General features: G+C 45.3%; 1 protein-coding gene across 1 annotated transcript; it reads left to right on the forward strand.

Annotated features, from left to right (window-relative positions):
- Positions 1-5,918: 5,918 nt before the first annotated feature.
- LOC147111111 (transketolase-like) lies at positions 5,919-76,531 on the forward strand. Its single transcript, XM_086001669.1, has 14 exons — positions 5,919-6,145; positions 11,761-11,878; positions 13,594-13,707; positions 14,059-14,156; positions 28,019-28,210; positions 30,774-30,901; positions 38,661-38,854; positions 54,904-55,068; positions 55,616-55,772; positions 56,494-56,624; positions 57,765-57,848; positions 65,376-65,472; positions 68,446-68,568; positions 74,720-76,531. The coding sequence occupies exons 1-14, from the start codon at positions 6,039-6,041 to the stop codon at positions 74,896-74,898; spliced, it is 1,887 nt and encodes a 628-aa protein (XP_085857795.1). The 5' UTR covers positions 5,919-6,038; the 3' UTR covers positions 74,899-76,531.
- The last annotated feature ends 67,648 nt before the right edge of the window (positions 76,532-144,179 follow it).

Genomic DNA, 144,179 nt, shown 5'->3' on the forward strand with positions numbered 1-144,179 from the left:
CCAGTCAACCACGAGAGGCATGCTCTGTTCTTTGTTAATAAAAGCCTTTTAGTTACTCTCCTAACTCTCCGTCTTTTATGAGTAATTGATAGCGCATCAGTCCCCTCATCCAATCTACCATTGATGTAGATTGTGAATAGCTGAGGCCCAAGCACTGATCCTTGCGGTACCCCACTAGTTATAGCCTGCCAACCTGAAACTGTTTATGCCTACTCTCTGTTTTCTGTCTCTTAACTAATCCTCAATCCATGCTAATATATTACCCCCAATCCCATGAGCTCTAATATTGTTTAATAACCGCTTGTGTGGCACCTTATCGAATGCCTTCTGAAAATCTAAATACACCACATCCACTGGTTCCCCCTCATCTATTCTGCTCGTTACAAAGTCAAAAAACTCTAATAGATTTGTCAAACACGATTTCCCTTTCATAAATCCATGTTGACTCTGCCCAATCCTATTATTATTTTCTAAATGCCCTGTTACCACGTCCTTAATAATATATTCTACCATTTTTCCTACTACTGATATCAGGCTAACTGTTCTGTAGTTCCCCGTTTTCTCTCTTCCTCCTTTTTTAAATAGTGGGGTTACATTTGCTACCTTCCAATCTGCGGGAACCATTCTAGAATCTATGGAATTTTGGAAAATGACAACCAATGCATCCACTATCTCTATAGCCAACTCTTTCAAAACCCTCGGATGTAGGCCATCAGGTCCAGGGGATTTATTGGCTTTCAGTCCCATTAATTTCTCCAGTAGTACTTTTTTACTGATACTAATATCTTTCACTTCCTCATTCTCGTTAGACCCTTGGATGTCCACTATTTTCGGGAAGTTTTTTGCCTCTTCTTCCGTGAAGACAGACACAAAGGCCGCAATTTTGCAAATAGAAGCGGCTTTGGAGCAGGTCAGCTGGTTTCCGGCTTCCAGTCCAGCCCACGGATGTGATTTTACGTCGATTGGCCTTGTTAAGCCTGCCCTGTGGGCTTGCCGGCCAATTAAGAGGAAGCCGGTCAGATGACGTCATTTTATGATGCGTCAGCTGCCAGTTTTCTTAAAGGGACCACGCACAATTTTTCTTTGACAGCTCATTTCTCAGTGTTTGACAGCATTGAGGTGCTGCAAACACTGACAATCACTGTACAAAGATGAGCTCTTGCACCAAGGCTCTCCAATTACTCCCTCTGTATGCTAGAACAGATGGCAACTGCAGGTGATGTTATCGAAGCGATCTGTCACTGGTGAGAGAGGTTCTCCCTATGAGGTGGGACTAGACAGCCAATTCAAAACTTGTTACCTACAGAAAAGTGCAAATGCATTAAAAATGATTTTCCCAACATTTTCTTACTTCTGAAACTCACCAGTGCACCATTGGATCCTTCACACCACTGCTACAGCTGGCATCAATGCAGAAACATTACAGCAGACTCACAACACGCCACACTTACCTGGCGTGGGGTGTCCGGATGTCTGGCAACCCGAGGCAGAAGTGGCAAAATTGAAAAAGAGCCTGTTAACAAGTATCAAGTACCTGTTAACAGCCAGGTAAGTGGCTATAATCCTCTTCCCGCCACTAGGTTTCGAGTCCATGCGCAAATAGGGGACCCGACACTTGGGAAGATTGATTGGAGGTGGGTTGACAGCGGGTTTCCTACCCACTGGCAATCTTTGTGATTTTGACAGCGGTCCCACCTTTAATCCCGCACTCTGAGGACTGGCAAAATTCCAGCCAAAGTATTTGTTTAATTTCTCTACCATTTCCTTATTCCCCATTATAATTTCTCCTGTCTCAGCCTGTAAGGGACCCACATTTACTTTTGCTAATCTTTCCTTTTTACATACCTATAGAAGCTTTTACAGTCTGCTTTTATGTCTCTCGTTAGTTTACTCACATATTCTATTTTCCCTTTCTTTATCAATTTCTTGGTCCCCCTTTGCTGAATTCTAAAATCCTCCCAATCTCAGGCTTACTAATCTTTTTGGCAGCATTATAAGCCTCTTCCTTTGATCTAATACTATCTTTAACTTCTCTTGTTAGCCACGGTTGGACCACTTTTCCTGTGGGGTTTTTGTGCCTGAAAGAAATGTATATTTGTTGTAATTATGTATTTATTCTTTAAATGCTAGCCATTGCTCGTCCACTGTCATACCTTTTAATGTAGTTTCCCAATCTACCTTAGCCAACTTGCCCTTCATACCTACATAGTTTGCTGTGTTTAGATTTAAGACCCTAGTTTCAGATTTAACAAAGTCACTTTCAAACTTACTATAAAATTCTGTCATATTATGGTCACTCTTCCCTAAAGGCCCCTTTACTACAAGGTTATTAATTAACCGTTCTCGTTGCACAATACTAGATCTAAAATACTGATCTAGAAAACTATCTTGCATACATTCCATGAATTCATCCTCCACACTATTACTGCAAATTTGGTTTGCCCAGTCTCTATGTAGATTAAAGTCCCCCATGATTATTGTATTACCCTTGTTATATGCGCCTCTAATTTACTGATTTTTACTCTGCCCTACATTACAATTACTGTTTGGGGGCCTATGAACAACTTCCACCATTTTTGTTGTATTGTTGTTGAATGTCAAGGGTTATACACTCGCTTGCTGGAGATAGTCATTGCCTGGCACTTATGTGGCACGAATGTTACTTGCCACTTATCAGCCCAAGCCTGGATGTCGTTCAGGTCTTACTGCATGCGGCATAGACTGCTTTATTATCTGAGGAGTTGCGAATGGAACTGAACACCATGCAATCATCAGCGAACATCCCCACTTCTGACCTTATGATGGAGGGAAGGTCATTGATGAAGTAGCTGAAGATGGTTGGGCTGAGGACACTGTTCTGAAGAACTCCTGCAGCAATGTCCTGGGGCTGAGATGATTGACCTCCAACAATCACAACCATCTTCCTTTGTGCTAGGTATGACTCCAGCCAGTGCAGAGTTTTCCCCCCAATTCCCATTGCCTTCAATTTTGCCAGGGTTCCTTGGTTCCACTCTTGGTCAAATGTTGCCTTGGTGTCAAGGGCAGTCACTCTCACCTCACCTCTGGAATTCAGCTCTTTTGTCGCTGTTTAGACCAAGACTGTAATGAGGTCTGAAGCCGAGTGGTCCTGGCGGAACCCAAACTGACATCGGTGAGAAGGTTGTTGGTAAGTAAGTACCGCTTGATAGCACAGTCGATGACATCTTCCATCACTTTGCTGATGATTGAGAGTAGACTGATGGGGCGGTAATTGGCCGGATTGGATTTGTCCTGCTTTTTGTGGACAGGACATACCTGGGCAGTTTTCCACATTGTTGGGTAGATGCCAGTTTTGTAGCTGTACTGGAACTGCTTGGATAGAGGTGCGGCTAGTTCTGGAGCACAAGTCTTTAGCACAACAGCTGGAATGTTGTCTAGGCCCAGAGCCTTTGCTGTATCCAGTGCGCTCAGCTGTTTCTTGGTATCAAGTGAATCAAATTGGCTGAAGACTGGTTTCTCTGATGGTGGGGACTTCAGGAGGAGGCTGATATGGATCATCGACTTGGCACTTCTGGCTGAAGATGGTTGCAAACGTTTCAGCCTTGTCTTTTGCTTTGCATATTCTATGAAAAAAATAGTAAAATCGAAACTGTTGTCATCATTTCTTAGAATGCACATGTAAAAAATAGAGTACGACATTGCTTAATCCTCATTGCACTTGAAACTGTACAAGTCATGCAATTAATGACTTGCATAATCCAAGGACCTCTGGTAGCCCCACTGGTTGAAAACTCCTGGACACTTGGCTGTGGTCCTTTCGGCTCACAGTGCCTTGAGTCCTAGGTTTGATTGCCAGCTTCTCCTTAGAGGAATACTCCATTCACAGTTTTCCAGATAGATTTATAGCTTCATCTCTCCTGAGAGGTGACCAATCCGCCACTGGTTGCAATTCTCACTGTTTGTATTGGAGCTGGTCTGGGTTGCTTCCTGTAAATACTACCAACAAGAACAACAACGACTTGAATTTATATAGTGCCTTTAACATAGTCAAATGTCTCAAGGCACTTCACAGGAATGTGATCAGACAAAAATTGACATTGAACCAAAGGAGACATTAGGACAGGTGACCCAAGCAGCCTATCAGAGTAGGATTCCCTACTTGAATGTCTCCATTGTCAGTAAGTGTTAAAAAAATCTAATAGTGACACAACTTTTTCACACAAGAAAATACTAGAGTACTTTCAACAAAAAGTACTTCCCCAAGACTTTCCTCCCCTTCAATTGTACATATATACTTCTCACAGAATCACAGAATCACAGAATCCTCACAGTACAGATAGAGGCCATTTCGGCCCATCGAGCCTGCACCGACACATATCCCACCTGATCCCCGTAACCCCTACACCAACACATATCCCACCCTATCCCCGTAACCCCACGTATTTAATCCCCCTAACACTAAGGGTCAATTTTTATCATAGCCAATCAACCTAACCCGCACATCTTTGGACTGTGGGAGGAAACCGGAGCACCCGGAGAAAACCCACGCAAACACGGGGAGAATGTGCAAACTCCACACAGACAGTCACCTGAGGCCGGATTCGAACCCGGGTCCCTGGCGTTGTGAGGCAACAGTGCTAACCACTATGCCACCGTGCTGCCCAAGACTTGCTTCCCCTTTAGTTGTGCATAATAATCCTTAGATGCCTGTCTGCCTCCTAATGATCTTATCACCCCTGTGCTCGCTGACCTACATTGGCTCCCGGTTAAGCCTCAATTTCAAAATTCTCATCCTTGCTTTGGCCTCGCTCCCTATCTCTGTAATTTCCTCCAGCCCCACAAACCCTGCCCACTCCCCTGAGATATCAGCGCTCCTCTAATTCTGCTCTTTTGAGCATCCCTGATTATAATCGCTCAACCATTGGTGGCCGTGCCTTCTGTTGCCTAGGCCCTAAGCTCTGTAATTCCCTCCCTAAATCTCTCTGCCTCTCTACCTCTCTTTCCTCCTTTAAGACACTCCTTAAAACCTATCTTTTTGAACAATCTGCCTTAATTTCTCCTTATGCGGCTCGATGTCAAATTTTTTATAATACTCCTGTGAAGTGCCTTGGGATGTTTTACTACGTTAAAGGCGCTATATAAATACAAGGTGGTGTTGTTACACCATTATGGCTGCAGAATAGATGTTCCAGCGTTATGAAAGATAAAAAGAATGCTGCAAATTTAATGCACAGATATGTGTGCTGCTGTAGTTTGAGAAGTACCACCAATGCTGTCTCCACAAGATCCTGCAAATCCATTGGCAGGATAGGCGCACCAACGTCAGTGTTCTCGCTCAGGCCAACATCCCCAGCATCGAAGCTTTGACCACGCTCGATCAGCTCCGATGGACGAGTTACATCGTCCGCATGCTCAATACGAGACTCCCAAAACAAGCGCTCTACTCGGAGCTCCGACATGGCAAGAGAGCCCCAGGTGGGCATAGGAAATGCTTCAAGGACACCCTCAAAGCCTCCTTGAAAAAGTGCAACATCCCCACCGACACCTGGGAAATCTGGCCCAAGACCGCACAAAGTGGAGGAAGGCGCCAAACACCTCAAGTCTCTTCGCCGGGAGCAAGCGGAAGCCAAGCGGAAGGAGCGCACGTGAACCCAAGCACCCCACCCACCGTCTGCCCCACCTGTGACAGAGACTGTAGGTCCCGCATTGGACTCATCAGTCACCTGAGAACTCATTTTTAATGTGGAAGCAAGTCATCCTCGATTCCGAGGGACTGCCTAAGAAGAAGAGTTTGTAACCACATGTGTGTTGTCATGTCTTGAATGACATGGCACTTTGCTCCGGTTCTGTCAGTCTGTTGGTGGAAGCCAATGGGAGGAGGGTTGGCTGATAATGGCTCCTCCTCTCTGTCAGTGTCGGGATGGGAGGGTGAGTGGGTTGGGCTTATTGCAGAGTCTGTACACATCAGGGATTAGCGGAAGTCTCTTTTTGTCTCTGTGTCCCGGACTTCTTCAGGTACAGCACTCTCTCTGCAGCCTGCCATCTCCGCAGCTTTCGCCATGGCTTGTTACCACAGACCCGACGCCAGTACCCTGCAGGCCCTGAAGGACATGGCCAACACACTGAGGATTCACTCCATCACCGCCACCACCGAAGCCGGATCGGGGTAGGTGTCCACCGAAAGGGGGACTAAATGTCCTGATGGTGTCGGATCGATGTTTTTCCCTCCCGCGGGCCAACAGGAGCTGGAGGATTGGGGGCGGGAGGCTCAGCTACAGTTTAAATGTAAATAGTCGCCACGTGTGAAACCTCGGCTAAAGAAAAATAAACCGCCAAACTGAAAGGGGGAGGAGGCGGTGTCTGAAAACAGAAGAAGTTGCGATTGAAGGGAAAGCAATCTTGACAGAAAACGTCAAGATTTTTAACAGTAATAATTTATAATGAAGTAATCATTGGTGTTGTCTCAGGAAGCCCCCTATTCTGCCGTTTCTTGCCGTGTAACTCAGGCCCGGGGAGGCGCGGCCTGTTTGGTGTGGAGCTGATGGCGGGCCGGGGAGTCGGGCGCTCGCTGATCTCGGCTACTTTTAATCCTCCTTTTATTCATCTTACTCTTTCGCGCCCCTTCCTCAGTCTCGAACTCCAAGGACGCTGGGGATCAGTCGAGTTGTAGATCCAGATCGCGCCGTGATGGTTAATCTGCACCTGTGTAAATATTGTTATCTGTAAACACTATAAGGCTTTAAAAGTTGTTATTAAAGAAATGATCTTTGGGAGACCCCCCAAAGGAGCAAGAAGAGCCAAGCAGTGCAAGATCGAAACAAAATAGTTTTAATGGGTGCTTTTTTAACAAGACAATAAATGTGAACTTTTTTAAATATTCAAAGATTTAAGTCTAGATGGCAAAGAGATTTTTTTTCTCAATTGATCCTACAGTGGAACTTAAAAGTTTGATTTAAAAGATGACAGCAACACAGTTTTACAGAGCATAGGATATACGAGATCCAGAGTTTGGTTCCCTGTGATTCCTGGCTATGAAACTTGGTTGCTTAACCTGCATCCATTCTTGTCCAATCTGACCTGTGTATAACTCAATCATCTTCATTAAAACTCATGTTAAGATCAGTTTTTCCTTTCATTGAAATGTGACAGGATCTCTATATTGCAAGAATGTTTTGTGATTTCAGTTATATGAAACATGGAGCTTCCTTTCAATCATACAATATGTGACTCCCTCCCAGTGGCTCAGTGAATAATTCAGTAAACTCTGATATTTTTTATACAGATAAGGTAGATCCTCGCTTTGATCCGCCAGTCTGTTTTTAGTTGATTATAGTCGGGTCACTACAGTTTGTCCCAGTGCCTATGGATTACCCAGGGGAATGTTTGTCAGGTGTACCACTGTTAGAAGGTCTCAGCTGTAATTTTTAGTTAACTAGCCTGCCAGCACACACTGTCAAGGATCATGCATGAACAAAGGCTATTTGGGCAAAGTTCCCTATGGACTACACCCTGGCAAGAAGTGAATGCCTTCAGTAGAGGAGAGAAGGTGAGAAAACTGGTGAAGGTATAAAAAAGACTTTCCAAGAATGTACTGAGCTTTGAACAATTCTCATTTTGTCTTTTTAGACTGACTCCAAATAAAAAGGGGAGCAAGACTCTTTTATGTGAAGCAGAAGTGAAAGTACCAATTGTAACAGTGGAGCATTGCACAATGGTGTTCTGTAAATTTAGTGGATTAATTCCCAATTACACAACAATGTAAAATCAGTTCCTTTTCCTACTTTTTGTAATAATTATAATTATTCAACCAACCTACACTGAACTAAACTGCATGATTCCAAAATGTGTTTTTTGCCATAAGTTTGAATCTTTTGGAGCCAAAAAAGTGGAATTCTGTCAGTATGAAATTCAAAAAAATGTACGCTTACAATGGAAGAGTTAGCAAAATACTGCGGATGCTGGAAATCCGAAATAACAACAGAAAACGCTGGAAAAACTCAGCAGGCCAGGCAACACACGTGGAGAGAGAAACAGAGTTAACATTTCAGGTCGAAACCCTTCTTCAGTACTGAGGGGAAAAAAGCAGGAAATGAGACAGATTGAAAAGCGGGTTTGGGGACTGGGAAATGGGGGAGGGGATGAAAGAACGAAAGGGAAGGTCTGAGAGGTGAAGAGACATTAAGAGATATTCAAGGCGAGACAAGATGGTAATAGGACAGGTAAAGAGACAAAGGATGGCTCTAGAAGTGTGAAATGAGCTGGCAGAATGCAAGATAGCTGCCATGTGGGAGAGAAAAAAAAAAGGAAAAGGCACAAACCAAAAGTGTGGATAAAAAATATATAAAAATATAATAGGGGCCTAGGTTATGATCTGAAATTGTTGAACTCAATATTGAGTCCAGAAGGCTGTAAAGTGCCTAATCGGAAGATGAGGTGCTGTTCCTCGAGCTTAGGCTGAGCTTCCGTGGAACAATGCAAGAGGCCGCAGACGGTGAGGTCTGAGTGGGAATGGAGCGGTGAATTGAAATGACAGGCGACCGGAAGCTCGGGGTCACCCTTACGGACTGAACGGAGGTGTTCCGCAAAGCGGTCACCCAAGCTGCGTTTGGTCTCCCCAATGTAGAGGAGACCACATCGTGAGCAGCGAATACAGTATACTAGATTGCAAGAAGTACAAGTAAATCGCTGTTTCACCTGGAAGGGGTGTTTGGGGCCCTGGACAGTGGGAAGGGGGGAGGTATAAGGGCAAGTGTTGCAACTCCTGCACTTGCACGGGAAGGTGCCGGGCAAAGGGGAAGGGTTGCTGGGGGTGATAGAGGAGTGGACTAGGGTGTCTCGGAGGGAGCGGTCCCTACGGAATACTGAAAGGGGAGGGGAAGATGCGTTTGGTGGTGGGATCACGTTGGAGGTGGCGGAAATGGCGGAGGATGGTCCGTTGAATGTGGAGGCTGGTGGGGTGAAAGGTGAGGACAAGGGGAACCCTATCGTGTCTTCCTTTTTCCTCAACCGAGGATTCCCCTCTACCGTGGTTGACACGGCTCTCGACCGTGTCCGTTCTATCTCCCGCACTTCTGCCCTCACCCCTGCCCCTCCCTCCCGGAACCACGATAGGGTTCCCCTTGTCCAACAAGAGCGAGTCTAACCACCTCCCCATGACATTCAACGGCATTACCATCGTAGATTCCCCTACCATCAACACCCTGGGGGTCACCATTGACCAGAAACTTAACTGGACCAGCCACATAAATACTGTGGCGACAAGAGCAGGTCAGAGGCTGGGTATTCTACAATCAGTGACTCGCCTCCTGACTTCCCAAAGCCTTTCCACCATCTACAAAGCACAAGTCGGGAGTGTGATGGAATACTCTCCATTTGCATGGATGAGTGCAGCTCCAACAACACTCAAGAAGCTCGACACCATCCAGGACAAAGCAGCCCGCTTGATTGGCACCACTGTTTCCTCTAAGCTGCGCAGCAATCAGGAAGGTACAGCGCAGTCCGCTCACAGGCTGTTCCCTTTAAGATACCGAGCCGCCGCTAAAGGTACTACGCACAAAAGAAAAATTTAGTGGGAATGTTGATTGGCACCCCATCCACCACCTTAAACATTTACTCCCTCCACCACTGGGGCACCGTGTCTGCAGTGTGTACCATCTACAATATGCACTGCAGAAACTCGCCAAAGCTTCTTTGGCAGCATCTCCCAAACCCGCAACCTCTACCGCATAGAAGGACGAGGGCAGCAGGCACACGGGAACACCATCAACTCCAAGTTCCCCTCCAAGTCACACACCATCCTGACTTGGAAATATATCACCGATCCGTCATCATCGCTGGGTCAAAATCCTGGAACTCCCTACCTAACAACACTGTTGGAGCACCTTCAACACACAGACTGCAGTGGTTCAAGAAGGTGGCTTACCACCTTCTCGAGGGCAATTAGGGATGGGCAATAAATTCTGGCCTTGCCAGTGGTGCCCACATCCCTTAATGAATTTTAAAAAAAAGCCAGTTGTAGAGTCCCAACTGTTGCCCCAGTTACGATCAGCTAACTCGGCACAGACCAAACATCAAACCTGGGACAGTCTCTTCTGTATTGTTTTTATATTGTCTTTACTCTTTGAGCCATTGGGGGAAACGCAGTTTAATTTTTGTATGTTGCCTCCCCCAATACTGAGAAGACACAGAATCATGATTTAAGGTGTGATGTACGTAACTCCTTAAAGAGGATAGAAAAGAAGAAACAAATAGATTGAAGGTTGATGGGTATATATATATTGTGAAATAAAGTAATTGCCCAAAGAGCTTGTGTTTTCTGCTCATAAAGTAGGAAATGTGTTAATTTGACCAAACTGAGCACTATCTTACCATGGAAAATTAAGATAATGCTGCAGAATCAATGCGGACCTGATCTTACTCTTGTAATCCCAAAAGGGGAATGTCCGAGAAATGATTAGTCATCTACACTTTCATATTTAATGCAGTATTTCACTTTGTTCTTATTACCTACGTACTGTTACAGGTTTAGGCCACTTTAGCAAGACAGAGGATTTGATGGAAACATGGTTAAGTATAGCATGAACGGATTGCTCAAGATTGGAGCATGTAAAACATTAATATTTAACACATGGTATGTCTAAGTATTCCAGTTCCATTTGGGATTTCATCTAATGGAACTAAAGTACAGTATGTGAACAAAAATGGATTGTCCTCTAACCTGCATGGAAAATATTTACTAAAAACAACTATAGTATGCAGTGCTGTTCCAACTTATTAATCTGGTGAAGTGATATACAAGTTTCTGTTATGTAAGCAAAGAAATGCTTCTGTCTATTTAACAAACTAAAATATTGTTCATTAGTTGAGGATAATGATTTTATGGTTAGCCAGCATTTCCTTTTTAGAGTCCAGCAAGTGAAAATCTGACTGAGTAAATATTAACCCTCATTCTGACCAAGCTGAAGTAGGTTTTCAGAGCATGTTGAATTCTCGGTAGAGATGGTGAGGTAATGAACCTATAGGAACGCTGTAACTTATGTCATAAATTAATTCAAATTATTTTGTTTATTGAAGGTAAAGCTTTATTTTAGTTTGTTTAGCTAAAACTTCACTATGCACCTTTGTTCAATTTGCCTTAGTTTTTATTTAACGTTGTGCTTAAGACAGAAAAATGAGATTTTCTTAAATTTATTTCCTACTGTAGGAAAAGGCTTCTGAATTATTTTTCATAAATAAGTGAGAAACATAGTCTACAAATTTATTAAAATTAAATATTCTTATTTGTTGGAGTTGATAACATTGAAGGAGAACGTAAAAATTAAGAAGTGATTTTAATGAAGTATGAAAAATACAAAATAAATCAGTTAGGATTGTGGTTTGAAGCAATGGCCTATATATTAAAGTATGCTATTCAGGGAAGTGTGCTTTCAGTTCATAATTATTTAATAACGAAGCAGGATATTGAGCTCATTATCATTCTATATATTCCCAGATTATCCATTGTTGCCAAAAATTATTCACAAAAATTGATACAACACAGTTTTAAAACATAATTTTAGTTTCAGGTTCTACTTTATTCCAGTAATACAGATCTCAGAACTGACCACATTATTTAATTCAAATTATTGCAATAACATTTTGCAGGAATAATCAATTGAGATTAGACATATCCAAAGTAATTGCTTACTCTGAAAGGAAATACTGCAAAGTTGAACTGACTATCAATACTGGAGCATGAACTGTGTGAAGTGTCAGCATGCAGTTTGTCTGTTTGATTTACAGACACCCTACATCATGCTGCAGTGCAGCCGAGATCATGTCTGTGCTGTTCTTCCACGTTATGAAGTACAAACCACAAGACCCGAAGAACCCCAGCAATGATCGCTTTGTACTCTCGAAGGTAAAAATTGATATATAAATACATTTTGCCTCATGTTTTAAGCTAAAATTATATTTGTACTTTAGAGCCACTTAATTATTTTTCAGTGTTGGGTTACAATAGTTCATATTGCTGCTGGTATCAATAAGTAAGCAATCCATTCATTAAGACTTATGAAAGAAAATTGGCTTCAAGTAGGTAAAGGACAGGAAGCTCCATTTTTTACAAATACTCTACATTCAGTATTGATCAGAGCTAAAGAAGCTGGGTGTTAGGAACCTGTAGCTATGTTGCCAACACTAAGTTTCTGTCAACTAAAAAGGCCTGTAAAATTCTTACTTCCAGTTACTGTACTATATCCTTCACATCTGAAGAAGGGGAAGTTGACACCATAGAAGGAGGCCATTCAGCCAATCATGTCTGTGCTGGCTCTTTGCTAGAGCTATTCTAAAATAAAACTAATACTACTGTCCTGCTCTCCCCTCGTAGTTGAACGTTTTTCTTTGTTTCATATCTCTGCATTCCTTAAAAAATGCAGTGGTCTCTGCCTCAGCTACTCTCTGTGGCAAAGCATTCCATGTTTTAACAAATCCTCGTATAAATACATTTCTCCTAACTGCTCTCCTCACTCTCTTTTATAATAATTTTAAATTAAACACCCCTTGTCATTGACTCCCCAACCAGAATAAATTGTCTTTCCCTATTCTCCCTATCAGAAACCCTGCATAATTTTAAAAGTCTTTATTAAATCTCTTCTTAACCTTCTCCAGTGCAAATAGTCCTAATAAAGTCTCTTCTCATAACTGTAGTTTATTATCCCTACTGTCATTGTGGTGAATCTATGCTGTACATTCTCTATGACTGTAATGTCCTGTGTATAATATAGTGCATATGGCTGCACAATGTATTCTAACTGTAGCCTAACCATTGCTTTATCAGTTCCTCTTTACTCTTAATACAGTTACATCATAACCTTAAAAAGTCTATGGACCCAAAATTCCTGGGCGTTTCTACAGCATAACTCAGGAGAGGGGCTGGAATTTGGAGCGGGGCCCCATTCCGCTGGGTGTCCGCTCCCTTTTTCACTTGATGATAAAATGTGGCAGGTGCTTCTTGTGTCTCCCCCCCCCCCCCCCCCACCATGTTGATGTCAGAAGAGTAGATGGGACTGGTGGGATGACATCACCTACCAGTTCCTCCTCCATTGGTCTCCACACAATGGAGGCGGAACTCCATCGTGTTCCAGGGTGCCAGATTGCACCCTGGCAGAAGTGGGGCCCATCAGAGCAATCGGTTGTCTTTAGGAAAGCGGCTACTATAAAATTGATCATCTATTTTAAAAAATAATCTTCAGGCGAAACAGCCTGCTTCCTTGATGGAGTGGCAAGATGCTGCTCTGAAATTTCTGGCATACCCTCTTCACGCCCTTCCCCTCAACAGGCCGCATGCCCAAGGAGAGCTGAAACTAGTGGGGGCAGCCAAATATGCAAATATTCCTTTCGGCTGGATTTGGAGATCGAGCCGAGGCTGGTGCAGACTGGCAGCTGGAAGTCTGGCGGTGGAGCAAGCCTTCAGGAATTTCTGTGTTCATGTGTTTTGTGCATTTTCTGATGTCAGCGTTATCGCACAGCTGGGCATAAAGAAACTGATCACCTTACCTATGACAGAGTTACTCTAAAAAGTGCAAGCTGCAGTTTTAAGGAGTGTGTTTTGAAACTGTATTTTCTTGGTTTCAGGGTCATGCAGCTCCAATACTATATGCCGTCTGGGCAGAAGTTGGTTACCTGAATATGGATCAGTTGCTGACGCTGAGAAAAATGGGTTCCATCCTTGAAGGGCACCCTGTTCCAGTGAGTCTCAAGGAAATATCACATTCATGTACTTTTGAAAGAATTTCTGATGGAAATTAAATCTGAATAACTGAATTGAATGGCCCGTAGCTTTGTTTTGGGGAATAGGAGCAGAGAATGTCTCTTAATTTCCCCAGACTCTGCAACAGGTGTCACTGGTGGGCGCTGCTCTGGAGCCTATTTCAACCTGGTTTTAGGAAACAAAAAGTAACAGGAACTGCAGACCTCTCGATTATTGAAACCTTCTTTGAGGGAAGATAAATATTTATATCTGTTTGGCTCTGCTTCTTTCCTGGTATTGCTTTCTGTAATATCTGTTTCCATCTCACATTTTGCCTCATGTCTTTTCAGAAACTAGCTTTTGTTGATGTTGCTACTGGATCCTTGGGGCAGGGTCTGGGAGCTGCTGCTGGGATGGCTTATACCGGGAAATACTTTGATAAAGCCAGGTGACCATTTTTATCATTAGCTCTCAAAAAACTAGCCATTATCTGCTGTTTGTATTGTAGTTTGTTTTTTAAATGAGAAATGTTAAGGTGTTTAAATCTTCACAGTCTTTACATAAATCTTTAGCTTATACAGGAAACTTTGGTTTATCCGGAGGTTAACTGTCCGGAATGCTCGAGCCACCGGCAAAAATCAGGAGCCGTTTCGTTATTTTTTTTTTCTTTTCGTTGCTTTTTTTTCACCAGTCAGGCTCTGCAAGGTCTCGCTGTTGCTAAGCTACAGAGACGCTTGCAAGGTACGGCCGACTGTTTAGAAGCTGTTGAAGCAACAGGGTTTGTTGCCAGATACGGAGCTCAAAATCTCCGTATGTTTCAACATTAGCGCTGGTTTGTCCGGCAGTTTTGATGGGACGGCAACAGCTCGGTCCCATCGGTGCCGGATAGCACAAAGTTTCCTCTAATTCTTTATCCTAATTTATAGCTGCCATTAGATCATTAATCCACAAGGCTGATCTGTTCCTATTTTTGAAAAATAAAAGGAGTAGGACGTTCAGCCACTTGAGCTTGTTCAGCCATTCTATTAGATTGTGGCTGATCCTAACCTCAACTCCAATTACCCGCATTTGATCTATATTCCTTGATACCCTTACCTGACAAAAAACTCAGTCTTGAAAACTTCAGTTGATCCAGCATCCACAGCCTTTTTGTAGGGAGAGTTCCAGGTTTCCACTACCCTTTGTGTGGAAAAAGTGCTTCCTGATTCCACTTCTGTGTGGCCAAGCTCTAATTTTAAGCTTATTCCCTCTTGTTTTGGATTCCCCTACCAGAGGAAATAGTTTCTTTCTATTAACCCTGTCGAATCGCTTTATCATTTTAAACGCCTCGATTAGATCACCCCTCAAACTTCTAAACTTGAATACAAACAACGTTTATGCAACCTGTCTGCATAATATAAACCTTTAAACCCTGGTATCATTCTGGTAAACATGTGCTGTACCCGCTTCAAGGCCACTATATCTTTCCTGAGGTCTGATGCCCAAAACTGAATTCAGTTCTCCAGATGGGGTCCTACCAAGGCTCTGTACAACTGAACCATCACTTCATTGTTGTATTCCAACCTCCTTGAGAAGAAACCCAACATTCCACTAGCCTTTTTGATTACTTTCTGTGCCTGTGCACAAGTTTTTAGTGATTTGTGTACATGGACACCTAATTCCCTTTGCTCCTCCACAGCTCATAGTCTCTCACCATTAAGAAAATATTGGCCCAGAAATTCGGGTCGGGGGCTTCCCGCGGGTGCAAGCCCCCGATCTGCACTTACCTACTGCGCCGGCTGTTGAGCTGTGGGCTCCCGTGGAATTCCGATCCGGGGCCTGGTCCAGCTGCCGGCGCGCAGTGCTTGCGTATCCCAGGGGCGCGGTTAGTTCGATGTGGGCCATGGGCAGCCAATCGGAGCAGGGAATGCTCCATTCATAAGTCTGACAGGAAGTGCTGTCAAGACTTATAAATACCACGACCCCAAAATAGCACTAAACCTTCAAATAAATGTTTTTAAAAATCACATTTTTTAAATAAACTATAAATTACATGAAATAACTATTTTAAACAATAATTTAAATTTTTGAAAAAAATAATTTTATATTCTAATGGGGCTAAAAATAAACTTACCTTTAAAGTATTTAAAAATAATAAACCTGTGGAAAAAATGTTTTAATTTTAATTAATTCACCACTTACCTTGTAAAAAGCAGGCCATACGCCTGCTTTTTACATTTCTAAATTCTGCAGGCTTACGTTCCCAGAGAAACCTGTTTAAAAAAAAAAAACACTAAGTTTGATGCGCATGCGCAGCCTCCCCCGTGCACGCGTTCGACCTCTGAACCTCTTGGTTCAGAGGAACGGAAGTGCCGGTTTCCCACGCATGCGCAGTGCATGCAGGAAACTGGCACTTCCATCGGGCCTACGGGTGAGTACCCCGTGCGTACTCACCCGTGGAGACCCGAATTTCTGGGCCATTCTAATTTAGCATTCTCCGATCCAAAGTGGATGACCTCACACTGAACGCCATTTGCCATAGTTTTGCCCACTTACTTAGTCTCGGTCCCTTTGTAACGTCCAACCCTACAACCCTCTGAGAACTCTAGGTTCCTGCCCCCATTGGTGCCTGTGCCTCAAGCTGTTAAGGCTCTAAGCTCTGAAATTCCCTCCCTCAACCGCTGCGCCTCTCCGCCTTTAAGACACTCCTTAAAACCTACCACTTTTACCAAGCTTTTGGCCATCTGTCCTAATATCTCCTTTTGGTTCGGTGTCAATTTTTGTCTGAAAATGCTCCTGTGAAGCGCTTTGGGACGTTTTAATTCGTTAAGGGCACAATATAAATGCAAGTTATTCCTGTCCTACTCCCATTTACACAACTTACTGTGCCTCAGAACTTAATGTCATCTGCAAACTTTGATATACAACTCTCTAATTTTGCTAATACTCTCTTGTGTGGAACCTTATCAGAAGTCCAGATAGACAACATTCATAGCCACTTCCCTATCACCATGTGAGTGACCTCAAAAAAAATTCAACTAGATTAGTCAGACATCCTTCACAAATCTATGCTGACTGTCTGATCAGCTCATAATTGTCCAAGTCCTCAGTCACTCTGGGCTGGATTTTACGAAACTCGGCAAGTCCATGGTGGGTGACGTCGGTAGTGGGTCTCGACCCCGCTGCTGGCTTCATCCCGGCCTCTGAAATGATTTTCCCCTGATTGGGCTTGTTAAGCCCGCCCAGCACGTTTGCCGGCTAATTAGAGGAAGTGGGTCTGGTAACGTCATTTGATGATGCATCATCGGCCAATTTGCTTAAAGGGACCATGGCCAATTTTCTTTTGACATTTGTGCTGTCAGTGTTCTACAGCATTGAGGTGCTGCAAATACTGCAGAGATGCAGGGCTGCACCCAGGCTCTCCCATGACTCCCTCCATATGCCTATGGAGGGAGTCACAGGACGCAGGGAGGTCCTCTTCCCTTCCCATGGGTGGAAGAGACCTCCCCAGGAGATCAACACAGCCTGCTTGCACATTGCAGAGGAGGGCACAAGCAGGGATGTGGTCAGGAGGACCTGGGTGCAGTGCTGCAAACGTTTCAATGATCTCAGTAGATCACGAAACGTTAGTACAAAGCCAACTCAACCCCATCCTGCTGTGCCTCTCATCACATCCCCATCACTCTGCCTTCCCTATGCTACTCCTGCACATCCTTCCACCAACTTACCTTGCACCTCCACTCATCCCTCTCTATCTACATTATCATATCCCCATCTCACGAGCTCACCCTCATCCTAGTGCAATCATACCAACTAACAACACACAAGAGTAGGCACTGGGTGTCTTATGTTCTTGTAAAGTTTCTGTTAATGTGGTGTCAAACATTGAAACCTTTATTTTGAACACTTTGTGTTCTTGGACAGATTTGTGTGCACCTTTGAAAGTGGCTTAGTGAGTTGCAATGAATGGTGAAGCATAACGGTACACCCCGCAATGGTGATGAGTGTGAAAGGAATGGCTTGGGCATTGTAGGGATGCTTTATGGTGTTGGTGTGGGGTGGTGCCAACCTGGCGCATCATGTGGCAGCTAGGGTGTACAGCATCAAGTGAAGTAAATCTGGCCATGGTGAGGCCATCCCTGGTGTCCCGGGCAGCATTGTGCTCGGGTGCTGATGCCCTGTGTCTTGTGCTGCAACAGTTGATTGCGGAAAAGGTTGGTGTTGTTTGTGCTGCTGGTGTACCTGGTGATGCTGGTGTAGGGGCTGATCGTGGTGGGATTCTGAGGACCAAGGTGAGAGAGTTTCATGGGCACCTATGCTGATGTAATAGATGGCAGGTGAAGTAGAGATGACAGAAGCCATCTGTCAATGGTGGGAGAGGTAATGAGGTCAGACTGGATGGAGACTTGTGTAAAGACTTGCAGCATTCTGAATCTGTAGTGGAAATGCAGTTTAGAGTAGCTAGTGTTTAAGGGAATATTTCTCAATCAACTGGGAGCTTTGACTTGACATTTGAAGCTGTCAGCTCATCAGCTGATTCAATGGCCACTGACCTCGCACCTCAGCTCCACAGACGAGGTCTAGGCACAGTGGGGAAACCGGTGGGCGACCATTCAAATTCAAAAATCTGTGGAAGAAACCATTGATTGGCTGTAAACAAACCACTAATGATTTTAATTGCCTCCCCCCGCCGCTGCATGTCGGGTTTGCTCAACGCTGACAGACCCGACATTTGATAAAGGGGCGTGGTGGCGGATTGACAGCGGGATCCCGACCCGCTAGGGGAAAACATTTTCCCACCTGACCCGCCACCAATTGCGTCTGCTGACCCCCCGGAAAATCCAGCCCTCTGTCTCTGATGTTAGACTGATAGGTCTGTAATTAACTGGTTTCTCCCTCCCTCCATTCTTAAACAATTGAGTGACAATATGTAATTTTCCAATCAAAGGCACAATTCCTGACTCTCGAGTGCTGTGGAAAATTATGACTGACGCATCTGCAATTTCATCACCAATTTCTTTTAATACTCGAGTCAAGACCATCAGGTCCTGTAGATTTGCCTATCTTAAGTCCCATTATTTTCTCCATTGCCATTTTTAAACTTGTATTAAATTCACGAAGTTCATCCCCTTGACTTATTTTTAGGTTTCTTTTTACTGTTGGTATTTTGTCCGCTTACACTACTTTCCAACTGATTTGGCCCCCTTCGTAGGGCCCACGTGCATGATCTGATAGAAGTGATAATGATTTAGATGGTTATCGTCTTCTGCTTCGTCTTTTTCTTTTCTGCTTCTTGGAGACTCTCGGGGCTCCCTTATCTGCTGCCAGCTGTAGCGCCACCATCTCCCTATGTTCCTTAGACTTTAAGTGCTTCATCCTGATTTCTGCACTTTGGGAGTTTTCATCACAAGCTGGGCAGACCAAGTCATCGTAATATTCCGTGTCACTCAACAGGTCATGGTAATATTCGGTGTCGTCCTGAGCTAGTCTAGCGAGAGGGCCTGCTACTTCTTCCTTACCCAACTGGACGTTAGCCGACTGTTGTTCCCTCCCTAGACATCTTTCCTGAAGAGACTTCTTCATGCGTTCATATTCATCCCGCTCTTCCTGGGTTTCCTGCCAATCCTTCACTAATGACCTCATTTGTGATTCCAATACTTCCCCTTCCATCGGGGATTGATTGATCGGGCTATTCAATCCTTCTACTGGAGCAGCTGTTTCAACATTCTGTAGTTCACATTGACGTGATTCAGCGTACTTTCGGCAGCCCCGTAAAATCTGTGTTGCAACCTCAACTATTCCCCAAACTTTTGAGAGCTCCGAACCCCTTCCCTTTGAAGATTGAAGCTCGTGTTCAAATGGTTCCCATTGCAAGAGTCTTGTCTCTCAGCATACGAAGGAGTTGGCTGACCGTTAACTCTTCCACGGGGACCCTGTGGATCAGAGTCTTCTCCATTTCATCCACCTTTTCCTCCAATGCTTTCACCTTTTTTTCCTCTTGTACTTTGGCTTTAAGCGCTCGGAGAAGTTGCGCCTTGATGCTCTCTAGCTCATGTTCAGGGGCCATTCTTACAGTCTCTGTGTTTCTTACAGTTGCCTTTTCTTTCACTGAAAGAATTCCCAGTTGAATCTGTTCTTCAAGTTGTTGAACCTCGGTCATTGCCGCCTCATATTTGTCTTGGGTTTCCTTCAATATTTTTATGAGTTCTTGGACATCTTGACTTTCATGTTCTGCCATGTCTTTCACCTCTAATTTCTCATCTATGGATGGAACTTCTACCGATGAGTCTGTCTTGGCCTTGAGCTCATCAAGAATTTCCTGCAGCCTTTGGACTTCTTCCTCATGTTCAACCTTTAGTTGCTCATAAGCTTCCACTGAAACTAGCTTTTCGGAGGTTGCCGAGTTAACCCCCTCCAGGATTGTAGCCTGGGCCTGCTCATACTGTTCCTTCAACTTCTCAAACTCTGCTTGTAAGGAGTCGTAGAGAAGAACTGGAATAAAATCCTGGCTTCCTGAAGATTCCTCTTCATTTGCTTCTTTCTGCAAATATTCTAACTCCTGAACATCATAAGGGAGATGTGATCGGTGATTGGTCACGATGGCTCTATGGTCGCTCTCTGCTTGAGCTAGCTGCTTCTGTTGTCTTTCCAGATTCTCCCATTCGGTGTCATAGAACTTTTTCATTGTTTTCATCTCTTGTACGAGACGGTAACTCTATTGTTCTAATTGTTGTCGTACTTTGAAATAAAGTTGAGTCCGAGCTCGGTGTTCTTCCGTCATGGATATGTCCTTAAACTGAACAGACTCAGAATTCTCTGTCAAACTATGTTGTCGTTGTTCGGTGGAGATCTGTTCTGAAACTTTGTTCTTCTCTGGAGCATAAGCCTTTCTGCATGCCTTCGTTTTTCCAACCTTAGTCGGCAAGTCCATTTTAGCCTTGTCTTTCACATTTGGGTTGGTCTTATCGTCATCCGATTCAGAATCTGAGCTGATTGTCTGCACCGAGTCCTCACTCGTTATGGCTTTTAGATAGTGCCATTCCATGTCTATTTTCTTGATCCACTCCCGTCCTAGAAGTGGTGGTCCTCCCTCAGGTAGTACGTATAAGTTCATTCTTGGGTGTTCTTTACCCCTATCTCTCACCTTGACTCTTATCTTTCCCATGGGGTATACTTTATGCCCCGTGTATGTCTGCAATACGAACTTGGTATCTCTTAAGGGTATATGTGAGAATAGCTGGTGGTAATCCCTTCGATTTATGACTGATAGAGCTGATCCAGTGTCCAACTCCATTTTCACTTGGACTCCAGCTATTTTTAGCATGACCCAGATAGTTTGTAGGTCAGCTTCCTTACTCACATTGTGAATTCTCAGACTACCCAGCTCCTGGCCATTTGGGTCTGAGTCCGAATTCTGTTCGTCTGAACTCTTCTCAGCCACCTTGTGTACCTTGTTGTACTTTTCCTGTGATGGCTTCCTTTGGTTGTTGGTCCTTTGGTTGTTGGTCTTCTTCCCTGACCGGCATACCTTAGCTATGTGACCCAGTTTGCCACATTTCCTACATTCCTGGTTCTTAAACCAGCATTGGTTCTGGTCGTGTGTTGTCTTCCCACAACGATAACATTTTGTTGTTGTCGAGGTAATTTGATCCACACTGAGTGCCGTTGTCTTTAGCTGCATTTCCGCAGTTCCCTTCGCTGCGGCTTCGTGCGATGCTGCAATAAGGACAGCCCTGTCAAGTGTAAGGTCGTTCTCTTCGAGTAGTCGCTTTTGCGTTCCTTCCTTTGCCAATCCGCACACGAACTTGTCTCGCAATGCCTCTGTCAGATTCCCTCCAAACTGGCAGTATTTCGCTAGTCTACGCAGTTCGACCAAGTATTCTGCGTTGCTTTCGTCTTTCCGTTGCGTTCTCGCATAGAATTTGAATCGTTCCGCCAACATCAACGGTGTGGGGTTCAAGTGATCCTTCAGAACAGCCACAATATCATCGAAAGTCTGATCCGCCGGTTTAGCTGGTGATAGTAGATGCTTGAAGAGCCCGTATGTCTTCGCGCCCATCGAGTTTAGCAAGGTTATAGCTTTGTCATCTTCTTCTATTTTATTGGCCTCACAATAGATCTCAATGCATTTCACATACGTGGCCCAGTCTTCTACCTCGGAATTAAAATCGTTGATGTTACCACGCTTAGGCATCTTCCTCTCTTCCTGATAAACACCACGAATTATTTCTTTAAAAAATTTTTTTTTTTTTTTTTCAAGATGGCGGTTCCCGCGAAAATGGCGGTTTCCCGCGCTTATCTTCTCTCCCTGCCCACTTCAATGGCGGTTTCCCGCTTCTGTCTTCTTCCCCGCCTAATGGCGGCTTCCCGCGTTTCTTCCCTGGCGGGAGGGGTACACTTTCCCCACGGGTGACGGCCACTGGCTTTCAGGTTCACAGCCTGCGCGTCGGCTTCAGTGCTTTCCCTTTTCTCGGCAGGGCAACCGGCGCTGGGTACACCCCGTTGACGGCGAACAGTTTCAGCCGCTGGGCTGGCTCTCGCTCAGTTCCCCTTGCTCGGGCTCTGTCTCTCTCCCGCTCGCTCGGCTCTACCGGCGCTGGGTACACCCCATTGACGGAGAACAGTTTCAGCCGCTGGACTGTCTCTCGCTCAGTCTCCCTTGCTCGGGCTCTGTCTCTCTCCCGCTCGCTCGGCTCTACCGGCGCTGGGTACACCCCGTTGACGGAGAACAGTTTCAGCCGCTGGACTGGCTCTCGCTCAGTCTCCCTTGGTCGGCTCTGCCTCTCCCGCTCGCTCGGCTCCCAATCGCGCCTCCCAGCCCTCTCGCAGTCCGGTGCTTCCCTCCCCGGCTGCGGCTGAGTTTATCTCTTCCCGCGCCTACGTTCCCGGTCGCAGCGCTTCGTGGCTTCGGTCGCTGCCCGGCCTTTTTCGCCGGTCGCGGTCTAGCTGTCTCACGACGCCGTTGCGTCCCCCAGCCTGTCTGTACCGCGGCTTCCTTGCTCCACGCTGCCCCAGTCTCAGCGCCTCTGGGCCCGACTTCTGTCCGGCTCCTTTCCCCCTCGACCGTGGTCGAGTGCACCGCCCTTATCCTCCGGTTATTCTTTTTACTTTTCCCTTACTCACAGTCACCGTGGCCGGCTTGCTTCTCGTGCTGATCGGCTCACTCCTCACCGTGGCAGAAGGGACAGTCAGTGCCTGTTGCTGATGGAAGTCTTTGTCTCTGAATTCTTCCTCCTTTCCAGCTCTGCAGACTCGAGTTTTCTCCCAGCAGAATGACGAGGGCGGTTGCCTCTTCTCGACGCTCGCTAACTGCTTCGGAAGTATTGTTGCCGCAGGGTACGATCGGACTCGTCGCCACTGTAAAGTCTGTGGGTTGTTTAGTTAATTAATACACAGACTACCAGAGTAACTTAAAACAGGACTTTACTATTCGAAGGTCAGGGCGAATCTGCCCAATAAATCCTGACACAACACTTATATACTGGTGTGGTCACCGTCGGTATTACAGTATACAGAAGCCAAACAAAGTAGTGCCACACCTAAAATAGTTCTCTTAAAGGTGAACGGTTACATACAATAGTTCTCTTAAAGGTAGACGGGTACATACACTACATCTGCCATTTCCTTATTATCCAGTAATATTCTCAGCTGCATCTGTCTTTAATTGCCCACATTCCTCTTTCCACTCTCTTTCTCTTAATGGCCCAGTAATTCCGGGTACAACGCGTGAGTAAGGACAGGGTACTCACACGTGTGCCCGGAGGAATTGCCGGTTTTCAGCATGCACAGCGCATGCGCTGAAAACCGGCATTTCCTGTCCTCTGACCCAAGGGGTTAAGAGGCAGTACGTGCGCGACTGCACAGGCAGCGCGTGCGCAGTGAAATTCCTTTTTTTTTTCCACAGTTGCCCGAGTGTAAAGGCCTCCGGTCTTTATGCGTGGAAAAACCAGATGTAAGTATTTAGTTTTACAGGTAAGTGGGCTTTTAGTACAATGTAGAATGTTTTTTTCCACAGGTTTGTTATTTTTAAAGAATTTACAGTATGGTAAGTTTAGTTTTAGACCCTATTTTTTAAAAAATTTATTTTTTACAAAAAATTGATTAATTGTTTAAAACATTTTTAAAAACTTATTTATAGTTAATATAATCAGTGGGATGTTTTTTTAAATTTTTTATTTAAAGTTAAAGTAGTGTTTTGGCAGCCCATACTTTTCATGAGTTTGACAGCTCTTACTGTCAAACTCATGAATGAGTTTCCCCTCCCCTGATTGGCTGCACAGTGCTCACCTGATCCCAGCCGGCACATCGCACTAACTACGCCGCTGGATCAGGTAAGCACATCGCGCCGACATCTGAACCGGGCCAGTGACAGGAAATGCGAGCAGGCCCGGGCTTCAGATGTCGGCGCGCCGGGTGAGTGCAGATCGGGGGCTTGCACGCGCGGCAAGCTCCCGATCCTAATTTCAGGGCCAATATATTTATAAACGGTTTTGCTATTAGATTTGCTGTACCTGAGGGTTTTTTTCATATTCATTTATAACATGCACTTGAGTTTCAGGCCCATTTTTCCAATATAAAATGAAGGATATTATATGTGGAAAAAATTACTGTAGAGGTTGTAACCCAGTGAAAACTGAAAGCCCTCCTTCAAGAACCTCACCCCCCCCCTTTTTGTAAGTCAGTTGTGTGTCTGAAAACAGTAAATTATTATTGGTTTACACTTTTAAAAACTTTGAGGATGGGCCTTTATGAGTGGTGCTGCCAGGTGGCTGTCCATGCAAACTTGTGACACCAATCCTTTCAAGCATCTTTTTCTTTCAAAGACGGGATTAGCAGTCTCTAAATTTCAAGAACCTGACATGAGATGTGAGTTTTTCTGCCTAGAGTACTCTAATCATACAATAAAAACAAAATTCCAATTTCATGTAATTTGATATTCAGAATTTGGAGATGAAATGTGAAGCAAAAGATAGTTATCCTAACAGCGATAAACCGTCTAACATGTGTCCTTAGTTGATAAGCTTTTCCACAAAAATAATTATGGAAGAACTTCTCTATTAAATTAGTGAAAGTGATTCTTTATCAAGAATATTGTCAGACTGCAGATACACCAGAGCATAGACCCATAAATATTTCTAGGAAATATCTTGCCTGGTTTAATTCCTCTTTTACAAAATCAATGCAAAATTTTCAAAGTAAGTTATTCAATCCTGGCACTGTTACTATATCTTTGTGTAATTTCCTTGACTATTGCTGTCTGTATTCTGTTTTAATGCAGCGCAAATTATCTACCAATCTGGATAAACCAACTCCAACTTGACTCAGCAGCTCCTACTCCTGCCCCATCCTTAGTCCTATTTGTTCTAATGCAGATCCCGTTCAGTGGCCATAATAAAGAATGTGTAGGTTGAATGACCACTCAATGCACGATGACTCCCATTGAGTTGTATTACATTTTAATATGGACCATGATGTGGTGCCACTTTATAAAGGTGATGGTAAATACAGGTTCAACTCTGCTGGAAACTGTAATAAGTTGCAAAGCGGTTAAAGAAATGGAAGGTCTTAAGTGATGGCATGTAGCCAGGTGTGGGCAGAATGCTTAGGCTGATCATTGAGCTTGCTGAGAACATCAGGGAGGGTCAGGGCATGCCACATTAGGTTGCTCAGGATTTATTTTGAATGGATAAGTGCAAAGAAACAGTCTCACTGATAACACTTTCGAATGTTATTGATTAAAAGCCTGGATTTTGATATAAAGCCAGGAACAGTTGTCTTTTGTCAGTTTGTAGATATTACCAAATCAGATTGATAACAGCAGGACTGTCTTTGTTGTATTCTTCTGGAAATTAGCCAGCTTCGGTTAGTGGGTGGGGACCTGATATTGGCACAGCAAAATACGGGCAGGAAGTAAACTTGTGCTTGAGTAACAGCCAAGAAATCCAATCCCTTCCTTAAAAAAAATGCTCAGTCATAGTGACTCCCCATTCTTTTCATTTTTAAATCAAACGTGTTTTCTCTTGCAGCATGTTAATTCAGGGTAGGTACCCATGTGCAAGATACTTTTGCCTTTTGAGGACTACGGTAGTATTTTTGTTTTTAAGTTATGATTTGACTGCTGTTTGCAGCCAGACTTTAATACTTTATTTATTTAAGCGAAGCAGAGTTAACTAAGTACCACCACATCTATATTTTATTCTGATAAATTAAATACCTAATTTCTACATCAACAAAATAATTAAAATAACTTCACAACAGCCACAGTGATGTAGCAAAAACTTTTCGGTGAATATAATGGATCAATTAAAAAAAAGAGTCAAATGCAATGTTTTTCACAGATTACATCCCAAAATTAATAGAAAAATATTGTCTGGAAAATGTTTAATCAAGTATTGTAAAGAATTGTTTTACTGAAAAGTGCAAGCTTATTGTTCCCAACATACCTTGGCATCATATTGTGTTAGTGGTTAGGATTAGAAATTTGTTTCTGGAACATTTGAAATTCAATGTTATATGATGATTGGGTAGTGTGTTTGGTGAGGTGAGAGTGACTGCCCTTGACATTAAGGCAGCATTTGATCGAGTGTGGCATCAAGGAGCGCTAGCAAAACTGAAGTCAATGGGAATCAAGGGGAAAACTCTCCATTGGTTGGAATCATACCTAGCACAAAGGAAGTTGGCTGTGGTTGTTGGAGGTCATTCATCTCAATCACATGACATCACTGCAGGAGTTCCTCAGGGCAGTGTCCTAGGCCCAACCATCTTCAGCTGTTTCATCAATGACCTTCCCTCCATCATAAGGTCAGAAGTGGGGATGTTCGCTGATGATTGCACACTGTTCAGCACCATTCGAGACTCGTCAGATACTGACGCAGTCCGTGTCCATATGCAGCAAGACCTGGACAACATTCAGACTTGGGCTGACAAGTGGCAAGTAACATTCGCACCACACAAGTGCCAGGCAATGACTATCTCCAACAAGTGAGACTCTAACCATCTCCCCTTGACATTCAATGGCATTACCATCGCTGAATCCCCCACTATCAACATCCTGGGGGTTACCATTGATCAGAAACTGAACTGGACCAGCCATATAAATACTGTGGCTACAAGAGCAGGCCAGAGGCTGGGAATTCTGCGGCAAGTGTCTCCCCTCCTGACTCCCCAAAGCCTTTCCACCATCTACAAGGCACAAGTCAGGAGTGTGATGGCATACTCTCCACTTGCCTGGATGAGTGCAGCTCCAACAACACTCAAGAAGCTCGACACCATTCAGGATAAAGCAGCCCGCTTGATTGGCACTCCATCCACCACCTTCAACATTCACTCCCTCCACCACCGGCGCACTGTGGCTGCAGTGTGTACCATCTACAAGATGCACTGCAGCAACTCGCCAAAGCTCCTTCAACAGCACCTTCCAAACCCACGACCTCTACCACTTAGAAGGACAAGGGCAGCAGACGCATGGGAACATCACCACCTACAAGTTCCCCTCCAAGCCACACACCATCCTGACTTGGACCTGTATCGCCGTTCCTTCACTGTCGCTGGGCCAAAATCCTGGAACTCCCTTCCTAACAGCATTGTGGGTGTACCTACACCATATGGACTGCAGCGGTTCAAGAAGGCGGCTCACCACCATCTTCTCAAGGGCAATTAGGGATGGGCACTAAATGCAGGCCTAGCCAGCGATGCCCACATCCCATCAATGAATAAAAAAAATTGGTATCCAGCTTGAATATTTTAACTAAGCTTTCCAACCTCAATTTCAAAGAATGTATCATTTGGCCTGATCTTTTCTACAGTTATTCGACCAGTGCAATATGCCAAATAATCAACTAGTTTGTCTTTATTTACATTTATGTGGAAAAATCAGGTTAACTATTTTCATTACATGCATCAAGATATATGCGCAAGTGCTCAACTTATTGAGAGAAAATCGGGTTTTAAAAAGTCGCTAAATCGGAAATTCTGATTGAAGAGCACTTGGGCATAATAATCAGGAAACTTGTCTTTTTGTTTACTACCAGTTTCATGTTTCTGTTTATTTAAATGGGATAATTCAAGGCTGATTTCACCACACTGAAAACTGATGTGGAGTAAATGTTACAGATCAAATAATTTTGTCTCCCATTTATCAGTGATTGGGCAAAAAGCCAAAAGTAACCTTGAATTCAGATTTATTAAAGAACTTATTTTACTGCCTGTAGTGGCGCTTCACAAAATTATTTCACCATTTCGCAAAAGCTGAAAGAAATGCTAGAGTCAGACTCGAAGGTAAATCATTATTGATGTTTCTTTTCCCCCCCCCCCCCCCCCCGTTCCTTCCAGTTACCGTGTATACTGCCTATTGGGAGATGGCGAATCGTCTGAAGGTTCAGTCTGGGAAGCAATGGCATTTGCTTCTTTCTACAAACTTAGCAATTTATTGGCTATTTTGGACGTGAACCGCCTGGGTCAAAGTGAACCTGCTCCACTGCAGCACAAAGTTGAAATCTATCGCAAACGTTGCGAAGCTTTTGGGTAAGTTTGCAACTTGGAAGTTCAAATACAGAAGTTCAAGTGATGGCTGCTGGAGAAGTGGGTAGACATAATGGTCTTTGACCTTTCAAACTATTAATACTTGAATAGGAACCTAGATTAGAGGTTAGGGGAGGAAGTAACATCTTAAATAGAATTTTTTTTTACAAGCACTAATGGGTTCCAAAATTCAGAATCCAGAGCAACATTAACAATTTTTTACGTGGTTCTGCCTTTAGTTGATTTTCTCTTGAGGTTCATGGTCAATAAACAAATGAAATCACATGATATGGTAGAACTGTTACATATTTGCCATGTTTCTGGTTTCATTATTGCTTCGAATAAAGGGCCTGGACTTAACAAGCTGAATTAAAAATGGTTTGATGAAGGTACACTGATGTTCAGTTTCATGGATTGTTAGACATGCTTCTAAATAATTCCCTTACTGTGCAGGGACTTGAGCTAGTAGTTTATTTGATGTAATTTAAAATGTGTATGATTCCATTAAAATAAAGCGTCTGATACATCATTGCTGATGCTGGCCATTTATGAATCAGTGTTGTAGTCTCCAACAAACTGACAGGACCATTTGAAATTAAGTTACCTAATCGGATAGTTAGATTTTGGGTTCTGATTTTAAAATTTAAGCTGTCCAGTCATATAGCTCAGTTTTCTTCCCACATCAGCCCTATGTACATGAAGTTGATATTGTGATTTCTTTATCCCTCATTTAATTTTTGGAACATTGCTTATTTCAGGAACTTCTCAATGTCTGATTAAGTCATAAAACCTCATGACTAATATCTGCCACAAATAAAACAAACTTAGCAGTTAGTGTCTGCCTTGGCTCTGTGGTAGCACTCTTGCCTCTGAGTCAGAAGGTAGTAGGTTCAAGCCCCACATTAGTTTCTTTAACACATAATACAGGCTGACACTAGTGCAATACTGAGGGAGTGCTTTACTGTCCGAGGCTCCATCTGCCCTCTCGCTGGACTTAAAAAATCTTACGGCACTATTCAATGAAGAGCAGGAGAGTTCTCCCTGAGTCCTAGCCAACGTTTATCCCTCAACCAACACCTGAAACAGATGATCTGGTCATTTATTTAATTGCTGTTTGTTGGACTTTGCTGTGCACAAATTGGGCTGCTGCATTTCCTACATTGCAGCAGTGACTACATGTCAAAATTACTTCATTGGCTGTAAAGCTCTTTGGAACATCCTGAGGTCGTGAAAGGCACTATGCAAATGCAAGTTCTTTCTTTATGACACCTCATAAATGTAAGTTTTTTTGTTATACTGGCTTCTTGCATCATCTAATTCCAAAGAAGTCTAAACGAGCTGAATTTAGTAACATCAAATTAAAGCAGCGTTTTTCTTGTTTACAATATTCCCACGGTTGTTGATTTGTACTTTATTACAACAACAACTTGCATATATATTGCTCCAGTAACATAGATAAACATCCCAAAGTGCTTCAAACATGCAAAGTTATTTTAAAAAGATGCCAAGCTGGAAGAGGAGATGTTAGGATAGGTGACCAAAAGCCTGGTCAAAGTGGTGGGTTTTAAGGAGGAGGATTTAAAAGAGGATAGGGAGGTGGAGAGCCAGAGGGGTTTAGGGAGGGAATTCCAGAGCATGGGGCCTAGGTGGCTGAAGACAATGTTGGGGCGAAGTGAGTGGGGGGATGGGAAGCCAGTCAGGCGAGCACTGGATTAGAGTCTGGAGGTGGCAAAGGCATGGATGAGGGTTCTAGCAACCGATGGGCCGAGGTAGGCCACGTTATGAAATTGGAAGTACAGGAAACTTTCTGGTATCCGGCACTGACGGGACCGAGTTGGTGCCGTCCCATCAAAACTGCCGTATAAACCAGCCCTAATGTTAAAACATACAGAGCTTTTCAGCTCCGTGTGAATCAACAAACCCTGTTGCTTAGCAACAGCTTCAAAACAGTCGGCTGCAGCTGCAAGCGTCTCTAGCTGAAGCTGTTGCTTAGCTACAGACCTTGCAGAGCCTGACTGGGGAAAAAAAAAGCAACGAGAAGTAAAAAAAACTTATAGGAAACGGCTCCTGAATTTTGCCGGTAGATAGAGCTTTCCGGACTTTTAACCTCCGAAAGTTTCCTGTAGCTGGTCTTTGTGACAGCGGATATGAGGTCAAAAGCTTCGCTCGGGATTGTGAGCACTCTGGTTCAACCTTAGACTGGGTGGGGGTGGAATCAGTAGCAAGAGTACGGACTTTGTGGAGGAGACTGAAAATTATAAGTTCTTTTTTGTATTTGTATTCTTTATAACAATTAAAATCCTCTGAAAGAATACAGTCTGTTACATATTGCTTTAACCAACCAAATAACATTTTCACTAAAATTATTTTCCTTCGTCAGTTTTTTTAAACTGTTGCCTCCACTGCAAATACTGTAAATAATCCTGTGTGTCTTGTGTTCCAAATATACTACATAAAATGAAACTAACTAAATTACTATATGTTTGTCTCTTGCATATTTTGCTGCTCAAATTGGTGTTGGTGTTGAGTATTGTGGTTCAGTGATAAATTCTAAACTCTTGTACAGCTGGAATACTGAGGTGGTGGATGGACACAGTGTTGACGAACTCTGCAAAGCCTTTTGGCAGTCCAGCATGGTCAACGACAAGCCAACTGTTATTATTGCGAAGACCCTGAAAGGAAAAGGCATTGAAGGTATCCTAACTACCTGCCCCTTTTTATGGAACTGTGTTTATACTTGGGTATTTGTTTTGGAGCAGTTAGTGGATACACTGATGGAAAGCAGAGAAATTGCTTTCTGTATTTTTGAGCACATTGGTCAAGACTGTTAATAGTAAACACGCCAAGGGAGCAGCCAAGTGACACTGTTCTGGAGCACTAACTGATAGCGCCACAGGCTCAGATTCAAATTCCACTTTGCAGAGGTCAAAATTTCATGCAATGGTTAAAAAAAAAAGTGCTCAGTCGAGGCTAATAAAATTCCACAGGATAGGAAATTCAGAAAGGGTGTCCCCATTGAGCTACTGATGTATGGCTCCTGGCAACAAGTGAAAAGAGGCCTTCTCAGCTGCATAGGCTTTAAGCCCAGGGAAGAACAGTCAGAAAGATGTTCATATATTGGGAAGACTGTGGACTACCTTAAAATGAAGGGTTCACGACCGCTGCCTGGGAAGTGAGCACTGACTTGCATTATCTGGTGCTATTGGTTGTGAATAAACTGAACAGAGAGAGTCGAATCCTTTCCTAGTCATGTAATTACTGGCATAATGCAAGAGAGTACGCAGGGACACATGGGTGTGATCAGAAACACCTTGGATCTTTAGGAATTCTAAAATATCACAGCCATCATATCTACATGGCAAATTAATTTCAATATACAGGAAACTTTCTGGTATCCGGCACGGATGGGACCGACGTGGTGCCGGTTCATCAACAATCCCGGATAACCGAACACTATAGTAAAAGATACGGAGCTCAGAGCTCCGTACAAAGCAACAAACCCTGTTGCCAACAGCTTCAAAACAATCGGCACAAGTTGCAAGCGTCTCTAGCTTAGCAACAGCTTCAGCTACACCCTTGCACAGCAACAAATGGAGTAAAAAAAGTAACTAAAAGTAAAAAAAGTTACCTGAACCGACTCCTGAATTTTGCTGGTGGATAGAGCGTTCCGGTTATTTAGGGGCTGGTTAATCGAAAGTTTCCTGTAGATAAGTGTGAAGTGGTGTATTTTGGTAGGAAGAATAAGGAGGCCATATACTCCTTAATAGTCTAATGGGGTAGAGGAGCAAAGGGATCTAGGGGTACAGATTGGTTAGACCACATTTGGAGTACTATGCACAGTTTTGGTCTCCATATTAGAAAAAGGATATAGAGGCACTGGCGAAGATGAAAAAAAAGATTTACAAGGATGATACCAGAACTGAGAGGTTATAACTGTCAGGAAAGACTGAACAGGCTGGGGCTCTTTTCTCTGAGGTGACCTAATAGAGGTCTTTAAAACTATGATGGGGTTTGATAGGGTAGATGTAGAGAAGATGTTTCCACATGGGGGAGTCTGAAACTAGGGGTCATAAATATAAGATAGTCACTAATAAATCCAATATGTAAGTCAGGAGAAACTTCTTTTCCCAGAGAGTGGTTAGAATGTGGAACTTGCTAACACATGGAGTAGTTGAGGCGACTAGCATAGATGCATTTAAGGGGAAACTAAATAAGAATTTGAGGGAGAAAGAAATAGAAGGATATGTTGATACAGTTAGATGAAGTAGAGGGGGAGGAGGATCGTGAGGAGTATAAACACCAGCATAGACCAGTTGGGCCAAATGGCCTGTTTCTGTGCTCTGAATTCTGTGTAATGCATATCTATGGATAGCTGATTGTCGATAATGTTCTTAGAGGCAGCCTGAAATGATCTTGAAATATAAAAATTGCGAACCAGTTATGCTCTAGACAGCCACTGGCAATGCCCTGCCTGTAATTAGTTTTGGCTGCAGGTTTAGTAGGAGCATGTGGCATTACTCTGTCATGATGTCGATTATAAATTGCAACTGCCACAGCAACTGCTGCTTCTCTGATTGATTAATAAGGTGCGTGTACTTGTACCTGTAGGTTCTGGTGTGGGGCTATCCGTGGATGGGTGCAGTGCAGCCTGACTGGCCTGGTATCCCTCATCCATCTTCCTTTTTCTCCTGGAAGACCAGATATAGGGGGATTCCCACGGAGCAATCCCATTTATCAATAGCCACAAAGGCTCCTGAAATTCACACAAGGAAAAAAAACAAGAAAAACTGCAGAAATGGTTAAAAACTGTTCACTGGATTTTCCTTAATACTTGGCTGTTTAAATGAAACTGTGTATACAGTTCAGTCCCTAACAATCCTGTGTGCCAGTTTTGTATGGGCAGTAAATGACATTGTAACATCAAAATGAGGTAATTGCAACATAATTAAATGTGACCGAGCTTTTGCCTGTTTCAGGCTGGAGCTTCCTGCCACTCGGTAACGGAAATGTGTGATATGCAAAATGGATGAGTTTCAAAGTTGGAATCTTCCCCAAATTTTCTGACTGGTAATGTCACATTATTCCTGAAAATCAGGTGTTACTGATTAGAAAATATATCCTAATGTGTGTGGTGTGCAATGCATGGCTCCTTAATGCTGTGTGTGTGGTGTGTAATGTGTGGCCCCTGAACGCTGTGTGTGTGGTGTGTAATGCCTGGCCCCTGAACGCTGTGTGTGTGGTGTGTAATGCCTGGCCCCTGAACGCTGTGTGTGTGGTGTGTAATGCCTGGCCCCTGAACGCTGTGTGTGTGGTGTGTAATGCCTGGCCCCTGAACGCTGTGTGTGTGGTGTGTAATGCCTGGCCCCTGAACGCTGTGTGTGTGGTGTGTAATGCCTGGCCCCTGAACGCTGTGTGTGTGGTGTGTAATGCCTGGCCCCTGAACGCTGTGTGTGTGGTGTGTAATGCCTGGCCCCTGAACGCAGTGTGTGTGGTGTGTAATGCCTGGCCCCTGAACGCTGTGTGTGTGGTGTGTAATGCCTGGCCCCTGAACGCTGTGTGTGTGGTGTGTAATGCGTGGCCCCTGAACGCTGTGTGTGTGGTGTGTAATGCCTGGCCCCTGAACGCTGTGTGTGTGGTGTGTAATGCGTGGCTCCTGAACGCTGTGTGTGTGGTGTGTAATGCGTGGCCCCTGAATGCTGTGTGTGTGGTGTGTAATGCGTGGCCCCTGAATGCTGTGTGTGTGGTGTGTAATGCCTGGCCCCTGAACGCTGTGTGTGTGGTGTGTAATGCCTGGCTCCTGAACGCTGTGTGTGTGGTGTGTAATGCCTGGCCCCTGAACACTGTGTGTGTGGTGTGTAATGCGTGGCCCCTGAATGCTGTGTGTGTGGTGTGTAATGCGTGGCCCCTGAACGCAGTGTGTGTGGTGTGTAATGCGTGGCTCCTGAACGCTGTGTGTGATGTGTAATGCCTGGCTCCTGAACGCTGTGTGTGTGGTGTGTAATGCGTGGCTCCTGAATGCTGTGTGTGTGGTGTGTAATGCCTGATTCCTGAACGCAGTGTGTGTGGTGTGTAATGCGTGGCCCCTGCAGTGTATGTGGTGTGTAATGCCTGGCTCCTGAACGCAGTGTGTGTGGTGTGTAATGTGTGGCTCCCGAATGCTGTGTGTGTGTGTAATGCGTGGCCCCTGAACGCTGTGTGTGTGGTGTGTAATGCCTGGCCCCTGAACGCAGTGTGTGTGGTGTGTAATGCGTGGCCCCTGAACGCAGTGTGTGTGGTGTGTAATGCCTGGCCCCTGAACGCAGTGTGTGTGGTGTGTAATGCCTGGCCCCTGAACGCAGTGTGTGTGGTGTGTAATGCCTGGCCCCTGAACGCAGTGTGTGTGGTGTGTAATGCCTGGCCCCTGAACGCAGTGTGTGTGGTGTGTAATGCGTGGCTCCTGAACGCTGTGTGTGTGGTGTGTAATGCGTGGCTCCTGAACGCTGTGTGTGTGGTGTGTAATGCCTGGCTCCTGAACGCTGTGTGTGTGGTGTGTAATGCGTGGCTCCTGAACGCTGTGTGTGTGGTGTGTAATGCCTGGCTCCTGAACACTGTGTGTGTGGTGTGTAATGTGTGGCCCCTGAACGCAGTGTGTGTGATGTGTAATGCGTGGCCCCTGAATGCTGTGTGTGATGTGTAATGCGTGGCCCCTGAATGCTGTGTGTGTGGTGTGTAATGCCTGGCTCCTGAACGCTGTGTGTGTGGTGTGTATGAGTGGCTCCTGAACGCAGTGTGTGTGGTGTGTAATGCGTGGCTCCTGAACGCAGTGTGTGTGGTGTGTAATGCGTGGCTCCTGAACGCAGTGTGTGTGGTGTGTAATGCGTGGCTCCTGAACGCAGTGTGTGTGATGTGTAATGCGTGGCTCCTGAACGCAGTGTGTGTGGTGTGTAATGCGTGGCTCCTGAACGCAGTGTGTGTGGTGTGCATGCTACCCGCCACCATCTCAGCACAACCCCAGCCCGGCCTGAGGTTGAAAAGGCCATCCGACAACTGAAGAACAACAAGGCCTCAGGAGCAGATGGAATCCCCGCCAAGGCACTAAAGCATGGCGGAGAAGCACTACTGGCGCGAATTCATGAACTCATTTATCTTATCTGGAAGAAGGAGAGCATGCTAGGGGATTTCAGAGACGCAGTAATTGTGACCATCTTCAAGAAAGGTGACAAGTTCGATTGCGGTAATTACAGAGGAGTTTCCCTGCTGTCTGCCACAGGGAAAGTCATCGCAAGAATCCTCCTCAATCGCCTTCTCCCAGTGGCCGAAGAGCTCCTCCCAGGGTCGCAATGCGGATTCCGCCCACTCGGGGGCACAATGGACATGATCTTCACCGCACGTCAATTACAGGAGAAATGCAGGGAACAGCACCAACTGCTGTACATGGCCTTCTTTGATCTCTCAAAGGCCTTCGACACTGTCAACCGTGAGGGATTATGGAGTGTCCTCCTCAAATTCGGCTGCCCTCAAAAGTTTGTCACCATCCTCCGCCTGCTTCACGATGACATGCAAGCCGTGATCCTGACCAACGGTTCCACCACAGACCCAATTCACGTACGAACCAGGGTCAAACAAGGCTGTGTCATCGCACCAACGCTCTTCTCGATCTTCCTTGCTGCAATGCCCATCTCACCCTCAGTAAGCTCCCCACTGGAGTGGAGCTAATTTACAGAACAAACAGGAAACTGTTCAACCTCTGTCGCCTCCAGTCCAGATCCAAGGTCGTCCCAGCCTCTGTTGAGGAATTACAGTATGCAGACGACGCTTGCGTCTGCACTCACTTGGAGATCGAACTCCAAACCATCGTCAACACCTTCACCGAAGCGTACAAGAGCATGGGCCTTACACTAAACATCCGTAAGGCAAAGGTCCTCTACCAACCTGCCCCTGCCACACAGTACTGCCCCCCGATTATCAAAATCCATGACAAGGCCTTGGACAACGTGGACCACTTTCCATACCTCGGGAGCCTACTGTCAACAAGGGCAGACGTCGATGACGAAGTCCAACACCGCCTTCAGTGTGCCAGTGCAGCCTTCAGTCGGCTGAGGAAGAGAGTGTTTGAAGACCAGGACCTCAAACCCGGCACTAAACTCATGGTCTACAGAGCAGCAGTGATACCTGCCCTGCTGTATGCCTCAGAGACATGGACCATGTACAGCAGGCACCTCAAAGCACTGGAGAGGTATCACCATCGCTGCCTCTGCAAGATCCTGCAAATCCATTGGCAGGATAGGCGCACCAACGTCGGTGTTCTCGCTCAGACCAACATCCCCAGCATCAAAGCTTTGACCACGCTCGATCAGCTCCGATGGACGGGTCACATCGTCCGCATGCCCGATACGAGACTTCCAAAACAAGCGCTTTACTCGGAGCTCCGGCACGGTAAGAGAGCCCCGGGTGGGCAGAGGAAATGCTTCAAGGACACCCTCAAAGCATCCTTGAAAAAGTGTAACATCGCCATCGACACCTGGGAATCCCAGGCCCAAGACCGCACAAAGTGGAGGAGAATCATCCGGGAAGGCGCCAAACACCTCGAGTCTCTTCGCCGGGAGCAAGCGGAAGCCAAGCACAGGCAGCGCAAGTCAACCCAAGCACCCGCCCCTTCAACCACCGTCTGCCCCACCTGTGACAGAGACTGTAGGTCCCGCATTGGACTCATCAATCACCTGAGAACTCATTTTTAATGTGGAAGCAAGTCATCCTCGGTTCCGAGGGGCTGCCTAAGAAGAAGAAGTGTGTGGTATGCAATGCGTGGCTCCTGAACGCAGTGTGTGTGGTGTGTAATGCGTGGCCCCTGAACGCTGTGTGTGTGGTGTGTAATGTGTGGCTCCTGAGCGCTGTGTGAGCAGTGTGTCATGCCTGGCTCCTGAATGCTGTGTGAGCAGTGTGTCTCCTGAATGCTGTGTGTGCAGTGTGTCTCCTGAATGCTGTGTGAGCAATGTGTCTCCTGAATGCTGTGTGAGCAGTGTGTCTCCTGAATGCTGTGTGAGCAGTGTGTCTCCCGAATGCTGTGTGTGCAGTGTGTCTCCTGAATGCTGTGTGTGCAGTGTGTCTCCTGAATGCTGTGTGTGTAGTGTGTCTCCTGAATGCTGTGTGTGCAGTGTGTCTCCCGAATGCTGTGTGAGCAGTGTGTCTCCTGAATGCTGTGTGTGCAGTGTGTCTCCTGAATGCTGTGTGAGCAGTGTGTCTCCTGAATGCTGTGAGCAGTGTGTCTCCTGAATGCTGTGTGTGCAGTGTTTCTCCTGAATGCTGTGTGAGCAGTGAGTCTCCTGAATGCTGTGTGTGCAGTGTGTCTCCTGAATGCTGTGTGAGCAGTGTGTCTCCTGAATGCTGTGTGAGCAGTGTGTCTCCTGAATGCTGTGTGAGCAGTGTGTCTCCTGAATGCTGTGTGAGCAGCGTGTCTCCTGAATGCTGTGTGAGCAGTGTGTCTCCCGAATGCTGTGTGAGCAGTGTGTCTCTTGAATGCTGTGTGAGCTGTGTCTCCTGAATGCTGTGTGAGCAGCGTGTCTCCTGAATGCTGTGTGAGCAGTGTGTCTCCCGAATGCTGTGTGAGCAGTGTGTCTCCCGAATGCTGTGTGAGCAGTGTGTCTCCCGAATGCTGTGTGTGCAGTGTGTCTCCTGAATGCTGTGTGAGCAGCGTGTCTCCCGAATGCTGTGTGTGCAGTGTGTCTCCTGAATGCTGTGTGTGCAGTGTGTCTCCTGAATGCTGTGTGAGCAGTGTGTCTCCTGAATGCTGTGTGAGCAGTGTGTCTCCTGAATGCTGTGTGAGCAGTGTGTCTCCTGAATGCTGTGTGTGCAGTGTCTCCTGAATGCTGTGTGTGCAGTGTGTCTCCTGAATGCTGTGTGTGCAGTGTGTCTCCTGAATGCTGTGTGAGTAGCGTGTCTCCTGAATGCTGTGTGTGCAGTGTGTCTCCTGAATGCTGTGTGTGCAGTGTGTCTCCTGAATGCTGTGTGAGCAGTGTGTCTCCTGATTGCTGTGTGAGCAGTGTGCCTCCTGAATGCTGTGTGTGCAGTGTGTCTCCTGAATGCTGTGTGTGCAGTGTGTCTCCTGAATGCTGTGTGTGCAGTGTGTCTCCTGAATGCTGTGTGAGCAGTGTGTCTCCTGAATGCTGTGTGAGCAGTGTGTCTCCTGAATGCTGTGTGAGCAGTGTGTCTCCTGAATGCTGTGTGAGCAGTGTGTATCCTGAATGCTGTGTGAGCAGTGTGTCTCCTGAATGCTGTGTGAGCAGTGTGTCTCCTGAATGCTGTGTGCAGTGTGTCTCCTGAATGCTGTGTGCAGTGTGTGGTTCGAGGGTCAGAGGCGGAGATTCTCAATGTTGTATCACAGCACTTCTACCAGGATTGCTGACCTCCTGTGGGTTTTCAGCCCCTAAATCTTTTAGATTTTGTGGATGTATTTCAAAATTTCAAATATTTTCAGGTGTTGAGGATAAAGAAAATTGGCATGGCAAACCCATTCCAAGTGATCAAGTGGAAGGAATTATTAAAACACTCCAAACTGGGATGAATAAGAGCAAGAAACTTACCCCAGGGCAGCCAGTGGAGGATGCACCAGCTGTGAACATTGAAGAAATCAAACTTTCTGCACCACCCAAATATAAGCATGCCGAGAAGGTAATCAATCATACTAACCTCACTGACCGCAAATAGATGGCCAAGGACCCCGGTTGAACGGACAAAGGGGGTCTGGGAGGACATAGTGACAAGGGGATGGGGGAGGAGATAGAGGGTGGAACCCAGGCCAGCTGGTTTTATCCCAAATAAAAAGTGGCCATAGTTCTGGTCATGGCGAAGCCACCCTTCTCTCCTTGTTCTGGGAGTGCTTTGGGGCCATGTCGGTGTGAGTTCCTGGGCTCTCCAGCCCCTCACACTCTCCCCACACTACGTGGAACCTGTGCTAGCTGAGAACTGGCCTAAATTCTGCTGCAGGCCTGGACAACCCTAGAGAAAGGTCATCAATCCCAGAGCAAATCAGTTACCTTTTTAAAAACACGTTGGTTTGCCCCTTTGAGAGTAGAAGAAAATTTCCTTACCTTATTTCTTCAACCCTTCCTGGGCCTTAGGGCCCCCCTATTAGAGTGGCTAGGTTCCTCTCCAAATTTTTCTGGCACATCTGATGTCCACGCATAGGCTTGGCCTTCTCGCTCCAACTGTGGAAATGACCACATCCTCCCAATTTGGGATGGGGTCAATGTTAATGACTATAGGCAGCAAAGAGTCTACTTCACTGCACTTCAGGTGGCAGAGTAGGGAGGGACCCTGAGTTTAATTAAATGCTTTTGGTGGTGGAAGCCGATTCAATAATAATAACAATCAAAAGGGAATTGGATAAACACTTGAAAAGGAAAAATTTGCAGGGCTATGGAGAAAGAGCAGGGGAGTGGGACTAATTGAATAGCTCTTTCAAAAGTGTTGGCACAGGCAGGATGGGCTGAATAGCCTCCTGTGCTGTATCATTCTATGATTCTTAACAAATCACGTTTTCTTTTCTTTTATGTTATTGATTGAACCTTCTGGTGCTTAGTTTTCAAACGGATCATGTCTGTTTTATGACCTTAATTTCTTCAGTGATCGAACCAGAAACAGGGGTCAAAAAATGTTGTGCCAGATTTTGCTGAGAAAATTTTGCACAAATTGGACAGCAGCTTGTAGTGGGGTAGATACCCCGTGAATTGTGAAACACCACAAGTTGCTGGCTGATTTGCGCCGTTCCACTTTTGGCTTCGCGAAAACGGCATCTCGCCCGTAACCTCCTTGTGATTTCATGAAGTTGCTGCAGTTGCACAATAATTGCCCATTAAACTCTCCACAGAAAGTTAAGTCTAGTCTAGTAATTCTCAGCATTTGACCATCAGTACCATTTTAACGGCGAGATAATTGTTAATGATTGCCAATGTACCCCTCTTCCCCAGAAAGTGAACAATTGTAAGTGGAATTTCATTCCTTCAGGTTGTGAATTGTTTTAGGAGATTTTTAAAATGTCATTTTTAAATTTAATTTTTTTTCTTTTTTTCCTCTCAATCCAATCTATCCCTTTTATTTCTCTTTCTGTACCTGATTTGATATTGAATTCACCCACTCTAATTCACCCTCCTTCTCAATCCTGGCGCTGTTCATTTCTCAATCATTAAATCTGATTGTTTAAGGAGATTCAGGGCTGAATTTTAATGGGGAAGACGGGTTGGGAGCTGGGGGGCTCTGAGACGGTCGGAAAACCCAGGAGAACGGGTTTCCCGCAGGCCCTGCCGAATTTAACAGCAGGGCCTGATTTGCATGGGAAGCCTCTGTTTCCCACCCGCAGCCAGCCAGATTGAGAGGCTGGCGTGGGGGCTGTGGGGGGCGACCGGAGGAGCGGGGTGGAGGAGTTCGCAAGATGATCAGGGGCTGGGGGGGGGGGTTCGGAAGCGATCGCAGGCCAGGAGGAGTAGGGGAGGTAGAGATCACGGGTCTGGAGGAGTACAGGGGTGGGGGGGAGAGGAGACGCAGATATCGCGTGCCGGGACTTGCATGGGGTGGAAGGCACAGAGTGGCAGGCGGGAGGCCTCATTGGGGGATCGGAGGCCTGGGGATGGGAGGGGGTTTGGGGGGAATGGGTGAGGGAGGCCTTGTGGGGGGATCAGTGGCTGGTGGTGGAGATTGGAGGCCGGGGAGGGGGCCTTGTGGTGGGATCGGAGGTCTCGTGGAGGGCGTCTCCGATCACGGGGGGTAGGTTATGTAGGGACTCTGGATTCAGGAGTTAAGTGTAAAGGCACTTACCTCCTGGATCCAGCAGTCCTCGCCTTGCATTAGCTGGCGGGTTTCATGAGGCATGCAAAACCTAACCAGCTAAAGTTAAATTCAAAATGGAGGTTAAAGCAGAGGCTTCAAGCCTCATTATAATATTTAAATAGACGGCCTGCCTCCTGTCAGCAGATTGGCTGCCTGCCTCACCTCTCCGTCTCACCTCCGTTAAAACCAGAAGTGGGCGGGTTCAGGTTGGGATTCAGATTTTTAACACTTTTTAACTTCCCACACGCCCCCAACCCACCTGTTTTTTTTAGGTTAAAATTCCCCCCAGTGTTTGTCCCATTGTTCACCAAGGTTCCAGATACAGTGTTGTTCTTGCTGAGCTGTTATCACCTCGCACCTGCGGCAACTTTATGGGAATTTTTTTAAACCTAAATGTGCACGAAAAACCTGCTCCAACAAAATCTGGCCTGTTGGTTTTGGTGCTTGTTTCACAGATCAAACAGTTCATTAATTTCGACATATTTTTGCTTAAATGGTGTGTAATGTAATTGGGAAGATTAGTTTAAAGGAGAAATGAAACAGTATGAGGAATCTGAATTAACAGCATTGGAGATTCAGTTACTAAGTAAAATAGCTCAGCAATGCCCTTGTACCATAACTCATCACTCTCACACTAACTCCTACCAGCCTGCTTTGTTCATGATGCCATCAACATTCACTAATTAAACCAATTATTTTTTATAAATCAAAAGATGAAAACAAAGATATTTATAATCCTTTGTAACTTTGGTTTTTAAAATGCCTTGATAGATTCCCTCCAAGAAAAATACAATGACTAATTGAATAAATGACTAATTGGAAAAAAAGCAGCAGAGCTAGAATGATGAAATAACAACAGAAAACGCTGGAAAAACTCAGCAGGCCAGGCAGCATCCGTGGAGAGAGAAACAGAGTTAACGTTTCAGGTCGAGAGCTAGAATAATGTTTGACGACCTGTATTAACATTGCATGCCATTGAGTGATGGGTGTGTGATTTTCTGATTTTTGTCCACATACTTCACCTTCTGTCAGTAATGTGCAGAAATGTTGGTGCAACTAGAGGAGAATATACCCAGTGATGAGTTATAAACAATTATACAAGTCTATTAGGCACTCCCTTACGCCCAAAATACCGCAATCTTTTAGGCTGCTTATTTGGTTTACGCCCCAATTGTGTGTGACTCCCAGTGCAAATGCACAGGGAATTCCAGGCCAATATTTTGCAGTCACCGGCAAAGGAACACACTCGCCGTTAATTATGCTTACAGCTGTCCACAGACTTTTTGCAGGCTTTTGAGCAGCAACTTAGGCCGCGATTTTGCCGGCGCTCAAAGGGCGGGTTGGAGGCGGGTCAGTAGTGAAAATCTAAATGATTGACGGTGGGTTGTGAACACGCCGCCATCCTGCCTCCACGCAACTTTGCAAAGTGTCGGGTCTGCGAGTCCTGATCAGACCCGACATCAAACGGCGGGAGAGGCACTTAAGGCAGTTAACAGCTTGTTAACTGCCTACATAATCCCATTTTTACAGGCTCTTCCCATTTTACTACATTTTCAGTGTATTGCACCTTGTGCGACAAACACGCCAGCTGATTGTGCCGGGTTCAGCCACTACCTGAATTCTTGACAACTGCACCTGCAGCACAAAAGCGGACCTGTAATATGGCTGACTTTCAGATGCCAGAACTTTGTGTTTTGAGGTTTTGGAACACATTTTGCAGGTCTATTGAGCTTGTAAGTGTTTAAGCTGCGATCCATATGCACTGTGACCTCCTTGGAAAGCCCTCTCCCCACATTGACTGAGCACTTATGGCATCTATTCCTCAACTGAGATATATATATATATATATATATACCAGCGGAATGGGAACCATTTATACCCTCTCATCCTGGTCCTCAGAATTGGAGGAAGACCAGGCGCGGCAGCAGCAGAACCAGGCACAACAGGAGCGGCAACCTTCTCCTCAGCCACCTCATGCTGCACAGGGCAGAGGGCGTCAACGCAGGGCTGCTCCGCGCCGCAGGAGATACCCCCAACAGAGGGTTTACAGGGCGAGGATGAGCTTCCTCAACAATCACTATCACAAGAGAAAAAGCACTGGGCAAAATAATGGGACTGAAGGCTGACCAGTCCCCTGGACCTGATGGCCTGCATCCTAGGGTCTTAAAAGAAGTGGCTGCAGAGATAGTGGATGCGTTGGTTGTAATCTACCAAAATTCCCTGGACTTGATGGTGGGGAAATCTAGAACTAGGGGGCATAGTTTCAGAATAAGGGGTCGCCCATTTAAAACTGAGATGAGGAGGAATTTCGTTTCTCAGAGAGTCGTGAATCTTTGGCATTCTCTACCCAAGGGAGCTGTGGAGGTGGAGTCATTGAATATATTCAAGGCGGAGATAGACATATATTTGAAATATAGGGGAGTCAAGGGTTATGGGGAGCGGGCGGGAAAGTGGAGTTGAGACCAAGATCAGATCAGCCATGATCTTATTGAATGGTGGAGCAGGCTCAAGGGGCCACATGGCCTACTCCTGCTCCTATTTCTTATGTTCTTATGAGTGAGCAGCAGTGCCAAAGGAGGCTGAGACTTCCGCGAGAGGTAGTCACATACATCTGCAAAATGCTGCACCAACACCTGGAGCCCAGAGGGGCGGGTGGACACTCCTTACCCGTGGCTGTCAAAATTACTACTGCACTCAACTTCTTTGCTTCAGGGTCCTTCCAGGGATCGGCAGCAGACATCAGCGGCATCTTCCAGTCGGCTGCACACACTTGCATCATGCAGGTCACCGATGCCCTCTTTGCAAAGGCGCACAATTACATCCACTTCTCCACGGATGAAGCAAGTGTAAACACGCGTGCGGTTGGCTTTGCAAATATGGCAGGCTTCCCAAGGGTGCAGGGCGTCTTAGACTGCACACATGTGGCCATTGGGGTACCCCATCATAACCTAGCTGTATTTGTCAACCGCAAGGGCTTCCACTCCCTTAACGTCCAGCTGGTGTGTAACCGCAGGAAGAACATTATACATGTTTGCGCCAAGTTCCCTGGCAGTTGCCATGATTCGTTCATCCTGCGGCAGTCTGCTGTGCCTCAGCTGTTCAATCCGCCAACCCAACGTTCCGGATGGCTACTTGGAGACAAGGGCTATCCCCTGAAGACGTGGCTAATGACACTGATGAGGAGGCCATCAAATGAAGCTGAGGAGCACTACAATGTGAGCCACATTTCCACCTGAAGCATCAGAGCAAACCATCGGCTTGTTCAAAATGCGACTCGGATGCCTCGACCGATCTGGTGGAGCCCTACAGTACTCACCAGCCAGGGTCTTCAGAATCATCGTGGTCTGCTGTGCACTGCACAACAGCGCACAGCAGCATGGCATACTGCTGCCAGTGGAACAAGTGGCTTAGCGCACAGCAGATGAGGAAGACCTTGCAGAGGCGCATGTGCCAGTCCCACCAGCACGCGAGCACATTGCTGGCCGTGAGGCAAGATGTGCATTAATCCATGCCAGATTCGCGTACGTTTACACAGCAAACACATGTGGCTGGCACATGGAAATGAGTGTCTGGCTGACCTTCTTAACACACCATGCAGCATCTGTACAATAAACTGTGGGATCCTATCACTCTCCGCATCATCATTGCAGATGAAAGGCACCCTGACCCATCACTGTGACACTTCCATTTCTGAGCACACATAGGCCAACTCTTTTTGAATCTTTGCCATTGCATCCTTTATTACAATTGAAATAACGTTGAAAATCTTCACTTTGTTTTATATCAAAACACCCAAGTGACTACCCTTGTGATTGTGTGTTAACTTTCTCTTACGCGTGCTTCTACGTGGTGCTTCCCCTGTGGCTTCAGCAGATGTTGAGGCACCTTGCTCACTTCCATGCTGCGCCTGCTTCGACGCCTTTGGTGGGCGTCCTCTGGGTTTGGGAGCCTGGGAGGGCTTGGCAACAGTCTGCTCCTCCTGCGGCTGTGCAGGGGCTGAGACGGCCATCTGAGTTGGGTGAGGAATTGGGGTCTCTGACCGAGGGCTCCGCAGTGGCATGGAAGTGTGAGCGTTGAGACACTTCCTTGTTGTCGACCGCCAACATTCCTCTCACGGGTCACCCGCACATCACTGCTAGCAAGTAGCTGGAGAGCACCTTGCTGCACATCAGTGGGGCCGTGAGGACCCGTCTCTGTACTGACAGTCCTCATAACGGGGACGCCCATGTACCTCTGGTTCCTTTCCTTAATAGATGCCCATCTATCCTCCATAGCAGACCACCTATTTAGAAGTGTTACCATGTTCTCTTGAGTCTGGCGATTTATGTCCTCCATGGAGGTTGCCATCCTTTCCAAGGCGGCACCTACATTCGCCATTGTGTGCACCACCGCATTGCTCATGTTTGACATGGACTCCTCCATTCTCTGCACACTCGCAGTTACTGTGGTTGCAAACCCTGTCAGAGACTCCTGTACTTGTTCCTAAAGTTCCAGCACCACTCTCTTTCTGGATGGCCCCAGAGGCGCAGCGTCCACATGCAGCTGAGAAGAGTCAGGAGTGTCCCGCGCCCTCCGACGAGGACTCCACTGTTGTCCCTGTCTCCACCATCTGCTGATGCTCACTTGTGAGCTGTGATACACCAGGTAACAACACTAATCTACCTCGCGAATGACCCACTGAGGTGTGCGTCTCTGCGCTGGTGCTGGGTGCACTCAATTCTGCTGACGTTGCACCCTCAGAGGTTGCAGCTTCCTCTGAGGAGTCTCCTGGCTCTTCCTCCTGGACATTGGGGAGGGGGGCTCTTGATGGTCCTGTGGGGGAGTAAAGGCATGAGTTAGACATGTGATATTAAAGTAGCAGACACATCCCATTGTGCAGATGATCAGAACTCAATCTCTATGAACATCAGATGCCATATTAGTCACTCATGCAATCTAAATGAGAGGGTTGCAAATCTATTTTGTCGCTAGCTTGCTCTACTGCGCCCGTCTCTCCGTCCCCCACTTCCAGCTCCTCAGCACCTCCGACGATGTCGGTAGCAGCCTCCTCAGCAGTGGTCAAGTGCGCCAAGGAAGGTGGCCCTCTTCCTGTCCTCCCCCTCTCCCTCTTATTGTGGGCTCTCTTTTCCTGCAGTGAGGGACACAAGTGGAGATTGAGCGAGAATGTTGGAGTGCAGAGAATCCATAGCATAGATGCTTAGAGGGAGACAAAGATGGAGTGAGGTGCCAATACCAAGGTCCGCCCCCCCCCCCCCCCGTGCGTTGTTAGTTGTTGCCATTGCTTAGCAGTGATAGCGAGTGTGAGGGATGCATAGTAGAATGGTGGAGTGATTCTGTACATGGAGAGAGAGGGATGGTTAAGGGTGCAAGGGATGTAAGGGTTGGTTGGGATGTGCAGGAGTAGGTTGACAATGCAGAGTGCTGGAGATGGGGAGCAGATTGAAGGTAAGTGTGATGTTATACTCACTTTTGCTGAGCGTAGCAGATCATTGAATCTTTTGCGGCACTGAATCGAGGTGCGTGAGCACAATGACCTGGCATTCACTCCCTCAGCAATTTGCAGCCAGGCTGCTGCCTTGGTTTGCTGAGGAGGCTTCCCCCATCCATTTGAGGGGAACGGAACCTCTTTGCGCCCTCTCTCTCCCTCCACAAGAGCATGGAGGGAGTCATCATCAAATCTTGGAGAGGCCTTTGATCTTGAACCACTCATCTCTCTATATGCTGCACTGAAAAGCATCACAAAATGAAGGAAAAACCACAAGGTTGCATGGGCCCCTTAATGCAGCTGAATGGAAGACACCAGCAGACCCGAACCCACTGATTGGACCGGGCAACGCGCACGACGGGCTTAATAAGCCCAGTTAAGAGAAAATAGTTAATGCAGAGCAGATTAAACCGGCAGCGGGACCGTGTAAGAGTAAACCGACACACACACCAGATCTCTCTCTCGCTCTCTCTCTCTCACACACACACACACACCAGATCTCTCTCTCTCACACACAAACACCAGCTTTCTCTCTCTCTGACACACAAACACCAGCTGTAAGGGTAAACCAGGAGAGCTTCTTCTCCCTGAGACGGACCCTCTGATATACAGGAAACTTTCGATTTACCAGCACCTAAATAACCGGAAATCTCGGTTAACTGGCAAAATTCAGGAGTAGGTTTTACTTCATATTTATTTGCCTTCTTCCATCTGTGCTGTGCAATGGTGTGGCTGCAGCTGTTGCTAAGCTACAGAGACGCTTGAAACTTGTGTTCATTGTTCTACAGTTGTTGCTAAGCAACAGGGTTTGTTGCTTTATACGGAGCTGTCCGCTCTCCCTATCTTTTACTATAGCGTTCGGTTATCCGGAATTTTTGATGAACCGGCACCACGTCGGTCCCGTCCGTGCCGGATAAAAGAAAGTTTCCTGTAAAGGGTCGACGTCCGCCTTATTCCCAATCAATCGCTCAGAGTCCGGAGGTTCGTTCAGTAAAGCAACTTTATTACAAGTCGACGGGAGACACTCATCCGGGGACGAATGCTCTCCGATCGCTGAAAATCTCCTGCCTTATATACAGATTTTGTTCTGAGTCGTGGTTACTGTTTCGCAATTAGGTGCATTATATGTATACATTTCTTACATCGTACAGTTGGCTTCGGGTGCAAATTCTTGTGACCTTTGTGCATTGGTCTTGTGACCCCATACGTTATCTCTCAATACATTCCTCAGTTAGTGATTCACGGTTTGTGCACTTTGGCCACGTTACACCAGGCTTCCCTTCTGGACATGTTCATAACCATTCCTTATATGGTTGGCTATATGCTCTGTTCCTTAATCCCTTCATTTTAGCCCTTTTTAACCCTTTCAGTCCCCCCTTTTGGTCCTGATTAATCCCTTTTAATCATTGACCAACCCGATTATTTTTTCCTATTATGGTGTCCTGCCAGGCTGGTGATCAAATCCAACCCATTGGGTCACCTAGTTTATATAATCATATTGTCCTGATTTCTATGCCCCCTACATCTTTTCCATCAACATATTATCCACCCAGTTACATAGGTTATAATCATTAATACTGTTAGTACTATACATCCGTTAAGCAAGTCTTTCTCCCAAGCCTTCTCTTGTTCGTAGTAATATTCCGTCTGCTCGATGGGGATCTGCCCAGGAGGTTTCTGCAACAATTACCATTGGACAGCATGCATTACTACTTTATCACTGTCATGTACATTGCTTCCATTTTCTTCTTTCTTTTCTATGTTTTCTACAGGCAGTGCATGCTGCTATTCCCATTCCTATTGCCAAAACCAATTGTACTATAAATAGTATGTGAGAAGTAATGCGGATCCATGGGTGGATGTTGACATTCATCCCCCAATCCCACAGCTTCTTATACCATGGGACTTCCTGTAGTTCTATTTCTATGTCCCTTTCTAGTTCCCCGAGGTTCCTTTGCAACACTACGTATTGTTTCACCAGTTTACTTAAGCCCTCTTTCATTTCTTGCAGATCCTTTTGCAGGCGGGGTATTGGAGCCCCCACCGGATCTTCATAATTGACCAATTCGTCCCTTAAACTGGCACATTTAGTTTCATTTCCTCCCTTGAGTATACATACACCAATCTGGTGTGTCCAATTGTCACAGGGATCTTTGGCGTAAAGCAGAAGCTAGGCATTGTGATTACACATACAAAGTTACTATATTGGTACTCAATCTCTGTGGTGGCTATACAATACTCCCCTTCGCCTCTATATGCCGAGCAGGTGTGATGGTGACAATTGTGATAATTCCAACACACACTCCTCTGTCTTCTTATAGCCGCACTCATTCTTAGGGCCTTCTACCGGATGTGGGCATATTGTAAGCGTATCTTTCCCGTGGCACCCATTTAGGGAGACTCCTCTCCTAGTACCATTCTTCCTGATGGCATAGGTATCAATTGGATAGTATCAGAGGTATGTCTCACCCCTCACTATGCCTATGTTTGTTACCTGGTACTGTGGGTATGGAGTCGTGTCTAGTCTCGCCACTGGTATCAGGAGTACCATGCCTATCATTGCTGTCACTTCTGCTTTGCATTTTTGTATCACTGGATATACTCTGGTCATCCCCTTGAGGGTACAAGCACTCAGAGGGCCTGGATTCTGGCTCAGGCCATAGAGCTGTGTGCTGTTAATCCAGTCTGGTACCTCGCCTCGTTGTATCTGTGCCAGATTGTGTTTTAACTGTCCGGTGATCCATTGGCCATAAGCATGACACAATCCTCTCCCTACCCCGTCTTTTGCCTGTTCCTCATCTCTATGGTTTAGTTTGTTGATAGTACTTGCATGGTCTTCTATAACTTTGATTCCCTTGAATAATTTCTTTATCGTTTGTCCTCCCAACTCTGATCCCTGTCGAACTAAACCAGTTTCTTTCTCTAAAATCTGTTGTATTACCCTTTGTAATCGTTCCACACTACTTTGAACTCCTTGTATATCTAGGGCATTAATGAATGATGTCCCTGTGTTTACTCCCGTGAGTAGATCAGTTCCTAAGCTCCTCTTAATCCTTTGGTGGAATGCAGCATGTCCCCTGAAACAAGCAGCCCCTGTTGCATCAGCAGCTTGGTTAATTACATTCCTTATCATATGTGCATACAACTCTCTAGTTTTAGTAAACCTTTCACAATATCCTGGCCATTGTAGCATGGTTAAGTTCATTAGTACCGGTACAATTTTGTGTCTCACGTTATCATACAATTGTTCTCCCTCGGTAAATAATATTAGCCCATTCATAGGCCCAGGTGTCATAACTGGGCATTGTAACATCGTTGGTTCGCTCGTTTCTTCTTTCTCTGTATTGGGAGTCATGGTAACGGGTTGAGCGGTCCTCCCCATTGGACCTTTAATAGGGTTTCTGTACATTCGACCGTTGGTATGTTATAGTTGGTATAATCCGCGGTTATTGACTTGGCACATCCATATTTAGTTATTCTTTCAAGATCACTGCCCTTCACTCAATACCCGAGTTCCAGGTTCTGTCATCCAGGTTGTGCCATTTCTCGATGTTTCCACACTCAGGAGGGTTGAGTATGAGGTTGGACATGTGATGCATACCTGCTTATCTGAGAATGTATGGATCGTATTCATTGTTATAACCTCACCACATTTAACCCATTTTGTATATGGGACCTCTTGATTGGGCACCGGGAATTAGCCATAGTAGGGGTTTCCCCCTATAAGCTGGGTGCTATTAGTTATGTAATTCCCTTCTATAATCATACCGGGTTTGGATTCAATGCGCCCTCTGTTTATCGCGTCCCTTTTAAGCCTGGCCTGTGGCCTGTTCCCCATCTGCCCCAAGGTATAACACCTCGTTTCTCCTTCGTTTCCCCATATTGTTACGCACTCCTTTCCTTCTGGCCGTCCACAACATCACATGCTATCTATGCCCCCAACTGGTCCCCAGCCCATGGCCATCTGCCATACGGTTATGGTTAATGTTATCCATAGAAACTTCATGGTACGGTTATCTTAGTCTGTCGTTTTTCGAGCTCTTTTCCCTAGAGGAGAGGGTAGAATGGGGATATTTAGTGTTAAATGGTTTCACCTGGGTCCAATGCTTCCATCACATGCCCGTCGGTCCCTGTAGACAAACACATGTATCACTTGTCATTAATACAGTATATGGCCCCATCCAACGGGGTTCCATTCCCTTCCACTAACTTGCGTCATTACCTGCTGGCCTATTTTGGGCAACTCATCTGGTTTAAGTCCAGCATTTTGTCTTTCTAGATCTTTAATCTGTTGCTGGTTCCTTACTTCTTTGTTTAGTGCTTGTACCTCTCGGTTTAGTTGTACTAAGTATCGTCTTAATCTATCTTGTACTGGTCCTGGTTCTCCCACCCCTCCAGCCAGATCCTCTGGCAGTCTCATAGCTCGTCCTGTCATTAATTCATAAGGGGTCAGTCTGGTCGTACGGCCTCGGGTGGCTCGCAGCCACATTAATATGCTGGGTAGTAATTCCGACCATCCCTTCCCTGTTTCTTGGATGGCTTTTGTCAGCATGTTTTTCAGTGTCCTATTCATTCTTTCTACCAACCCCAAGCTCTGGGGGTGATAATGGTATGTGGTATTTTTGTGTTACGTGTAACAGCTTACAAGTTTCTCTCATTATTTTACCGGTAAAGTGGGTGCCGTTGTCTGAGTCAATTTGCAGAGGCACTCCCCAATGGGGTATAACCTCGGTAGCCCATATTGTAACTGTTTTTGCAGAGCAATCTCGGGTGGCAAAGGCTTCCACCCACCTGGTAAATTGGTCAATTATTACCAGGCAATATTTCTTCCCCCGGTCCTGCGCTAAGGGGCCGGTAAAGTCAATTTGTAAGTTTTCCCAGGGTCCTTGGGGCCTGGGTTGGTGTGCTACTCTAACTCTACATCTCTGTCCTACATTATTTTGAGCGCATATTATACAGTGGTGGCAATACCTTGCCACTTCTCGACCCATCTTCGGCCACCACCAGTACTGTGTCAGTAGGTGTAACATGTTACTTCTGCCGGTATGTGTTACACCATGGTATAGCGCCATCAGTTGTTGCCTGCAACATTCCGGTGCCACCACCTGGTTATGTGGGCCCCATTTCCAAATTCCATCTTGTAATTGCGCAGCAGCTTGTCTCCATTTCTCCTTTTCCTCTTTACTAGTATTTTCTTGTACTTCCATTATATTCACTTCCTGTACCCCACTGACCATCTTGACCATATTTATTTCATTTTTAAACGCAGTCTCTGGTTGCATTTCTTCCACAGCTAATTTTGCGGCTAAGTCCGCATACCTATTCCCTATGGGGGCCTGGTCTTGGGGTTCTTGTGAGTTCATGTCGTCTATCTTTGTGTGGGCCTTTATTTTAATTACCGCTGCCTCTAAGGGTGCCCATGCAGCCTTAACTAACCTTTCTATTAGTTTTCCATGTTTTACAACCTCTCCAGTGGAGGTCAGATAAGCCCTCCGGGCTCATAGTGTCATATAATCATGCACCACTCCAAAGGCATATCGGCTATCCGTGTAGACATTTACCCGTTTGTTCTTTGCCATTTCCAAAGCTTTTATTAGGGCCACTAGTTCCGCTACCTGTGCTAACTTATCTCCATATAGGGCTCCTTTCAATAGGGTCTTTCCCTCCTGATTTACAACTGCCCACCCTGTTCTGGTTCTCTGTTGATATACTTTCAGGATCCATCTACGTATAATACTTCATCCGGGTTCTCGAGGGGGTTCTCTTTTACCCCACTACTTACTACTTCCTCTATTTTTACTTGGCAACTATGCTCATCCCCTTCTGTTAATATTCCGGATGCTGGGTTTATTCCAGTATGTTTTTGTATTAATACTGATCCATCTCTTGGTAGGAGGATTGCTTCCCACTTTGCTTTCCAGCTATCTGATATAGTTCTCAGTTTTCCAGTGTTGAGCAATTCTACCGATCGGGGCATAACTCTTGCCACTGGATCCTTCTTAGTGGAGTAGTATGCTATGGGTCACTGTTTCCCCCCATGGTCTTGCATTACTACTGCTGAGTAACTCTCATGATCTAAATCACAATATAGGTGGAAGGGTCGAGTGGGATCTGATAATCCTAGGGCAGGGGCTGTTATTAATTCCTGTTTAAGGGCCCTATATGCTTCCTCCTGCTCCGTCTCCCATTCTATCTTATCAGTGGCGGGTCTCCCCCCTTTAACTAACCGTTAAATCGGCTCTGCTTTCCCTGCAAAGTCTGATATAAAATTCCTGCAGTCGTTAAATAGTCCCAACACTTTCCTCACTCCCCAGACGGTCACTGGCCTTGGCATGACTTTTATGGCTGCCTTTTGTTCCTGCGGGAGTGCCTTATACCCCTGGCTAATTTCGTGTCCTAGATACTTTACTTTGGACAGTCCAACCTGTGCCTTTTTGGGTTCAATTTAAAGTCAGCTTTCTTAAGTGGCTGGAGGTTGGCTAGTAATGCTCCCATGTGTCCTTTGGAGTAGGGCCCTCTGGTACTTTGATAGGTCTAACTCGTCTAAGGCTTGACTCAGCACACGGTGGAATATATTTGGACTATTGTGGAACCCCTGCGGGACCCTGGTCCATGTATACTGTCTATCCCTGACCGTAAAGGCGAATTTCCCTTGTGATTCCTCTGCCAATGGTATGGACCAGAACCCGTTCTGTATCCAAGACTGTAAATATTTTAAAGTCTGGTTTCAGACCATTAAATATCTTATTCAATGCGGTCTACACAAATTTATACCAACCAGAATTTCACCGTGGCCACAATAAAAGTCTGGTTTTAATAGGTTAATTAACCTCAATAACTCCAATTCAATCCAGATCAATTTTTTTTAAACTAACCAGTATCGCTTGGAAAAGAAAGAAACCATAGCCACATTAACAAAGAAACAATTCCCCATGCCTTGTAAACATTCAAATTCATTTTCTTCCAGGCACATTGGCAACTGACTTCAAGGCTGAAGCTTCTCTTTTGTAAAACAATTAACAAACTTAAAACAACACACGCTTGTCCATCCTTCAAGACAAGTCTTCAAAGGGTTAAACAGCTTTTAGCTCTCTGTACAAAAGAGTGGGTGGAGCTAAAACACAACAGACATTTTTTTTAAGGACAGACTTTCAGACAAAAGGAATACTGTAACTTCTTAAACATCCACAGTCAGGAAAACTCACACTTTAATCACACACTTTCACACAAACTGAGATCCCAGCATTCCTTTTAAGATTCCTTTCACTCAGCAAATCCTGGATTTAACTTGTTTTGAACAGAAAGTTAAGAAAAAGATGGTAAAAAAAAGGGATATGATGAGAAACAGAAAATTGCGTGGAAAAACAATTGGTGGATGCAACAGAAAGGGAGTAAGGAGGATGAGGCAATAGTGGCAGGTCCCTCTACAATATTATGAGTTGAGTAGACGTACTCGAATTTGGACCAAAAACGGGTGCCAAAATTGTACCCGAGTACCAGTAATTTAAGAAAGGGAATAAGAAAAAATAATATTACTGGTACTCAGGTACAATTTTGGCACCCATTTTTGGTCCAAATGGTAGTAGATTAGTCAGTTTGCCCTTTAGTAATCCTGTGGAATAAACAATGCAATGTGTTAGAACATTTTAAAAAATCCTGTGCTGTTCTAGCCTAGAATCAGATGTAATTCAGACAGACTGCGGGATGAAATTCTGTCACAATTAATTAGAATTCAAATTTAAATTCGCCAGGTTACTCCATGTGAATTGAGCCAACAGTGATGATGCTTGTTGTTCGACTGATGCATTTCTCATGTTTTGTTCAGTTGTAGCCCAAGGCACATGTGAAAAATCTTTCATCCCAGTAGAGTTTTTTCTCTAAATTCTAAACATTGTAAACTAGTGAGAAATGGAGCAAAGCTTGCTCCAGGCTGCAATACAAGCAAGGGGTTCAGATCACATAGAGTGAAACACGAGGTAGTTACAAAGTCACCTGAAATCTGAGATTATGTTCTTGTACAATCTGGTTAATTTAGATCCTTTGTGAAGGCTTTCGATGCCCTTGGATTATTTAGCCTATACTGTGTCACTTTCCTGTTGCTTGATCACTATTATGTCATGTAAAATATTTACATAGTAGCTCACAAGAGGCACTGGAGTGAAGTCCCATGTTTGGCTCAGTGCATGTCACTCTCTAGTTTTGAGTGTCAGGGTAGAAGCGTTCATAAAGTTTATAGGTACAAAAGGAACATTTCCCCCCCCCCCCAAAAAAAAATCAATCTCCTCAGGATGAACCAACAAGAAACATCTTTTAAAGGCATAGCCTGAGTGTTGTACCAATGTTCCATCTTTAAAAAGAATCAAGTATTATTTTATGTGCCATTTATCTTTAAATATTTTTTTTCTTTCAGGTAGCCACACGAAAAGCTTATGGAACTGCACTGGCAAAATTGGGCCGTGGCAATGACCGTGTGATTGCATTAGACGGTGATACAAAGAACTCCACTTTTTCCGACGTATTCAGGAAGGAACATCCTAAGCGTTTTATTGAATGTTTTATCGCAGAGCAGAACATGGTAACTTAATTTAGTTTATTTACTTAATTTGTACATGAAAATAAAAACAGATGGTAGGGATAAATTAATCCCACATCATGTAATGTTGAAAGTGGAACTGAAATACGAGACTGACATTTTTTTCATTTTGGGGGGTATCTGGGACAGTTTAGTCTTTAGTATCACTCTATTATTTGTCTACCAGCCTGGCCTAATGCCTCTGCAGTTGAGACAGCTTGCTCCTGGATTGCCACCAATACACTCCTTAGCTACTTGCTAGAATGTTTTTTTTTGCAAGAGGTTCAAGACTGGCACTGTAAATCATTATTGTGACAGTTTTTAAAATACATATATAAAGATTAGAAAATTCTGAAAAGATCAAACAGTGTCCTTTGTGTTACCATCTTCTTTGATTAAACTGGGTCAGTTAGGTAGAACTTTTTGCTTTATTTTCCTTCACCATTTTGCGGAGGATAGTAAATGAAAGGAAAAGGAACTTTTGCTCATTCTGCTTCTGCAATTGCAATTGGCTAAACCGTTACTGTAGACCCTGCACTTCTCTTTACAGGTGAGTGTTGGTATTGGCTGTTGTGCACGGAACAGGACTGTTGTATTTGCCAGCACTTTTGCTGCTTTCTTCACCCGAGCGTTTGATCAGATCCGCATGGCAGCAATCTCTGAAAGCAATATCAATCTTGTTGGATCTCACTGTGGTATCTCAATTGGTGAGTTTAATCTAACCAGCTCTACTAAAATAATTCCTAATTCATCAGGAAGATTTTCTTTATTGTCATGAAGAATGAGCTTTCACTGGCCCTTCAGTACCTTGTGTAAGTGGTCATACAGGAAACTTTGGTTTATCCGGAGGTTGTATGTCCGGAATACTCGATCTAACGGCAAAAATCAGGAGCCGTTTTCTATAAGTTTTTTTTAGTTCTCGTTTTTTTTTTCCCCCAGTCAGGCACTGCAAGGTCTCTAGCTAGAGCAACAGCTTCAGCTAGAGACACTTGCAGCTGCAGCCGACTCTTTAGAAGCTGTTGCTAAGCAACAGTGTTTGTTGTCAGATACGGAGATGAAAACCTCCGTATGCTTCAACATTAACTTTGTCCGGCAGTTTTGATAGATCGGCAACACGCCGGTCCCGTCGGTGCCGGATATCACAAAGTTTCCTGTACTTTACGTGTGAGCGTGGACAGTGAGTAGCAGCTGGTTGTTCATTCATCTTATCCTCACCCTGAGATCCACACATGCACTTCCAATAGGGGTCAGTGGATAGTGATTAGGAGCAGAAACCCTAATTGATTTTCCCACGGCATATTGTCCCCATTGGCTAACTCAGCAGAACCAAAGGTTGAATCTTACACGTTGCTGATCATGCAGTGCATTTTCAAATTGAACAATGGGAGATGGGGCTGTGAGAATGTTTGTAATGTTGCTAATTCTTAGGTGAGGATGGACCTTCCCAAATGGGTCTGGAAGATTTGGCTCTGTTCCGTGCCATTCCCACATCAACAGTCTTCTATCCAAGTGATGCTGTGTCAACTGAACGGGCAGTGGAACTGGCTGCTAACACCAAGGTATAGGATGCAAACTTTAGTACAGCACTTTAAAGCTACACCTATCCTAATTTTAAAACAAAGTTGTTTTCCAAAACACACCCATCAGTCACCATGTACTCCTGTTATGCTCATCCTGAGAGTTGACAATAAACCTCCACACACAGTAACAAACTGGGGATGATAGTCCTTTTTTTTTTATCTCCAGCAATGGAGAGTGGGGTTAGGAATTGAATGTGTCCTGCGCTGCTGTAACATAGTGAGTGGCTAAATGTGATGTGCTGTCACACCACAGACCAGCAGACTTGCAGGTGAAATAAATGAAAATAATCTAGAGTTGCAGTATAAAAGCCTTTTCTAAAGTTAGAATTTGTTTTGATTGCGGACTAAATGGCACAGCAGATCGTGACAAGTTTATTTTGAACCAGGACAAAACTTTAAACTTTACTGGCATAGCACTTAATTTGATGTTATTTATAAGAAAGAATTAACTTGTATTTATGGAGCACTGATCATGGCTACAAGATGTCCCAAAGTGCTTCACAGACAATTAATTACTTTTAAAGTCTAGTCACTGCTTTATAGACAAATGTGGCAGTCATGCAGCAAGGTTCCATAAAACAGGAAATGAGATAAATAATCAGCTTGGCTGAGGAATGAATGTTAGCCAGGACACCAAGACTACTTTGCATGGAGCCATGGGATCTTTTTCATCCACCTGAACAGGCAGATGGCATCCCAGTTTAACATATTATTCTAAAAACAGTACCTCCGGCAATACAATACTCCTCAGTTATGCACTGAAGTGTCAGTTTAGATTATGTGCTCAAGTCCTGAAGTGGAGCTGAACCCATAACCTTGATTCAGAGGCAACAGTGCTATCACTAAATCATACTGACAGTATACATAAAGTGCTTTCAAACTAGTTAAGTTTATTGGTAAATGTTTGCAGTACTGAAGAATCCTTAAGACCTCCGATACACTGCTTAGCACATCTTGCACCATATTGGGATGATACATATACTTACATAATGGATGGAACGACTAAGAATTGTTTTTCTCTCATTATATTTCCAGTACTAGATTTTTAAGCTATTTTATGTGGATAAAGCCGTGACATTTGAATTCTTCCTAACTGAAATCTCTGTTTTATGCCTCTAGGGTATCTGCTTCATTCGAACCAGCCGACCAGAAAATACAATAATTTATAAAAATACTGAAAATTTTGAGGTTGGAAAAGCTAAGGTCTGTAACACATGCAAATTGTTTAATTCTATGGAGTAGTTTCTCAGTTTTTATCCCAATGTCTGAACAAACATTCAACTACAGCTGTTAACTAGCAAGCCTGATTAGAATTATGCTTTTTTTTCAGCAAGCGTTAGTTTATCTTGGCTTATACTTGTCCGTTGTTTATTTTACTTGTGAATCAACAAAAAATAACCAGTTATGGACTGAAGTGTCCATTTTGATGCATTCTGTTTCCTACCTTGTAATGGTTAGCAGTCCTGCTTTGCCAACTGTAATGTATATACCTTTAAGGGGGGAACTACTTTTTACAGCTCATGTATACTGTAGTACCGGCAGTGACCACACCTGTATATAGCACTGAGTAGTAATCTGTACAGTTCAGTTCCAGAGTGAGCCACGTTGAGTAAACACCTGTTGTACCGTTCTCCTGCAGTCTGTCTTACTACTGACGGACACAACATTGGCGACGAGGCAAATTCGATTCTACCTGCAACTCTGCATCACCTCCCAGGGATTCGTTCCTGGAGACCAGTAGATTGGAGGTCAAGGCCAGAGACACGGGCGTCGACCACGGGCAACCGCCCAGTCATCCAGCAGAGACTCGAGAATTGCGGGGGAGGCTGTTGAGAGCGAGGCTTGGCTTTCCAGTCGCGGTGGTCCAGCGAAACGGGCTGGCAACAGGTAGTGCGCAGACCCTTCCCGGACAGCGGCGGGCTAGAGCCCGACCGAGCGGCACAGCAAAGGGCCGAACAGCGTCGACGGGGGAGAGAGAGAGAGGGCAGAGCGCACAGGGCGCAGCCGGTGTTCAGGGGCCGAGCAGCGTCGAGGAGAGGGAGAGAGACGCGCAGAAACCCGCGAGGCGCCGCCATTGCCACGAGGACCGCCGAGAGCGGCGTTGGCAGCAGCGCAGGAGAAGCGCGCGAAACCTACAGGGCGCCGCCATTGCCACGAGGACCGCCGAGAGCGGCGTTGGCAGCAGCGGGGGAGGAAGGAAAGCGCGGGAGACGCCATTTTGAACCACACCCAAAATGCCGAAGAGTGGCAGTATCACCGCATTTGACAATGAAGTCGAAGATTGGACTACATATGTCGAACGAATAGAGGTATACTGCAAGGCAAATGGGGTGTCAGATGACAAGAAAGCGCCGGTATTGATAATTTAATGGGTGCAAAGACGTATGGCTTATAACGAAATCTAGTAACCCCAGCGAAGCCAGTGGAAAAGAGTTTTGGAGACACAGTGACGATACTACAGGAACATTTAAACCCCACACCGCTGCTGATAGCAGAAAGATTCAAGTTTCACAAACGGAACCAGCATAAGGATGAAAGCAATGCTGAATATTTAACAGAACTGCGCAAACTATCGAAACACTGCCAGTTTGGAACGGGACTGGCAGATACCTTAAGGGACAAGTTTGTGTGTGGGCATCAAAATGAAGGAACCCAGAAACGGCTTTTATCTGAAAAAGACCTTACGCTGGACAAGGCTTTCAGCATTGCGGTATCATATGAAGCAGCAGCACGGGGCGCTGCGGAGATATAACAGAGACCGCAAGAATATGGCACAAACGAAATATCATGTGGAACAGAGAAGTGCTATCGCTGCGGCAGAACAACACACGACCACAATGATTGCTGGTTCAAAGACAAAGTGTGCAGACAGTGTGGAAAAGTAGGACACATAGCACGAGTCTGCAGGTCGGGAAAGAAAACCAGCAATAAGAAATCTCCAAAAGAAAAGTACAAGAAGGTACATAAGGTGACGGAGAATAGTGCAGACGAACAAAAGAGTGATACCGACTCCGAAAGCAGGGAGCTGAGTTGTCTGAAACTACATGTGATCAAAACGGAGGATCACTGAACCACTTGGGTCACTCTCAAGATAGCAGGAGTCCAGGTAAAAATGGAATTGGACACAGGATCAGCCTTAACAGTCATAAACTGACAGGACTACGAGCGGCTATTCTCACATACCCTTGAGAGACACAAAAATTATTTTGAAGACGTACACGGGCAAAAAGTCTACCCCAAAGGAAAAATAAGGGTGATCGTTATATATAACGGTAAGGAAATACCAAAACTAGACCTGTATGTATTGCAAGATGGAGGACCACCATTACTGGGACGTGAATGGATCCGGAAAATACAGCTGGATTGGCATTCCATACAAGCACTGACTGTGGCTGCCAAAAAGGATGACGACGTCACACCTGGGCGACTGTCAAAGATCCTAACCGACGCGCAAGAAGTGTTCCAGCAAGGACTCGGAACACTAAAAGGCATGACCGCAACAATTAAAATCGAAGAAAACGCAAGCCCAAAATTTTTTAAGGCCAGACCGGTACCTTATGCGATCCGCCCAGCTGTCGAAGCAGTGCTGGAGAGCTTGGAACGTTCAGGAGTACTGTCCAAGGTAGACTGGAGCGAGTGGGCTACACCCATCATCCCTGTCATGAAAAAGTCGTTGAGCAGCACGCCTGGGGAACCAAGGAAGGTTTGCATCTGTGGGGACTTTAAGGTAACAGTGAACCCAGTCCTTCACACCGTACAATATCCACTTCCGCGGATTGAAGATATTTTCGCCTCGCTATCTGGAGGGAAATGCTTCACTAAGATTGATCTGGCCCGGGCGTATCTGCAAATGGAGGTAGAAGAAGCATCAAAAAAATACCTCACAATGAACACCCATAAAGGTCTCTACCAATACAACCGGCTGGTATTCGGGGTAGTATCAGCTCCGGCTATTTGGCAGAGGGCAATGGAACAAGTCCTGCAAGGGATCCCAGGGACCCAGTGTTATTTGGACGACATCCTGGTCACGGGCGAAAATGACAGTGATCACCTCGCCAACCTGGAGCAGGTGCTCACTAGATTGAAGGAATATGGGCTCCGAGCTAACCGCCCCAAATGCGAGTTTTTTTAAAAAACAGATCTCGTATTGTGGCCACGTTATCGATAAAGAGGGGTTACATAAGTCCCCAGAAAAGATTGAAGCAGTAGTCAAGGCTCCAGCACCGGAAAACGTGTCACAACTGAGGTCGTTCCTCGGGCTGGTAAACTACTACCATAAGTTCTTGCCAAATTTGTCTACAATACTACATCCACTGAACACCCTACTGCAAACTGGAGTGCCATGGAAGTGGAGTGACGAATGTAAACGAGCTCTCCAGAAGAGCAAAACACTAATCACATCGAAAGAGGTGTTGGCCCATTTCAACCCAGCACTACCAATTCGGTTGGCATGTGATGCGTCACCCTACGGCATTGGAGCGGTGCTGTTGCACAAATTCTCGGACGGCTCAGAAAGGCCAATAGCCTTTGCGTCACGATCACTAACCTCAGCCGAGCGTAACTACGCCCAGATTGACAGGGAGGCCCTCAGCCTAGTGTGGGGAGTGAAAAAGTTCAATCACTATCTGCACGGGCAGAAATTCACCTTGTTGACTGACCACCAGCCTCTTGTCTCCATTTTTAATCCGAAGAAGGGCGTTCCGGTGATGACTGCGCAACGACTACAAAGATGGTCACTCTTTCTAGGGGCGCACCACTATGAGATTGAATATAAGGGCACGAAACAGCATGGAAATGCTGATGGGCTATCACGCCTGCCACTGCCTACTGCGGAGGAAGCACCAGCAGTGGATCCTGCCGAAATATTTCATTCGACTATAGTTGAATACCTACCGGTAACTAACGGTCGTATAGAAAAGGAGACCCGAAATGACCCGACACTGTCTCGGGTATATGATTTGACGGTGAAGGGATGGCCAGCACATGGCGACTCACTGTTGCCAGCATTCTCGACAAGAAGAGAAGAGCTGTCAGTGTGCCGGGGGACCTTGATGTGTGGATCCCGAGTGGTAATTCCACCCAAGTTAAGGTATAGAGTGCTCAATGAGCTTCATGAGGGTCATCTGGGAGGGGTAAAAATGAAAAGCCTTGCCAGGGCTTATGTGTGGTGGCCGGGAATCAATAAACAAATCGAGGACCTGACCAAGAGCTGCTCAGGATGGCAGAAAGTCCAAAATGCACCACCATATGCCCCTCTACACCCATGGGAGTGGCCCTCATCTCCATGGCAACGGGTGCATATTGATTTTGCTGGTCCATTCATGGACTCAATGTTTTTAATAGCCGTGGATGCGCACTCGAAATGGCCTGAGGTCATCAAAATGTCCTCCACCACCACGGAGAAAACTATTGCAGTCCTACGGACCATTTTTGCCAGGAACGGCTTGCCAGAACAGATTTGCTCCGATAACGGACCACAGTTTGTGTCCGAAGAGTTCCGGAGGTTTATGCAGAAGAATGGGGTAAGGCATTGCACATCCGCCCCGTATCATCCAGCCACAAATGGATTGGCTGAGAGGTTCGTACAAACCTTTAAGAAGGCAATAAAGGCTATGTACAATGACAACATTCCGCTGCAGCATAAGGTGGACAATTTCCTGTTCTCCTATCGGAATGCGACACATGCAGTCACCAACCAGGCCCCGGCCATGATGTTCTTTAACCGAAGGTTAAGATCTCGCCTGGATTTGCTCAGACCAAACGTACGAAGAGATGTTGAGAGTAAGCAATTCCAGCACGTCCATGGGAAGCCAACAAGGAGCTTCAATATAGGGCAACCAGTCTTGGCCCGCGACTACCGAACAGAAAAATGGCAGCCAGGAAAGATATGCACACGGCAGGGCCCACTAATGTACACAGTGGACGTTGGGAAGAACATCGTGAGACGCCATGTTGACCAGATCCTAGAGTCACAGGAACAAGTCAACCCCATGCCTCGCCCATACGTACCTGGTGAGGAACCCGACGTACAGGTCGCATCTACCCCAGAAACAGTAGCATCGGAAGCTGATGACCCAACCGACGACAGGGTGCCAGAATCGCCTCTGCACCAAGAGCGAGACACTCGGGAAAGGCGCTATCCAGAAAGGATCAGGAAGCCTCCCCAAAGACTGAATATATAAATGGACTATTTTCAGCTAACGTTGTATGTTAAAAAGTGTTAATTGTAATTAGTTTGATATTTAATTGTTAAATGAATGTTATGGTACTGTTAATCTAAAAGGGGAGGAATTGTAATGTATATACCTTTTTAAGGGGGGAACTACTTTTTACAGCTCATGTATACTGTAGTACCGGCAGTGACCACACCTGTATATAGCACTGAGTAGTAATCTGTATAGTTCAGTTCCAGAGTGAGCCACGTTGAGTAAACACCTGTTGTACTGTTCTCCTGCAGTCTGTGTCTTACTACTGACAGACACAACACCAGCCAAGTTATCCACCACACAATTAGTCTGTAGAATTCAAGGGCTTAAATTAACTCATATAGATGATCAATGTTTTTCATATTGTCTCCCCATCCACATTTGTTCTAAATGGTTAAGAACTGGTGCCAATCCTGCTGGAGCAGTCAAACGCAAATCTGACTTCATTCTCTGAAGCTAGTTAAGTTGCATAATTATTCACAGCTCTGGGTGCAGGTTCAAATGGATCGGAGGAGGACATGAGTAGTGGGGAGAGTAAAATTGTATACAAGTGAAATTTAATGGGATAGGTACAATTAAAGGTGAGTGTCACAATAGGGTGATAAACAATGTTCTCTTCAAGCTTCATGGTCGCGCAGCGCTCTGAAGGTCCCGCAGAGCCGGTGATCCGGCTTTTAAATAGAAAAACCACGGAATTTTGAATGTGCTGCGCAGCTCGTTAAAGGGGCTGCGCAGGCCAAAAAACAATTAGAGTGAACATTGGTGACAAAGATTCAGAAAGCATTTGGAGAGCCTTAAAAGGTATCTCAACTCACTGTTGAAGACAATCAGAAATTAATTTAATAGCCTAAATTTTCACCCAGAAGGTTGTGGGGGTCTGGAACTCGCTGTCTGAAAGGGTGGTGGAGGCAGAAACCCTAACCACATTTAAAAAGTACTTGGATGTGCCTTGGGATTTTATGACCTGCAGGGCTACGGGCCAAGAGCTGGGAAGTGCAATTAGGTTGGATAGCTCTTTGTTGGCCGGTGTGGACACGATGGACCAAAATGACCTCCTTCCGTGCTGTAACTTCCTATGATTCTAAAAAAAATGATCTTTTCAGTCATTTTACTTAATACAGGAAACTCTTTTTTATCCGGCACCGACGGGACCGCCGTGGTGCCGGTTTATCAAAAAGTCCGGATTACAGAGAGAGGTATAGTTAAAAGGTACGAGAGCTCCGTACACAGCAACAAATCCAGGCTTCCCTGTTGCTTAGCAACAGGTGCAAGAACCCCGGCCACAGACCAAGCGTCCCTGTTGCTTAGCAACAAGTGCAGGAACCCCGATAACACGGCCACAGATCCAGGAACGGCCACTAATATGAAGTAAAACTTACCTGAACCTACTCCTGAATTTTGCCGGTTAACAGAGATTTCCGGTTATTTAGGTGCCGGTAAATCGAGAGTTTCCTGTAGCTGGATACATGGTTCACACTCTGAAAATAATAGCACTCTATTTTCCTTCTCTATCTGATCCCCTTTGCTTACACTGTGGAAGTTGCGGATAGTGAACTCTTTAATAGACTGTAATTCTATTTATTGTGGGAAAAAGTAGTGTCAGATACCATTTAATTGAATGAAATGAAATTATTACCATTTGCAGTGAAAACCTGAGGACCAATCTCCTGTTGTTTACTCTCTAAGTGACAGTGGAGCACAACTCACCTCTCTGAAAATTTAACATAATCTGAATAACTAATCACTAACCAGATCTCCAGTGGCATTTTCAGACATTAAATTTAGCTATAGGAGACAATCTTGGGATTGGTGTTGTTTTTGCAAATAATTTAGTTAGTTAAGCATCAAGCATCAGAGTTATGGTCTGCAGAGACAGAGTGTGCAGCTCTGGATTTGAGAGTCTTTGGTTGACATTAATACTGCAACTTTAGCATTGCTATGAAGTGGTTTCTGTAGCAATGCTAAAGTTGCAGTATAAGCCTAGAGTAGGGACCCTACCCAACTCCAGGGTGAGACCTGGAGGCAGTAATCTCGCACTAAGTGGGTTTAACATCACAGTGCTGCATGTGTCAAACCTGTTTTAAAAAGTCAGGAATGGTGGGGTCCCCTGGAGTAAATCAATGTTTAGGAGAATGCAGATGCTTCCAACTGCACTCCCCATAATTGTCAACTTTTGCTCGCTGGGAGAGGATCTCTGAGCGTACATGTAATTTCTTTCTCCTGAGCCAGAGAATTGCAGTTGATGTATGAGGTGCTGCCAGGCTGGAACCAACACAGCAGTTGAAATAGAAATGCCCCATTTCAACCAGTTAAGGATTAGAAACGCTACCCAATTTAAAATTGAGCTGACTAATCATTCAAACTTGAAGTTGCTATCTTCTCTCTTATCAGCATATCAACAATGCGCACAGAAAACACAATTTTATTGTAAAACCTATTCTGTTGTATTTTGTGATTAAATTAAAATGGCGTCAATTAGAAGCGAGTCCCAGCAGCTGTGAAAGAAAGTTGTTTATTCTGGCAGGTTCTGCGGAAGACTGATAAGGACGTGCTCACCATTGTTGCTGCTGGGGTGACACTGCACGAGGCATTGGCTGCAGCCGCTCTGCTGGCTCAAGAGGGTAAATATAAAATAACAGCAGTTGAAAGTGCATAAAAGTAAATTTGTTCCTCTTTACAGGTTTTTAATTTAATGATCAGACTCTCTGTACAAGCGGTTTCTTTCAATATATTTTTTCTTTTATCACAAACGATTGGACAGTTCTATCAGATTTTATAAACATCTGTGACTGTGTACATTATATGATTTAATTACCTTTTAATAGAACCCCCATGTTAACTATTAAATAGTAGAATAAAATGGATTTAGTTGCTATTGAATGAATGTTACTTGGAATTTCGTTTCTACATGATTGTTGGAATCTTTACGCGAGTAAATACATTGTAGAACTGAGAAATCTCCGACAATGCACCACTCCCTTTAGTATGACACTGAAGTGTTAACCTAGGTTATGTGCTGAAGGTCTGGATAGGGGTTCAAACCAATTATTTTTTGACTTGGGGTTTAAACTTAGAGGCGAGTGCTACCACTGAACCAAGGATGACATTTTTGAGCCTAGAGTGAGCATCAGCAGGCTATTCAACCAAGGGAGGAATCATAGCCAACCCTGATCCTTTTATCATCTGATTTCTACATATTTGCACTTTACAGCATTGCCTCGCAAAAAAGCTGCTGCTCCCTTCATAAATGTGATTTTCACAATTTGCTACATTTCAGTAGATTAAACTTGACGAGTTTTCCATGGGATTTACAGTATGTGATTAAAATCAAAACAAGACAAAAATTAACCATGTTCCCCGATATGTAATTACTATGCAATAAATATACTACATTAAGATATGATCTGCAGGATATAGCGAGCACATTGAGAATACAAACAACTGTATCAGCAAAACAATTGGGTCTTTATTTAATCAGTGGCAATAAATTACACTTATGAACTATAGCAATGAGCATAATTTACCTTTTGTCATTAATATCTGATTTTTTGGTTATTCAGCTCCTATTTTAAAAGGCTTCCTTTATATAATTTTCAGCATACAATTGATTTCTGTTAAGTCAATTTAAATTGTCAAGATTAAAATTGCTCTTCCAGGAATTAAACTTTCTGATAACTAATGCACCAACAAAGCTTATTTTGAAGCATGTCATTAAGTGGCAGAATCCATGAAGCCAGTCCGCTGCTGTAACAAAGCTGTAGAAGCATCTACTAGATGTGAGTTAGTCAACAAAGACTCTAGCTTGCTAACTATTACAGTTTGTGCATTGAAACTAAAGAAAAATACCTTGCTTGTAAGAAAAACAGTTGCTTCTTATCAGGAGTTCAGGGGTATATTTTTCACCATTTGCTATTTTAGCAAAAATGTAGATCTGAGTATGAACAGGAAACATCACTTTATATCACCTGCGTTATCACTAAAATCAACATACGGGGGAACATGTATCATTTAGTTCTGTTGAAATGAATGGAGGAATCTGGAGCAAACATTAGTGTAAATTTCTGACTTTGTGCTCCCAGTGCGGAGGCTCATCCACTGGGTGTACATATCATCAGAAGTTGTATATCCTATGCATGATTTTCCAACCATTATTTTAATGATCAGAAGATTGTGCGCAGAGTACTCCATGAAGACAAAGCTCCCCATCAAGAGACTGAGGCCTAGAAATTCAGTATAGCCCCGCCTCCTCCTTCCCCTTCTCCTCCTCCTCCTGCCGAGTGGTGCACAACGGCTGCCTTTTCTACTGCAGGAGTGCCCTTTAATTTGCGCTCCCCGCGGCCCGCATCGGCTGAGCACCGTTCGACTCAACAGTCGCTAGGGCCGCCAGGCGCACAATGGGCCGTCGCGACTGATTGGGGGCGCACAAAGGGCGTTGCACGAGGAAATGACGTCATGATCTGAGCGTGCGCAAAGACTTTGCGCCGACGCTAAATGTCTACTGAAGTTGGGGCGAGGCGCAGATCACGCTGCGCCCGGGCGCTAAGCGCCTAGCGCTCGACATCTACTCCTCCTAAGGCGCTAATGGCTCGCGCAACCAACTGAATTTCTAGCCCTGAAGCTTTAAGATGACTTCTATTGGGCAGTCAGGTTTGCTGTTCAGCAGAACAGCCTATATGTATTATAAGTTGAGCCCATTGAAGAAATGGGTAAGCCATCCGGAATGGCAATAAAGAGTTCAGTGACTTATGACTCTGTCTAATTGCTAGTTAATTTTAGTACTGATTTTGTAAAGTTTTTCTTCATTTATACATATATTCGCTGACCTCATGTTATTTTCTTTTTTTAAATTGTTGCTTTTTATGTCAGAAACTTTGCATATCACTAAGTGCACACACTGAGCAGCTCAGCTTGGGAATCTAAATGGACAGTATGAATTGTGATCAGAATATTTATTTTATTTCCTTTTTTTTAAAAAAAAAAGTAAAACCTTCTAGGATTGTTGAATGTGAAAATAATTGGGCCAGCAGCTAATGTGTCAAGGTGCCATCTATTGAGTAAGAACCAGGAAAAGAAAAGGTTAAATCTGTTAATTACTCTGTGCAATTAATGTATTTCTTTAATATCAGAAGGGCGTGTAAGCCCTGCTGTCTAAGAAAGGTTGGTTTAAGAGAGAGGTTCTTAATGGCAGGAAGAGAGGCGAAGACGTTTAGGAAGGGAAATCCAGAGAGCAGGACGAAGGCAGTTAAGGACGTCACTAATGGTGTGGTGAAGGAAGGAGGAATGCACTGAGGAAGTACCGAGCATTTTGGAAGGGGGAAGTTGTAGGGCAGGAACAGATTAGAGATAGGATGGGACAAGGCCATGGAGGGATTTATAGACGAGGGCAAGGATTTCAGTGTATTGGGGGAGCTCCAGAACTGGAGTGGCCTCCAGCAAAAATGATCAAACTTTCAAATTGTCACCATGCTCCTCACTCTCCCTTGTGAGTAAGGGTTTTGCTAGAATCTGTATTTAGAAATTGTTAATATATTTGTATTATATACAATCAAATGAAAATATTCAAATGTGTAATCAAAATGCATCTGATGTTACAGATGTGTATGTCCGAGTGATTGATCCATTTACAATCAAACCGCTTGATGATAAAACGATCGTTTGTTGTACTAACGGCACGAAAACAAAGCATATTATCACTGTGGAGGATCACTATTATCAAGGTAAGGTTTTAAAATGCACTTGAACCAGTATAGGCACAATGGGCTGTGCTATATGGTTCTATGATTTGTAGTATGGGCCAAATGTTTGCATTTTCACAGAGTTCAGAAAGTGGTGTTAAAGTTTTGAGACAGCTCATCCATTCTGTATTCTCTATAAACATTGACGCTAACACTGACACTAGTTGCAGTCCACGATGCCATGGTACAAAATCCAGCTTCTCTTTTGCAGCAGTATGCAGCTGACAGGTTTGTGGTCCTGTTCCACACACTGAGTTTCCAGTCTCTGTTTTTCCATCAAGGGGAATATGCCAAGTGGCAACTACATACTTCTCACAAGCAGGGAGGAGCCATCAAGTGTGAATCGCCCCAGGCTTCCCGTATCATCTTATAGGCAACTCGAGAATGGCCTTAGCAAACCTGTTTGCTTCATGGCTGGAGAATGCTGCAAGTCACAAAAGGAGAGTTGAGCACTCCAAGATCAAATATAAAGTTCCTCAACAATGTTATTTCACCCCAACTTCAAAATATCAATTCAAAGTGCACCGAAATTATATTTCTATTTCTAATTTCAGCCATTGGGTTTTTTCTTGTCTCTATGAGACTGTATTATGGGAAGACTGCGTTGATTCAATCCAAATTTGAGGCACAACCAATGTTACCTCTAAATTTTTGGGGCACGCACGGCCCCTTTAATGGGCCATTCAAAATTCCGCGCATGTGCAGTTTTTTCGATTTAAAAGACGGCTCACCGGCTGCACGGGACCTTCAGAGCGCTGCGCAGTTGTACAGCTTAAAGGGAACATTGCTCACAACCATTGGAAGAGAGGAGCTGAGCTGAAATCAGAACCATCTCTCCAAAGTGAAAAGGTCGTGTGCAAGCCTACTGTGACCAGGATAAAATCTACAGGTCGATTTTCCCTAGGTGCAGTGCCCTGTAGTGCGCTGCACCTGTCAAGACCATGGATGTCCTGCCCGGGCCATTAATGTGGCCGAGGTGTACCCCAAACACAGGCCTGCCCACTGGCAGAGCCTTGCGACGTGCGATGGAAAGGGGGGGGGCGCACTGCCAGCTGCTGGAGAGCAGCAACCAGAAGGCCCCAAAGACTGAAGATCCTGCTGGAACAATTTACTTTTTGCCAATTTCATAGAAACATAGAAGATAGGAGCAGGAGTAGGCCATTCGGCCCCTCGAGCCTGCTCTGCCATTCAATGAGATCATGGCTGATCATCCAAATTCAGTACCCTGTCCCTGCCTTCTCCCCATATCCCTTGATCCCTTTAGCCTTAAGAAATATATCTAACTCCTTCTTGAATATATTTAATGAATTGGCCTCAACTGCCTTCTGTGGTAGAGAATTCCACAGGTTCACCACTCTCTGGGTGAAGAAATTCCTCCTCATTTCTGTCCTAAATGGCTTACCCCTTATCCTTAGACTGTGACCCCTGGTTCTGGACTCCCCAACCATCGGGCACATCCTTCCTGCATCTAGTCTGTCCAGTCCTGTCAGAATTTTATAAGTTTTCCTCTTCAAATTGCTCTTGGGCCCTCATCAGACCTTTCTAAAGAGGGTTCCGGCGCAAGCCCCACTACCAGCTTCTCTGGGGCACCCCTGTGCTTGGCTGCTCTCCCCCTGCTAACCCTGGAATGCTGAGCCTGCAGCTATTGCAGGTGCAGGCTCATAACACCCATTTGAGGGAAGCCCCAGAAATCCCGGGGGAGCGTAGTGCAGTGGGAAGATCTGATATATCGGGCTGGATTTTACCAGCCCTGAGGAGGTGGGTTTGAAGGCAGGTTAGGTGGGAAAATTTGAAAAAATGACGGTGGGTTCCGATCCCGCCATCAACCCGCCTCCGCGCAACTTTGCCAAAGGTGGGCTTACAGACTCCGTTTCGGTCCCTCCTCCAAGCGACGGGATAGGCTCTTAAGGCACTTAACTGCTACTTAAGTACCTCTATAATCCCATTTTGAGAGGCCTTTCAAATTTTGCCACGTTTCCAGCGTGCTGCGTGTCTCTCCTGAAACACGCCAGCTAATCCTGTCGGGTTCACAAGTGGCTGGCTTCCAAACAGCTGCAGCTCCACCATAAAAACGGAGTTTTCAACAAGGATCAGTTGCAGGTGGCAGAACTTTGTTTTTTCAGGTCTTGGAGAACTTTTCGCAGGTCTACTGATTTTGGAAGTGGTGAAGCTGAGATCCATCTCCACTGTGACCTCCTGGGAAAACCCTCTCCCCACATTGACTGAGCGCTTCCTCAACTGAGGTATATACCAGCAGCATGGGAACCATTTATTTCCTTTCCTCCTGGACCTCAGATTCGGATGAAGAGCAGCCGCGGCAGCAGCAGAACCAGGAACAACAACAGCAGCAACAACAGGAGCGCCAACCTGCTGCTCACCCACCTGATGGTGCACAGGGCAGAAGGCGCCAGCGCAGGGAAGCACGTCGCCGCAGGAGATACCCCCAAAGCAGAGTTTACAGGATGAGGATGAGCTTTCTCAACATGACTGAGCAGCAATGCCAAAGGAGGCTGAGACTTTCACGAGAGGTAGTCGGTGACATCTGCGCAATGCTGCACCAACACCTGGAGCCCAGAGGAGCGGGTGGACACTCCTTACCAGTGGCTGTCAAAGTCACCCCTGCACTCAACTTTTTTGCTTCAGGCTCCTTCCAGGGATCAACAGCAGACATCAGCGGCATCTCCCAGTCGGCTGCACACACTTACATCACGCAGGTTACCGATGCCCTCTTTACAAAGCCGCATAATTACATAAACTTCTCCACGGATCAAGCAAGTATAACCGCGCATGCGGTTGGCTTTGCAAATATGGCAGGCTTACCAAGGGTGCAGGGTGTCGTAGACTGCACACATGTGGCCCTTAAGGCACCCCATCACAACCCAGCTGTTTTTGTCAACCGCAAGGGCTTCCACTCCCTCAATGTGCAGCTGATGTGTAACCACAAGAAGGACATTTTGCATGTTTGCGCCAAGTACCCTGGCAGTTGCCATGACTCGTTCATCCTGCAGCAGTCTAGTGTGCCTCCGCTCTTCAGACCGCCAAACCAACTTTGCGGATGGCTACTTGGAGATGAGGGCTATCCCTGAAGACATGGCTATTGACGCTGTTCAGGAGGCTATCGAACGAAGCTGAGGAGCGCTACAACTCCAGTCACATTTCAACCAGATCCATAATCGAGCAAACCATCGGCTTGCTGAAGATGCGATTCAGATGCGTTGATAGATCAGGTGGAGCCCTGCAGTACTCAGCAGCCAGGGTCTCTAGAATCATCGTGGTCTGCTGTGCACTTCACAACATCGCACAGCGTCGTGGCTTGCAGCTGCCTGAGGAACAAGTGGCTCAGCGCATAGCCTCCTCAGATGAGGAGGAGGAGAACGAAGACCTTGCAGAGGCGCATCAACCAGCTGCAGTAGTACGCGAGCACATTGCTGCCCGAGATGCAAGGGATGTACTCATCTTGGCCAGATTTGCTTAGATTGCCCAATCAAACACATGTGCCTGGCACCTTCTTACCACACCATAGACAATGGTCAAGAACATGTGGCTTCCTATCACTGACCACCATCATGACAAATCCAAGTCGCCCTGAGCCCTCAATATGGAACTTCCATTTGCAAAATGACAGAGGCCAGAACTTCAACAGTTTGCCATCACTTCATTTTATTACATTGACTAAAGGATGGCATTTAACAATTAAACACAACAGAACACCCAAGTGACTACCCTTGTGACCACTTGTGCTTTATCTTAATCTTATGCGTGCTCCTATGTGGTGCTTCCCCTGTGGCTTCAGCAGATGTAGAGGCCCCTCGCTCACTCATGCTGCTCCTGACTCGACACCTTTGGCGGGCGTCCTCTGGGTTGCGAGCCTATGAGGGCTCGCCAACATTCTGCTCCTCCTGCGGTTGTGCAGGGGCTGAGACGCCCATCTCAGTTGGGTGAGGGCTCTGACCGAGGGCTCCGCAGTGGCATGGGAGTGTGAGCACTTGTAGAGGAGCCCCCACTTCCTTGTTGCCTGCCACCAATATCCCTCTCATGGGTCAGCCCCACTTCAGAGCTAGCAAGTGGCTTGACGGCACCTTGCTGCACATCAGGGGGGCCATGAGTATCCATATCTGCACTGGCAGTCCTACTCCAGAGGACTTCCATGAAGCTCTGGTTTCTCTGCTTAATAGCTGCCCATCACTCCTCCAGAGATGTCAATCTATTCTGAACATTCACCATGTTTTCAACACTCTGGCGACTTAGCTCCTCCGTCGCCGTAGCCATCCTTTCCACGGAGGTTGCCATCCTTTCCGTGGTGGTGCGTTTATGCACCAATGCCTCCACAAAAGCTCTGCTCATGTTAGCGATGGGACTCCTCCATCCTCTCCACTTGCAGTGAACCTGGAGACAAAACCTGCTAGAGACACCTGCACCTGTTCCTGAAGTTCCAACTGGATGGACCCGGAGGCACGGGTTCCACATGCAGCTGAGCAGAGTTGGGAGCGCCCGGCGGCCTCCGATGAGGACTCTCCACTGAGGACAAGGTCATTGAACCTCTTTCAGCATTGCAGCCAGGTTCTGCTGCACATTGATCTGCAACTCACCTCCTGAACCAGTTGCAGCCACACAGCTTTGGTCTGGTGGGAAGGTTTTTTCCTCCCAGAGGAAGGAAACTGCACCTCCTTCTGAGCTCTGGCTCCCTCCACCAGAGAATGGAGGGAGTCATCATCAAACTGAGGTGAGGCCTTGGGCCTTGAACTAGACATCTCACGAGCATCAAACAGTTAGAAGAGTAGCAAAGATATATCTAGAGGCAGAAAATGAACCAAGGCTGCTTGGAGCCCTTAAATGCAACTGGATAAATGACTTCATCAGAGGCGAGTTTCAGGCCCAAAAGACTAGGTGGGCCAGGGGTGCGCACATGCTGGGAATCAATTGCCCAATTAGGACAAAATAGCTAAATTATCCCGCCTGACAGTGGAGGCGGGATTGGGACCCGCCGACCACCTGACCCGCCACCAATGGCAAAATCCAGCCCATCGTGTCTCTGCCACCTTTTCTTCCACTGCACAGCAGTACAGTATCTTCAGTCTTTCACTTGCGTGTCTGAAATTGTTAGTATGCCTGTACATTATTCTCTGAATTAAAAAGAACTGTTCTGAAGAGTTTCAAAAACTGTTATTGTTTAAGATGGTACAATCTTTAAGTGTTAAAAATGTAGCACTGCCCACCGACATCAGGGTTAGAGTTTAACATCACCATGCCACTGTTGGGTTTAAGAACATAAGCAATAAGAGCAGGAGTAGGCGAAACGGCCCCTCGAGCCTGCTCCAATAAGATTCAATAAGATCATGGCTGATCTACCTCAACTTCACTTTCCCACCCTATCCGCTATAACTCCATCTGGTTAATCTCCCTTCAACAAGTCTGCGCAATAAGATCCGTTTCTTGTTCATTGTATTCGCTGTTCATTGTACAGGAAACTCTCTTTTTACCGGCACCTAAATAACCGGAAATTTCTCTTAACCGGCAAAATTCAGGAGTAGGTTCAGGTAAGTTTTACTTCATATTAGTGGCCATGTAACCGGGGTTCCTGGATTGGTGGCCGTGTAACCGGGGTTCCTGCACCTGTTGCCATGCAACAGGGACTCCTGGATCGGTGGCCGTGTAACCGGGACTCCTGCACCTGTTGCCATGCAACAGGGACTCCTGGATCTGTGGCCGTGTACGGGGCTCTCGTACCTTAGTAAGTATACCTCTCTGTAATCCGGACTTTTTGATCAACCGGCACCACGCCGGTCCCGGATAAAAAAGAGTTTCCTGTAATGAGAAACCATGGCCTTCCTATCTTGTCTCCTTCCAGCAGATCCATAGCACAACCCTATTCATAACAGCAACTCCCCTATGTTTTCTTGACTGACTTAATAGACATGTAATATATTTCTTAACTTTTCGCATGAATGGTTAAGGAGGTAATTTCGACTATATTCCCAGGCCCGATCTTGTACTTTTGCAACCACTGCAGAATTAGTTTGTAATATGTGTGTGGAAATATATTTTATATTAAACAATAGCTTAATATGGCTATTCCAACTAGTACATCTATTCTTACAGCCACAACATTAATAGCTTTTCTGTTTGCTTGCAGGTGGTCTTGGTGAAGCAATGGCAGCTGCTGTTGCTTTGGAGCCTACCATTATAGTGAACCGCATGGCGGTGTCTGGTGTAGCGTACAGTGCAACATCGGCTGAGCTACTGGAAAAGTTTGAGATTGATGCAAAGGCAATAGTGAAAACCGTGAAAGACATCCTTGAAACTAAACAGTAGTCCCCACCATTTGTAGCACAATGGGATGAAGCTCGATCGTTTTCAGTGATTTGTTTATTTTAGAAATATTCTTTGGGTGTTCCTTGGATTTACTTAATTGTTAGCTTTAAAATAAGCTATGAAAATTACCTATAGAAACCTTGAAGCCGTCTCTGTACTGACAATTGTTGCCTATCGTTTTACAGCCACTGGAAGTGTTTGTTTCTGTTCCAGTGGTGAGCTAATATTCACAAAACATGCCCATTTAATGGTGTACAGATGGTTACAGCTCCTGATTTGTTTTAAAATAATACCTGTGGAAAACCATACTTTTACCAGTTTGCTCTTTTCCCCTCCAATTATATGTAAAGGCTTCCTGCCCTAGGATTAGATAGGAATTGAAGGCATCAGAGACTAGAAATTACTGGGAAAATACTTAGTATGATTTTCCTCTGCCCACTATTTTAGTGCAGGAATCAGCTCATTTAAAACAAATAGGCTAATGTCTATGCTAAAATAGCATGCAGAGGGTTATCGTACAAATGTGTTAAACTCCATACCCTTAACAATGACTCCAGCCCCCTCCCAGGCCACTGCCTCAGACTGAACCAGACTATTCACAATCTCAGTGTCCTATTTAACCCTGCGTTGAGCTTTCAACCCCATATCCTGTCCATCACAAAGGCTCCCTACATCCACTTCCGTAACATTGCCCACTTGCGCCTTTACCTCAGCCAATCTGCTGAAACCATCAGCAATACCTTTGTCACCTCCAGATTCTATTATCCCAGTGCTCTCTTGGCTGGCCTCCTTTCTACCACACTCCGTAAACAACAGCTTGCCTAAAATTCTGCTGCCCGTATCCTATCCCGCACAAAGTCCTGCTCACCCATCACCCTGTCCTCGTTGACCTACATTGGCTTCCTGTTCTTGTGTTTAAATCCCTTCATGGCTTTGCACATCCTTGTGACCACCTAGCCCTACAGTCACCTCCCCTGAATATCCGTTCCTCTGAATCTGGCCTCTTCTGTATCCCTCTTCACCCCGACATTGGAGGCCCTGCCTTCAGCTGCCTAGGCCCCATGCTCTGCCATTCCCTTCTTAAACCTATCTGCCTCCCTGTCCTATATTAAAGGCGCTATATAAATGTAAGTTGCTATTGTTCATCTATTAATGTCGCCAACACTAATTTCTAGGCTCCGATAGATTTCAGTTTCTTTAAATACAATAGAAACCTCATTCACTAGAAGTTACATTTTCTTTCCTCTCTCACCAAAAACCCTTTTGTTCAAATACTGGCCATGTGAAGTTAATGGTTAATTTTAAGACTCTTGTAACCCATTTATAGTAGTAAACCAGAACCAAAGTAACTCATAATTTGGCTGCTGTTTGTGCAAAACTACATAATTTATTGTCATAATCAGAGATGCATACGTGACTCACTGCCTCCATTTTTCTGCTGGCAAAATAAAAAAATTGTTATTTTATGACTGTTGCAAAGATTTTAATTAAAACTTTTTTTTTAAGGTTGCTTCTGAAATTTCTGAGGGTCCGCGAAGATATTCAACTTAAAAGTGCAGTTTAGAAATGCAAGTTTTGTTTGAGAGATGCTATGGCATGGTAAAATAATAAAATCTTTACAGACAAAAAGGAATCCGGAGGTTTTCTTGTAGCTTGTCAGGCAGTGAATCTGAATTTTGCTCCTTCATTGATTTAATGAGGTATCACGAGTGATTGCATCCAGCTGCCTGTGTGTTTCTGCTGATTTGAATCTAGCTGTTCTGTCACGTGAAAGACATAACTGACATAATCGAGTGCCTAGGAGCTGCCTGCAGTGCTTTGGCAGGTTTATGCTTCTGTACTGGATGATTTAGTAAACATGAATAACTATGACAGATTTTTCTGGAAAGAACATATATTTGAAAATAAAACTGAGCACCTGTCTAATGTAAGCACCTCACACAGAAGCATTAGAAATTCATTTTAATTTGCCTTTTGCCCTGATTCCAGGATTTTTTTAATTCCTGGCCTAAATATGATTGAGAAAGTGAGTTACTAAATATTTTCAAATGCTTTCTTACTGTAGCATAATGAGCTGAATTCATTTCTCACAGATTGATTTCATAGCAGGAACATTGGCTGATTTTGTTTTGGTTTGTACCTTTCATGATACAGTGCAGGGTAAAGCATCCTCTATTCTGTCTGAAGAGTGTCTCAACTTCAGGGCACCCTTTTATTTGAATTCCCATTTCCCCCAAGCAAAAGAATGTGTATTGTATGTAGAATTGTCCTGAAATATAAATACTCTAAATAATCTGGTTTAGAAATGGCTTTGGATCAACAAGCTTGGCTGGATCTCATCCTGCAGACAACTCTGAGCCTGTTGAAATTTATTAGCAAAAATACTTCCATTTCCCTTCTTGCCGAGGGGTTCTTCCCACAACTGCCATCCCTATTTCCTCCCAAGAATGTTGCATTGAAAACGACTGGAGTCCTGACCTACAGCTGGTAATTATGTGGAAATCTGTGCTGGTCAGTTTTAAAGGATTAATTTATACCCTCTCCTGAAGGTGCTGCCACCTTACTAGGGTGTACTTCAATGGGCAGTGGGCTCCCTCTAGTGGCCATTAATGTGTGATCCTTGTTTTAACTGGGGTGGGGGGCGTCACAACCAAACTCCCTTCTGTCCTCACCTGACATCCATAACTACAATTCCAACAGGCTTTCATGGATATTGGACAGGAGCAAGAACCTGACCACTTCTTCCATCCCTAACCCAGAGGCACTGAGGCCAAGTGCATTGCTGCCCCAGCTGGGATCAGCTAACTGCAGACCAGGGATCTAGCCTGAAGCAAGTAGGACAAACCTGCACCTTTCACAGCATTCAATATGGTAGTGCAGGGCACCTATTTCTAAAATAAAATCAGGGCATGATAGAAAACACAAGTTGGAGACCATGGAATCAATGATCAAAGTTTGCCTCGGTACAATTTATTACTATAACTGATGTGAAAATATAACTACAGTACGCAAATTAAAAGTTTTGTATCCCAAAATCCTGACTGCTGTACAGCTCTTAAGGGCATTATTTACAGACTGACTGCCCATTACCCAGTGTTGCAAGTTACAGCAGTTAGCAATGCAGTAACATGATTTTACTTCACACTTAACTGTTGGGTTACTGGGAGCATTGTAAAAGGTCTATGTAAAACAAAACCTCCCCACAAAAGATCATAGTTTCAATGGGACTTTGACTTCTTTAAAGGAACAGCGTTTATTTTCCTGGCTATTTAAGCTAATTTTGTATGTTGCTCTGAGACAATAACTAAATGAGAGCAACAGTATAGCTGCTGGCAATTTCTCAATTGAAGCCTAGTTTCACTTCAATCCATAAGATGGAGAAGGGAATATGCATCATTTGGAGTGGCTGAGACTGTTGCTATGGAATAGCTTATGTTGCTATTTGACACTGGTAAAAGAACCAAGAGCTACAAAACAAGTGGGAAGTAATTCCCACAGCTTGCCAGTGCTATTTCAGAGCTTCTCAGTAGTGTGTCATGTTAATGCAGAAAGTGAGGGTTTTGAAGAGGATAATACTTTACATGTGAATTATTCATCTGGTGAATAAAATGACAGTTGCCCTGTTGAATATCTGACATAAAACTGAATATGTGAGTTTTCTGTCTTTCTAAATACTTATTTATGCACTAGATTAGGTTCTCATTCCGCCCCCCCCCCCCCGCCAATTCCACAAAGCATTAAAAAAAAAAGGATTATTAAGAAAAATCTTCTTTCCCAAAACAGCAAGTACCAGGGCCAGCTCCTGTCCTGGTTTATCTGCAGAACACACGGATTTGGACCTCATTGGCTGAGATTTTTAAAAAGTGGCACAATCTGAGCACAATTATCTTAGTGATTTGATACTGCATAATACCCTAGTACGATAGCAAAATACTGCAGATGCTGGAAATCTGAAAAACAACAGAAAATGCTGGAAAAACTCAGCAGGTCAGGCAACATCTGTGGAGAGAAATTTGAGTTGACGTTTCGGGTCGAAACCCTTCTTCAAAACTGGAAAGAAAAGAAAATAGATCGAAGGCAAGGCTGCGATCGAACAAGAGACAAGAAGTATTCGAAGCCAGACGAGATGGTAATAGGCCCGTGGAGACAAAAGGCAGCTGAGATTAGGTGTGAAGTGTACTGGCAGGTAAGACAGCTGCCAGGTGAGAGAAACAAAAGGAAAGGAGGGGGGGGGGGTGGTGGAAAGGAGGACCCAAAACAAAGGGGTGGAAAAAATTATAAGTAAAAAAGTAATAGGGGCCGAGGTTATGATCTGAAATTGTTGAACTCGATATTGAGTCCGGAAGGCTGCAAAGTGCCTAGTCGGAAGATGAGTTGCTGTTCCTCGAGTTTACGCTGAGCTTCCGTGGAACAATACAAGAGGCCAAGGACGGTGAGGTCCGAGTGGGAATGGAGCGGTGAATTAAAATGACAGGCGACCGCTCCATTCCCACTCGGACCTCACCGTCCTTGGCCTCTTGTATTGTTCCACGGAAGCTCAACGTAAACTCGAGGAACAGCACCTCATCTTCCGACTAGGCACTTTGCAGCCTTCCGGACTCAATATCGAGTTCAACAATTTCAGATCATAACCTCGGCCCCTATTACTTTTTTACTTATAATTTTTTCCACCCCTTTCTTTTGGGTCCTCCTTTCCCCCCGCCCCCTACCCCTCCTTCGTAGCAAGAGGGTTCGAGTACAAGAACAAGGATGTCTTGCTGCAGTTGTACAGGGCCTTGGTGTAGACCGCACCTTGAGTATTGTGTGCAGTTTTGGTCACCTTATCTGAGGAAGGACGTTCTTGCCATGGAGGGAGTGCAGCGAAGATTCACCAGGCTGATACCTGGGATGGCAGGAATGACGTACGAGGAGAGATTGTGTCGATTGGGCTTATACTCACTGGAGTTTAGAAGATTGAGGGGATCTCATCGAAACCTATAAAATTCTGTCAGGCCTGGACAGACTAGATGCAGGAAGGATGTTTCTGATGGCCGGGGAGTCCAGAACCAGGGGTCATAGTCTAAGGATAAGGGGTAAGCCATTTAGGACTGAAATGAGGAGGAATTTCTTCACCCAGAGAGTGGTGAACCTGTGGAATTCTCTGCCACAGAGGGTGGTGGAGGCCAGTTCATTAAATATATTCAAGAAAGAGTTGGATATATTTCTTGAGGCTAAAGGGATCAAGGGATATGGGAAGAAAGCAGGGACAGGGTACTGAATTTGGATGATCAGCCATGATCTCATTGAATGGCGGAGCAGGCTCGAAGGGCCGAATGGCCTACTCCTGCTCCTATCTTCTATGTTTCTATGTTTCCTTTTGTTTCTCTCACCTGGCAGCTGTCTCTTACCTGCCAGTACACTTCACACCTAATCTCAGCTGCCTTTTGTCTCCACGGGCCTATTACCATCTCGTCTGGCTTCAAATACTTTTTATTGTCTCTTGTTCGATCGCAGCCTTGCCTTCGATCTATTTTCTTTCCAGTTTTGAAGAAGGGTTTCGACCCGAAACGTCAACTCAAATTTCTCTCCACGGATGTTGCCTGACCTGCTGAGTTTTTCCAGCATTTTCTGTTGTTTTTTCTGCATAATACCCTGCAAGGTCTGGTGGTGACTATGGATCAGTCCATTACCCACATTTTTGCAGTTATACATGACCATTGATCAGTCCACCACGAAGCATTTGGCAACTCCACAAGTATCTAAAAGACTTGCATTTATATGGTGCCTTTCACAACCTCAGGATGTCCCAAAGCGCTTTACAGCCAATTAAGTACTTTTGAAGTGTAGTCACTCGTAATGTAGGAAATACGGCAGCCAATTTCCTCATGGCAAGGTCCCACAAACAACAATGTGATAAATGACCAGCTAATCTGTTTTTAGGTGTTATGGGAATTAACATTAGAAACATAGAAGATAGGATCAGGAGTAGGCCATTCGGCCCCGCGAGCCTGCTCCGCCATTCAATAAGACCATGGCTGATCATCCAAGTTCAGTACCCTGTTCCTGCCTTCTCTCCATATCCCTTGATCCCTTTAGCCTTAAGAAATATATCCAACTCCTTCTTGAATATATTTAATGAATTGACCTCTACGGCCTTCCGTGGTAGGGAATTCCACAGGTTCACCACTCTCTGGGTGCAGAAATTCCCCCTCATCTCTGTCCTAAATGGCTTACCCCTTATCCTTAGACTGTGACCCCTGGTTCTGGACTCCCCAACCATCAGGAACATCCTTCCCACATCTAGTCTGTCTAGTCCTTTTAGAATTTTATAAGTTTCAATGAGATCCCCTCTCATTCTTCTAAACTCCAGCGAGTATAAGCCCAATCAACCCAATCTCTCCTCATACGTCATTCCTGCCATCCCAGGTATCAGCCTGGTGAATCTTCGCTGCACTCCCTCCATGGCAAGAACATCCTTCCTTGGATAAGGCGACCAAAACTGCACACAATACTCAAGATGTGGTCTCACCAAGGCCCTGTACAACTGCAGCAAGACATCTTTGTTCCTGTACTCAAACCCTCTCGCTACGAAGGCCAACATACCATTTGCCTTCTTAACCGCCTGCTGCACCTGCATGCTTACCTTCAGCGACTGGTGCACAAGGACACCCAGGTCTCGTTGCACTTCCCCTTCTCCCAATCTATTGCCATTTAGATAATAATCTGCCTTCCTGTTTTTGACACCAAAGTGGATAACCTCGCATTTATCCACATTATATTGCATCTGCCATGCTTCTGCCCAATCACCCAACCTGTCCAAATCATACTGGAGTTTCTTGGCATCCTCCTCACAGCACACACACCCACCCAGCTTTGTGTCGTCTGCAAACTTGGAGATATTACATCTAGTTCCCTCGTCTCGATCATTAATATATATTGTGAATAGCTGGGGTCCAAGGACCGATCCCTGCGGTACCCCACTAGTCACTGCCTGCCACTCGGAAAAAGAGCCGTTTATTCCAACTCTTTGCTTTCTGTCTGCCAACCAACATTGCCAGGACACTGGGTAGCACTGCCCTGCTCTTCAAAATAGTGACATCTTTTATGTCCACCTGAGAGGGTTTAATGTCTCACCTGAAAGATGGCACCTCTGACAGTGCAGCACTTCCTTGGTACTGCACCAGAGTGTCAGCCTTGATTTGTGCTCAAGTTCCGAGAGTGGAACTTGAACCCACACCTTCTGGCTCAGATCTGCACCTGATCCCCTGGCGATAGAGGTCCTCCAAGCACTGAAGTATTTCTTACTGCTGTAATGGAAGCTTAGAGCTCAAATGTACAGCAGACTTTCTTATCCAGCCTGAACGTGCTAGGAAATCAGAGGGAGCATGCCATTGTGCAGGGTTTCACTGTCCTCATTGATGCTCAGAGGTCTGCTCCCATGCAGATCATCTGACATGCTGAGGAATGTCCAGCACAAGGGCCATGGCTACAGTTGGCATAGATCAGGCTGCTATATCTCAGGGCACTGAACATCCAGAGCATCTACTTTCTCTTTTGAAATGACAGTGCATATGAAAGCAAATGGGCATAGCAGCAGCAGATGTGGTGAAACCAAATGCGGGGCCATCTCAAGACCCAGCTCGGAATTATAGAGGTGCTTTAACCGCTCTCATGGGCACACAGCACCCAGCCACTTTATTTACTCCTTCCACTGGGGAAGCACCTGGAAGGGTACTAAAATAGGTTCAAGAAGATACACACTACACTGTCACCAAGGGGAAGCACTGGGATAAAACACGCTAGGCACACACATTTACAAGTTAATAAATTGGTTTGACTTTATTTTTACTTTGTTTAGACAGTTTATTTCTGATGGTGCAGAATCAGGTATCAGCAGATTCTGTGAGAGAGGAATCTGCACTGCCTGAATTTATGTGCGGGGTAATTAGAGTGAGGATCAAACAAAATGGATCTCCATCCAAATTCCAAGTGTATTCTGCATCAGCATAACTCATTTGTGCCAACTGTAATATCTACTCCTTGAAGTGACAGTGCAATTTACATTACACTGTGAATGTTTACCAAATGAGGGTGGGAGGACATTTCACAGTAGCAAAATCATACATCATTTTTAAAGAACAGATTTACAATTTTGCTACAAATAGCACACAAAAACAATCTTCTCCCATGGTTTACAAAACATTGGATTAGCAGTTAACCTTTTCATTGGTATAACCCAATAGTCATACTTTCCAATCTGCTAAAGATTCAAATCTGTTTTTACTTTTTCTCATAACTTTCTGCCATCCCTCAACCTGGAATGGTACAACCTCCATTTTATGGGAATGAGGCTGGTCATTTCCTGGACTACCTTTAACCACCTGTACTAAACTTATTCGGAAGCACAGCTCCCATCCCCCTTTTCTTGGATGGTCTCGGGCTTGATTCTGATCTCCTGAGCTCAATTATCTCAACTAGGGCAATGGTTGGAGCACCCCTGGGTTATAAAGGAAAGCAATGGGCCTACTCCTGATCACTACCCTTTCCTTTTGGAAAGTACATAGATGAGAACAGGATCGAGCTTTGTTGTGATGTTGGCAATGCTCAAATAGCCTGTGGACACTCACTGTCTAGGTTTACACATGAAGAATGAGCACTTGGGCAAGACACTGGAGGTCTATTGGTGTTCACGGAACATTGGCCTAAAAATTGGTTTGTGCCAGACTTCGAGTGCGAACCCAGCAGCAACCACAAACCACAGCCTCAAAACTGAGCAAGAGAATCACACAAACCTGGTCCTCTTGAGTCGTTAGGATGTGACCGGCAGTGCGCTGGTTGCGAAAAAGGCATAGATTGGCCAGCGGGGAAGCCAGCACCAGACATACCACAGGTCTGAGGGGCGGGGGAGGAGATCAGGAGCGACCAGCGGCAGCTTGCAGTTTTAATGTGGAGCCAGGAGGAGCTCTCCTGCTCCTGTATCCACATTCAGCTAAATAAAAAAATGTATTACCTTTTTGCTGCAAGCCTCCAGCAGTCCCTTTAAAGACCGCTGATTTGACTGCTGCACACCTGAGATTTGAATCTGAAGCAGATTTGAATCTATTACTGTTGGGTATAAGACGCATGCTGCAGTTAGTCACAATCCAATATTGCAAAGGGGCCTGAGATCGGTGTAAGGCCCCTGATTTGCACATGCAATGGTGCTAATGCCTGTTTCAGTTGGGTGCCCTGGACGAATACAGAGTGCTGTATCCAATATGGCGCGAATTGAGCGCATGCATACACACATGCTATAGTTGCCCCTTCAGCGCCCGTTTTGCGCCTGTAAAATGAGCGCTGTACTGTCCAATTTCTAGACCCATATCTCAATTAGATTTTTGTACAAATTGAGTGGTGGCATCTGTAATGATATCAGCAAATAGTGATGGTATTTGCCTGTTTGATTATTATGCCTTACCAGCATATTTGCCTGTTTGATTATTTATGCCTTACCAGCAGAGGGCATGTGAGAGAGACAGTTTAGTTTTAGTTTTAGTTTTGTTTTAGATGGATCTCTAAGATGGTGTCTCCTGTAAAACTGTTAACATGCTTGAAGACACTTTAGATTAAAAGACATTCTCTTTCATGAATGTGTCGTCATTGAACCCACATACAAATCAACACATGGTGTCAGAAGAAGTGATTGAAAGAGATGAAAAGGAAAAATCTGAAGTTAGCAACTCGACGAGATAGTGGCAAGCAAGCTATCCAGCAAAATCAGCTCTCCACATATTAGCAAGCCAAAAGAGAACATCGTTACTTACCTTTGGAGAATAGCTAACAAAGTGAAAAATGGTAGGATTACACCCACCGGTGAAGCTTCAGTTGACAGGTAATGTGGCTGAAAGTTGGAGGAGGTTCAAACAACGTTTGGAGTTGTATTTAGCAGCAATCGGAGCTGATGAGAAAAGTGATAAAATGAAAGCGTCAGTGTTCTTACATGTCGTGGGTGATGAAGCGCTGGAGGTGTATAATAACTTCACATTCGCTGCTGATGGAGACAAAATGAAGCTGGATAAAATAATGGAACAGTTTGAGGCCTACTGCATACCTAAACGTAACGTGACGTTTGAGAGGCACAGATTTTTCACATGTGTACAGAAAACGGGAGAGGCTATTGATCAGTATGTGACTGAACTGAGAAACAGAAGCAAAATGTGTGAATTTGGGGGACTGTCAGACTCGCTGATAAAAGACAGACTGGTGTGTGGTATTCCAGATAATGGTCTAAGGGAAAGACTGCTAAGAGAGCAAGATCTAGACCTGGGAAAAGCCATAGCACTGTGTAGGGCTACAGAGACTGTGAAGTCGCAGGCAAAGGAGCTGTTCAGTGACAGTAGCTGCAACGTGGATGCAGTGAGAAAGAACGGACACAAACCGTTTAACAAAAAGAGTGCCAATGTGAAAAAAGAGGCGTGGCCAGCGAACAAAAATGAAAGGGGCAATCGAAAGTCATGTAGTCGATGCGGTACACAGCATCCACCAAAAAAGTGTCCAGCATATGGTAAAACATGCAATAGTTGCAACAAAAACAACCATTATGCCCGTTGCTGTAAGAACCAAGCGCAACAAAGCAAGGTCCATGCAGTAGATGAAAGCGAGATAGAGGAGTTCTGTTGTGTATGTAACCGTTTACCTTTAAGGGAACTATAGAATGTAACCGTTCGCCTTTAAGAGCACTACTTTAGGGTGGCACTATCTATTGGCTCATGTATACTGTAATACCGATAGTGACCACACCAGTATATAAGGGTTGTGATACGTTAACTGGGGCAGAATCGCCCGAGCCTCTGAATAGTAAAGACGTGTTTTATTTTGTTAACAGTGGAGTCTGTGATTATTTATAATACAACCCACAGACTTAACATTGGCGACGAGTCAGGATTCGAACCCTGCGGCAGTTGTTCCACGGCGGCTTCGTCCGAAGACAGGACGTTGAAGAGAGGTTTCAATCCTCACCAGTCTGGAACCGACAGGCTGGAAGCGACAGGCATTAGGACCCTGAAGCCTCCATAACCTCGTGGTAAGCCGCAGCGTTGGCTGCAAAGACAGTGCCACCGATCGGGAGATAAGGGCGATCGCAATCCCTGATAAGAGCCGCGGTGAAACGCGCGAGCGGGTAAGCCAGAGCCCGGGAGGGAGCGAGCAAGATCCGCGCGAGCGGGTGAGCCAGAGGCCGGGGCCCGCTTTCAAGTGCGAGGCGCAGCCGGGCCATCGATCGCATCCGCTGATAAGAGCCGCACTCGGGCTGAAAGTCAGCGTCGGGGAACGGGTGATAACCGCCATTGAAGTGGGCGGAGAGCGCCGAGAAGCGCGGGAAAACCGCCATCGAAGTGGGCGGGGAGAGCGAGAAGCGCGGGAAAGCCGCCATTTTTCGCGGGGAAACCGCTGAAGAAGAAGGAAGAAGCGGGAAACCGCCATCTTGGAAATTATTAAGAATTTCAGGAAAGTAATAAGATTTTTCAGAAAGGCTGGTGTGTTCTCAAGAAGAGAGGGAAAATAAGTATAAGTACAGCAATACTTGTGGTGTTCTCAAGAAGAGAGAAGAAAATTAATAATAAGTAAAGTAATACTTGTACTGTACTCGAAAAGAGAAGAAGATGCCTAAGCGAGGAAATATTAATGACTTTAATGCTGAAATAGAAGACTGGGCCACGTATGTGGAACGCATAGAAATATATTGCGTAGCCAACGACATTGAGGATGACGACAAGGCAATAACTTTGTTAAATTCGATGGGAGCAAAAACATACGGGCTTTTGAAACATCTAATAGCACCAGTTAAACCAGTGGACCAGACCTTCGAAGAGATCGTAGCAGTGCTGAAGGATCACTTGAACCCCACACCGTTGATACTGGCTGAACGATTTAAATTTTACGCCAGAACCCAGAGGCAAGATGAAAGCAATGCGGAATACTTAGTCGAACTGCGTAAGCTAGCGAAATACTGCCAGCTTGGAGGGAATTTGACAGAGGCGCTGCGGGACAAGTTCGTATGCGGCTTGGCCAAAGAAGGAACGCAGAAGCGACTCCTGGAGGAAAACGACCTCACACTGTCCTCATAGCTTCATCGCACGAAGCCGCAGTGAAAGGAACGGCGGAAATGCAGCTAAAGGCGGCGGCACTTGGGGTGGACCAAATGACTGCAAGCATTTCCAAATGCTACCGTTGTGGAAAGACAACGCACGACCAGAATCAGTGCTGGTTTAAGAATCAAGAGTGCAGGAAATGTGGCAAACTGGGTCACATCGCGAAGGTATGCAGGTCCAGAAAGAAGACCAACAAACAAAGGAAGCCACCACCACAAGAAAAGTACAACAAGGTGCATCAGGTGGCTGAAAAGAGTTCAGACGAACAAAATTCAGACTCAGACCCAAACAGCCAGGAGTTGGATAGTCTGAGAATCCACAATGTGGGTAAAGTAACTGATCTACAGACGATCTGGGTCACACTAAAAATAGCTGGAGTCCAAGTACGAATGGAGCTGGACACGGGATCAGCTGTATCAGTCATCAACCAAAAGGACTACCACCGACTATTCTCTCACATACCCTTAAGAAATACCAAGTTCGTATTACAGACATACACGGGGCATCGCGTATACCCCATGGGGAAAATAAGAGTCAAGGTGAGAGATAGGGGTAAAGTACACCCAAGAATGAATTTGTACGTACTACCTGAGGGAGGACCACCACTTCTAGGACGGGAGTGGATCAAGAAAATAGACATGGAATGGCACTACCGACAAGCAATGACGAGTGAGGACTCGGTGCAGACAAGCAGCTCAGACTCTGAGCCGGAAGACGATAAGTCCAGCTTATGTATGAAAAACAAGGTTAACATTAACTCACAGACTAAGGTTGGAAAATCGATGGCGTGCATAAAGACAGAGAATTCTGAGTCTGTTCAAGCTACAGACATATGCATTACGGAGGAACACCGGGCTCGAACTCAACGCTATTTCAAAGTACAACAACAATTAGAACAATTAAGTTACCGCCTCGTACAAGAGATGAAAACAATGAAAAAGTTCTATGACACCGAATGGGAGAGTCTGGAAAGACAACAGAACCTACTGGCTCAAGCAGAGAGTGACCATAGAGCCATCGTGACCAATTACCGATCACATCTCCCTGATGATGTTCAGGGGTTAGAATATTTGCATGATCTAGAGATACAGCAGAAGGGCAAATCACGCTGCACTGAGGATTTTGTTCTGCAATTAGAGACGGAGCTAGTGCAGGCAAAGTTAAGAGAAGTTGAATCACAGGGTGCTCTTAAGGAGATGCAGAAACAAATCTTGGACATGGAAAAGAGAAACGCTTCTTTACCTGATGAGAATAATGTGGCCATGTTGCAAGAGGAGCTTATAGGGGCGAAACTGAAAGAAGCTAAGCAAAGGATGTTGGAACTTGAAACGCAGAACCAAATCAGCGGTAATCAGCTATGTCAAGCAGAGAAGGAGTGCAAGGGTCTACATGAGAAGGTGCAATATCTCTCAGCCCAAAATAAGGGACTACTCACTCAGTTAAATGAAAGTAAACGGGAAATGGCTGAGATGGACTGCAAGAATAAAGAAGAGTTGATGGCAGTGAGACTTCGAGAGGCAGATAGCATAGCAGCCTTGGCTGAACTCCAACAGGAAATTGCGAAAGAAACAAATGAAGAGGAATCTTCAGGAAGCCAGGATTTTATTCCAGTTCTTCTCTACGACTCCTTACAAGCAGAGTGCGAGAAGTTGAAAAAACAGTATGAACAGGCCCAGACTACAATTCTGGAGGGGGTTAACTCAGCAACCTCCGAAAAGCTAGTTTCGTTGGAAGTATATGAGCAACTAAAGGTTGAACATGAGCAAGAAGTCCAAAGGCTGCAGGAAATTCTTGAGGAGCTCAGGGCCAAGACAGACTCATCGGTAGAAGTTCCATACATAGATGAGGATGTAGAGGTGAAAGACATGGCAGAACTCATAAAAATATGGAAGGAAGCCCAAGACAAATATGAGGCGGCAATTACCGAGGTTGACCGACTTGAAGAACAGTTTCAACTGGGAATGGGCCCTGAACATGAGCTAGAGAGCATCGAGGCGCAACTTCTCCAAGCACTGGAAGCCAAAGTACAAGAGGAAGAGAAGATGAAAGCATTGGAGAAAATGATGGATGAAATGGAGGAGTACGCTGAATTACGTCCAGGGGAACAGGAGAATGGGGAAACAGCTACTTCAGTAGAAGGATTAAATAGCCTGATAACGAAATCCCTGAAGGAAGGGAAAGGATTGAACGCACAAATGAGGCCAGGAGGGAAGGAAGGGCAGACATCCGAGGAAGAGCAGGATGAATATGATTGCTTGAAGAAGGGTTTTGACCTGTTGAGTGACACCGAATGTTATGAGGATGTGGTCTGCCCAAATTGTGATGGGAACTCCCAAAGTGCTGAAATCCTGAGGAAGCACTTAAGGTCTAAGGAACATAGAGAGTTGGTGGCGCTACAGATGGCAGCCGGGAAAAGAGCTCGGAGAGTTTCAAAAAGGCAGAAAAGAAAAAGAAGAAGCAGAAAATAATAACTGTTTAAAATATTATTACTTCTACTACCTCAGTCCGAACACTACGAAAGGTGCTAAATTTGTAAAAAAAATCCAGGGACATTATCAAGACAGCCAGTGGGTTGTATAAGTCCGCACTGCTGGTTCAACAGGACGAAAGTACAAGCTGTTAAAAAAAAAAAAAAAAAAAGGCTATGGAGGATGCTGTCTGGAACGAATTAATACCAGAGACTGAATTTATGAACTGTTCCCACAGAGACTGAACCTGTAAACTGATTCCACTGAGAGTATGTTTGTAAACTGTTATATGACGTTGACTCCATTGAGAGTATATCTGTAAATTGTTATATGACGTTGACTCCATCGAGAGTATATCTGCAAACTGTTTATATAAAGTTGAAGATTGTATGTTTAACGGGATTCTGTAAGTAATAAGCTAGGAAGGGAGGAGTGTTGTGTATGTAACCGTTTACCTTTAAGGGAACTATAGAATGTAACCGTTCGCCTTTAAGAGCACTACTTTAGGGTGGCACTATCTATTGGCTCATGTATACTGTAATACCGATAGTGACCACACCAGTATATAAGGGTTGTGATACGTTAACTAGGGCAGAATCGCCCGAGCCTCTGAATAGTAAAGACGTGTTTTATTTTGTTAACAGTGGAGTCTGTGATTATTTATAATACAACCCACAGACTTAACAAGTTCTATGTGGATGTTGTGTCTGAAAACAAAAAAGAAAAAAGAGACTGGATGTTGACACTAAAAGTGAATGACATACACATTCCATTTAAATTGGATACTGGAGCACAAGTTAATGTGATATCAGAGACTGATTTTAAGAAAATTAGACCCAGACCAAAGATACATGGAATAAAAGTGAAAGTGACAGGATACTCAGGTACTGATATACCAGTGAAAGGAAGATGCATTGTCAAAGTGACACACAAGGACAGAGAGCACACGCTAGCATTAATCGTGGTGCCAAAGGATGTGCAAGCCATTCTAGGTTTAATAGCCTGTGAGAGACTGAACCTGGTAAAGAGAGTCCTCGTTGTGGAAAGCGAAGGAGAGACAGTCTATGATGAACTCATGAAAGAGTACAATGACCTATTTCAGGGTCTAGGCTGCCTTCCAGGAGAACACACGATCAGAGTAGATAAAAGTATGCCAACGGTCATACATCCATGCAGAAAAGTTCCGTTTGCTCTTCAAAAGCAACTGAAGGCAGAGTTGGGCAGGATGGAAAGCCTGAACGTTATTCAGAGGATAGATGAGCCAACTGAGTGGGTGAGTTCCCTCGTCGTTGTGGACAAAAAGAATGGAAAGCTCAGAATTTGCCTGGATCCAAGAGATCTAAACAGAGCAATAAAGAGAGAGCACTTCAAGCTTCCTACACGTGAGGAAATCATGTCACAGTTTGCAAATGCAAAGTATTTCAGCAAGTTAGATGCATCATCAGGATTTTGGCAGATGAAACTGGACGAGGCAAGTTCAAGACTGTGCACGTTCAACAGTCCATTTGGCAGATACAGATTTCTAAGGTTACCATTTGGCATTGCCTCAGCTCCTGAAGTGTATCACAAAACTATTCATATGATCTATGAGCACCTGGAGGGAGTTGATACATCGATGGATGACATCATAGTATGGGGAACCACAAGAACTGAGCATGACGAGAGACTGAAAAAAGTGCTGGAAGCAACAAGGAAAACAAACCTGAAGCTGAATAGAGAGAAATGCCAGCTCGGGGTGACAGAACTGACATTCGTGGGAGATATCCTTAGCAGTGAGGGCATCAGACCAGATCCCAGAAAGGTGTCCGCCATTGAGAATATGCCAAAGCCACAATGCAAAAAGGACGTGCAGAGGTTTAATGGAATGATCAACTACATGGGTAAATTCATATCCAACCTCTCAGAAAAGATGGCGCCACTGAGACGACTAACTGAAAAGAACATAGAATGGGAATGGAATCATGAGCATGAGAAGTCATGGAGCGATCTAAAGAAACTGCTCACAGAGGAACCAGTTCTGAGGTTTTATGACCCAGCGAGACCCACCAAGATATCATCAGATGCATCACAGAGTGGGCTCGGTGCCGTTCTTCTGCAAAAATATGACTACTGGCAACCTATTGCATATGCATCGTGCTCAATGACAGACGCGGAGACGCGATATGCTCAAATAGAAAAGGAGCTGCTCAGCATCACATACGCCTGTGAAAGATTTCACCAGTTTGTGTCAGGACAAGCAATCAGTGTAGAGACTGACCATAAGCCCTTGATTGCATTGTTCCAAAAGCCACTAAATGGGTGTCCGCTTAGAATACAAAGAATGATGATCAGGCTGCAACGCTATACACTGAATGTTGCGTACACCCCGGGTAAGCTGATGTATACAGCAGACACGTTGTCCAGAGCTGCAGACCCAAGAGAGCCCGCAAACACCAAAATGAATGAAAAAGTAAATGCCTACGTGGACATGATCATAAGTGCACTGCCCATAGCAGATGTAAAAATGGAGCTCATAAAGACTGAGACAAACAAAGATGAAACACTGAGACGACTGAGGAAAAGTATTTTGGATGGATGGCCCAACATGAAGCAAGACTGCTCACCTGACATGGCAGAGTACTGGAACTGCAGGGCGGAACTATCAGTGGTCGAAGACATCATCTACAAAGGAAGTAAAATAGTTATCCCAAAGAGTCTGAGAAAAGAGATGCTAAAAAGGATCCATGGAGGACATCTGGGAATCGGAAAGTGTAAGAAAAGAGCACAAGAGGTGATGTACTGGCCACGAATCAACCAAGATGTGACAAATGAGGTGTCAAACTGCACAATATGCCTGAAATATCGAGCAAGCAATCCGGTAGAACCACTAAAGCCACACCCAGCGCCAGACAGACCTTACCAGAAGGTAGGCGCTGACCTATTCGTATGTCAAGGGAAGGACTATCTTGTAGTCACAGACTATTACTCCCTGTATCCAGAGGTTTGTAGACTGTGCACCACCACTGCAGATGCTGTGATAACATGTATGAAAGCCATATTCTCCAGACATGGCGTGGCAAGTGAGGTCTTCACAGACAACGGACCCCAGTTTTACAATGCAAGTTTCCGACACTTTGCCAAAGAGTGGGACTTTGTCCACACAACATCAAGTCCTCACTTTCCACAGTCCAATGGACTAGTGGAAAAATCGGTCCAGACAGTGAAAAGACTGATGTACAAGGCAAAAGACAGTGGAACTGACTTCTACCAGAGCATGCTTGTATACCGCACAACGCCGCTCAAGTGTGGTATGTCACCAGCCCAACTCCTTATGGGACGTCTGCTAAGGTCAAACCTACCCATCCCGGAGAACCGCCTGAAAACAAAAGAGGGGGAGAAAGTGAGGAAGTTCAAAGAACAACAGAAAGAAAAGCAAAAGTACTACTATGACAGAGGAACACAAAACCTACCTGAACTCCACACTGGTGACCAAGTAAGGTTCAAAGACAAAACAAACATATGGACTCAGAAAGGAACTGTCCTGAGTGAAGTTCAACCAAGATCATACACCATTCAGACAGATGAGGGTGCTGTTCTGCGAGGAAATCGTCGGGATCTTCTCATGAGACCAGCCACAGCAAGTCAAAAGACTGATACTGTTGAACAACCTGATCACACAGCAGGTCAAAAGACTGATACTGTTGAACAACCTGATCACACAGCTGAGAACACATCATCTGAGGCAACAACTCAGATTTAAGGACAATCAATCAGAAAATCCTCAAGACACGTGGGGGTGACTAGGTGTGTGGATGAGGGTAACGCAGTGGATGTGGTATACATGGATTTCAGTAAGGCCTTCGATAAAGTCCCGCACAGGAGACTGGTCAAGAAGGTAAGAGCCCATGGAATCCAGGGTGCCTTGGCACATTGGATACAAAACTGGCTTAGTGGCAGAAGGCAGAGGGTGATGGTCGAAGGTTGTTTTTGTGACTGGAAACCTGTGGCCAGTGGGGTACCACAGGGATCGGTGCTGGGTCCCTTGCTGTTTGTGGTCTACATTAATGACTTGGATATGAATGTAAAGGGTATGATCAGTAAATTCGCGGATGATACTAAAATTGGTAGGGTGGTAAATAGCGAGGAGGGTAGCCTCAGTCTGCAGAACGATATAGATGGGTTGGTCAGATGGGCGGAACAGTGGCAAATGGAATTTAACCCGGAAAAGTGCGAGGTGATGCACTTTGGGGGGTCTAACAAGGCAAGGGAATACACAATGAAGGGAAAGACCCTAGGCAAGACGGAGGGTCAGAGGGATCTGGGTGTGCAGGTACACAGATCCCTGAAGGCGGCGGAACAGGTGGATAAGGTGGTAAAAAAGGCATATGGGATACTTGCCTTCATTAGCCGAGGCATAGAATATAAGAGCAAGGAGGTTATGATGGAGCTGTATAGAACACTGGTTAGGCCACAGCTGGAATACTGTGTGCAGTTCTGGTCGCCACACTACAGGAAAGATGTGATCGCGTTAGAGGGGGTGCAGAGGAGGTTCACCAGGATGTTACCAGGGCTGGAGCGCTTCAGCTATGAAGAGAGACTGGGCAGATTGGGTTTGTTTTCCTTGGAGCAGAGGAGGCTGAGGGGGGACATGATTGAGGTGTACAAAATTGTGAGGGGCATAGATAGGATGGATGCTGAGGAGCTTTTCCCCTTAGTAGAGGGGTCAATAACTAGGGGGCATAGATTCAGGGTAAAGGGCGGGAGGTTTAGAGGGGATTTGAGAAAGAACTTTTTCACCCAGAGGGTGGTTGGAGTCTGGAACTCACTGCCTGAAAGGGTTGTGGAGGCAGAAACCCTCACAACATTTAAGAAGCATTTGGATGAGCATTTGAAATGCCATAGCATACAAGGCTACGGGCCAAATGCTGGAATATGGGATTAGATTAGACAGGGCTTGATGGCCGGCATGGACACGATGGGCCGAAGGGCCTCTATCCGTGCTGTATTACTCTATGACTCTATGACACGTGAAGCCTCCTGAGAGACTCATTGAGCAAGTTTAAGGACTCTTGTTATAGAAGGAAGTAATGTTATCTTATTCTCTCTTCAAGTTCTAGTGTATTTACATATTTCATGTGAACACACAAAACAAGGTTAAAAAACCTTGATAATGATAATGATAATGTAAGTTCATTAAGTGTTACAGTTAAAATGCAGAGTAATACAAAGAAAACATGTTGTTAGATAAAAGTAAAATACTTTTGTTTTAAGAAAGGGAGATGTAATGATATCAGCAAATAGTGATGGTATTTGCCTGTTTGATTATTATGCCTTACCAGCATATTTGCCTGTTTGATTATTTATGCCTTACCAGCAGAGGGCATGTGAGAGAGACAGTTTAGTTTTAGTTTTAGTTTCGTTTTAGATGGATCTCTAAGATGGTGTCTCCTGTAAAACTGTTAACATGCTTGAAGACACTTTAGATTAAAAGACATTCTCTTTCATGAATGTGTCGTCATTGAACCCACATACAAATCAATACAGCATCCACAATATCTGGCATCACTGTTGGTATTTGTGTTCATCTCTCAGATCATGCATGTCAAAGAGAGGGATACATTTTAATAAGAGGTATCATTAATATTTTGATTTACTAGAAGAACAATCAAGACTACAGACTACAACAAAAGGACTGCAGGAAATCTAAAGCTATGAAAAAATAGGTCAAAGCCAGAGGTGACGATGCAAACAAGGTGAGCATTTAATGGAATAACAACAGAAAATGCTGGAAACTCAAATCTGAAACATTTTATAATAATCTTAAAGATTCCAGTCATGTCTATGTTGCTTGTTACCAACCATCAAGCTACTTAGTGCAAGATGGGAATTGACGTTAGTTAACAAACGATATACTTATTCTTGCTGATGATGAAAAATAGTAAGTAGTAAATCTTACTGATTTATCAGACTGATTTAAAGGCAGCACATTCAGCAGAATTAATACCTCATAATTTTTCAATCACCAGAAATCCTTCTAGCAACAGCTAAAGAACTGCAGGTTCCAGGTTTCAAGTACCCTTGGGGTTTATGGTTTCTTCAGTGGAACCTGTATTATTTCACCAAGTACAGGTATATTTTTTGTTGATTTCTAGTCATGATACAAAAACCTGTATGATTCTAACTGTCATATGTTGAAAACTTAAATAATTTTTGTTGTATAGTAAATGAATGCTATTGACTGACTTTAGGAATCAGGGGAGTCCTATTAGAAAATAAATAGATGGTTATCAGACATTCATTATAACATGCATTATTAATCTACAACATCAATAACAACAACTTGTATTTATATATAGTGCTTTTAATATAAAGAACCTCCCAAGGCACTTCACAAATGGGCATAGAGATTAAAATCTATCCTGGTGTTTCTTAGACTTTCATATCTAAAGGTATTCCAACATTTTACAAGAGGAAATATAAGGAATATACTGGTACAGAAAAGTGAGCCAAAACAGGGATGGGAAAAGTCTAACAATGATCTGGGATATATTCAAGTAATAAATATTGGGCTAGAAATTCTGTGCATTTGTGCCTCCCTTTAGCGCCTCCGGGGGCGCTAATGAGGCGTAAACGACTTTTCGCCTGGGTGGCACTGCTAACGACACCCGCTAAACTCAGTAGGAGTTTAACGGCAGCGGTAACCGGTAGCGCTCTGTTCCGCTGCGCAGGTGATGATGATGTCATCGCCGTGCACAGCGCCCCGTTTTCACCCCACCTGCAAAATTGGCCCGCAACCCCTGAATCTGCGCCGGGCGATGACAGCGACTGAGTCAAGGGACGGGAATGGAGCGGCAGGAGGCTCGCGAGGCACTAACTAAAGTGGAGGGGTTGGGCGGGGGGAAAAAATTGTCCGACTTACTTGTCGTGGCCCGTTGCGTCTTTGAACACGGTGTCTGTGCTGCGATCTGGCAGCCTGGCACTCCTCTTGTGGGCTTGGATCCTTCCCTTTAATGAGGGGAGGAGCCCTTCCATGTGGCAGCGCTGTGTGGCCCAATGCGTAGCGCTGCTGAACACTCCACCTCCCTCTTGGGGCGCTAAAACTGAAGTTAGTGATTGTCACCGCTATTTTTGGTCAGGTGATGTTAGCAACCCAAAATGGTAGCTAACGAATTTTTCCCCTATTATATGATAATCTTTGTATTATAAAATATTTTCATGCACAAAGTGAGAACAAATTCTAAAAAATTGATGTCTATTATTACAAAAATACCATTGTTCTCATCTTCGTATCTTTACAGAAAAGTAACATAGTGGTGTTTTGGGCAGAAGTCCATTGGTCTATCTAACCTACCCTTCCATCCTCCAATCAATTTCCTTACTGTGTTTTCAGAACTAATAGACCTGTTTTTCCCTTCACTAATAAGATTTCATCCAGTCCTTTTTAAATAATCTGTCACGGTTTCTGTTCCACCATGCCTTCCAGTAATCTGTTTCACTATTCTATCATTGTCTGACTAAAAAAAATGGTACCTAAATATCCTATTGTGGCGGTTCCACCGGGCGTCCCTTACTTATAATGTACATAATTCACTTTAACTTAACTATGTATGTATATATCTTACCTGTTCGGGCCGTTGCCCCTTTAAGAACGCACTGACGTCACGTCGCGCATCACGTGACTCACCCAGATGCGAGCCGGCCCAGCGCGGCCTTCCACTCCCGCAATGGTCGCCGGCACACCTCGGCCTCCCGCTCCTGCGGTGGCCGCCAGCCCGGTTCGGCCTCCCGCTCTCGCGACTTCGGCCGCAACGGCCAGCCTCAGTGCCGGGTAGACGTGCCGACGTCACGACGCGGGTCACGTGACCGCCCAAGCGCGCTGACGGCACGACGCGTTAACGTGACCACCTAAGCGCGGGAAAACGCGACCAAGCGTGATGACGTCATCACGCAATCCATGGGACTGCGGGCTCAGTCCTCGTGGCGTCCCCGCTGGGGAAAGACCTACTCCACGGCTCTCCTGCATCCATCTATCTTACCTGCTGTATTTCATCTGTTCCTGCATTAAAGAACTTCTTGATTGTTTCTCCTGAAGTCGAACTCGATTATTTAGTAGGAATTCGTCCAATACCTACTTAGGTGAACCCGAGTTCCTACAATTGGTGACCCAACGACGTGAGTACGGGAGCTCATCAATACCTACATTGGTGACCCCGTATCCGTGAACGTTTTTCACGGAAGAAACGCGCAGCCTGAACAGCAACCGACGAACGGCAACCGACGGACACCAATTCCTACAATTGGTGACCCATCGACGTGAGTACGGGAGCTCACCTATTCCTACATTGGTGACCCCGTATCCGTGAAGCGCAGCCAACAACGCCTACATTGGTGACCAGAGGTAGAGCACGACCAACGGCAACCGACGACCACCAACGCCTGCAATTGGTGAGTTTTGTGAACGTTTTTCACAAAAGAAGCACGCCATGGAAGCATCAGCCATTTCGTTGTCGCTACCGCCATTCAGGGAGCAGCAACCGCCCTTGTGCTTTATAAAGGTAGAAGCCCCGTTCGCCGAGAACATCGATGCAGCACAGACCACGCACTTGCTTACGGTCTCCGTATTCGACATTTCTACCACCACACGGATCGTCCGCCTCTACGACGTCTCCCAACGCAACAGCAAGTATGAATCCCTCCAAGCACGGGTTCCGCAGGTTTTCAGGCCCTCAAGATCGGAGCACGCCCCCGCGGAGATGCCGCGAGGACTCGCTCCTCACAAACCACGAGGACCCATCCCCTGCGAACCACGAGGAACCATCCCTCACAAACCACGAGGATCCATCCCTCGTGAAACACGAAGACTCATTCCCTGCTGACAACGCACCAGCCCGTCAGCCTGCTGGTTGTGTTACCTACCATGCTTTTCGGCGAGATGGAGAAGCGTTGCCGCCCTCCCGGCAGTTTTCTCCCTATCGAAATCAACAACAACTAGAAGCGTTGCCGCCCTCCCGGCAGTTTTCCTCTAAATCAAGAACAGCTAAAAGCGTTGCCGCCCTCCCGGCAGTTTCCCCCTACCGAAAGCAACAACATCCCGGAGCGTTGCCGCCCTTTCTACAGTGTTCCCCATAACAACCGCAAACATCTACTGACGCTGCAAACATCGAAGACGGGTCCAACGGGCATCCCGTGGCCGCCATCGGCCGCGTGAAAGTTGCTGTCATCACCGATCACTGATCAACGCAGCAACGGTTCACTCTCTGTTGTGTTACCGTCGTGGCACTATGGCACGCACCGTTCTGTGCGTTCCTGTCTGCCAAAGAGTTCGCTCACCTGTCGGCGAGTTCGCCGATCGCGCCCGCCAAGTCCTCCTGGATAGTCCGTTCGGCGTTCCTGCAGATTTCATCAGACTGAGGACTTTTTCCAACATCAACAGAGCCATGGTCCGCGTATGCCCAACCTGCCAGTCAGCTGTTTCGCCCCGGCGCCCGTTTCGTACCACGGGCTGCAGAGGTCACACGTCGCCACGGTCTTTCGCATGGCTGAATGCGTTTTGTTCGCCATGACACCACGATCCTTCGCATGACTGGATACGTTTTATCCGCCACGATGCATGCAAGGATCCGCTCACGACCAGCGCCTTTCGACCTCGCCCGCCAAGTCCAGACAGCACGACCGCCGAGACCACCGACCACCCATCGTCGTTACAGCACATCAGTACGATCGTCCGCCAGACCACCAGCTCGTCAGACCACTTCGTCTTTTGACTTTCGTTAAAGCGAATTCTGGGGGGGCGCATGTGGCGGTACCACCGGGTGTCCCTTACTTATAATGTACATAATTCACTTTAACTTAACTATGTATGTATATATCTTACCTGTTCGGGCCGTTGCCCCTTTAAGAACGCACTGACGTCACGTTGCGCATCACGTGACTCACCCAGATGCAAGCCGGCCCACTCCCGCGACGGTCGCCGGCACAACTCGGCCTCCTGCTCCTGCGGTGGCCGCCAGCCCGGTTCGGCCTCCTGCGCCCGCGATGGCCGCCGGCCCGGTTCGGCCTCCCGCTCTCGTGACTTCGGCCGCAACGGCCAGCCTCAGTGCCGGGTAGACATGCCGATATCACGACGCGGGTCACGTGACCGCCCAAGCGCGGGCAAACGTGCTGACGTCACGACGTGGTCACGTGACCACCTAAGCGCGGGAAAACGCGACCAAGCGTGATGACATCATCACGCAATCCACGGGACTGCAGACTCAGTCCTCGTGGCGTCCCCGCTGGGGAAAGACCTACTCCACGGCTCTCCTGCATCCATCTATCTTATCTGCTGTATTTCATCTGTTCCTGCATTAAAGAACTTCTTGATTGTTTCTCCTAAAGTTGAACTCAATTATTTAATAGGAATTCGTCCAATACCTACTTAGGTGAACCCGAGTTCCTACACTATTTTCTTTTGACACCCCTGGCTTTAAACTGTGTCCATTAGTCCTCAATTCCTGTACTGAGAGATTTAAAAAAATTCAAATTCTCCATTATGTGAAAATTTTAAAGACCTCTATCACATTCCCCTCATTCTTCTGTTCACCAGAGAGCAAACCCCAAGGTAGACAATCTTTTCTCATAATTCAGGAGCACAAGTTCAGGAATCAGCCCCATAACCTTCCTCTGGACATTCTCCAATAGTTCTTATTTCCTGTAGCATTGAGACCAAAGCTGAACACAGTACTCCAGGTGCACGCTCAGCAAGATCAGATACGACTTCAGCATCACCCTCTTAGATTTATTGTCATACAGTTAGCTATACATCCCAACATTTTATTTGTTTTTTTACCATCTGAGAACACTAAATTGACTATGGTTTTAATAGCCTATCCACTAAACCTCTTAGATCAAATTCATATATAATGAGAAAGCTTTAATTGTCATATTATGAGTGTGTTCATTTGAGATGCCAGTGAAGGGTCATGGGAAGCATGGTTTGTTTTCCCAGAACAACATAAATAACAAGTTTGCGATCTCAGCAGTAATTTCTCTCTGATGTAACCATCAAATAATATCTGTAAAATTGTAAAATAACATGCATTTACTCTGTCTAAACATGTGCAACAAACTAATGGTGTTAACAGTACACTAACCTACTGAAATTCACAAAAGGTCCACTTCAATTCTGACCTCTACCGTGCACACAGGTTTAACCGCACATGTCACACCCCACAGAGTTACTCTGAATTAGTCTATTCCTTAGCTAAAAAATAAATTGATTCTGTCACTTTGACAATCCAGGTTGTGTGACTGGAATTACATATTTCAGGTAGACAAATCACTGCCTCATCTATTGACATTGCATTAAACTAATCAGCTTTAAGCAGCTAAACCTAGATTTTCCTCTTCTGCTACAGTTTATGCCAGATTGGCTTTTGCCGGATTTTAAATGGACTCAAATGGAAGGGGCCTGTTTGCACCCAATTTTCTTAAGTCAGCTTATTAGCAGAACAGCAAGCGTAGACTAGGATGGGTCTCGGGGGTGGTGGCAGTGGAAATTATATGTAAGTCAGATTTATAGGGATGGGTGGGGCATGCACCTTTGCCCCACCCAGCAACATTTAAGTTTGTGCATCCTGGAATTTAGAGCGGGGGCGTTGTCAGACCAATTGGGCGAGCCGTACAATGGTGGACCACAGGACCCGGAATTGCAGGGCCTTCATTTTGTGTCAGCAGTATCAAAATTGATAAAACTAAACTGTAATACAAAGCATTAGTTGACTAGAAACATAGAAGATAGGAGCAGGAGTAGGCCATTCGGCCCCTCGAGCCTGCTCCGCCATTTAATGAGATCATGGCTGATCATCCAAATTCAGTACCCTGTCCCTTCTTTCTCCCCATATCCCTTGATCCCTTTAGCCTTAAGAAATATATCTATAGAAACATAGACCATGTTACAAAAAGACCTGAAAGGTCCTATTTATTTGTGTGAGCAATTACACTAATGCTCACTATTCGTAGGCTCATTTGTCGTAAATAGGAGGAGTAGTCACAGCACCATTGAAATGATAATGCTATTTGATGCATTAACAGGTCATAGGAACCTCAGACCATCTGGAATGGCTAGAAAAAGCAGGAGAGCAGTTGCATGAAAGTGTGCGTTGGGCATTCGTATTGTGATTTGTGGAGCTAAAAGGTCACAGCAGGCAGAATACTACAGGAAAGAGAGCCTCCAATTTCACTGATTCTGAGGTGGGGATTTCAGAGACAGGAAAGTGCATTTCACCAAATGCTCCATTTAGTTTACCCTATGTTTTGCCCGAAGCCTGTGAATGAAAAGCCATTAAACATACAGGTTAATGACAGAACAGCTTGTCCAGGTTATACTATGCATACTTTAAACCTGAAATCAAATGGTATTTTTAAAAAGATCAAAACATTTCTTCAGTCACATTAAATTACTGCAAATTATAAAATCCTAATTATTTACCAATTTAAGATCTGCAAAAATGGTAAAGATACAAATTTAAACTGTTGAATAAAGCAATTATTGTAGCATTCAGGAGTAAGATAACACACAGAGGAATGAAAAATAAATCTGAAGAAGGAAGAAACAGAAAAGATTGAAAATCAGATTGAAATACTGAGTTAGTATTAAATTCTGGTCTCCACTTACTGGGAAATTACAGTTTCTGTTTTAAAACACAAGGGGGCATCATGTGTAAGATTACAAAGGAACATTAAATCATATTTATGCAGTATTTAAGAATGATGCAAAATATACATATATATCACCATTATTTTCTCTCACAAAGCACAGTCCTACTATTTTATGGTTAGAAAACCACTTAAATACAAAATGGTTTAGCGAGCAAGCAGCTGAGAACTATAACTCTGACTGTGTGTTGTAAAACTATCAGCAAAACTAAGCCCACACATTTTCACAATCCGTGTGTATTTTACCACTACATAAAACTGAATTGAATTAAAAAGCAAATGCCGTACTTCGAATGTTACAAGCAGCTGAGAATTATACCTCCTTCGACGATGTATTGTAACTAGCCACAGGCAAATCCAACTCACAAATTCTCAAGAACTTGCCTTTATATTGCTCCTATATGCAGCCATTTGCCTCTAGTGTGCATAGACCTTTGACTTGGGACCTGCTGGTCAGATTTTCTGCTTTTTTTGCTGGGCTTCCTCCCTTTAAAGGGGCAAAGCTGCAATAGCAGCCATAAATAATTATTCCAGTAAGCTGAAGCAGACAATTCTGGGCAGTTAGTTCACTGTTCCATTGGCATGCATTGTTCCAGGAATGTGGCACAAAAGCCTCAATTGCATTAGCACCAGAATTTCAGGCCCTATTTGCTAGAAATGGTACCTGTCTTTGGATTAGTATCCAATTGGGTACAATGCCAATTGGCAGCCAAAGAACATGTCCAATGCCAACCTAAGGAGCTGATGCTGTCCTGTTACCCCAGTAATGGCAGCACTTTTTCTTCAATTTACCAGTACAGTGATTCCTTAAGGAATTTGGAGAAAAAATAAACCTATAGAGCTTCAAGCTCAGCTGAAGTTGGGAGGCTTCTAGTAAGTGAATGTTAGATAGAGGCTAGAGTAGGTTTGGGATTGAGGTAACTGAGCTCACTGTGACTACAGCAAAAGAGACCCCTGCCACTAATCCAGGTACATCAGGGTTAATTGCTGATACAAGTAGCAGGCCTTCAGCACCCCTCCCTGTAGCTCGCAAGGTGGCTATGCATCCATCCAACTGTGCTATTCATTTAGTCATAGGGCAAATCCACAACCAATCAACAACTAAGAGGCTCACAGCAGGAGTAAATGAGGCAGCAAACAAAAATATATACACCACTAATACTGCACAAATGAATAAAATTAATTCATTTTTAATATATCCTGCAGTCTCATTCTTTCACTGCGCAAAAAATAAAAGTATCAGTTGTGCAAAAAGAAGAAAAAAGACTTACATTTCTATAGTGCCTTTCATGACCTCAGGACGTCCCAAAGCGCTTTACGGCCAATGAAGTACTTTTGAAGTGTAGGCACTGTCGTAGTGAAGGAAACACGGCAGCCAATTTGCACACAACAAGCTCCCACAAACAGCAATGTGATAATAACCAGATAGTCTGCTTTAGTGATGTTGATTTTTAGGGATAAATATTGGCCAAGGCACTGGGGATAACTCCCCTGCTCTTCTTCAAAATACCATGGGATCTTTTACATCCTCCTGAGAGAGCAGATGGGGCCTCGGTTTAACGACTCATCTGAAAGACAGCACCTCCGACAGTACAACACTCCCTCAGTACTGCACTGGAGTGTCAACCTAGATTTTGATGCTCAAGTCTCTGGAGTGGGACTTGAACCCACAACCTTCTGCCTGAGAGCCAAGAGTGCTACCAACTGAGCCACAGCTGACATACGGCTGACAAACCTTGGGCAGCCCCTCTCGGAGCAGCAATGTGCTACTTTGGGTTCTGCTTTCTCATCAGGGTGGACACCTCTGTTGCACCACTACAGTTGAGGGCACCCACCCCGATTATGTAGGTGAACAAGCAAAATTGAGTTATTTTACTTAATGCTTAACACATTCTGACACATCTTTAAATCCCTCTAGTAATCTTTTCATGAAATAAAAATAGTTTACGCAGCTAATTTACCTTAATCAATCAGAAAGGTATATCTGTTTTTGCTGATGATTTGAAAGAAAATTGTAGAAAATTACTTGGAAAATCTGAATACATAAACAAAGCAGTACACAAAATAAGCAATCTGACGTATTCTTTGAAAATCTAAAAGGTTAACCACAGATCATGTGCTCTGAGCCTTGTACTGTAAATAGCAGTAATCAGTAGAGTGAGGACTCTTCCATTTTTAGGATATGGGTTTCAGAATTCTTCTGTTGTCAGTATTGTTGATGCTTTATTTCATCCAATGTTTTGATACACTCTTTCAGATATTCATTTGCTGTAATAATATTCAAAACTGCCCATTGTAAACTTATACAAGACTCCTAATTTGCAGCGAAATTCCTGTAACTCTCTGTGAACTTCTCTTTCTGCCTGTTAGTGGCCTGTTGCTGTGAGAGAAAGGCAGTTAAAATGACAAGATGTTTGTTTAAGGAGGAGAGCAGAATATCGTCCTCCTTCAGTTAGGTCCCATGCCTTTTGCATCAGTGAGATTATACACAGTTACAGTTGCCTCTACCACATTGATTTACATACTTTTCTGTTAGAGGGTCCCCTGCAAATGTTGAAACACTCCCAAGGACCCCCTGCAAATATTGACATACCCCGTGCCCTAACATTTGAAAGACAGTGTCAACTGCGTAAAGGAAAACATTGCTGAGAACATGTTTAATAATTAGTATACAGCAACAGCAATGCAGTGTTAAAAAGTCAACAAGTACAGAAATCTGAGGACTTTGGAGAAACCTGCGATCTCCTTTCGGACACTGGGTTTGGGGGACCCAGGTTTGAAAGTCTATGCTCTCCTACTATCGTGAAAATTCATATGATAAACGAAAGACTAAATCGGCTCCAACATGTCTGAAGGAAAACGACTCTTAAAAGGTTGTTCGAACACCTGCCGACTTAACTTGGTGACGTTGTGGACACATTGTAAAAGACCACTATGGATCACCATAGCAACAAAACGAGTCCAGGCCGGCTGGAGGTCGTTTGAACACCTGCATATATTACATTGTGGAAACTGAGAGAAAACAAGTGTGTCAATCAATCGTGGGTTGTATTTGTAGGAACCTATTGTTGACAAGCCAGCACCCCAGAGGTGTGGTTCCATGTTAAAAATGTCTTTTAAAAGCTAGGCAGACTTCAGAGTGAAGAGACACAGCTCCACTGCAACTGGTCCAACCTTGCCTTTTGCATCCTGGCGGCGCCACCTCACCGGGTATCTTCCTGTCTGCTCACTACCTCACAGCCTCATGCCCGATCCAGGCTTACAGATTGCCTGTGAAGCAGATAACCTGGCTACAAGAGAAAGCCACGATGCACTACAACGGTGTCCATCCAAATACTAGGAATCTTCCCGATAAGCTTGAGCCAACCAAACCATAAGTATATAACATGGGGTTAGTCTAGGATAGATATTGGAGTTCCAACAGGTTATGCATTTTGGGAATTCAGAATTTGCATTGTTGGTGAGGCAATTCTAATTTGTTTCGATTCTAATTTGTTTCGATTCTAATGTCAATTTTCTAATGTATTAACAATAAAGGATTGTTTTATTTATAAAGCCATGGTTTGTGCATGAAGTTTCTTTAGGAAAAAGTGCCCATTAAGTTAAAAATAAAATTAAATCATATGGAGATAAAGACAATTCCCCAAATTAAAGTGTAAAATCAGTTTGCACCTTTTTGCTCTAAATCTATACTGCAGTCTTCCCTTTTGATAATGGTCTGGAAATTAAAGCCAACTGGAGGAACATCTTAATTGCACCAGCTATTACCACTTTCATTTCATTGGCAAAACTGCATACGTGGCATAACCAAACTATTATGTCCCTTTTGCCTGCCTAATTTGGCATTACATCAATAAAGAAGGAGAAATGGAACTCAATAGTAATTGTGGCGTTAGGAGTACTGGAAAAAATATAATAGCCTGGAATTTGTGGTTGTAATAACGGCGAAACTGTCACTGCTCGCGGTCATTACTCTAAAACTGACAGCAACTTCTGGCATCTGCACATGCGCAGTTAAACGCGGAAATCCAGAAGTTGCTGTCAGTGATACCCTGTTCCTCCACAGGGAGTGCTGTTGCAGTCTTCGCAGATGCAATCAGTGCAGAATCAGTGATTTGGTGTGAACTTCTCTGGCCCTGAAAAACTATTTTTTTTAAGTGTGGAGTGTCATTTAACCATTCCATGATAAAAAAAAATTCCATAGATTTTTAAAGTAATAAAAATTATTTTTTATTTTATTTTTTTAAAGTTTGTTTATGATATTTCAGCTTCTATCTTAATCTCATGTGTATGCCCCAATCTTTATTTTGCTCTCTGTAAACCGATTAAAAAGTAATTAATAATCAGGGCTTTTTACTTCCTGATTTGCTGTCTGTGAGAATTCTTCAATTTGATTGGCCTGCTTGATGACGTCACTGTTCCTGGACGCCACAGATCCCCTATAGATGGCACAAGATTGAAACTGATGTTGGAATAGGGGAAATCGACGACACAGAGCCCGCTAAATATTTGTGGGCAGCTTTCTTTGAGGTTGGCAGCGAGCGCCATCCCTTCATCGCTGACCGCAAAATCCAGGCTTTGACCCCAATTCTCAAAAGAGCAATACTTACTGACCTTGAGTAATATTTCCATTTGCCGTTGTAGCCAAACCAGTGGATCAACTGAAACTGTCGAATTAGTGCTGAGTTCTCAGAAGTTCTGTGCTGTGGAATTGGGTGTAGGAGGGAGGAATTTAAATTCCAGAGGCATTGGGACTGATTCTGGTGAAGGTGGGACCTGTACAAGCTGGATGGGTTACACCTCGGCAGAAACGGGACCAACATCCTCGCAGGGGGGTTTGCTAGTGCTGTTGGGAAGGATTTAAACTAGTTTGTCAGGGGGCTGGGAACCTAAGTGTGGGCCCAGAACGGAGAGAAACAAAGCTGGAAGTGCAAGTTACTAAAGTAGTCAGCAAAACTAGTAGGGAGCAGAAATAAAGGCCAACAGTAAAGAGGGTCAAAGTGCAGAAAAATATTAAACAGGCAAAGTTGAAGGCACTTTATCTAAATGCACGTGGCATTCGCAACAAGGTGGATGAATTAATGGCACTAATAGAAGTAAATGGGTATGATGTAATTGCCATTACAGAGACATGGTTGCAGGGTAACCAAAGCTGGGAACTGAATGTTCCAGGGTACTCAACATTTAGGAAGGACAGACAAAAAGGAAAAGGAGGTGGCGTAGCGCTGTTAATAAGGGATGAGATCGGTACGGTAGTGATAAAACATCTTGGCTTGGCAGATCGTGATGTAGAACTGGAATCAGAGCTAAGAAACAGCAAAGGGCGGAAAATATTGGTGGGAGTTGTGTATAGGCCACCAAACAGTAATGGTAATGTAGGGCACAGTATCAATCAAGAGATTAGAAGTTCATGTAACAAGGGCAATACGGTAATCATGGGGGACTTTAATCTACATATTGACTGGGCAAATCAAATTACCACTAATGGTGTGGAGGACGAATTCTTGGAATGCATGCAAGATGGTTTCCTGGATCAGTATGTGGAGGAACCAACCAGGGAACAGGCTATTCTGGATCTGGTACTGTGCAATGAGAAAGGGCTAATCAATAATCTTGTGGTAAAGGGGCCTTTAGGGACAAGTGACCATAATATGATTGAATTTTACATTAAGTTTGAGAATGATGTAGTCCAATCTGAAACTAAGGTCTTCAATCTAAACAGAGGAAATTACAAGGGTATGAGGGACAAGTTGGCCATGGTAGATTGGGAGACTACACTAAAAGGTATGAAGGTGGACATACAATGGCTAACATTCAAGGAAATAATGCATCATTTGCAACAAACATATATTCCTCTAGGGCATAAAAACCCAAAAGGAAAAGTGATCCAACCATGGCTAACAAAATAAATTAAAGCTAGTATTAAGTCAAAGGAGGAAGCTTATAAAGTTACCAGATAAAGCGGTCAGCCTGAGGATTGGGATCTTTTTAGAAATCAGCAAAGGGGGACCAAGAAATTGATAAAGAAAGGGAAAATGGAATATGAGCACAAACTAGCGAAAAATATAAAAACTTCTATAGGTATGTGAAAAGGAAAAGGCTGGCAAAGGTAAATGTAGGTCCTTTACAGTCAGAGACAGGAGAATTTATAATGGGGAATGAGGAAATGGCAGTGAAATTAAATAAATACTTTGTTTCTGTCTTCATGGAGGAAGACACAAAAAACCTCCCAGAAATACGAGAAAACCAAGGGTGTGACGAGAATGAGGAACTTAAAGAAATTATTAGTAGTAAAAAAACAGTACTAGCAAAATTAATGGGACTAAAAGTCGATAAATCCCAAGGAGCGGATGACCTACATCCTAGGGTTTTGAAAGAGGTGGCCATTGGAATAGTGGAAGTGTAATCTTCCAAAATTCTATAGATTCTGGAACGGCTTCTGCAGATTGGAGGATAACAAATGTAACCCCGCTATTTAAGAAAGGAGGGAGAGAGAAAACGGGAAACTGCAGATCTGTTAGCTTCATATCAGTAGTTGGGAAAATGCTGGAATCTATTATAAAGGATGCAATAACTGGACAATTAGAAACTAATAGTAAGATTGGGCAGAGTCAACATGGATTTATGAAAGGGAAATCCTATTTGACAAACCTATTGGAGTTCTTTGAGGATGTAACTAGTGGAGTAAACAAAGGGGAACCGGTAGATGTGGTGTATCTGGATTTTCAGAAGGCCTTCGATAAGGTCCCACACAAGAGGTTGGTGAACAAAATTATGGCACATGGAATTGGGGATAATATACTAGCATGGATTGAGAATTGGTTAACAGACAGAAAACAAAGAGTAGGAATAAACGGGTCTTTTTCAGGATGGCAGGCTGTGACTAGTGGGGTACCGCAAGGATCGGTGCTTGGGCCCCGGCTATTCACAATCTATATCAATGATTTGGATGAGGGGACTAAATGTAACATTTCCAAATTTGCTGATGATACAAAGCTAGGTGGCAGTGTCAGTTGCGAAGAGGATGTGAAGAGGCTTCAAGGGGATCTCAACAGGCTCAGTGAGTGGGCGAGAACATGGCAGATAGAATATAATGAGGATAAATGTGAAGTTATCCACTTTGGTAGAAAAAACAGACAGGCAGAGTATTTCCTAAATGGTGAAAGATTGGGGAATGCCTGGGTGTCCTGGTACATGAGTCACTGAAAGTGAATGTGCAGGTGCAGCAAGCCATTAGGAAGGCAAATGGTATGCTGACCTTCATTTCAAGAGGATTTGAGTACAGGAGTAAAGAAGTCTTACTCCAATTATATAGGGCCTTGGTGAGACCACACCTGGAGTACTGTGTACAATTTTGGTCTCCTTACCTAGGGAAGGATATACTTGCCATAGAGGGAGTGCAACGAAAGTTCACGAGATTGATTCCTGGGATGGCGGGACTGTTGTATGAGAAGAGATTGAGTAAACTAGGCCTGTATTCTCTTGAATTCAGAAGAATGAGAGGGGATCTAATTGAAGCATACAAAATTATTACAGGGCTTGATAGGATGGATGCTGGGAGAATGTTTCCCTTGGCTGGAGAGTCTAGAACCAGGGGCCACAGCCTCAGGATAAAGGGTAGGCCATTCAGGACTGAGATGAGAAGAAATGTCTTCACACAGAGGATGATGAATCTTTGGAATTCTCTACCCCAGAGGGCTGTGGAGGCTCAGTCATTGGGTATATTCAAAACAGAAGTCGATAGATTTCTGACTAGTAAGGGCATCAAGGGATATGACGATGGGGCCGGTGGATGGAGTTGAGGCAGAAGATCAGCCATGATCTCATTGAATGGCGGAGCAGGCTCGAAGGGCCGAATGGCCTACTCCTGCTCCTATTTCTTATGTTCTTATGTCCACTGGGAGGCAGGTTGAGACTGCTCAAGCTCACTCATTCGAAGGACTCCAGCAGCCATTAGAGACAGAGATTTCCATACCATCATTCTGGTTCAATTTTAGGAAATGTTTTGTATAAATATGAGTTAGTCAATAAAACAATGGGCAAAAAACACCCTTGATAAAACTCATATCACCATTGAATGCTTATGAGCAGAGATAAGTTTGATTAAAAACTTGTGTTCTGTTGAATTCAGCATTTTTTATATTTTGCATACAAGAGAAATTTAATTTGGCGAAACAAGTGCAGTTATCACCGAATAGAGTAAAGTACCATATAATATTAGCTGTTAAACAGATAATCTGATTAAACTGGAATACAGTATAATGTAGAATTAGATTTCAATCTTATCATCATAGAATTGTGTTTGCATAGTTCACATTGTAGACATGGCACATGTATGTATTCATTGCAAAATAAAGCAACCTTGTTCACCAGTATTTCTGAGGCCTGACAAGTATTCCATAGGCATCTAAACCTGGCATTACAATCCCACCATTGAAATTGCCCATAATCTAGACAGTTGACTTCCATCCGCCTCAGTGAGTAGGTGAAGGGCTATCAGTGAAATGGACAACAGAAAATAAGAATGCGTGGAGAAAAATCAACATTCAGCCCATCACGCCTGCTCTTTCCACAGATCATGTACAATCTACCATATTACAGATGTTTTTCCAAAATATTTAATCTCCCGGGGGAAAGTTCTACATATGTACTTCTAAAGGTAGTCAAGCAAAACTGCAAAATATTTCTGAATCCTACTTGTCAATCTCGCAGGGTGTTGCACACAGGGGGAGAAAAATTTGGTTAATTAGCGCCTCCCATTAGCGCCCTCTTAGGGCGCTAACGGGGCACAAAACAACTAGCGCCCGGGCACGGCGATGTTTGCACCACTCGCGAAAATGAGCAGACATTTTGCGGCGGCACTAAACACTACCGCCATGATCTCCTGCGCCCACAGATCATGACATCAGTTGAGCGTGCAACACCCCAGTAGCGCCCCGGATCGGATACTGAGTTGCGCCCCCGCCTTTCTGCCTGCCACTAGCAACGACAGGTAGAGGGGAACGTTTTGCAGTCAGGAAGGGGTTGGGGGAGCGCTATTTAAAGGTGGCCGCTTCCTGCCTTTTTTTGTCGGCGACATTTTTGCACCACGCATTCTGAGAGAGAGAGAGAGATTCTGAGAGGGAGGGAGAGACTTCTGGAGCGATTCAACGCTGTGTGAAGGAGTTTTGGGTACTGAGCAGCACTTTGCAGGTTCATTTTGATTTGACCTTCCTTGCATTGATTTAGAAGAGATTATGAGGGCTGCACTCTGAGCTCTTTCCCTGGGCCTCTCCATTGTTCTTTCCAGCAGAATTGAACAGGTCTCTCCAGGCCGAGATTCAAGGCTGCTATGAGCAGGGTGTGGATGGAGAGCAAGATCGATCCTCCCCTTTAAGAACTGGCCAGCGCCAGTGTGTCTGTGTTCCATTGCTGACTGACATCACATGAGCTTCCCCAGCGCTCTGAGGTAGCGCCTCGCTCCTCGGTGTTAGTGCCTTAAGAGAGGTGTGTAGTGCCTGATTTTGCGCTCCAATCACCTCCAGGGGCGATAGAAGCCAAGTTTGCAGTCAGAGGCGATAATTAGCGCCAGGCGCTAAACTTTGCGCCCGGCCGATAATTGCGCCCCAAACGGGGCGATACCGAATTTCTCCCCCAGGGATTCAAGACCAAGTGTAGTCTTCAGATGAAGAGGGGTTAGAGGGCAAAGGATAATTGGTCCAGAGCAAGCAGACATAATTGAGTCACCATTTTAAAGTCATACATTGTGGTCTCATTCTTTTCTAATACTTCATTTTTATACTGCTGTTTATTGTTAAGTAGCAAAACTTATGGCAATTTCGGAAGCAGGGAAATCGAGACTTTTGAACCAGTGGAGTTTCTCTGCCGTACAGGCTGAGCAGTTGGATGACACAAAATTGAAGCACTACAATGTCCCTACTGGTGGGAGAGAATTATTACAGCGTGACACATTGACAATGGTATTTTCCAATATAAATATGGACATATGAATTTATAATTAGAAAAGTCAACAACAGAAAGTAAGGTTTTGTAGACTGGAAATGTATGCAAACATAAGTTTTTGCTCTATTATAGACATCACCACTATTCTTTGTAGGCCTGCTACCCCAACCCCCTCCTCCACCAGTACAGGATCCACTGGACCACATTCAATATTTTATCATCTCAGACTATATGCCTATCCCTATAACTTCACATCATATTCCGCAGTAGATGTTTACCTATTTTTTTAAAGGAGATAATTAACAGTATGAATGTTTTGTTTATTGAAAGTCAGTTTTACATATTCATTATTCTGTGGGGAAAACAATCTTTAATATCTCGCCTTGCTTGAGGCTTGTTAGACTTTAAACCTGTATCCTCTAGTTAAACCCATTTTCTGTAGTGTCACCCCCTTTTTCCTCACAGTGTGACAATGCAGAAGCTGGACCTATCTGGGTTGTATTTAAAGAAAGAAAGCAAAAATACTTCTGATTTTCATATCATCCCTGCCGCAAGGCACTTGTACATGTGAACCTTTCTATTCTAGAAAAAAAAGGCATCTGAAGATAAAAATATTTTTCCAAATTTATGGTTTACAACATTTTCTGAAACACATTTCTGTATAGGAAACAATCTTTTAATAATCCATTGTATCTTCGGAAAATAAATCCAACTGTATGAGCCATTACAAAATATCTGCCTCTTAAACACCTCCAACACATCTTGAAATTCTGCAGGATCCACATTAACTGTTGCAGACTGTTCAATCCAGCTAATGCTTGTTATAGAAAGATAATAAGCCAACTGTAACTTTTATCAGAAGTTTTGATTTATGATTATACATTTTGCTTTCACCAAGTATTAATTATCAGCAAAGAAAAAAAATCCAGCTCTGATAAAATGGCTCCTTTTTGAAGTTTCTGTGGGAGCAATTAAAATGGAATCTATTTTTAAGAACAGATGGCTTATTGCAAGGTGCAAAAAAACAATAATAATAACCCTTGAAGTGAGGCGAGAAGAGCAAAGAGCGAATGCCCTGCAGTCTTTCACCTTGCACAGTTGGACCCTGATGCACATTATATCCAGAAAGCCATCTGGGGCACCCTTATTTAAATTATGAGATCATTCATCTGATGAACAACTTGCATGAAAACTTCTGGAAGGGAAACGGGCCTGTGGTTACCATGCAACATTCAAGCTGTAACAAAACAACTCCCGAACAGCTGGTCAGTCTAAGTTAAACTATAAACAATGAGGTCTGCGAATAGACTTTACATGTCCAACATTCCTACTTCCTTAGAAAATAAAAAAAACGCCGGCTGTTTCTCAAGATTAATAAATAACAATATTGCACGTTCTTAAAATGTTCGATTCCTGAGAATGTAATTTGGTTAGCAATGACTAAAATAAAGCAGCCAATCACAGCACATTTGCAATACTTAGATAGAAGGGGGCTGGGGAGCAGAACACCTACCTACTGAAAAGAATGCAGGAATATTACTGAGAAAGATAAGAAAAAACATACTGTTTGAATTTGAAGTTCATAAATGCAGTACGAGCAAACATACCAAAAGCATTTTTATGAAATTAAATAAAAAAACCTTATACACTATAATCTGTGGAAGATTTAAAAACCGAGTTGGATTTTGTGGACACAAAATGATATGTGGAGACTAATCACAGGGTGACAGCACATGAATGGAAATAGAACGAGTCATTATTTTCCAGCAGAGCTGCCAGAACAAGGAAATGCATTTTAATGTTATGCAGCTAAACAAACCATGTACTGCATCCAAAAAAAATAGTATTTGTTACTCTTAGGAAACACAAATGGTTGTAAAATGCCTGCTTATTACTATTCTGGGATTGCACTGTATTGTGTCTAAAGGATTTATGGTGCTTATCTGTTCTGACGCTGGTCCAAGATGTCCTATTCACTCGATTAGGCCTTGAGCTCGATTTACTGCATCTCCTCTTATTTTACCCTGTAGCAGCAAATGATTCAACAACAAATGGCACAGACCGAACATAAGCTGCAGAAAACAGCCTGGAGGACTATGTACACTAGAACAGTCTGATGATGCAATTGTGAATTAGGTATACACAATTTGTGTACATAATTTAAATTTAATTGATACAGTGTTTCCAGCAATTGACTGCAGATATTTTTCCTCAGTTAAAATTGTTAATCTTTTCATGTAAATTCATGAAATGTCAACTACACTGAATCCACTGAAAATTGCCTTTCTCACTTGTACCCCATGACAACACAAAAATTGACCAAAAACCAAATAAAACTCTAAACTAAAATTATGAACAGTATAATGTATATATAGATATAACAGTGGGTGATTTCATACTCCAAATTAAGAATTCAGGTAATTACTACAAACCACTCTAGTTTCAATGATTGCTGTGTTGTAGTTACTCAAAGATATAGACGTTTTTCTGGCATTTTCACTGAAATGTATGTGCGGCTTATACAGGTGAAGATAGTTGGCATTTTCTTCTAAAAATTAATTAAAATCTATACAAATCAAAGTTTTGCTCTGGCTTGTATCTGTAAAGCCAAATGTCCGTAAGGCCTGGACACCCAAGGAGCATTTGATTTTTAAAACATTTTTTATGCTGGTTCCTTACAAAGGGGTCCATGGGGAAAACCAGCAAGTGAGGGCTGTCATCTCCCTGGCCACTGCCACCTTCACTGGATTTTCTAGCATAATGCCCACAATGGGCACCTCAGATTTGCCCCAAGAACTGTAAGTACCCGCCATTTGCATTGAAAGAAAGGGATCTCCCCTGACCCCACAACGTTTGGTGAGGTCAGCGGCGGAGGCCCAGACAGGAACGTCCTGGCACATATGCCAGGATGCTCCCGCCTGCGTATATTTCAGCCCAGAAACATGAAGACAGTGGAGGGGTAGAGAGAAAGATACAGGAAAACCGACGCATGAACAACGCCACAGGAGATCAACTAGTAGTACAAGAAGTGTGTATGGTAATACCCAATTATGAATAAATTTGTATCAGGCTTGGTCACAAATCAGCATGAAGTGGAAATTTTATCAACTATCTATTACATCACAAGAGCACCCATTCACACAGAAGTGATAGAAACTTTAATTTACTTATGTGTATGCATTAGTAACAGACTGTAGGGTTTCTTTTTCAGACACAAATGGTCAAGAATCAAGTGAGACTCTATAATTTTACCAATTCTATTGACATTCAAATCACGATAGTTTTACCAGATAAAGTATTATTACAACTTTACTCTGGGGAGCATGACTCACCACTAAGGGCATTCAAGCTCTTCACCCTGGGAGAATAAAGGATGCTCTTTTCCTTTGAATATTGCTTGTAGTTCTCCTCTCAATTGCTGAAAGTCTGGGTGTTTTATACCCTTGGTCTTGTCTTTCAGCAGCCGGGCTTATATGAGGGAGAAGGGAATAGAGGGTTATGCTGATAGAGTTAGATGAGGAAAGACGAGAGGAGGCTCGAGTGGAGCATAATCACCAGCATGGACTGGTTGGGCCGAATGGCCTGTTTCTGTGCTGTATATCCTATGTAATTTTTTTAATTCGCTTATGGGATGTGGGTGTCGCTGGCAAGGCCAGCATTTATTGCCCATCACTAATTGCCCTTGAGAAGGTGGTGGTGAGCCGCCTTCTTGAACTGCTGCAGTCCGTGTGGTGAAGGTACTCCCACAGTGCTGTTAGGTAGGGTGTTCCAGGATTTTGACTCAGCGACGATGAAGGATCGGCGATATACTTCTAAGTCAGGATGGTGTGTGACTTGGAGGGGAACTTGGAAGTGGTGGTGTTCCCATGTGCCTATTACCCTTGTCCTTCTAGGTGGAAGAGGTCACGGGTTTGGGAGGTGCTGCCGAAGAAGCCTTGGCGAGTTGCTGCAGTTCATCTTGTAGACGGTACACACTGCAGCCACAGTACACCGGTGGTGGAGGGAGTGAATGTTTAAGGTGCTGGATGGGGTGCCAATCAAATGGGCTGCTTTGTCCTGGATGGTGTCGTTGTTGGAGCTGCACTCATCCAGGCAAGTGGAGAGTATTCCATCACACTCCTTACTTGTGCCTTGTAGTTGGTGGAAAGGCTTTGGGGAGTCAGGAGATGAGACACTCACCATAGAATACCTAGCCTCTGACCTGCTCTTGTTGCCACAGTATTTATGTGGCTGGTCCAGTTAAGTTTCTGGTCAATGGTGACCCCCAGGATGTTGATGGTGGGGGATTCGGCGATGGTAATGCCGTTGAATGTCAAAGGGAGGTGTTTAGACTCTCACTTGTTGGAGATAGTTATTGCCTGGCACTTCTGTGGCGCGAATGTTACCTGTCATTTATCAGCCCAAGCCTGAACGTCGTCCAGGTCTTGCTGCATGCAGGCATGGACTGCTTCATTATCTGAGGAGTTGTGAATGGCGCTGAACACTGTGCAGTCATCAGCGAACATCCCCATTTCTGACCTTATGTTGGAGGGAAGTTCATTGATGAAGCAGCTGAAGATGGTTGGGCCTAGGACACTGCCCTGAGGAACTCCTGCAGCAATGTCCTGGGGCTGTGATGATTGACCTTCAACCACCACAACCATCTTCCATTGTGCTAGGTATGACTCCAGCCAGTGGAGCGTTTCCCCCCCGATTCCCATTGACTTCAGTTTTACTAGGGCTCCTTGATGCCACACTCGGTCAAATGCTGCCTTGATGTCAAGGGCAGTCACTCTCACCTCACCTCTGGATCCTATGTAATCTCCTCCTTTGTCTCTTTTTGCAACTGCAAGCAAGTTTGAACAAGTTTCCTGGTTGAGAAGTTTAGCAAGTCAGCTAGCATTACTACACTTTGGCCTAGAAATTCGGTATGGCCCCGCCAGGTCTTTTGCGCCCGAAATTTTGCGCTCGCCAGGATTCCCGTAGCGCCCGCCTAAAATTCAGTTGCGACAGGCCAAGACGGCGGCGGGCGCTATTGCAGGGTTTGGCCGCCTCGCTAGGGGCGATGAATGTCACTTTCAGGCGTCCAGCTGCCGCTGCGGCACCCGATGCGGTGCGGCAGGCTGGGGTACTGCAGGCCTCCTCCTTCTCTTAAGGAGGAGCTGCCTGCAGCCGTCAGATCGCCGGTGGATTCCCCCGGCAAATGAGCCCGGCACCACGGAGAAGTGCCGGGCTCGTGGGATTCAGACATCAATGCCGCGGGGGGGTGGTGCAGGAGTCCGGGGAGGGAGGTGCGGGCAGGCGGCCGTCGGGAAAGCGGCCGGCCGCCGCTCCACCTTTATGCACCGGCCTTTCGGAGCTGCAAGACCCCGTTTCACAAACGCTGTTTGCGGCTGCCACGGGCGAGGCGGCCGCAACTGAATTTGGCCATCGGGCCAGAATAGCATTGCAACTGGGGCGCTGCGCACACCGATGATGTCATCGGTGCCGGCGCGGCGCTACCGGCTAACGCCGATGTTAGGGTCCATCTGAATTTCGGGCGATAAAAAACTTCAGGCGCAAACCACTTTATAGCCAATAAGTGGGCGCAAACGCAACTGAATTTCTAGGCCTTTATGTTTCTTACTGCAACTTCAGCAGTAAACTAGTCCAGCATGCTCTCTGATTTTGGTCAAGCAGCACTTGTGGCACTTGCTTGACTGGTGTTTCACTGCAACTGACCCATTCCTCAGTAGGCCGTCGATCCCAAGTTCATCTACTTGTCATTTTGATCCGATTTCATTGGCTGCACGTGAACATGAGCTACTCTTCCTTGACTGCCTGTGCTTCAATCCATTCTACTATTTAAATCAGTCGTCCCCCTTTTAATCCAGAGTTTCAAGTCCGTTACTTCATCCATCTCACCGTTCCCAGGCGAACTTCACCCTGAAAATTCCCACTCCATGGGCCTTACTCAATTATTCTTAAAAGTAATCACCAAAGTCCATTTCAAAAGCCCAGAATCCTTCAAGACTGAATATTGGTCTGCTGATTAAAACAAAAGAAAGAATTTGCTTTTATAAGCACCTTTCATAGCCTTAGGAAGTTTACGGGAACAGTAGCATAGTGGTTATGTTACTGGGCTAGTAATCCAGAGGCCTGGACTAATGATCCAGAGACATGAGTTCAAATCCCACCACGGCAGCTGGGGAGTTTAAATTCAGTTAATTAAATAAATCTGGAATAAAAAGCTAGTATCAGTAATGGTGACCTTGAAAATATCAGATTGTCATAAAAAACAATCTGGTTCACTAAAGTCCTTTAGGGAAGGAAATCTGCCGTCCTTACCTGGTCTGGCCTATATGTGACTCCAGACCCTCAGCAATGTGGTTGACTCTTAACTGCCCTCTGAAATGACCTAGCAAGTTACTCAGTTGTACACAAACACTACGAAAAACAACAAGAATAAAACCGGACGGACCACCCGGCATCGACCTCGGCACCAGCTACGGACATGACAGCGGCACACCTAGTCCAGTTGACCCTGCAAAGTCCTTCTCACCAAAATCTGGGGACTTGTGCCAAAATTGGGAGAGCTGTCCCACAGACTAGTCAAGCAACAGCCTGACATAGTCATACTCACAGAATCATACCTTTCAGCCAATGTCCCGAACTCCTCCATCACCATCCCTGGGTATGTCCTGTCCCACCGGCAGGACAGACTAACCAGGGGTGGCGGCACAGTGGTATACAGTCGGGAAGGAGTGGCCCTGGGAGTCCTCAGCATTGACACGGACCCCATGAAGTCTCATGGCTTCAGGTCAAGCATGGGCAAGGAAACCTCCTGCTGATTACCACCTACCGCCCTCCCTCAGCTGATGAATCAGTACTCCTCCATATTGAACACCTCTTGGAAGAAGCACTGAGAATAGCAAGGGCACAGAATGTATTCTGGGTGGGGGCTTCAATGCCCATCACCAAGAGTGGCTTGGTAGCACCACTACTGACCAAGCTGGCCGAGTCCTGAAGGACATAGCTGTCAGTCTGGGCCTGCGAAATGTGGCGAGAGAGCCAACATGAGGGAAAAACCTACTTGACCTCATCCTCACCAAATCTACCTGTCACAGATTCATCTGTCCATGACAGCATTGGTAGCAGTGACCACCGCACAGCCATTGTGGAGATGAGGTTCCGTCTTCACACTGAGGACACCCTCCATCATGTTGTGTGGCATTACCACTGTGCTAAATGGGATAGATTTAGAACAGATCTAGCAGCTCAAAACTGGGCATCCATGAGGCGCTGTGGGCCATCAGCAGCAGCAGAATTGTATTCCACCACAATCTGTAACCACATGGCCCGGCATATCCCTCACCCTACCATTACCATCAAGCTAGGGGACCAAACCTGGTTCAATAAGGAGTGTAGAAGATCATGTCAGAAGCAGTACCAGACATACCTAAAAATGAGGTGCTAACCTGGGGAAGCTGCAAGACAGGACTACATGCATGCTAAAAACCGGAAGTAGCATGAGCTATAGACAGAGCTAAGCGTTCCCACAATCAACGGATCAGATCAAAACTCTGCAGTCCTGCCACATCCAGTCGTGAATGGTGGTGGACCATTAAACAACTAACGGGAGGAGGAGGCTCCATGAATATCCCCATCCTCAATGATGGTGGAGCCCAGCACATGAGTGCAAAAGCCAAGGCTGAAGCGTTTGCAACCATCTTCAGCCGGAAGTGACAAGTAGATGATCCATATCAGCCTCCTCCTGAGGTCTCCACCACCACAGAAGCCAATTCGATTCACTCCACGTGATATCAAGAAACGGCTGAGCACACTGGATACAGCAAAGGCTATGGGCTCTGACAACATCTCGTCTGTCGTGCTGAAGACTTGTGCTCCAGAACTAGCCGCGCCTCTAGCCAAGCTGTTCCAGAACAGCTATAACACTGGCATCTATCCGACAATGTGGAAAACTGCTTAGGTATGTCCTGCCCACAAAAAGCAGGACAAATCCATTCCGGACAATTACTGCCCTATCAGCCTACTCTCAATCATCAGCAAGGTGATGGAAGGTGTCATTGACAGTACTATCAAGCAGCACTTACTCACCAATAACCTGCTCACTGATGCTCAGTTTGTATTCCGCCAGGACCACTTGGCTCCAGACCTCATTATAGCCTTGGTCCAAACATGGACAAAACAGCTGAATTCCACAGGTGAGGTGAGAGTGACTGCCCTTGACATCAAGGCAGCATTTGACCGAGTGTGGCATCAACGAGCCCTAGTAAAACTGATGTCAATGGGAATCAGGGGGGAAACTCTACACTGGCTGGAGTCATACCTAGCACAGAGGAAGATGGTTGTGGTGATTAGAGGTCAATCATCACAGCCCCAGGACATCACTGCAAGAGTTCATCAGGGCAGTTCAGCTGCTTCATTAATGACCTTCCCTTCATCAGAAATGGGGATGTTCGCTGAGAACTGCACAGTGTTCAGTTACATTCGCAACTCCTCAGGTAATGCTCACACGCCGCAAGACATGGATGACATTCAGGCTTGGGCTGATAAGTGACAGGAAACATTCGCGCCACACAAATGCCAGGCAATGACTATCTCCAAAAAGTGAGCGTCTAACCACCGCCTTTGACATTCAACGGCATTACCATCGTCGAATCCCCCACTGTCAACATCCTGGGGGTCACCATTGACCAGAAACTTAACTGGACCAGCCACATAAATACTGTGGCAACAAGAGCTGGTCAGAGGCTGGGTATTCTGTGGCGAGTGTCTCACCTCCTTACTCCCCAAAGCCTTTCCACCATCTACAAGGCACAAGTCAGGAGTGTGATGGAATACTCTCCACTTGCCTGGATGAGTGCAACTCCAACAACACTCAAGAAGCTTGACACCATCCAAGACAAAGCAGCCCACTTGATTGGCACTCCATCCACCATCTTAAACATTCACTCCCTCCACCACCGGCGCACCGTGGCTGCAGTGTATACCATCTACAAGATGCACTGCAGCAACTCGCCAAGTCTTCTTCGGCAGCACCTCCCAATCCCAGGACCTCTACCACCTAGAAGGACAAGGGCAGCAGGCGCATGGGAACACCACCACCTCCAATTTCCCCTCCAAGTCACACACCACCCTGACTTAGAAGTATATCGCCGATCCTTTTTCGTTGCTGGGTCAAAATCCTGGAACTCCCTCCCTAACAGCACTGTGGGAGTACCTTCACTGCACGGACTGCAGCGGTTCAAGAAGGCGGCTCACCACCACCTTCTCAAGGGCAATTAGGGATGGGCAGTTAATGCTGGCCTTGCCAGCGACGCCCACATCCCATGAACGAATAAAAAAAAAGTACCAAAGTCTTCACCGTCAATAAATTACTTTTGAAGTGCAGTCACTTTAGTTATTTAGGAAAACACAGCAGCTGATTTGCATACAGCAAGGCCCCATTAATGTCAATGAGATATATTGCCATCTAACATGTTTCTGGTGGTGTTATTAGAGGGATGAATGTTGGCCAGGACACCCAGAGAACTCCCTGCTCTTCTTCAAATAGTGCCAATGGGTCATTTATGTACACTTGAACAGATAGGCCAAGCTTTGGTTTAACATTTTATCTGAAAGATGCAGCTCCAATAATGCAACACTCCCCTCTTAGTACTGCACTTAGTTGCCAGTTTAGATTATTTGCTCATTTCCTGAAATAGGATTTCAATCAATGATCCGCTGACTGAGAGGTTTGGTGTTACCAATGAGGCAATTTGATATCACAAAATTCTGCTATTCCTGATTTCTCCCCAGGCCTCATTATTGCCATGGTGACAGACTGGGGAGAATACAGCATCACTAGATTGATAGTCTGATGGAGTTTTATTGGTAACCTTCAGGATAATCCTTTGAGGAATAATAGGTACAATTTGATTGGACTCCAGCCTGTCTACTCGTTTTTGCTCTCTCTGTGCCACCAGTATTTAAGGTAATGTGATGGTTTAAGGCCTGAGATTTCTACCCACTGATTATAAATGGGTGGTAATTAAGCCCCAAATTGTTTCAGCCTGGAGGATTTGTGTTGATACCAGCTTCAGCGATGTGTACTTTCTGTAATAAAATAATATATTTATCAGTAAATTAGGATATATTGGGGGGCTATTTTCAATTGTAGCACACAGTAGGTGGGTAGTGGGTGGAGTGACGCACCACCTGTTGAATCACACTAGCAAGAGGCCGCATCATTTTCATGGTCAAGTCTCATTTAAAACTGATTGGCAAGCTGCCAGCACTCAACGAGTGCAGCCAGGACAGGCAGCCTGCCAACTGAGGGGGCCGTAGGAAATCTGGCAGCTCCTCCATGGAGCCAAGCCGGAAGTTAAACACTAAAGCGGTTAGGGGAGGCAATCCCAGAGGAGGCCACTGAGTGGCTGGCAGCAGCTGGGAAGATTTATGTGGGGTCAGGAAAAGCATTCATGCTCCTCCTGGTTCCACAAAAAAAAATCAGCAGTACCGTGGTTTCTGCTCCATTTTTAGAGCAGCCTGCAGCGGTCCCTTTAAGTTTGGCTGGTTAGGCCACTTGGTATTCAGTACCATGCTCTGCCCATTGGTATCTGAAAATAGTGTTAGAGTCCTACTACCAGTGTAGGATCCTAATTTAAATAAAGCTCCTGCCTGTATCGTGTGTGAGCACCGGTCGGCCCCTTTCAAGGCCTAGTCAATAATCATCAGGCAGGCGTCGGGCGCGATTTCAGTGGAAAATGTTTTTCGGCCTGCTACCACCCATTTATGCTAAAAATTGGGACCGTAGCATGATGTAAACGGCCCCCATTATATTTGAAGCTGAAGTACTTGATTCATGTTGTCTTTCTTAACCATATACAGAGTGAAAGCTGCTAAAACAGATTATGTGTAATATTGAGATTGCATCTAACATGCTGTATCTGAGTGATCTGCAGCATGACATGTGGGCTTGGCTCTTCTTGTCTGTCAATAAACTGTCGTTGTATTCATCTGTGTCCAGCATTCCATTCAAACTTGATAACAGAAAGAAGTCAGCACTTGCCCTGGACCAGAAACATAGGGGCAGGATGTAAAGGCACTATTATTCTCTTGTATTTTGGCTTAGCACTCATTCGTGTGGATGGTAAAAGTGGCAGAGGCCAAGGCAAAGAGAGTTAGCAGTGGCATCTGCTGCTCCTGACAAGTGTGGAAGTTCTCCACTGCTGAAAAATGCGTGCTGAAATATTTCATGGTATATTCTTAAAAGACCAACAACTTGTTATGAGCAATTAAAAACAAATTGAAGGCATTTCCATGCAGCTCCTCACCTTTTTCATTCCACATAGTGCCGGTGCCATCAGTACGTTTTTCAGTCTGTAGACCACGAATGTGGCAGGGCAGTGTTACAATGATCGCCATGCAAGGATTTGGATGCTTGTCGAGCCTTACATAGTGGCCCCAGTAAAGATGTCCAAGGTTGTTATGATGTACTGAATGCTTTACAATAAAGCTGTCTGTAGATACGTCAGAGTGCAGCAAATCAATGAGCTCCAACCATCAGGGAATAGCAGAAGGAAGATACAGCAGAGGATGCAGTCCCTGAGGATGTGCAACTGCTTCCAGGAAGGTAACAGGGCAGCAGTTAGTTGCAATTGGGGATGAGGTCCTGCAGGCAGATTTTAAGGAGCTAGGAAAGAGATTAAAAAGCAGGACCTCAAAGGTAGTAATCTCCGGATTACTCCCGGTGCCACGTGCTAGTGAGTACAGAAATAGGAGGATCGATCAAGTGAATGCGTGGCTGGAGAGATGGCACAGGAGGGAGGGCTTTAGATTCCTGAAGCAGTAGGACCATTTCTGTGGGAGGTGGGACCTGTACAAGCCGGATGGGTTGCATCTCAACAGGACCGGGACCAATATCGTTGTGGAGGGGGCGGGGTGGGGGGGGAGGGGCGGGGTGGTTGTTGCTAGTGCTGTTGGGGAGGGTTTATCTAGCTTGGCAGGAGGATGGGAACCTGAGAGTAGATTCAGAAGGGAGGGAAGCAAAGCTGGAAATGGAAGCCACGAAATTAGTAAGCGATTTTGGAAGGCAGAGGAAACAAAGGCTAGAAAATAGACAACAAGGGAGTTTAGCAGTGCTAAATGGTGTTTACTTCAACGGAAGGAATCTAGGGAATAAAGCAAATGAACTGAGGGCACAGATAGACACGTGGGAGTATGATAGTATGGCCTAGAAATTCGGTTGGTAGCGCCAGCGATTAGCGCCTAAAGAGCCCGAGAATTGGGGCGTTACCCAATGTTCGGGCGGGCGCAGTGAATATAGCGCCACCTCCCATATTGAGTATTCTTTTAGCGCCGGCGCTAACTCTTTGCCCGCGGCCGCTTCTCGCGTGGGACGGAGCACTGGCGTGTCGTCCTCTCGGGGTAGGGATGGCACCAGCATGTCGTCAGTTCGGGGTAGACACCCCGGTGGTGCGTCATGGGTAGTGGTGGTGGGTGGAGGTAGTGGATGGTGATCGATGGTGTTTCGGGTGGTACCTGAGGGTGCGAGGTCTCGAATTGAGACTGTGTCCTCCCGCCCGTCAGGATACGCCATGTAGGCGGACTGTGGGTTGGCGTGGAGGAGGTGAACCTTTTCGACCAGGGGGTCCGTCTTATGGCTCCTCACATGTTTCCTGAGCAGGACGGGTCCCGGAGACGTCAGCCATGGCGGTAGTGATGTCCCCGAGGTGGATTTCCTGGGGAAGACGAACATCTTCTCGTGAGGGGTGGCGTTTGTGGCAGTACAGAGCAGTGATCGTATGGAGTGGAGTGCATCGGGGAGGACATCTTGCCAGCGGGAGATTGGGAGGCCCTTGGATTTTAGGGCGAGCATGGCGGTCTTCCACACCATTGCGTTCTCCCTCTCTACCTGTCTGTTACCCCGGGGGTTGTAGCTGGTAGTCCTGCTCGTGGCTATGCCCTTCTCGAGCAGGTACTGGCGCAACTCGTCGCTCATGAACGACGAGCCCCTGTCGCTGTGGATGTAATTGGGGAAGCCAAATATGGCGAACAGGTCGTTGAGTCACCTGATGACTGTGGCGCTGGTCATGTCCGGGCAGGGGATGGCGAAGGGGAAACGGGAGTACTCGTCAATAATATTGAGGAAATACATGTTGCGGTCAGAGGAGGGAAGGGGCCCCTTGAAATCGACACTGAGACGTTCGAAGGGGCGGGTGGCTTTAATCAGGTGTGCCCTGTCTGGCCTATAAAAATGTGGTTTGCATTCGGCGCAGACCTGGCAGTTCCTGGTCATGGTCCTGACCTACTCGATGGAGTAAGGCAGGTTGCGAGCTTTAATAAAATGGAAGAACCTGGTGACCCCCGGGTGGCAGGGATCATTGTGGAGGGTCCGTAGCCTATCGACTTGTGCGTTGGCACATGTCCCACGGGATAGGGCGTCTGGGGGCTCATTAAGTTTCCCGGGCCGGTATAAGATATCGTAGTTGTAGGTGGATAACTCGATCCTCCACCGCAATATCTTATCATTTTTGATTTTCCCCCTTTGTCTGTTGTTAAACATAAATGCTACTGACCATTGGTCAGTGAGCAGGGTGAAACGTTTACCGGCCAGGTAATGCCTCCAGTGCCGTACAGCCTCCACTATCGCCTGGGCCTCCTTCTCGACTGAGGAGTGTCGAATTTTGGGGCCCTGGAGGGTCCGTGAAAAGAAGGCCACGGGTCTCCCCGCCTGGTTAAGGGTTGCAGCTAGGGCGAAGTCGGATGCATCGCTCTCCACTTGGAAAGGGATGGACTCATCCACTGCATGCATTGTGGCCTTCGCAATGTCCTCTTTTATGAGGGTGAAGGCCGCACGGGCCTCTGCCGTCAGGGGGAAGGAGGTTGACTTGATGAGGGGCCGGGCTTTGTCCGCATAGTTGGGCACCCACTGGGCGTAGTAAGAGAAGAACCCTAGGCATCTCTTCAGGGCTTTTAGGCAGTGGGGGAGGGGTAGTTCCAGGAGGGGGCGCATTCGGTCGGGGTCGGGGCCGATGACTCCGTTTTCCACCTCGCAGCCAAGAATAGCGAGGCGCGTGGTGCGGAACATACATTTTTCTCTGTTGTATGTCAGATTCAGCCGTTGGGCCGTACGGAGGAATTTTTCTAGGTTGGCGTCGTGGTCATGCCAGTCATGGCCGCAGATGGTGACGTTGTCTAGATAGGGGAAGGTGGCCTGCAGCGCGTTCTGGTCAACCATCCAGTCCATCTCCCTTTGGAAGACCGAGACCCCGTTGGTGACGCCGAAGGGGACTCGGAGGAAGTGGTAGAGGCGACCGTCGGCCTCGAAGGCCGTGTACTGGCGGTCCTCAGGCCTGATGGGGAGCTGGTGGTATGCCGACTTCAGATCAATCGTCGAGAATACCCGGTATTGTGCTATCTGGTTGACCATGTCAGATATGCGGGGAAGTGGGTATGCGTCTAATTGCGTGTATCGATTGATCGTCTGGCTGTAATCAATAACCAGGCGCTGTTTTTCGCTGGTCTTCACTACCACCACTTGGGCTCGCCATGGGCTGGTGCTGCCCTCGATAATCCCTTCCCTCAGGAGTCTTTCTACTTCTGATTTAATAAAGCTCCTATCCCCGGCACTGTACCGCCTGCTTTTAGTAGCAATTGGCTTGCAGTCTTTGGCGAGGTTAGCGAACAACGGGGGGGGTTTGACCTTCAGGGTGGACAGGCTGCATACTTTGCGCGGCGCCGTGTTTAAATTCTGCCGGCTGCAGACTGTAAGTGGGGGCAGGGGCCCGCCATATGCCATCGTGACGCTCTCCAGATGGCACTGGAAGTCTAATCCTAGCAGTACGGGAGCGCAGAGCTGTGGCAGGACGAGGAATTTAAAATCTCTGTACTCCACGCCGTTCACTGTCAGAGTCGCTACACAGTAGCCGCCGACGTCCGCCGTATGGGACTTTGAGGCCATAAAGACCTGGTGGCGTGTGGGCATAACCGATAGGGAGTAGCGTCGCACCGTGTCGGGGTGGATGAAGCTCTCCGTGCTTCCGCAGTCGAAAAGGCAATTTGTGGCATGGCCATTTACCTTTACGTTCATCATGGACCTGGCTAGTTGATGGGGCCTAGATTGGTCCAGGGTGATGGAGGCCATCGTCGAGGTCGGTGGGTCGCTGTAGTATTCTCCCGCGCCGGGGGCCTGGTCTCGAAATGGTGTCCAAGATGGTGGCTCCCCCGCGGCTGGTGGTGCCCAAAATGGCGGCCCGCACGGCTCACACGTGGTTGGTGGGGTCCAAAATGGCGGCCTGCATGGTTCACACGCGGCGCTGCTGGAATTGGGGGTCGATTTCGCCCTGCACACTCTCGCGTAGTGGCCTTTCTTGCCGCATTTGGAGCAGGTCGCGTCCTTTGCTGGGCATTGCTGTCTGGGGTGCTTGGCCTGGCCACAGAAGTAGCATTTCTGGCCTCTGGTCATTGCAGCTGTAGTTGGGCTGCTGGCGGCTTGTGGCCTTACCGGGTCCCAAGATGGCTGCTCCCGTGACATCCACGTGGCCATCCGGTCAGGGGGGTAGGCGTCCATGTTCTGGAGGGCCACGTCTAACGAGTTAGCGAGGGCCACCGTCTTCTGCAGGTCGAGCCCCCTCTGTTCCAGCAGCCTCTGCCGAGTATAGTTGGACCTGATGCCGGCTACGTAGGCGTCTCGGATCAGGTCTTCTGTGCATTCCTTGGCCGTCACCGCTTTGCAATTACAGGCCCGGCCGAGGACTCTCAGTGCCAGTAAATATTCGGCGCCCGATTCCCCGGGGCGCTGTTTTCGGGTAGCCAGGAGGCGTCTGGCATAGACCTCGTTAACAGGCCTCACGTATTGTTCCTTTAGCGTCGCGATGGCGGCCGCGTAAGTTGTGGCGTCCCGGATGATCGAGTAGACTCGGTGGCTCACCCGTGAGTTCAAGACAAGCCGTTTCGCATCATCTGTAGTGACGGTAGTGCTGGAGGCCTCCAGGAAGGCTTCGAAACAGCTCAGCCAGTGTTCAAAGTTATTGGCTGCATCTGCTGCTTCAGGATCCAGGTCTACAGGAGCTGTACAACAGCAGCCATCAGGCGACCAGGAACATTGTAGAGCACACTATTGGTGTGCTCAAACAGCGTTTCCGCTGTCTGGACCATTCGGGGGGAGCCCTGCAGTACTCGCCGGAGCAAGTGGGTCACGTCGTCATCGTCTGCTGCATGCTCCACAACTTGGCGATTCGACGCACCCAACCAATGCCAGCTGTCCCTCAAGGTCCAGCAGAGCAGGCGGATGAGGAGGAGGAGGAGGAGGACGAGCAGGCGGACGAGGAGGAGGAGGAGGAGGAGCATGCGGACGAGGAGGTGGAGGAGGAGGAGGAGGAGGAGGAAGATGGGAGGGCTCCTGAAAGTGGAAGGGCCATCCGTCAGAGGCTCATCAGGACTCGGTTCCAGGCCCCTCTGGCGGAATGATGGGTGTCATTCGTCCTGCGCACTTCGGATCTTTGAAAGGCTCTGAAGGCCAGCATGACTGTAAATAGTTACGTGTACCATTGCAAATTAAAACTTTTCTTTATTGTCACAAAGTCCTTCCTTCCAGCATAACAACGTCGTGTCAACAGAAACCATAACTAACAAAATAACATTTAACTCTTCGGCAAAGCCGCAAAACTAAACAAACCATTTCCAACAATCACAACAGGTGAGGGAGTCCTTGAATTTGGCCAAAGAAACGTCTCTGCACCTCCCTCTACTGCTGGCCCCTTGATGGAGAACGACTTCTCTTTCACGGTCGGCCCCTTCCCTCCCTGCTGCTCCTACGTAATTGAACCCCAGTGGCGGGGTCAAGGCTGGGGGACGCCTGCTGACTGTGTGGAAGTGCAGAAGCCTCTGAGGAACGGCCTGGCCGACCTCTGGTCTTGGAGGGTGCGGACGCAGGCTGCTTGATCTGAGCATGGCTGGAAGCAGTGTGCCCTGCAGGTGGTGGCAGCTGCACTGCAGACGTACCAGCGGTGGCATGCGCAATGGTCACCTGCCGAGAGAGAACACCTGCACCATGGTCGGACGACACACTGGATCTCGGAGGGGACCGGTTCGGCTCAACCACTCCACTGATTCCTGGCCTTGTATGGTACTGGAAGGGCCCGGGGTGATCCTAGCTGATGCAGGTAGGGTGGCTGCAGTGAGAGTTCGCGTTGCCTCAATCTGGGTGTGGACGAGGCCAGCAAGTGACTGCGTGGCAGCAGTGAGGACCTGTGTGGCAGGTGCCAGTGCTTCGGAGAAGCCCTGGACAGTTCTTTCCATTGCTTCGGGCAAGGCCGGAGCAGTCCGTTCCACTGCCTCGGACAAGCCCTGGACAGACCTTTCCAGGGATTGTCCGAGGCTCTGAACAGTCCTTTCCATAGCAGCCTCGAAGCCCTGGACAGTCCTCTCCATAGCAGCCTCGAAGCCCTGGACAGTCCTCTCCATTGCTGCCCCAAACCCCTGGACAGTCCTCTCCATTGCTGCTCCAAAGTCCAACACACTTTTTGCCAGTGCTTCTATCGACTGAGGCATCCTCCCCACTGCAGCCATCAGCTCAGTGTGCCTGAGCCGGGCCTGGGTGCTCATTTCAGCAAGGCTACGCACCTCCTCTGCACTCTGTGCAGCAGTCATCACTCCCTGCCTTGCCCTCCGGGGAGCCGGTGGCCGAACTTGCCTACCCCCCCGCGCTGCTGCATGCCGCTTGTTCCGGCAACTGGCTCATCAGCAGAGCCCCCCCCTCCCCTCCAGGGAACTACTATCCCCAGTCTGCAGATGTGTAGGCTCCCCTGAAGTTGGAACGGATGCTCCGGCTTCCTCCTGATTCTCGCCTCCGGAGGCACTGGCACTGGCAGCTTCAGGGCGCAGATCCCGAGTTGGTGATGCAGCATCTGAAAGCAGGGAGGTGGAAGAGTGGCTTTAGCAAAAGGTCAGGTTGGCGGCAAGGCATGCCAGATTGCGGCAAGGCTATGACATGGCTGCACACTGAGAAAGCATGTTGGCGGGGGGACCAAGTGGAAGGAGACAGCTGAAAAAGGTGAGAGCCTTACCCTCGCTGTCGAGAAGGGGGTCGGCAGCTGCAGTGGTAACAGGACCACTCAGACGTCCTCCAAGAATCTGGTGCACTCTCTCCTCGAGATCCATGAGAGTGACCACTTGTGGAGGTCCGCCATCGGTTCGACACTGGTCCTTTCGGATCGTCGCCAGCTTGGACTGCAGGGGAAAGAATGGGAAGCTCTGTTACATGATGCCTTGAGAGATCATCTCATGCCCCCCATGGTGCAAGAGCCCTTACATGATGCCTTGAGTCAAATGTGCATGTGTGTGCCCAGAAAGGGCCATGGGTGCTTGCTGACAGATGGCCATTGGGGCATCATGGCAACAGGGTGCGCGAAGTCAGGTGCAGATGGAGGAAATCAGAAGTTTGCATAAACAACACTCACCCTAACGACCCGAGTGAGGTCGTTGAATTTCTTCCTGCACTGAACAGGGCTCCTGGTCGCCATGCTGCTGGAGTTGACCCTCTGAGAAACATCCCTCCAAGCTCGGCGGTAATCCTTTTGATTCAGCCTCCTGCCATTGTCAGGATACAGAACATCTCGACGGCGCTCCACTGCGGACACCAACTCCTCCAGAGCCTCAGTGCTGAAGCGCTCTGCTCTCTGTCTCACCTTCTCCATCCTGACCAAGTTTTTTGCGCCAGAGAAGGAAGAGCGCCGATTCTGAGGCCTACAGGGCGTTGAGTGTGGAAGCTGAGGCTGACTGACCCACCCCTTTAAGAGCCGGCCGGCGCCTGGAAGTCTCGTGGTTATCGGTAATTGAGATCACCTTCGCTGCGCCTGTCCGCGCTGATATTGGGTAGCGCCGGAAGTTTTGCGCCTTAGGAGGCCCGTGCAACGTCTGAATTCGCGCCTCAATCCCCTTTGGGGGCGATGCAACCCAATATCACGCCAGGCGGCGATAAGTTTCGTCTGGCTATAAACTTTGCGCAGCGCCAGTTCTAACGCCTCAAGCGGGGCGATACCCAATTTCTAGGCCTATAGCTATTACTGAGACATGGCTGAAAGAAGGGCAGGAATGGCAGCTCAACATTCCTGGTTACAGGGTTTTCAGACGAGATAGAGAGGGGGATAAAAAAAGGGGGGGCTGCAATATTGATTAAAGAAACAATTACAGCTGTGAGGAGGGATGATATCTTAGAAAGATCATCCAATGAGGCCATATGGGTTGAATTGAAAAACAAAAAAGGGGCAATCACACTGCTGGGAGTGTACTATAGACCCCCAAATAGTCAGAGGGAGATAGAAGAGCAAATAAGTAGGCAAATGTCTGAGACGTGCAAAAATAAGGCAGTAATAGTAGGGGATTTCAACTTCCCTAATATTAACTGGGATAAAATTAGTGTGAAAGGTATAGAGGGAGCAGAATTCTTAAAGTGCATTCAGGAGAAATTTTTTAGCCAGTGCGTAGCGAGCCCAACAAGAGAGGGGCGGTTCTGGACCTAGTTTTAGGGAATGAAGCTGGGCAGGTGGAAAGGGTGGCAGTCAGAGAGCATATTGGTGGTAGTGATCATAATTCAGTTCGATTTAGGGTAGTTATGGAACAGGACAAGGATAGATCAGGAATAAAAGTTCTCAATTGGGGAAAAGCTAATTTTACTAAGCTGAGATGTGATTTAGCCTGGAGACAGAAACTTGAAGGTAAATCAGTGTCAGGCGTTCAAGGAGGAGATAGTAAGGGTTCAGAGCAAGTATGTTCCCTTAAAGAAAAAGGGTGGGACTAACAAATCTAGATCTCCCTGGATGTCATGGGGCGTACAGGGTTGGATAAAGAAAAAAAGGGAAGCTTATGACAGATACCGAGGACTCAATACTGCAGAAAGCCAAGAGGAGTATAGAAAGTGCAAGGGTGAAATTAAAAAGGAAATTAGGAAAGCAAAGAGAGGGCATGAAAAAATATTGGCAAGGAAAATCAAGGAAAATCCAAAGATGCTTTATAAATACATTTAGAGCAAGAGGATAACTAAAGTAAGAGTAGGGCCTATTAGGGACCATAAAGGTAACCTGTGTGTGGAGGCAGAAGACATGGGTATGGTTCTTAATGAATACTTTGCGTCTGTTTTCACAAAAGAGATGGACGATGCAGACATTGCAATCAGGAAGGAGGAGTGTGAAATATTAGATGAAATAAACATAGTGAAAGAAGAAATATTAAAGGGTTTAGCATCTTTGAAAGAGAATAAATCCCCAGGCCCGGATGAAATGTATCCCAGACTGTTAAGAGAAGTAAGAGAGGAAATAGCAGAGGCTCTGACCATCATTTTCCAATCCTCTCTGGCTACAGGTGTGGTGCCGGAGGACTGGAGGACTGCTACAAAGGGAGAAAGGGATAGACCGAGTAATTACAGGCCAGTCAGCCTAACTTCGGTGGTATGAAAACTATTGGAAAAAATTCTGAGGGACAGGATAAATCTTCATTTAGAAAGACACGGATTAATCAGGGACAGTCAGCATGGATTTGTTAAGGGAAGGTCGTGTCTGACTAACTTGATTGAATTTTTTGAGGAGGTAACTCTTATGTTCATTAATAAATAGACATTCTTATTATGAACACAGCTAGCTTTTGCTAGATACTTTATTGAGCACATGTGGACTAGGTACAGTATCTGTAGAGACATCCATCTTGACTGCTGCCTTGTGGGTAGCCTATTGCCTCATGGGTAATGCAGTCTTAATATACATACAGCTGGGTAGTGTAGTCTTATATACAGCTCTACACAGCTCTACGGCTCCACCTAGTGTCCACTATAGAATGACATGTTATTGATCATTACATCCCCCTTTCTTTGAGGTTTAACAAAATCAATATCAATCAACGTTCAAGAAAACAATAAAGATAATATCAGTAACACTTTTGTTAGTGCTCTATAAACATAAACATTTTCAAAACAGTCAACACATTTTCAAAGCTTTACATTGTACTCAAAGATTAAGTCTATCAGGCTTTTTTACTTCACGTGTGGATCTTCTCAACACGGGTAAGTCTGATGTGTCTTCATGAGATTGTTCTGGCGGTGAATGACAAGATGCAGTTGCGGCATCGTCATCAATCTGCTCTTGAATAGTCTCTTGTGTTTTTAGGAGGGAACGGCGGTTCCTCCTGAGAATCTGTCCTTCCTCAGTTCTAACAGTGTATGACCTTGGTCCTACTTCCTCAAGAACTGTAGCTTTCCTGTTCCATGCATCTGGATCCTCAATCCTGACAACATCATCCCTTGTCAATGGTTTTAGAGTTTTGGATGACTTGTCATAGTATGATTTCTGTTTCAGCTTTAACAGTTGAAGTCTCTGTCTCAGTTCCTCACTTTGCTGTTCTTTTGCACAGCAGGGTAGCGTGGTGCGCAACTTGCGACCCATTAGTAGTTCAGCAGGTGAAGAACCACAGTCTAAAGGTGAGGCTCGGTAGCTCAGCAGGGCGAGATAAGGATCAGACTTGCTTTCTGTCGCTTTCTTCAGTAGCTGCTTGAGAACTTGAACACCTTTCTCTGCCTTACCATTTGACTGAGCATACAAAGGACTGGATGTGATGTGCTGAAAGTCATAATGTGCTGCAAACTGTTGCCACTCCTTACAGTTGAAGCACGGACCATTGTCGCTAACGGCAATCCTGGGAATTCCATGTCTGGCGAAGATGGATTTCACATGCATTATGACACTGCTTGCTGTGGTGCTTGAGAGCAGCGCCATCTCAGGATAGTTAGAATAGTAGTCAATCACTATTAGATAGTCTTTACCATTTAAATGAAAAAGGTCCATACCAACCTTTTGCCATGGTGCTGTTGGTATGTCAGCTACTATCATTGGTTCCTTTGCTTGTTTGTTTTGGTGTTTCTGACATGTCTCACATTTGCCTATCATGTTCTCAATGTCCTTATTTATGCCAGGCCAATAAACAGTGTCTCTTGCCCTCCTTTCGCATTTTTCAATTCCGAGGTGTCCCTCATGAATCCTTTTGAGCATGTCTTGACGTAGAGCCTGTGGAATGACTATTCTGTTCTGTTTTAGTAATAGTCCACTTGCGACACTCAATTCTAACCTTATGTGAAAATATTTTGGACAGGAACCTTTTGGCCAACCATGATGAATGTTCTCTATTACTGTTTGTAATACTGTATCTTTTACTGTTTCTTCTGCTATTTGCTTTGATTTTGTGTCTGACACGGGCAGCGCAGCAGTGACCATACTCACATGAACATCCACGTCTTCTTCAGTAGAGCTCACATGACTCATTGTGGGTGCTCGGGATAGTGCATCTGCTAACACTATGTATTTGCCTGGTGTGTAGATCAGTTCAAAGTCATATCTTTGCAGCTTCATCATGAGTCGTTGAATCCTTGGAGACATCTCATTCAGGTTTTTTTTTATGATGGGAACCAGAGGGCTGTGGTCTGTCTCAACTGTGAAGGTGGGAAGTCCATATATGTAGCCATGAAACTTTTCTAGTCCAACTACCAAGCCTAGACATTCCTTTTCAATCTGGGCGTATCGACACTCAGTATCAGTCATAGACCTGGAGGCATAGGCAACAGGCTTCCAATCTTCACCCTCTGCTTGTAGCAAGACCGCACCTAGGCCATCTTTTGATGCATCCGTTGACACTTTGATTCTTTTTGTTGGGTCAAAGAAGGTGAGTACAGGTGTGGTTGTCAGCACTGTTTTGAGGTTTATCCACTCTTGTTCATGTCTTTCTGTCCATGCGAACTCATTTGTTTTATGTAGCAGGTCTCGCAGACAGGCTGTCTTGGCTGACAAGTTAGGAATGAACTTTCCAATGAAGTTTATCATCCCCATGATGCATAGCACTCCATTTTTGTCAGTGGGTCGGGGCATTTTGAGTATGGCGTTTACTTTTTCCATATCTGGCTCTATTCCTTTACCAGATAGATTATCTCCTAGGAAAGTGACTTCCTGGACACCAAACTGACACTTGGCTTTGTTGAGCTTCTGTCCATTCCGGCGTATGCTCTGTAGCACTTTAGTCAGTCTCTCATTGTGTTCTTTCAGTGTGGAGCCCCAGATGATGATGTCATCAACATAGACCCGAACTCCTTCCAGACCTTCAATTATGTGTTCCATTGCTCTATGAAAGATTTCAGATGCAGATATTATCCCGAAAGGCATTCTGAGGAAACAATACCTGCCAAATGGTGTGTTGAAAGTACAGTATTTGGTGCTCTCTTCATCCAGTTTTAGTTGCCAAAATCCTTGTGAGGCATCGAGCTTTGTAAAGTATCTGGCACCTGACATTTCACTGGTGATTTCTTCTCGCTTGGGAATCTGGTAGTGTTCATGTTTTATGTTTGCATTTAAGTCCTTTGGATCCATGCATATTCTTAGACCATTGTTCTTTTTCTTTACACATACCATGGAGTTAACCCAGTCTGTTGGCTCTTCGACTTTCCTGATGACTCCTAGTGTGGTCACTCTGTCCAGTTCATTCTTGAGCCGGTCACGCAGGGGTGCTGGAACTCTTCGTGGAGCATGTACCACTGGCTGAGCATCCTCCTTTAGCTGGATCTTGTAAGTGAATGGTAGAACTCCAAATCCTTTGAACACATCCTGGAAATTATTCACTACAGAATCCACCGAGTCATCTGGTCTGCTTATGGCACAGTTTATACGGTAGACTCTCTTGACCAGTTCTAAGTCCTCACAAGCTTTGTCACCCAGTAGTGAATCAAGTCTTTCAGCCACAACAGAAAACATGAGATGATGCACTTTGTCTTTGACTGTCACTTTAAGTCTGCATACACCTAAGCTATCTATTTTCTGTCCATTATAGTCCTTCAGTAGTACTGACTTTTTCTGTATTTTGGGCTTTTCTTTCATATTGTTAATGTCACTCATACTGATTAAGTTTGCTTTTGCCCCAGTGTCTAGTTTCAAGGTAACTAATGCTCCATTTACCTGCAGTGGGATCATCCATTTGTCCTCTTTTACTGCATTAACTTTATGTTCAGCATTGTCCATTTCTGAGGGCTGCACATTTTCTGTATCCTTTTTGATATTGTCACATGACACCATTCGTACAAAAAATGTCTCACTTAAATCAGTGTCCTCAATTACATTAACTCGTTGCCCTTTCTTAGTTTTTACTTTTGAAAAGCATTGTTTGGCAAAGTGATTCTTTCCATTACACTTTGTGCACATTTTTTCAAACGCTGAGCATTGTCTTAACTGGTGTTTGTAACCACAGCGTTTACAATTTAAAATTTCATCCTCCGATTGCTTTTCATTTCTGTTCTGCCCACGTTTCTTCCCCTTGTAGGACACAGCACCGACAGCAGCATTATCACTCATTACAATCGCATCATTATTGATTTCACTGAAAGTCTTCACGTGCTTTCGAGCTAGCTCGCTGGCTTGGCATATTTTCACCGCATTTTCTAAATTTAGTTCGGTTTCTCTCAACAGACGTTCCCTGACTTTTTTTATCATGAATACCAAACACAATCTGGTCACGAATCATGGATGCTTTGAGCTCAGAGAAATTACATGTCTGTGCTTTCAGTTTCATATCAGTTATAAAGCTATCAAAAGTCTCATTTTGCTGCTGTGTCTGAGAACAGAAGATGTATCTTTCATAGGTCTCATTCTTTTTGGGAGAGTAATGTGCATCAAATTTTTTTAGCACATCTTCTAATTTTTCTCTGTTCTCCTCTGGATTAAATACAAATGTATTAAATACCTCTATTGCCTGTGGGCCTGCAACCGTAAGCAGCAACGCTATCTTCCTTGCGTCTGGCTTCGTACCGAATCCGATGGCTGCAATGTAGAGTTCGAATTGTTGTTTAAGAGTCTGCCAATTGTAGTCGATATTTCCTGTGAGTTTCAAACGCTCTGGTGGCTTCAAATTCTCCATGTCGCTTTTCACAATTTTCAGCAGATCTTCACCATCCTGGTACCATCTTATGTTCATTAATAAATAGACATTCTTATTATGAACACAGCTAGCTTTTGCTAGATACTTTATTGAGCACATGTGGACTAGGTACAGTATCTGTAGAGGCATCCATCTTGACTGCTGCCTTGTGGGTAGCCTAGTGCCTCATGGGTAATGTAGTCTTAATATACATACAGCTGGGTAGTGTAGTCTTATATACAGCTCTACACAGCTCTACGGCTCCAACTAGTGTCCACTATAGAATGACATGTTATTGATCATTACAGTAACAAGGAGGCTCAATGAGGGTAGTGCGTTTGATGTAGTCTATTTGGATTTTAGCAACGTTTTTGATAAGGTCCTGCAGACTGGTCATGAAAGTAAACACCCATGGGATCCAAGGCAAAGTGGCAAGTTGGATCCAAAATTGGCTCAGAGGCAGGAAACAAAGGGTAATGGTCGACAGATGTTTTTGTGACTGGAAAGCTGTTTCTAGTGGGGTTCCGCAGGGCTCAGTACTGGGTCCTTTGCTTTTTGTGGTATATATCAATGATTTGGACTGAAATGTAGGAATTATGATTAAGAAGTTTGCAGATGATACAAAAATTGGCCGTGTGGTTGATAATGAAGAAGAAAGCTGTAGACTGCAGGAAGATATCAATGGACTGGTCTGGTGGGCAGAACATTAGCAAATGGAATTCAATCCGTAGAAGTGTGAGGTAATGCATTTGGGGAGGGCTAACAAGGAAAGGGAATACACAATAAATGGTAGGACACTGAGAAGTGCAAAGGATCAGAGGGACCTTGGAGTGCATGTCCACAGATCCCTGAAGGTAGCAGGACAGGTAGATAAGGTGGTTAAGAAGGCATACGGGATACTTGCCTTTATTAGCTGAGGCACAGAATATAAGAGCAAGGAGGTTATGCTAGTTAGGCTGCAGCTGGAATACTGTGTGCAGTTCTGGTCACCACATTACAGGAAAGATGTGATTGCACCAGAGGGGGTGCAGAGGAGATTTACGAGAATGTTGCCTGGGCTGGGGAATTTTAGCTATGAGGAAAGATTGGATAGGCTGCGGTTGTTTTCTTTGGAACAGAGGAGGCGGAGGAGATCTAATTGAGGTGTATAAAATTATGAGGGGCCTAGATAGAGTGGATAGGAAGGACCTATTTCCCTTAGCAGAAGGGTCAATACCCAGGGGGCATAGATTTAAAGTAATTGGTAGGAATTTTAGAGGGGATTTGAGGAGAAATTTTTTCACCCAGAGGGTGGGGGAGGGGTCTGGAACTCACTGCCTGAAAGGGTGGTAGAGGCAGAAACCCTCATCACATTTAAAAAGCACTTGGATATGCACTTGAAGTGCCGTAACCTACAAGGCTACGGACCAAATGCTGGAAAGTGGGATTAGGGTGGATAGCTCTTTGTCGGCCGGCACGGACAAGATGGGCTGAATGGCCTTCTGTGCTGCAAATTTCTATGATTCTACGATTCAATTACTGTGAGTAATGGTGGCCATACCTTCTTATACTCACAGTGTTGATCCTGTTTTGTCACCTACACATAAGGGGTAATCTTTCCTGGTGGCTAGGTGATTCTTTCCAACAAGACCATGCATCATTGATTTTATGATAGTTTCATTTTAGGACATGTTGCAACTATTAACATCCTTCTGGCTTTACGGACATATCCCAGGAACCCAACATGCTGCACATAATATATTGTGGCTGAAAAGAAAGTGCCTTGGTCGATAAACTGAGCTAGTTTGGTAAGGGTGGGTGCAGGCAGTCCACCTCCTGTGTAAGCAGACCAGCCTCCGATCCCTCCAACATCCTTTTATCCTCCAAAACAAGTAGATAGAGAGCAATTCCGATCTTCAGAATTTAGGTTGCTGCAACTGAAAGTGCAGGACCTGAAAATAATTGGAAAATACTTGGGCCAAATTTTTTTTTAATTGCAAACTGGGGCAAAACTCTTTCCAAGAGCTACCCAGTTAGTCCCACTCCCCTGCCCTTTCCCCAGCATCCTGAAAATTCTTCCCCTTCAAGTATTTAAGCATGTCAATAGCCTTTAAAAAAGAACAGGACAAAGGGAATGGGGAAAAGGGGAAAAAAATACACAAACATAAGAAAATAAATAGAATGACCTGTAAAATGCTTAACTGGAAAACAGAAGACGGTTAAATAGCAGGAGTAATAATAACTGCAAAGAAAAATGCAGAACCTTGAATCCAAAAATGAGAACTTCAATAATTCAAGCTTCAATGGCAAATGCTGTCAATCACCTTTCAGAGCGCAAGCCCTACAATTAGGGAGTGCCTTACCAACCTGCATCGCTTGTTTTGAATCAGCCTGGAGCCATGATGTGCATTCCTGTGACAAATGATGGCAACTGTAATTTATTTATGATTCATGGCTTAATGAGGCTTTGACATATTTGGTGCGAGAAGCCTCTGCACTGAAAATTTTTACAGTGCTAGAGAATCACAGGGAGAAACCAGCCTAAGGCCTAACCACCCAATTCCCAATCCCAGTTTACATCAGTGAGGACTGTCAGGTGATCTAATATGCTTCCCCACATAATTTAGCATCATGTGCAAAATTAGACATTTTACTTTCAATGATTTTATCCAAATAATTTATACATATTGTGAGTTGCTGAGGTCTGACTATTAACCTGTGAAGAACCCCAATGGATACAGCTGTCCATTAAAAACTATATTTGTTGATTACTAAAACCTTTTTTTAATAATAGTTTAATTGGCTCAGTGGTAGTAATCTCACTTCTGCAACAGAAAATTTTGCGTTCAAGCGCCATTCCAGAACTTGAGAAAACACTTCAGTACAGCAGTGAGGGAGCGCTGTATTGTCGGAGGTGATCAGACTTTAAACTAAGGCCCTGTCAGGCAGACATAAAAGCTCCCATAAATTTAAAAAAAACTACAGATACTGCAAATCTTAAACAAAAACAGAAAACACTGGAAACACTCAGCAGGACAGTGAACATCTGTAGGGAGAACAGACAAGTTAACGTTTCAGATGTGGACCCTTCACCAGAACTGGAGATATTACAGATCATAGAATCATAGAATGCTACACCAGAGAAGGAGGCCATTCAGCCCATTGTGCCTGTGCTAGCTCTTTCCAAGAGCTATCCAGTTAGTCCCACTCCCCTGCCCTTTCACCATCATCCTGCAAATTCTTCCCCTTCAAGTATTTAAGCATGTCAATAGCCTTTAAAAAAGAACAGAACAAAGGGAATGGGGAAAAGGAAAAACAACATACACAAACATAAGAAAATAAATAGAATGACCTGTAAAATGCTTAACTGGAAAACAGAAGACGGTTAAACAGCAGGAGTAATAATAACATGAGACAATAGGAGGCAAAATGAGAGAAATAAAAGAAATGAAAGACATTTGCACGGTGGCATAGTGGTTAGCACTGTTGCCTCACAGCGCCAGGGACCTGGGTTCAAATCTGGCCTCGGGCGACTGTCTGTGTGGAGTTTGCACATTCTCCCTGTGTCTGCGTGGGTTTCCTCCGGGTGCTCCGGTTTCCTCCCACAGTCCAAAGATGTGCAGGTTAGGTTGATTTGGCTATGATAAATTGACCCTTAGTGTTAGGGGATTAAATACGTGGGGTTACGGGAATAGGGTGGGATATGTGTCGGTGCAGGCTCGATGGGCCGAAATGGCCTCTATCTGCACTGTAGATTCTGTGATTCTGTGATTCTGTGACATGGAGAAGATGGGAATGGCTGAAGAGATGGGGAAAGGCCGGTAAAAGTGGAAGCACAAACAACTGGGAAAGCAGAGTAGGCTCCAGGAGCCAATGAAGTAAAAAGCAGGTTGACACCAAGAGTACAGATTGCCGCGCCAGCGCAGTGTTCCAATGGAGGATCCCCACCCCAAACACCAATCTGTAGAAAAAGGAATACCATTCTTTCTATAGTGGAAACTTGTGGAAAAAAAGCATTCCAACATAGCTGCTCCCACTCTGCTGCCATAACTTTGCCGGAAATGCGGTGGAAACCCCACTCCAGAATTTCAAAGAATCAATTAGACCCTTAGTAGGCATTAGACCTCCAGCATCCCCCTCATGGGTACATGTTCTCTCCTACCATTCCACTGTCCCAAATCACATTTCCTGCAATGATTGAGTGAAAATGAAGAGACTGCTTTATTGCCTGCCCCTGATGGCATGTTCACAAGACTATTTCTGCAGACTCCTGGGTGAAAAGACATTGTGAATTCGTCGGCAGCATGTCTACATTTTTGTGTTCTTTACAAAGGGAAAATAAATGCACAATTTGTGGCAAAGGTCTGTCATGGATGATGGAATGGAAAGTCTCTAGAGAAGAGATATCAGAGGTACTATTACAGATATTTAATAATTTATTAGAAAAATATGTAGCGCTAGAGCACTGGCAGATAGCTAACGTTATACCTGTATTTAAGAAAGGAGATAGAACATGTCCAGAGAACTATAGATCAGTCAGCTTACCATCGGTGGTAGGAAAAATAATGGAATTCCTATTAAAGGAGAAGATAGAAAAACATCTAGAAACCAAAAATATAATAATGAATAGTCAGCATGGATTTCTAAAAGTAGCAATGCAAGTTAATAAGGCCATAAAAAAAGCAAACCAAGCACTAGAGTTTATTTCTAGATGGATAGAATTGAAAAATAGAGAAGTTATGCTAAACTTGAATCGAACCTTGGATAGACCACACTTGGTGTACTGTGTACAATTCTGGTTGCCATATTATAAAAAGGATATAGAGGCACTGGAGAGGGTGCAGAGAAGATTTACAAGGATGATACCAGAAATGCAAGGTGATACCTATCAGGAAAGGATGAACAGGCTGGGTCTCTTTTCTCTTGAAAAGAGAAGGTTGATAGGTGACCTAATAGAGGTCTTTAAAATTATGAAAGGTTTTGATAGAGCAAATACAGAGTGTTTCCACTTGTGGGGAAGAGCAAAACTAGAGGCCATCAATATAAGATAGTTGTGATGAAATATGCCGTTCATCAGGCACTGTATTCTCTGTGTTCTCAGGCACTGTATTCTCTGTGTTTAGTTTAGTTTCAGTTTCATTTCCCCTCCGGTACAGTATTGTGTGTAGGGCTCCGCCCATACCTGGCCACTACTTAAGCAGGCTGCACTGTCTCACAGACAGTGCAGCAGATCTTTGGATGGAAGACGCTTCTCCACTGTGTATTACTTTCTTAGTTAATAAAAGCCTTGCTTTGCTCCGTTAACGTCGAGTCTCGGATTCATTGAGGCACATCAATAGTCACCAAGAAATCAAATAGGGAATTCAGAAGAAACTTCTTTACCCAGAGAGTGGTGAGACTGTGGAACTGGGAGTGGTTGAGGCGAATAGTATAGATGCATTTAAGGGGAGGCTAGATAAGCATATGAGGGGGAAGGGAATAGAAGGTGATGTTGATATAGTTAGATGAGGAAGGATGGGATGAGGCTCGAGTGGAGCATAAACGCCGGTATGGACTGGTCGGGCCGAACGGCCTGTTTCTGTGCTGTATATTTGATGTAATTCTATGTAATCAGTCTCCTCAGTAGGCATGAAGAGAAAGCTTTGCAGCTCCTGGGCAGACACACCCAGGCTGTGGGAAAGGGAGAAGAGATGTCAGATTTGTAATGGAATGGAACACTTACATAATTGTGAGTTGTTGCAGTCTGCAGACATTCTGGTGACTTGAAAGGATTCCTCCTATTGCTTTGTCACATCTTCTGATTCACAGGTCAGAGAGCACCTTCCTAATTGAAATGTCCTTTGTGTTCTTCAGAGGTGCTGAATATTTACAGAAAGAAGCATCTGACAAGCAGCCTTACATCTCTACAGGACCCTTCCTCCACCTGATTCACCCACTTCGCCTTCACACCGTACTTATTCAAACATCAGCCCATATACACACACTCTGGACGAAGGCATTTCTATGAGAGAGAGAATATGACTGTGCGAATCACAGTGGACCAGTGAGCAGGAGGAGCTGGGGGTAATGATGTGGTAACAGCCATCTCTCCCCAGAGCAGGCAGTAACAGCTGCTCTCGAGTCAGATGCTTGCGGTCGAAGATCTCAGGGGGCCCAGTCTTTATAAGCTCTACGGGCCTAGAAATTGGATCATAAGAACATAAGAACATAAGAAATAGGAGCAGGAGTAGGCCAATCGGCCCCTCGAGCCTGCTCCACCATTCAATAAGATCATGGCTGATCTGGTCCTAACCTCAAATCTTCTATCACTCTGCATCCACCCGAACCCATGTGATCTCCCGGGAGAGGCGAAAAACCAGATAAAGACCCAATGGCCAATTTGGGAGAAAAAAATCTGGGAAATTCCTCTCCGACCCATCTAGGCGATCGAAATTCTTCCAGGAGATCACTCTGTCCCTATATTTTCTACAGTACTTACCTTCTGTAAAGGCGATCTCCACCCCAGCCAGGAACAGGAATAAAACCATCTCCTGAAATCTAACAGAATTAGAACACAGTAGGAGCAGAACAAGGCTACACGGCCCCTGGGCCCACTCCACTACCCACAGGGCCATGACCATTCCGAACCCAGACTCATGTCCAATTTCCTGCCCGCTCCCCGTAACCCTTAATTCCCTTTACTTCTAGGAAACTATCTATTTCTGTTTTAAATTTATTTAATGATGTAGCTTCCACAGCTTTCTGGGGCAGCAAATTCCACAAACCTACCACCCTCTGAGTGAAGAAGTTTCTCCTCATCTCAGTTTTGAATGAGCAGCCCCTTATTTTAAGATTATGCCCCCTAGTTCTAGTTTCACCCATCATTGGAAACATCCTCACCGCATCCACCCGATCAAGCCCCTTCACAATCTTATATGTTTCAATAAGATCGCCTCTCATTCTTCTGAACTCCAATGAGTAGAGTCCCAATCTACTCAACCTCTCCTCATATGACCACCCCCTCATCCCCGGGATTAACCGAGTGAACCTTCTTTGTACTGACTCGAGAGCGAGTATGTCTTTTCTTAAGTATGGACACCAAAACTGTATGCAGTATTCCAGGTGCGGCCTCACCAATACCTTGTACAACTGCAGCAATACCTCCCTGTTTTTATATTCCAACCCCCTAGTCTAATCACGTCTGAATTCGCAATGGCCGCTACTAGCA

Source organism: Somniosus microcephalus, chromosome 11 (genome assembly GCF_052327205.1).
Source record: "Somniosus microcephalus isolate GS21.2 chromosome 11, FLI_Smic_1.0, whole genome shotgun sequence".
Classification (NCBI taxonomy): domain Eukaryota; kingdom Metazoa; phylum Chordata; class Chondrichthyes; order Squaliformes; family Somniosidae; genus Somniosus; species Somniosus microcephalus.

Bases quoted from the DNA above. Each gene is read 5' to 3' on its own strand.
- LOC147111111 (XM_086001669.1), top strand. From the start codon at position 6,039: ATGGCTTGTTACCACAGACCCGACGCCAGTACCCTGCAGGCCCTGAAG. The intron at 13,708-14,058 runs GTGAGTCTCAAG...ATGTCTTTTCAG, and splicing joins TTGAAGGGCACCCTGTTCCA to AAACTAGCTTTTGTTGATGT. The intron at 57,849-65,375 runs GTCTGTAACACA...TTATTCTGGCAG, and splicing joins TTGAGGTTGGAAAAGCTAAG to GTTCTGCGGAAGACTGATAA.